Below are 144,179 nucleotides of genomic sequence, written 5' to 3' on the forward strand. Positions count from 1 at the left end.
CCGTCCCCATTGACTTACATTGTAAGTCTGGACGGATCCGTTTGGCTCCGCACGGCCAGGCGAACACCAAAACGCTGCAAGCTGCGTTCGGGTGTCCGCCTGCTGAGCGGAACGGAGGCGAAACGGTGCCAAACTGATGCATTCTGAGCGGATCCGCATCCACTCAGAATGCATTGGGGCTGTACGGATCCGTTCGGGGCCGCTTGTGAGAGCCTTCAAACGGAACTCACAAGCGGAACCCCGAACGCAAGTGTGAAAGTAGCCTAGTGGATTAGGGTTAAGGTTATTGGGTTAGAGTTCATCCTAGATTACTGACTCCAGAGAGAGGACCTTCTTTTAACCACTCCATTCTAGTCTGGTAGACATTAGAAAATGTGTGGTTGAAAGTAGGTGTGACGTCATAGGTCACATGTTGCCGATGGTCCCATGGTCCGAGGTATAAATTACACATCGTACCTCATATATCAGTACATTACTGTATATACTATATACTGTATCTGTACCCACTACATCTGTTATACTGTATAATAAGTGTTTACAGATATATAGTATATACTGAAGTGTACTGATATGTGAGGTACAAGATGTAATAGATGCAGTGGGTACAGATACAGCATATCAGTACACTGCTGTATATACTATATGTCAGGTACAAGGTAAAGTAGATGCAGTGGGTACAGATATTTGTGGACAGTTATACATTTTGGTGACTGTGTGAGGTACAGTACATGAGGTACTGGGGGTTGTACTGTAGTTAAGGTTAAGATTAGTGTTGAGTGAACTTGTGTTTTAAGTTCGGCGTACATGGTTCGGGTTCAGGTTATCAAAGAATCCCTTTATGAATTCCGCTACCACGGACCATAATGGAATTCTATGAAGGCATGCACCACGGAAGCCTACAATATAAGAGGCATTCCTTCATAATAGAGGTCTATGCAGGCTTCCGTAGTGCATGCCGTCATAAAGTTCCATTGTGGTCTGCGGTAGTGGAATCCATAACAGGATTCTTTTATTGCTATTAGGCTCAGGGGTTAGTAATAGGGTCAGGGATTAGTATTAGGGTCAGGGATTAGTATTATTGTTAGTATTAGGGGTAAAGGTAATTATTGGGGTTAGGGATTAGGTTTAATATTAGGGTTAGTGCACATGGAGACAAAAGGGGGACCTCCTTTTACCCATTCCATTTACTGATTTCAAAGAAAGGACCTCCTTTTACCCACTCCATTCTGCAGTTCTTCTATATTCAGGGGGTCTAGGACCTTTTGATCAAGCTGCACCCTCCAAAGCTAGGAACTACACCATTGTCATTGCAGTTCCTTTACTCTTAAACCTGTGATTACGCCTAGTGTTGAGTGAAGTGAAGCATTCAAAGCGGAATTCGGTCCGAAGCGTAGGAAAATTACTCTATATGAATCCGAATTTCCTCACGCTACGTGGTAACAAATCAGTTTAACTAAAATAGCGGCTGCACATGTTAGATAGTAAAAGTAAGTGTAGAGGAGACAAGCCCAGGAATGCAACATCACCCATAATGCCGTGCAGCCAGCCAATCCACAGGTAGCCATCCCCTGTGATGTCACAGGCCTATAAAACCCTCATTCCGCGTGGTCTTCACCATTGTTCTGTGAGATGAGCATAGCGAGAGAAGTGGCAAGGGCTCATGCGATAGGGACAATGTTGCTGCAAACAGTTTTAAAGAGCAATATTGAAAAGGGAGAGTGCAGGGAGAGTATATCGCCATGTGCATCACTGTGCAGTGCATTGACATTCGTAGTTAATCCATTGTTGAGGAAGGGTTGAGACGTATGCATATATATACATGCATTAATTGCCACTTTATAGGATGATGTGGGAAATATGTGCCCCCTTATAGGTCCCTTGTTACATATATATATATATCTGTGCTCCCTTATGTATATCTGTGCCCCCTTATAATAGATCTGTGCCCCCTTACAATATATCTGTGTCCCCTTATATGATAGATATCCCTCATATACCTGAAACCAGGTGCATCGGTGTGAATCTGCCCCAAGCATTCACACTGATGCAATCTGGTTGATTGCATCAGAATGACCGGACAAAGGTCCGGTCATCCTGATGACTAAAAAGAACTCAGATTCAATAGAATATGAGTCCTTTGTTGTAATTATCTCCAGCGCTGCTGGAGATAATTATGCATGATAGAAGGAAGGGAGAAACCTCCCCTCCTTCTATTATGCGCATTCCGGCAGCGCTATTACCATCACGCTGCCCGGAATGCAAAATACTACAGGCGGGAGATCAAAGGCTTCTTCCGCTGTTAGCATATGGCGCGGCCCCGATGTGCTCGTTCGGGGACGCGTGGGCTGGCGCAGTGACGTCATCTCACTGCGCCGGCCCACGTGTCCCTGATGGTGGCCACCGTGTGTACGGTACGGCAGTGCGGGCCGCTGGACATAAATATCCGGCAGCCCCTGCACTGAGGAAAGGAAGCCGAGCCGCCCCCCCTGAAGAGGATCCCCCTGGACAACGAGCACCCCCTAGACGAACGAGCAACAAAGCGCGGCGTATCTCCCGCCTGATTAACCCCTATACCCGATATCTACCGCTACCCCACCAACGATTTCCCTTGCCTGATTAACCCCTACCACTATCCAACCAACGATTTCCCCTGCCTGATTAACCCCTACCACTATCCCACCAACGATTTCCCCTGCCTGATTAACCCCTACCACTATCCTACCAACTATTTCCTGATTAGCCCTTACCTACCCTGTCCCACCAACGATTCCCTATAACCCCTTGCTATCCCACCAACGCACCCCCACCATTCCCCTACCTGCTGTACCCCTACCCATTTCCTAACCATATTCACCCCCTCACATACTTGTAGGGTATTAACCCTTACATTGCTGTATCCCAACCCTTACCACCATCCCCCTACCCAAACCCTGTAGGAGCATCCCTTCTCCCTATTCACCCCTGACTGTATTTACTCTCACCGTTTACCCTCATTGTTCCCTTAGGGATAGGATTAGTACCAGGTGGGGTGGGCTGTTAATTTATGTGTGTGTGTACTGTATTAGATAGCTTTGTGGGTGGAATTTGGGAACCGTGTAGTGTAGTTTAGTGCGGTATTTATAGTGCCGTATAATTAGTGTATTGCGTGCGTAGTGTATTGTAGATATTAATAAATATCTGGTTTTACTTATAACTATCTGTGTGACGTGTGGTTATAAGCGATAGTTAGTTCAGTAAGGCGCATGCAGCTAGTTTAGTGATTAGCGTAAGGCAAAGTATAGTGAAAGTATTGTATTATTAATATAAAGGTATAAATAGACGGAGTCATCGGTAGACGGCTCCTCCTATTTATGAATATTAATTATCAATATTTGCATAAATATTGGTGATTAATATTCCCCCTTTACATCAATTCTGTTAGCAATACAGTTACTCTGCCTCAGTATTAAAGGCAGGTGTAATATGCTGCTGTGTGCATCACTGACATTCATAGTTAATCCGTTCTGTTAGTGATACAGTTGTTATACACTACGGCCAACAAACAGTTGCCTGGGCCTTGCAAAGAAATGGGCAGTAGCAAGCAAAAGCAGAAGAAGGGGTGGTGGTAGCAGCCACAGGAACATACCAGAGCTGCCACTGTCATCCGGCGGTCGTGTTTTGTCCAATAATCCAATTGTACTGGAATGGTTGACTAGCTCATCAACATCATCTCAAGTGACAACAGATAAACACAGCCTGGAATCGGTGGGTTCATCTGACACCATGCTTAGTTGGCATAGCCCACGAGCTGCCTCTATGCTCCCACCTGTCCAGAACATGCCTCTTGCTTTTGCTGCTCCTTCTGCTAGCAAAGTAATGATAGATGCTGGCTGTGCTCCGCTTTTCAGAGATGATGAGCTTTGTGAGGACAGTCATCAATTACAGACCAGCCCAGACTTGAAGGAGTGGTCCGCTGTGGACTCCTTTAGGCGTGCAACTACAGATGATAACAATCTGGTGGGAGTACATGTTAAGAGAAGTCAGGGACGTGCGGAAGAGACAGGTGAGGTTGACACAAGTTGTTCTGCCCAGCAGGGTTTGAATTAAATTCTATTTCTTGTCAGCCAGGGTTTACTATTGCTGTAGTTATTAGTTTGGTAATAGAACCATCTAGCGGTCTTAAAAATGTACTACACCTTATTTTCTGTTAATAAAGATTATTGTATTGTGGAGGTGCAAAGCATTGTGGGACTGTAATGCATCCTGGAAAAGAGAAGACCAGTCTCCAGTCTTCATGTTACAGGACATCACAGTGTTGTCTCCTGCTTATCTCCTTTTCAAACCCCACCATCCTTGTGCCAGCATATCTGGTAAAACTTCTACCTCTGTCTCAGGGATATTGTGTTATGTGGTGCTGTTTAGCTAGGTATAAGTGTTATTTAGGGATAGAGGTTGTAACTGTTTGATGCTAGACATGCAATCCATGTATAGGCAGCCATTTTGGACATATGCCCAGTGTTAATGTAATGTTATAATACATTCTGTTATATGCTTTCTGCTGATGCGTGTTATGCTTTATACTTATACATGTTATTTGTATTCTTATAGTTTTACCATACTCAAATACTCCTGTTTTGCCAATAAACAAGTTAGACTACAGAAAAGAGTCCTCTTATTTGGAAGACAGGAATGGTTTATTCTGAATGTCAGACTGCACACTGTGTGAATGTGTATGAAGACAGAACAGTAAAACAGATGCTAGTCACCAGCGATAGTGGATTTGACTACACAGAGCCACCATCACACACGCGGTCCTGCGTATAAGATTGCAGCGACTGCCATACAGTCACAAGAAGTGAGAGTGCAGCCCCCAGCATGATCCAGACCATGCTGAAGTCCGTTTCTACCCAGACTGAGTCTGCACAGAGACAGTAAGCGGCCAGCAAAAGGAACACAATGTCCGCTAGCCAGGCATCATCATACAGAACCAGGTCATGAGCAAGCTGCTCTAGCAAGTCCTCAATAAAAGAAAAGGCTGCTCTCGTCTGTACAGATGCTGAGGCTGCAAAAGTAAGGTCTTCCTTTGCTGCACAAGAGATGCAACTAAAGCTAAGGCAAGCAGAATAAGAAAGAGTACGCCTGCAAGCATCACTGGAATAACTAAAACTTGCCGCAGAGAAAGATGCGGCAGCCGCAATAGCCAATGTCTGAAAAGCCTTGGAGTTCCCCGACGAGAAACACACCCAAGTACTTGGGCCAAAACTAGATGAACAAGATCCAACACAGTGTGTCTCAGAATACGTTTATCAGCATCCAAAGACAGATGACAACTGTGATCCAGTATATCAGCCAACTTATACAGAATGCCAAAGATCCTACCTTGAACCACAGTAACTCAAGCAGGATGGTATACGACAAGGCGATGCTGACCACAACTACTGCCCTACAGAACAAAAGCTACAACCTTCGCTTCGACTTAAAGGGACACCCTTCGCATCAGAACGGTATTATGCAGACTTCCCTAAGCCAGAAACCCCTAAAAGGTCTGGTGATACACCACACATGCAGCATAACAACCACACACCGGGTAGTATTGTTGTGGAAATTTTATTAGGATGTGTATTTAATATATTGTGTATTGTCATCATGTCTCTCGGTGTCAGGGTAAACCATTGGAGTGGATGTTCCTGATGTCTAATCGACTGAGTTACCGAAGCCCGAACAGACAAGACGCCCTGAAGTCCAAACCATGGACCAGATGCAGAGGATCCCAAACCAGCCGGCGACCAACGCGAAACGCCACCTCCTAAGTCACCTCCCGAAGAAAAGAAGCTACGTGTCAAGATTGACTTTCTGTTTTCCATCATCTGTTTTGTTATATGGATTCAGGACTTTTCGTAGACAAAGAAGAAGATCGAGATTCGTCGAGGGACACTGGGGAGCATATGACAAACAGTAGGGAATGTTGTGGAAATTTTATTAGGATGTGTATTTAATATATTGTGTATTGTCATCATGTCTCTCAGTGTCAGGGTAAACCATTGGAGTGGATATCTTCCTGTGTATGTCCTGTCACAGCTGCTGGGCGCAGAGGTCTCCGTCGGCGAATGGTCCATGTGCTAAGCACTGGGCTGTGGGCCGGGGGAGACTAATGTGTTCAGCAGAGCAGTGTTTTGTTGGCTGATGTATGGACGCCGGCTAGGGCCCCCGAGCAAGATGCAGATTTATTGGCTTGGCGTGGATGCATTTGTTAAGAGAACAATATATGAAAGGAACGTGCGTTTGTTGTCTCTAGTGCGCCTGATCAGCCGCTGGAGATAATGACGTTGTCCTGTAAATAAACATGCATGAGGATCATAGTAACTTTATCTAGCATTGATCACTGAGCAAGGCTAGATAAAGTTCGCTCCAGTGGTTATTGTATACATGTGTTTGTGAGCTGGCTACGTTCTCATCTTCCTATGTCATCACCTTCTGTATGTCATCACTTCCTGCATCCTTGTTATGGGCCAGCCCCTTTTACACCTTTGGTGAGTAAATAAAAGTGAACAGACTGAGCAGGGCGGAGGAGTTGCTCATCAAGAATTCAACATGAAAACACCTTTGGCTGACTCCGGTTGAGATTTTTACCTTTCCTTACACAAAGACATTGGAGAGCAGATTACAACTATTAATATTTCTATATCAGTATTGGCGCCAACCAGGCCGCCATGGACTTTGCTAAGTTCTTTGCTAAACAGGAGCTGGTTACCAAAGGACTAGTATGATCTATACGAGTGTATACTGTAGTGCAGCGGCGGCATGAAGCGCACGTTTTCATAGCAACTAATGATGCCGTGCGCTCCTGCTGGCAGCAGAAATCCAGGCCGGCATACCACGGACCGCTCACGGCCGCGGAACACGGCCATGTGCATGAGGCCTTAAAGACATGTGCAGGTGTGTCACTGCCAGCTCTGTGAGAAGGTCTGTTAGACGTTCTTCGCTACCTCTTGCATGAACTTCTTTGTTTTGTTTCACTTTGTCATCTCCTTTCCTTCTCCCAGCTGTCATCTATTTGCACTGATTGTCTCCCTTTATATTCCCTCCCATACTGCCTCACTTTGCGGTTTATACTTCTTCCTGGATGAGTTGTTCACTGCTGGATGCTCCTTCTCCTGATTCCTCAGATAAGTCTGTTTCCTTTATTTGTGTTTACTTGCTGGCTTGATTGTAGGTGACCCTGACTCCGTCCGTATTAAGTGCAGGGAGCCGGTGGTCGTGTCCCCTCACTATTATAGGGTTTTCAGGTGTCAGATAGTATAAGGTACATGGACATGCAATCGTCTACCATAAAGATCTTTGCATGGGCATAGCAGTCAGGGAGAGCTCTAGGGGTTTTATAAGGCTCACTCATATGCTCCTTAGTTTGGGATCAAGCCAGTCGGATGTTTATTTATAAGTTCCAGCTTTCTGCAACACCATCCGTGACAAGGTGCCGTTGAGATGGCGGGGAGGAAAGCAACTGGGTACATGGTGGAGTCCATAGATGGTCAGACCTGCTAGTTCCTGCCAAACCTACTGGAGTTTAATCACATTCCTGACAACCGGTCTGAGATACCTATACTAGAGGTAACAGTACACAACTCCCACCTGAAGCGTATAGCTCACCTGATACCGGAACTGACCCCAATTGTAGAGTAAGGAATGAGAGTGCACATCTTCGGAAACAGTCCTTCCCCTGCAGTCGCTATCTATGGTCTCAGACATTCAGCCCGATAGGGTGAAGTTAAGTATTGGTCAGATGTCAGATCCTTTGTGGAAAAAGATTTGTACGTGGACGACTGTTTGAAATCCACACCCACGAACGAGACAGCAATCAGTCTTCTAAAAAGAGCTCAAGAAATGCTTGCTCTATCAAATCGGAGGTTGCACAAAATCGCCTCCAACAGCCGCGAGTTAATGGAAGCCTTCTCTTCTCACCCCAAGACCATTCAAGTGATCTAAAGGACTTGGATCTTAGCACCGACTCCCTTCCTATGCAGCAGAGCATTGGTTTGCTCTGGGATTTAAAGGCAGACACATTCACCTTCCAAATCAGCAAGGAAGATAAGCCCTTCACATGCAGAGGAGTTCTGTCCACCATAAACAGCTTATATGATCCTCTAGGATTCGTAGCGCCTATTACCATCCAAGGTAAAATGATGCTAAGGGACTTCACCACAGAGACGTCTGATTGTGATGATCCGCTACCCATGGAGAAAAAGGACCTGTGGACAGGTTGGAAGAAGTCTCTCGAAGCTTTGACCAGCCTTCATGTGGCACGACCATATGCTTCCGTGCCATCTACTGAAGTCAAGATCCAAAGACTGTACATCTTCTGCGATGCTTCAGTAAAAGCAATTACTGCCGTAGCATACCTAAAGACCATTGATGTCAAGGAACAATGTCATATAGGATTTGACATGAACCGGACCAAACTGGCGCCACTTCACGAACACATGATTCCCAGACTGGAGCTCTGCACTGCTGTGCTTGCAGTGGAGTTGGCTGAACTTATAACATCAGGAATGAAACTAGAAATCAAACAAGTCCACTTTTACACGGACAGCAAGGTAGTCCTAGGATATATTTGCAACAAAACCAGACACTTTTGTGTCTATGTCTGCAATCGGGTGCTAAGGATCAGGAGATCCACTTGTCCTAAACAGTGGCACTACGTGCCTACACAGCATAATCCTGCAAACCACTCAACTAGATCCATCGCACCAAGCCACCTTAAGGACACAACATGGTTTACGGGTCCTGCATTCCTGTACCGTTCAACGTCTTGCAACATCATATCCGACACATTCGAATTGGTAGACCCAGATGCGGATTAAGAAATCCAACCTGAAGTCTCTGTTCTACATACAGTGACTTCTGACCACCAACTCAAATCCCATCGTTTCAACAGGTTCTCCACCTGGATGTTGCTCTTTTGTGCTAGAACCTGTGTAGTTCATACAGCTCAGAAATTACCTGTAAGGCTACTTTCACACCTGTGTTAGGTGCGGATCTGTCTGGTATCTGCACAGACGGATCCGCACCTATAAATGCAAAAGATGGTGTCCGTTCAGTACGGATCCGTCTGCATAACTTAGTCAAAAAAAGTATAAGTCTAAGTATAAGTCAGACGGATCCGTCCTGACTTTACATTGAAAGTCAATGGGGGACGGATCTGTTTACAATTGCACCATATTTGTGTCAATGTAAACGGATCCGTCCCCATTGACTTTCATTGTAAGTCAGGACGGATCCGTTTGGCTCCGCACCGCCAGGCGGACACCAAAACGCTGCAAGCAGCGTTTTGGTGTCCGCCTCCAGACCGGAATGGAGGCGGAACGGAGTCAAACTGATGCATTCTGAATGGATCCGCATCCATTCAGAATGCATTGGGGCTAAACTGATCCGTTTGGGGCCACTTGTGAGAGCCTTGAAACGGATCGCACAGGCGGACCCAGAAACGGCAGTGTGAACGTAAGCCAGAAGCTCTGCAAAGGTTGGCATCGCTGCAAACATGCCTTTACCGCTCCTAGTCTAGAAAGGTCCAAGAACATAATAATTTGCCTTGTACAACGTGAATGTCATGCAAAGGAAATAGACTACCTTAGAAAAAGCCAAACAGTCTCCGAAGATAGCTCTTTGAAAAAGCTTGATCCCACCATTGAACAAAATGGGTTGTTAAGAGAGAAGGACCCAGTAGTGGCGTCTGTTGACACTAGACGGGGAGTGTTCTGCCCAGCAGGGTTTGAATTGAATTCTATTTCACGTCAGCCAGAGTTTACTATTGCTGTAGTTATTAGTTTGGTAATAGCACCATCTAGCGGTCTTAAAAATGTACAACACCTTGTTTTCTATTAATGTATTGTGGAGGTGCAAAGCATTGTGGGACTGTAATGCATCCTGGGAAAGAGAAGCCCAGTCTCCAGTCTTCATGTTACATGACATCGCAGTGTTGTCTTCTGCATATCTCCTTTTCAAACCCCACCATCCTTGTGCCAGCATATCTGGTAAAACTTCTACCTCTGTCTCAGGGATATTGTGTTATGCAGTGCTGTTTAGCTAATGTAATGTTATAATACATGCTGTTCTATGCTTTCTGCTGATACATGTTATGCTTTATACTTATACATTGTGAGGATTTAGCTCTATCTCCGGCGTCTCAGTCACAGAATTCTCGCTGACAACCGTGTTGATTGTCCAAATAGTGCATTTATTTTGAGACCAGCACCAACAAACATGGTACAAAATTAAAACCTGCCCGTCTGGGCTCTACATAAACATATAACATAATTCCCTGACTGAACTATACAGAGTGCAGTTCACACACTGTCTCTGGTGTGGCTTTCTCAGCCAGTAGTCCACCAGCCCCCAGGCTGTAGCATGGTCTGTCCAGACTATCTCCCAGCCTCACGGTCTCTCAGCCTTGCCCAGCTGAGACCACACTCACAGAGCCTCACCAGGCCTCTGTTTGTACACTCCTCCTAACTGACACCCTGAGAGGATCTTTATGCCAGTCTGTTATCGCAGACCTCACCTGCGATCCTCTCTGGTTCAAGGGAACACCCGTGCTGGAAGGGTGTGGATTTGCATATCGCACTTCCAATCCTATCTGCCAATCCCAATAAAATCTGGCCCACACTACACGACAAGAACCCTCTTCGGGGACACCTTCTATCAGCAACAGCGGGGTGTGGCCATGGGGTCCTATGTGGCCCCAACCTACGCTAACATCTTCATGGCCGAGGTGGAGGACAGGCTGGTGTACCATTCCCCATTCTATGGGAGGGTCCTGTGTTGGTGGCACTACATCGAGGACATCTTCATGATCTGGACTGGTACAACGAATGAGTTGGAAGAGTTCCACGCACATTTGAATGCGGGTGTACCAGGATTGCAGTTCACGGTGACATCTTCAACTAGTGAATTGCAGTTCCTGGATGTACGGGTTTATGTGATGGAGAGTCAAATCACTACGGACCTCTATCAGAAACCCACGGATAGAAATACCCTTCTCATGCATGACAGCTATCACCCACGCAAAATGCTTGACTCCATACCTTGGAGTCAACTATTAAGGGTCAGAAGAATTGTTTCTGATGACCATATATGTACACAGAGGGTTGATGCAATGTGTAATCGTTTTATTGAACGTGGCTACCCTAAGACATTACTTAATAGGACTAAACATAGAGTGACGTTGATTGACAGAGATTCTGCACTTCAAAAATCTACAAAAGCCAGATCCGTGGCTAGGGTTCCTTTTGTCTCCATCTTCGGCCGGGACAGTGGTGACATTGCTCATGTCCTTAGAAAGGAATGGCATATACTCCAAAGGGGGTTGCCAGAGATAGAAGAATTTAAGTCCCCGCCGATGATGGCATACAGGAGGAACCCTAGCCTACGTAATAGATTGGTAAAAACCGATGTTGGTGACCAATCTAGGACTGGACAAAAATTGCTTGCTCCACGCAAGAATAGTACTTATCCATGTTTGTCTTGCTGCAATTGTGGCAATGTCCTCAAAGGGGACCATTTTTTTCACCCTTATAGTGTTAAAAAATATAAGATAAATTGTTATTACACCTGTAGATCACGTGACGTAATATATGCCATCCAGTGCCCCTGTAGCCTCACCTATGTAGGGGAGACTACTATGGAAGTCCGTGAACGGATTAATAAACATAAGAGCACTATTCGCAAGAAAAACATGGATAAACCTGTAGCTAAGCATTTTGTTGAGGCCGGACACTCTGTGAACCAACTACGCTTTAGGGTGATAGACAGTGTAGGTTTCCTACGTAGAGGGGGAGATAAGGACGCCATACTGAGAAAAAAAGAACTCAAATGGATTTATACGCTGAGGTCCCTACAGCCATTTGGACTCAATCTTGAGTTCAATGTGGCAGGAATCAGCTAGACTCTCATCTGTTATGTAATATATGTTTTTATGTTTTATTACAACAATTTGAACATACCACTTTAAATAAACTGTTCAACAGTGGTTGCACACCTATATATTTGCCCATTTAAACGAGGTAATTTACAACATGATGACTTTTTACAGTATATGTAATATAATTTGCTATACATCTATACTTGTTTTTATGTGATTTGATTGAGACTGCTCATTGGAGGATCTTGGCTACATATCGGCATGGCAGAATCTAAATTTAGCAACATGACGCGAAGCAAAACATTATGGCTATGTGGTTGTGTATTGGATGTTTCTCCGATCACATGTCCTGCACGCCGATTTGTGACGTCGGTGGTGCGGACGCACTCTATTGGTTGCCATGTTGCCTCTTTTGTTTCGCGTTACTTGGCTACGTCACATGTGGTCGCGGCTGAATGATGTGAGCCGGCCACTGCCTGATGATGTACATGGACATGCGCACCTTCAACATTGGAACGCTAGACGCCATGCCGATACCTACTCTCGATTCCTCCATACAGGTGAATGTGCTTTACTCACATATGCCCATTTGAGACAGCTGGGTAGCTGGATATAGCCTCATTGTGATTTGATTTTATGTAGGTGTGTCAACCGATCTTACTGTTGATTGGGTTATTATGATTGTGGGAGTTACTAGTTTTTAGATTTATATGTTGGTTTTCATATTGTAACATATGCTTGACAAAGGCTACATTTAGCCGAAACGTTGCCATTTTTTGTACACTATGCTGTGAGTTTTCGATAATAAAGAAGAACCTGTTGGATATGCTGCTGTGGCCTTCTATCTCTACTATGACCTTAGAAGCAATCACAGCCATGCCTACTAATGGCATGGCTGTGATTGGCCAGAGTAGCATGTGACCCAGGCTTTATATAAGCTTGAGTCACATAACGCTGCACGTCACTCTGCTGTTACAAGTGTAGGGAGAGGATGCTGCTGGACTTGTGATTTCAGGGAGGAGATAGGAGAGAATCTAACTCAGCGATCTACAGAGAAATAGTTGTGTTGGTGCAGGGCACAATCGTTTTACCCTGCCCTGAGCTCATTGACCAAAAAAACCTAACTTTTATAATTCTGTTAGTTAGGTGGGCGGCGGCCGCGGCCATTTTATGCAAGCTCAGTGCACCAGCACTGCATCTGAGCTTTTGAGACATTGCAAATCACCATTTTTTGGGCAAACTACAACATCTGGATTAGTCAGTGTGCAATTTAAGCTAGAAATACACCCATCATTTTATGGGGTTTTAAAAACACACTTTTATGTCAATAAACTGTATTTTCCTGATCTGCAAGTGTTAAATTCAAGTTTAATATATACAGCTTTCATATTCTGTTACCAAAAAAAGACTTTTTTGGCAATTTACAACATCTGGATTAGTCAGTGTGCAATTTAAGCTAGAAATACACAAATAATTTTCTGGGGTTTTAAAAACACACTTTTTTGACAAAAAACACTATTTTCAGGCCTTGCAGCATCAGCACGTGTGAAATTACAGGCTTATATACTGCTGTTAAATTCAGTTGTTAAACAAACTCTCTTTTGGGCCAAAAAAAATTAGTTGGCAGCCTTTGATGCAGATGTCATTGTGAGATACACCCTTAATACATTTGGGTTAGATTCAGAGATTTGAAATACCGCCATTTGGTGCACCAATATTGAATTCAGACCTACACTGGTTCAGGCCGTGTGAGATACACCCTCTACATACAGGGGTTTGATTCAGGCATTTGAAATACAGCCATTTGAAATACAGCCATTTTGGGCAAAGAAATATTTCATTCAGGCCTACACTGGTTCAGACCGTGTGAGATACACCCTCTACATACAGGGGTTTGATTCAGGCATTGTAAATACAGCCATTGTAAATACAGCCATTTTGTGCAAAGAAATATTTAATTCAGGCCTACACTGGTTCAGACCGTGTGAGATACACCCTCTACATACAGGGGTTTGATTCAGGCATTTGAAATACAGCCATTTTGGGCAAAGAAATATTTAATTTAGGCCTACACTGGTTCAGGCCGTGTGAGATACACCCTCTAAATACAGGGGTTTGATTCAGACATATGAAATACAGCCATTTTGAGCAAAGAAATATTTCATTCAGGCCTACACTGGTTCAGACCGTGTGAGATACACCCTCTACATACAGGGGTTTGATTCAGGCATTTGAAATACAGCCATTTGAAATACAGCCATTTTGGGCAAAGAAATATTTCATTCAGGCCTACACTGGTTCAGACCATGTGAGATACACCCTCTACATACAGGGGTTTGATTCAGGCATTTGAAATACAGCCATTTGAAATACAGCCATTTTGGGCAAAGAAATATTTAATTTAGGCCTACACTGGTTCAGGCCGTGTGAGATACATCCTCTACATCAGGCATCTCAAACTCGCGGCGCTCCAGCTGTTGCAAAACTACAACTCCCAGCATGCCCGGACAGCCTACAGGTATCAGCCTACAGCAGGGCATTGTGGGAGTTGTAGTTTTACAACAGCTGGAGGGCCGTCAGTTTGAGATGCCTGCGGGGGTTTGATTCAGGCATTTGAAATACAGCCATTGTGAATACAGCCATTTTGTGCAAAGAAATATTTAATTCAGGCCTACAGTGGTTCAGACCGTGTGAGATACACCCTCTACATACAGGGGTTTGATTCAGGCATTTGAAATACCGCCATTTGGTGCACCATGATTGAATTCAGGCCTACAGTGGTTCAGGCCGTGTGAGATACACCCTCTACATACAGGGGTTTGATTCAGGCATTTGAAATACAGCCATTTGAAATACAGCCATTTTGTGCAAAGAAATACTTCATTCAGGCCTACACTGGTTCAGACCGTGTGAGATACACCCTCTACATACAGGGGTTTGATTCAGGCATTTGAAATACAGCCATTTGAAATACAGCCATTTTGGGCAAAGAAATATTTAATTTAGGCCTACACTGCTTCAGACCGTGGGAGATACATCCTCTACATACAGGGGTTTGATTCAGTCATTTGAAATACAGCCATTTGAAATACAGCCATTTTGGGGAAAGAAATATTTAATTCAGGCCTACACTGGTTCAGACCGTGTGAGATACACCCTCTACATACAGGGGTTTGATTCAGGCATTTGAAATACAGCCATTTTGTGCAAATAAATATTTCATTCAGGCCTACACTGGTTCAGACCGTGTGAGATACAACCTCTACATACAGGGGTTTGATTCAGGCATTTGAAATACAGCCATTTTGGGCAAAGAAATATTTAATTTAGGCCTACACTGGTTCAGACCGTGTGAGATACACCCTTTACATACAGGGGTTTGATTCAGGCATTCGAAATACAGCCATTTGAAATACAGCCATTTTGTGCAAAGAAATATTTCATTCAGGCCTACACTGGTTCAGACCGTGTGAGATACACCCTCTACATAGAGGGGTTTGATTCAGGCATTTGAAATACAGCCATTTTGGGGAAAGAAATCTTTAATTCAGGCCTACACTGGTTTAGGCCGTGTGAGATACACCCTTTACATACTATCGTTCTATTCTACTATTAATTAAACATCCAAGATCCTAAATTTGAAAAATATAAGGAGAGCGTCAAATAAGGGATGTGGCTCAGGTCGTGGTGCTGCTGGTAGAGCTCCTGTTGCAGGGAGAGGACGTGATCAATCTGTGCCAGCTACACGTACAAGTGAAACCCCTTCCTCAGGTGCGAGTAGGCGACAAAACCTGCAGCGGTATTTGGTCGGGCCTAATGCTGCTCTACGAATGGTGAGGCCTGAACAAGTACAGGCGATAGTAGATTGGGTTGCTGACAGTGGATCCAGTTCCTTCACATTATCTCCCACCCAGTCTCCTGCTGAAAGACCACAGTTGGCACCTACAGCAGATGTCCATCAGTCTTTCACCTCACCCCCTTGCAAATCAGCCAAGTGATGCAGCAGTCTCTTCTGCTTTTTGATGACTCTGTTAGCAGGGTTTCCGAGGGCCATCCACCTAGCCCTGCCCCAGAAGTGAAAGAGATTGAGTGCACCGATGCCCAACCACTTATCTTTCAAGATGAGTACATGGGAGGACCATCGCAGCACGTCTCGGATGATGACGAAACACAGGTGCCAACTGCTGGGGCTTTTGAAAGTGTGCAGACCAACAAGGAAGGCAGGGGTGAAGACTGGGTGGAAGATGATGTGGAGGACGACGAGGTCCTCGACCCCACATGGAATCAAGGTCATGCGAGTGACCTATGTAATTCAGAGGAAGAGGCGGTGGTTGCACAGAGCCACCAGCACAGCAGAAGAGGGAGCAGTGTGCAAAAGCGGAGCGGCCGTCCTCTAGACAGTACGCCTCCTACTGCCCACCGCAGCAAGGGACCGAGCACACCAAAGCCAGCTCCAAGGAGTTCCCTGGTGTGGCAGTTCTTCAGACAATGTGCTGATGACAAGACATGAGTGGTTTGCACGTTTTACAATCAGAGCCTGAAGCGAGGCATAAACGTTCTCAACCTGAGCACAACCTGCATGACCAGGCATTTAAGTGCAAAGCACGAGCTGCAGTGGAGTAGACACCTCAAAAACCAAGAAAGGTCTCTGGCTCCTCCTGCTTCCTCTTCTGCTGCAGTCGCGGCCTCTTCATCCACCTCTGGAGTGACAGTACCACCTGCCACCCCGCAAACAGAGGATCTGCCAGCAACACCAACACCTGTTTCCCCAAGCATCTCCACAATGTCCCACGGAAGCGTTCAGCTCTCCATATGCCAAACGCTGGAGAGGAAGAGGAAGTACCCCCCTACCCACCCGCGATCCCTAGCCCTGAATGCCAGCATTTCTAAATTACTGGCCTTTGAAATGCTGTCAATCTGTCTGGTGGAGACGGATAGTTTTAAAGGCCTTATGGCGGTGGCTGTCCCACAGTACGTCATGCCCAGCCGCCACTACTTTTCAAGGTGAGCCATCCCTTCCCTGCACAACCAAGTAGGGGACAAAATCAGGTGTGCACTGCGCAACGCCATCTGTGGAAAGGTGCATCCGAATACGGATACGTGGACCAGTAAGCGCGGTCAGGGCCGTTATATCTCCATAACAGTACACTGGGTAAATGCAGTGGCGGCTGGGCCTGAGGCGGATAGCAGTTTGGTGCATGTCCTTCCTTCCACCACTGGCGCTTCAGTTTGCCTCCTGTTGCTTCCTCCTCCTACTCTGCTTCCTCATCCTCTACCAGCTCCTCATCCGGTCAGCGTAACACCTTCAGCACAGCCAGGGGTAAACGACAGCAGGCAATTTGAAAACTTATCAGTTTCAGGGACAAACTCCACACTGTGCAGGAGCTGTGGACGGGCCTTGAACAACAGACCGATGAGTGGTTTGTGCCAGTCAGCCTCAAGCCCGGCCTGGTGGTGTGCGATAATGGGCGAAATCTCGTAGCAGCTCTGGGACTAGCCAGTTTGACGCACATCCCTTGCCTGGCGCATGTGCTTAATTTGGTGGTGCAGAGATTCCTTAAAAAGTACCCCGATATGTCAGAGCTGCTGCATAAAGTGCGTGCCGTCTGTGCGCACTTTCGGTGTTCTCACCCTGCTGCTGCTCGCCTGTCAGCGCTGCAGCATAACTTCGGCCTTCCCGCTCACCGCCTCATATGCGACGTGCCCACAAAGTGGAATTCCACCTTGCACATGCTGGCCAGTGGATCCACTGTGCGAGTTGCAGCAGGCGATAGTGGAGTTTCAGCTGCAGCACGCACGGGTGACTCGCTCGGCGGAACAGCACCACTTCACCACTAATGACTGGGCCTCCATGCGAGACCTGTGTTCCTTGTTGTGCTGGTTAGAGTACTCCACCAACATGGCCAGTGCCGATAACGCCGTTCTCAGCCTTACTATTCCACTTCTATGCCTCCTTGAAAAAACGCTCCTGGCGATGATGGAAGAGGATGTGGCACAGGAGGAGGAGGAAGAGGGATCATTTCGTAGGGTTTCCAGCCAGTCATTCTCAAGGGCTCCGAGGTTGGGTTCCTGCACCCACAAACCCAAGGTACACAATTGTCCAGCCAGGGCACAGTTCTGGAGGATGAGGAGGTGGAGGATGAGGAGGAGATGGAGGAGGAGGAACCATGTTTACAGCAGGGTGGCACCCAGACCAGCTCATGGCCATCACTGGTGTGTGGATGGGGGGATACAGAGGACACAGATGATACACCTCCCACAGAGGACAGCTTTTCGTTGCCTCTGGGCAGCCTGGCACACATGAGCGATTACATGCTTCAGTGTCTCCGCAACAACCGCCGAGTTGCCCACATTCTAACTTGTGCTTATTACTGGGTGGCCATGCTGCTGGATCCCTGTGACAAGGACAACGTACCGTCCTTAATTCCGTCACTGGAGCATGATCGTAAGATGCGCGAGTACAGGCGTACACTGGTAGACGCGCTGCTGGTGGCATTCCCACCTGACAGCGGGGGCACAGTGGAAGCACAAGGTAAAGGCAGAGGACGAGGAAGAGGTCGCCAACGCAGCTAGGGCACCGCCAGCACCTCAGAAGGCAGGGTTAGCATTACCGAAATGTGGAAAAGCTTTGTCAGCACGCCACAACAACCAGCACTACCAGCTGATATGAAACGTCTTAGCAGGAGGCAGCATTTCACCAACATGGTAGAGCAGTATGTGTGCACACGCCTACATGTACTGAATGACGGGTCTGCCCCCTTCAACTTCTGGGTCTCCAAATTGGGCACATGGCCTGAGCTTGCCCTTTACGCCTTGGAGGTGCTGGCCTGCCCTGCAGCCAGTGTATTATCTGAACGTCTGTTTAGCACATTGGCTGTGGACAAGCTCACGTTCATTAAAATGAACCAGGCATGGATCCCTCAGGACTTGTCCGTACCTTGTCCAGAATAGACATGTATACCAGCACTAACCAGCCATTGTTATACTGCAGCGCAATTGCTCATGTTTGTGTTTTTGATATTTCACACTCTTTTGGAGTGTACCTTAATTTTTTTTTTTTTTTATTAAAACCAAAAACCTGTGTTGGCTATCTCGTCCTCCTCCACCACCGCTTCCACCTACTCCGCTACGTCCACCGCCTCCTCAAACTCCTACTCCATATGGAACTCCACCTCATAAATTAATTATTATTATTTTTTGTACGTGTTTTATTTTATATTATTTCACTACTTTGTCATTTACATTTTCGGGTGAAATTCATAAATTTTTGGGTGTATAGTACCACTGCTATACCTAGTATGCCGGTAAAAAAAGTAAAAATAATTGTCATTAACATTTTCTGGTCAAATTAACAAATTTTTGGGTGTATGTACCACTGCTATACCTAGTAGGCCGGTTAAAAAATAAAATAAAAAATTGTCATTAACATTTTTGGGTGAAATTCACCAGTTTTTGGGTGTATAGTACCATTGCTATACCTAGTATGCCGGTAAAAAATGTAAAAATAATTGTCATTAACATTTTCTGGTGAAATTAGCAAATTTTTGGGTGTATAGTACCACTGCTATACCTAGTAGGCCAGTTATAATTTTTTTTTTATTTGTTAGTTACATTTTCAGTTGAAATTTAGCAATTTTTGGGTGTATAGTACTACTGCTATACCTAGTAGACAGGTTAAACAATACAAAAAATTGTCTGTTACATTTTTTAGTGAAATTCACAAATTTTTGGGTGTGATGTACCACTGCTATACCTAGTACACAGGCTAAACAATAAAAAAAAATTGTCTGTTACATTTTATGGTGAAATTCACCAATTTTTGGGTGTGATGTACCACTGCTATACCTAGTAGGCCGTTTAAAAAAAAATAATTGTCAGTTACATTTTCGGGTGAAATTAACCAATTTATTGGTCTATACCTAGTAGACCGGTTAACAAAAAAAAAAATTTGTCAGTGACATTTTCTGGTGAAATTCAGCAAGAGTTTAGCACGACTGGAGGGTTATATTTCCCAATGTTTTGGAGTGTACCCTAATTTAAAAAAATAAAAATAAATTTTAAACCAAAAAGCAGTGTAGGCTACCTCCTCCTCCTCCACCGCCACTTCCACCTACACCGCCACATCCACCGCCTCCTCAACCTCCTACTCCATATGGACCTGGTCCTCCTAGATCAAGATTATTATTTTTTATTTTTACGTATTTTATGTTATTTTAAGTCATTTCCCTATCCACATTTGTTTGCAGAGCACTTGCCATGCTCTTAACCACATTTTGATGACATTTGCAGCCCTCTAGCCCTATCCATGACATTTTTACAGCCATTTTAGTGCTCAAAAGTTCGGGTCCCCATTGACTTCAATGGGGTTCGGGTTCGGGGTAAAGATCGGCTCAAGTTCTGGTCCCGAACTCAAACTTTTTTCCGAAGTTCGGAACCTGTCGAACCCGAACATCCAGGTGTCCGCTCAACTCTACTCCCTAGTGTAACTTCCACATTAGAAGGAGTGAGTATTGGATAGACAGTGGGGGGCACGCTATATCTGACCACTAATGGACAGCAAATAAAACTAATGACTAATGGACAGTAAATAAAACTATTTATTCTAAATTGCATAAAACTAAGAAATACGTAGATAAGAAATCTATAAAATGTACAGATATGTCCTCCAAAAAATAACAGCATAAACACTTTAAAATATGATCTTTACATATGATGGCATGTGTCATTCACTCTCATATGTCCCTCTGTATCAATCCTCAACTGGGCTATATTGTAACCTTAATCCAAGTTCAGAGGTCCCCCTATTGATATGGGGTGTGACCCTCACACACAAAAACAAAAAAAAAACATATCAATAGGGGGACCTCTGAACTTGGATTGAGTTTACAATATAGCCCCGTTGAGGATTGATACAGAGGGACACATGAGAGTGAATGACACATGCTATCATATCTTTTTCAGTACTGGGGGTACCGCGGGGTGTGCACCTGGTCATTTTCTGTGATTTTGGTTGAGCCACTTACTAGTATACATTTTTACAATTAACTTCCAAATTAATCAGTGGAAGCTCATGCTTGACATGTGCCGTTTGCTCAGGCCATTTGAGGAGGCCACTTGTCAGTCGGCAGAACTACAGGATGAATGATGTCATTCCACTCCTTCACATCCTGGAGGGGATGCTGAGAAATATGATTGGTGAGGGGACAAAAGACATGGAGCCTACACTTCACTGCCACCTGTGCCCTGAGGAGAAGGAGGAGGACATAAATGGCGGTGGTTTATCTGCCAAGGCAACAGCAGAGGAGTAGGAGGAGCATGAAGAGCTGGAGGGTGATGATGAAGGCGACGTGGATGACCCCGACAGACCGTGGCTGTATACAGTGGAGATGGAGGCAGAGAAGTCCTCCCAGTACCTTGCGCAAATGGCCAGATGCATGTCTCGTAGTGTCAGAATTCAGCAGAGAGATGACTTCTGGCTATCCACATTTTAGAAGAATGGAAAAATAAATGTGATGTGCTGTGATGTGAACACAGCCTTACTGCTACTGCCACCATCCCCACTCTGTTATGGAGCCACTATGGTCATTGTTTCTGCCACTACTGCCCCCCTCCTCACTCTGTAATGGGGCCACTACTGCTACTGCCACTGCTGCCCCCCTCCCCACTCTGTTATGGAGCCACTATGGTCATTGTTTCTGCCACTACTGCCCCCCTCCTCACTCTGTAATGGGGCCACTACTGCTACTGCCACTGCTGCCCCCCTCCCCACTCTGTAATGGGGCCACTACGGCCACTGCTGCCACCCTCCTCACTCTGTCATGGGGCCAGGCCACTACTGTTACTGATAATGCCACTGCTGCTGCTGATACCCTCTCCACTCTGGCATGGGGCCATTACTAGAATCTTGGGGCACTGCACAATAAATTAGACCTGACGCCAACATTTATCTGTAAAGGGTACTTTGACACTTGCGGCAGAGGATTCCGGCGACAGATCCAGCAATCTGGATGCAAACGGATGCATTTGTGAGACGGATCCAGATGCGGATCCGTGTCACAAATGCATTTCAATACCGGATCCGTCTTTCCAGTTGTCATCCGGAAAATGGGATCCGGTATTTATTTTTTTCACAGATTTAATAGTCTGCGCCTGCGCGGACGGAAAGAACGAATCTGTTTTGCCGAAACACTTGACATTAATGCATTTCAATGGCATTCCGGCAAGTGTTCAGGATTTTTGACCGGAGAGAAAACTGCATCATGCTGCAGTATTTTCTCCAGCCAAAAAACGTAAGAGGGACTGAACTGATGCATACTGAACAGAATGCTCTCCATTCAGAATGCATTAGGATAAAACGGATTCGTTTTTTTCCGGTATTGAACCCCTAGGACGGAACTCAATACCGGAAAACAAAAACGCTAGTGTGAAAGTACCCTAACAGAAGAGATTAAAACGTATGTGTTTGGACTGCCACAACATGAATTAAAAGAACCTTTTTTTCACTATTACTTTTGGTGCTGTCTCTATTCCTTTATTTTGTTGCACTAAGGAGCCATTTGGAAACATCTGCGTTGCGGGAACACCCGCGATTTTTCCGCACGAGTGCAAAACATTGTAATGCGTTTTGCACTCGCGTGAGAAAAATCGCACATGTTTGGTACCCAAACCCGAACTTCTTCACAGAAGTTCGGGCTTGGGATCGGTGTACTGTAGATTGTATTATTTTCCCTTATAACCTGGTTATAAGGGAAAATAATAGCATTCTGAATACAGAATGCATAGTAAAACAGCGCTGGAGGGGTTAAAATAAATAAATAAATCATTTAACTCACCTTAGTCTAATTGATCGCGGCCCGGCATCTCCTTCTGTCCCCTTTACTGAATAGGACCTGTGGTGAGCATTAATTATAGGTCAAGGACCTTTGATGACGTCACTCCGGTCATCACATGGTACGTCACATGATCTTTTACCATGGTGATTCACCATGGTAAAAGATCATGTGACGTACCATGTGATGACCGGAGTGACGTCATCAAAGGTCCTTGACCTATAATTAATGCTCACCACAGGTCCTATTCAGTAAAGGGGACAGAAGTGATACCGGGCTACGCGATCAAGTGGATTAAGGTGAGTTAAATGATTTTTTATTTTTTTTTAACCCCTCCAGCGCTGTTTTACTATGCATTCTGTATTCAGAATGCTATTATTTTCCCTTATAACCATGTTATAAGGGAAAATAATAATCATCGGGTCTCCATCCCGATTGTCTCTTAGCAACCATGCGTGAAAATCGCACCGCATCCGCACTTGCTTGCGGATGCTGCCGATTTTCACGCAACCCCATTCATTTCTATGGGGCTTGCGTTACGTGAAAAACGCACAAAGAGGAGCATGCTGCGATTTTCACGCAACGCACAAGTGATGCGTGAAAATCACCGCTCATGTGAACAACCCCATAGAAATGAATGGGTCAGGATTCCGTGCGGATGCAATGCGTTCACCTCCCGCAACGCATCCGTGCGGAAAACTCGCTCGTGTGAAAGGGGCCTTACTGCCACTGCTGCTGACTACTTGAATCTTGCTGCACTGCACAGTTAAGTCCATGATGATAAATTAGACCTGACAGTAACATTGATCTGTAAGGCCTCCTGCACACGACCGTTTTTTCCCCCCGTTTACTGGCCGTTTTTTGCGTTCCGTATACGGTCCGTATACGGAACCATTCATTTCAATGGTTCCGCAAAAAAAACGGAATGTACTCCGTATGCATTCCGTTTTCGTATTTCCGTTTTTCCGTTCCGTTTAAAGATAGAACATGTCCTATTATTGCCCGCAAATTACGTTCCGTGGCTCCATTCAAGTCAATAGGTCCGCAAAAAAATGGAACACATACGGAAATGCATCCGTATGTCTTCTGTTTCCGTTCCGTTTTTTGCGGAACCATCTATTGAAAATGTTATGCCCAGCCCAATTATATCTATGTAATTACTGTATACTGTATATGTCATATGGAAAAACGGAACAGAAACGGAAACACAACGGAAACAAAAAACGGAACAACGGATCCGTGAAAAACGGGCCGCAAAACACTGAAAAAGCCATACGGTCGTGTGCAGGAGGCCTTAGGCTCCATTCACACGTCCGCAAATGGGTCCGCATCCGTTCCACAATTTTGCGGAACGGGTGCGGACCCATTCATTTTCTATGGGGACGGAATGGATGCGGACAGCGCACAGTGTGCTGTCAGCATCCGCATTTGCGGAGCGCAGCCCCGATCTTCAGGTCCCAGCTCCGCAAAAGATAGAACATGTCTTATTCTTGTCCGCAGCTTGCGGACAAGAATAGGCATTTCTATAGGGGTGCCGGACGGGTGTGTTGCGGATCCGCAATTTGCGGGTCCGCAACACACCACGGACGTGTGAATGGAGCCTTATTTTTGGAGGATCACCAGACATGAAGGAAAGTAAAAAAAAATCTAAGACAGGTTTGCCATGCAAATGATAGGAAAAAAATGGACGCGCGGACGCGGATGACAATCTTGTGTGCCTCCGTGTTTTTTAGCGGTCCCATTGACTTGAATGGGTCCGTGAACTGTTTTCCACGAAAAAAATAGGACAGGTTATATTTTTTGGACGAACTGGAACCACGGATGACGGACGTGGATGACAAACGGTGCATTAGCCGAGTTTTCAACGGACCCATTGAAAGTCAATGGGTTCGCCGAAAATCACGAAAAACGGCACAACGGACATGGAATAAAACAACGGTCGTGTGCATGAAGCCTAACAGAAAGGATTAGCTATAAATCTTGATGCACTGCACACTGATGTACGTGGTGATACATCCCTGCAATCTCCCTGCAGTTTCACTTCCAAACCTTTACACTGAGATTGGTCCACTAAGTGGGAAGAATATGTTTAGGCAGATTGGGCTGGGTATACCAGATTTATAGTGACTTTTGTCGAATTCATTCCTAACTAATCAAATTTCTTGGCAAACTATATAGAAGCTGCCGAATCGAATTTATCAAAACTTTGCTTATCTCTAATAATGTCATCATGGGTCCTTTAACCTTCTAAGGTTCCAAACTGCAGGGTTCGCATCATCAGTGCAGTTAATGTAAAGTCATGTCAGGCTGATGAGCACCCCCTAGCAGTTTGGTGCCCGAGGCAACCACCCCCTGTAGCCTCTCCCATGTTACGCCATTAGGTGGAGGTACCCCTACCACATCCAGCTGCTATTTGCCCTTCCACTGACAGATGGTCCTCCTAATGCAGTTTGAATTGTTTTGTCTTGGGATAGATGGTGTTCCCATTAAAAAGAGTACCACTTCAGGGTGCCCACGCTAATGCTGAGCCTATTGAAGTCTTGTTACTTTCCTGGCATGCACAACATGCACTATCCAGCCCAGTGCCATTCATAGCAAAGAAACCACTGCCCACTGGGATGGAAACAGAAGTGTGGAGCCCATCACTAACTGCCCCACATATTGATAGAAAAAAATTGTTCATTAATTGTAAGCGAGATAAAATGTTCATGATTTTGATTTACTGTGGGGAAAATAAGTATTTGATACACTGGCGATTTTGCAAGTTTTTCCACCTTCAAAGAATGGAGAGGTCTGTAATTTTTATTGTAGGCACACTTCAACTGATAGAATCTAAAAAAAATCCAGGAAAACTCATTGTATAAATTTTTAATAAGCAATTTGCATTTTATTGTATGAAATAAGTATTTTGATGCAATAGAAAAATAGAACTTAACCCTTTTCAAGGCTATGCCATATTTAACCTTAAGGACCAGGCCGTCTTTTGGAAATTTGACATGTGTCCCTTCATGTGGTAATATGTTTGGAACGCTTTTACTTATCCAAGCCATTCTGAGATTGTTTTCTCGTGACACATTGTACTTCATGATTTTTTTAAATCCCAAATTTACCAAAATATAGAAAAATTCACAACTTTCCAAATTCCAATTTCTCTGCTTTTAAAACAGAGAGTAATTCCTCATATAATAGTTTTTACTTTACATTTCCTATATGTCTACTTTATGTTTGGATCATTTTGTGAATGCCATTTAATTTTTTTGGGGATGTTAGAAGTTTAGAAGCAAATCTTGAATTTTTTCAGAAAATCTCCAAAACCCACTTTTTTAAGGATCAGTTTTTAAGTAACTGTTGGGCTTACATAATAGAAACATAGAAACATAGAAACATAGAATGTGTCGGCAGATAAGAACCATTTGGCCCATCTAGTCTGCCCAATATACTGAGTACTATCTTATATGAAGGATAGCCTTATGCCTATCCCATGCATGCTTAAACCCCTTCACTGTATTTGCAGCTACCACTTCTGCAGGAAGGCTATTCCATGCATCCACTACTCTCTCAGTAAAGTAATACTTCCTTATATTACTTTTAAACCTTTGCCCCTCTAATTTAAAACTGTGTCCTCTTGTGGTAGTTTTTCTTCTTTTAAATATGCTCTCCTCCTTTACCGAGTTGATTCCCTTTATGTATTTAAAAGTTTCTATCATATCCCCTCTGTCTCTTCTTTCTTCCAAGCTATACATATTGAGGTCCTTTAACCTTTCCTGGTAAGTTTTATCCTGCAATCCATGTACTAGTTTAGTAGCTCTTCTCTGAACTCTCTCTAGAGTATCTATATCCTTCTGGAGATATGGCCTCCAGTACTGCGCACAATACTCCAAGTGAGGTCTCACCAGTGTTCTGTACAGCGGCATAAGCACTTCACTCTTTCTACTGCTTATACCTCTCCCTATACATCCAAGCATTCTGCTGGCATTTCGTGCTGCTCTATTACATTGTCTTCCCACCTTTAAGTCTTCTGAAATAATTACTCCTAAATCCCTTTCCTCAGATACTGAGGTCAGGACTGTGTCAAATATTCTATATTCTGCCCTTGGGTTTTTACGCCCCAGGTGCATTATCTTGCACTTATCCACAATAAATTTCAGTTTCCAGAGTTCTGACCATTCTTCTAGTTTTCCTAAATCCTTTTCCATTTGGCGTTTCCCTCCAGGAACATCAACCCTGTTACATATCTTTGTGTCATCAGCAAAAAGACAAACCTTACCATCGAGGCCTTTTGCAATATCACTTATGAAGATATTAAACAAAATCGGTCCCAGTACAGATCCCTGTGGAACCCCACTGGTAACATGACCTTGTTTTGAATGTTCTCCATTGACTACAACCCTCTGTTGTCTGTCACTCAGCCACTGCCTAATCCACTCAACAATATGGGAGTCCATGCTCAATGACTGCAGTTTATTGATAAGTCTTCTATGTGGGACAGTGTCAAAAGCCTTACTAAAATCTAGATATGCGATGTCTACTGCACCTCCACCGTCTATTATTTTATTCACCCAGTCAAAAAAATCTATAAGATTTGTTTGACATGATCTCCCTGAAGTAAACCCATGTTGTTTTTCATCTTGCAATCCATGGGATTTTAGATGTTCCACAATCCTATCCTTTAATAGGGTTTCCATTAATTTGCCTACTATTGATGTCAGACTCACTGGTCTATAGTTGCTCGATTCCTCCCTACTACCTTTCTTGTGAATGGGCACGACATTTGCCAATTTCCAATCTTCCGGGACGACTCCTGTTACTAATGATTGGTTAAATAAATCTGTTAACGGTTTTGCCAGCTCACCACTAAGCTCTTTTAATAATTTTGGGTGTATCTCATCAGGCCCCTGTGACTTATTTGTCTTCACCTTAGACAGCAAACTTAGAACATCTTCCTCTGTAAAGATACATGCATCAAACGATTTATTAGTCATTCTTTCTAGTGGAGGTCCTTCTCCTTTTTCTTTTGTAAAAACTGAACAGAAGTGTTCATTAAGGCAGTCGGCTAGCCCTTTATTCTCTTCTACATACCTTCCGTCCTTTGTTTTTAATTTAGTTATTCCTTGTTTTAATTTCCTTTTTTCATTTATATATCTGAAGAATGTCTTATCCCCTTTTTTCATAGACTGAGCTAGTTTTTCTTCTGCCTGCGCTTTAGAAGTTCTTATAACTTGCTTGGCCTCTCTCTGCCTAATCTTGTAGATTTCCTTATCTTCATTGCTCTGGGTTTTTTTATAATTACAAAATGCTAGCTTTTTATTTTTAATGATTTGGGCCACTTCTGCTGAGTACCACAGTGGTCTCCTCCTTTTTTTGCTTTTACTGACAAGTCTAATGCAATTTTCTGTTGCCTTCAATAATGCACCTTTTAAGCAGTCCCATTTCTCCTGGACTCCATGTAATCCGTTCCAGTCTGATAAGGACTCATTTATGACTAATTTCATTTTTGAAAAGTCTGTTTTTCTAAAATCTAAAACTTGTTTTTGTGTGGTGGGACTCTTTCACAGTTCTTATATTAAACCACACTGACTGGTGATCACTAGATCCCAAGGTTTCGCCTACAATGACATCATATACCGAATCCCCATTTGTGAATACCAAATCCAAAATGGCCTCCCTCCGGGTTGGCTCCTCAGCCACTTGTTGTAGAGATAACCCCAGTAGGGAATTTAGAATATCTGTACTCCTGGTAGAACTTGCTATTTTGGTTTTCCAGTTTATATCTGGAAGATTGAAATCTCCCATAATGATAACTTCTCCTTTCATTGTCATTTTAGCTATTTCTTCAACTAGTAGATCATCTAGTTCTTTAACTTGACCAGGTGGTTTATATATCACACCTACACGAGTTACTGCATGGTTAGCAAACTGCAACGTAACCCAAACTGACTCTATGTTGGCCTCACCAACTTGTATTAGGTTAGATTTAATGCTATCTTTCACATACAGGGCCACTCCTCCTCCTTTCTTGCCTTCTCTGTCTCTTCTGTATAAAGAGTACCCTGGTATGGTTATGTCCCAGTCATTTCTTTCATTAAACCATGTCTCCGTAACAGCCACTAAATCTACATTCTCAGATGCCATTATTGACCCAAGTTCATTGATTTTTTTACCTAAACTGCGAGCATTTGTAGACAGGACTCTGAGCTTATCATTTCTTAACCTCTGTGCTTCTGACCTGTTCTGGCATTGTTTCGGGGGGCAATTGGACTCTTTTATTTTCACTCTTTTGCCCCCCCTTCCTAGTTTAAATACTCTTTCGCAAATTCTTGGAGTTGTTCACTAAGTACATTTGTTCCTTTGAGAGAAAGATGCAAACCATCTTTTTTGTACAGTTCCTTTCTATTCCAAGTAGAGCTATCATGAGAAACAAAGCCAAATCCTTGCTCTTGACACCATTTACCAAACCACCCATTAATGGCCCCATTTTAGAAACTACACCCCTCAAGGTATTCAAAACTGATTTTACAAACTTTCTTAACCCTTTAAGTGTTCCACAAGAATTAAAGGAAAATGTAGATTAAATTTCCGAATTTCACTATTTTGGCAGTAGAAACAACAAAAAAGTGACCCCATTTTGAAAACGACAGAATAAGGTGGCAGTTTTGTTGGTACTAATTTAGGGTACATATGATTTTTGGTTGCTCTATACACTTTTTGTGAGGCAAGATAACAAACAAAAAAAGCTGTTCTGGCACAGTTTTTATTTTTTGCATTTTACAGTGTTCATCTGACAGGGTAAATCATGTGGTATTGTTATAGAGCAGGTTGTTAGACGTGAGAATACCAAATATGACAACTTTTTTTGTTTGTTTGTTTCAGTTTTACATAATAAAGCATTATTAAGAAAAAATATTTTTTGTGTCTCCATATTCTGAAAGCCATAGTTTTTTATTGGGGGGCAACTGTATTATGTAGGGACAAATTTTTTGGGGGATGAGATGACGGTTTGATTGGTACTATATTAGGGTGTATATGACATTTTGATCGCTTGGTATTACACTTTTTGTGATGTAAGGTGAGAAAAAATGGCTTTTTTAACACCGATTTTTTTTTTCACGGTGTTCACCTGAGGGGTTAGGTCATTTGATATTTTTATACAGCAAATTCTTACGGCTGCGGCGATACCTAATATGTATACTTTATTTATTTATGTAAGTTTCTACACAATAAAAGCATTTTTGAAACAAAAAAAGAATCCTGTTTTAGTGTCTCCATATTCTGAGAGCCATATATATATTTTTTTTGGGTGATTTTCTTAGATAAGGTCTAATTTTTTGCAGGATGAGATGACGGTTTTAGTTGTACTATTTTGGGGTGCATATGACTTTTTTATTGCTTGGTATTATACTTTTTGTTATGTAAGGTGACAAAAAATAGCTTTTTTTACACGGTTTTTATAAAAAAAAATTGCGGTGTTCATCTGAGGGGTTAGGTCATGTGATATTTTAATAGACCTGGTTGTTAAGGACGCGGCAATACCTAATATGTCTAATATTCTGAGAGCCATAGTTTTTTAATTTTTTTGGGAGATTGTCTTAGATAGGGTCTCTTTTTTTGCGGGATGAGATAATGGTTTGATTGGTACTATTTTGGGGTGCGTATGACTTTTTTATTGCTTGGTATTATACTTTTTGTGATGTAAGGTGACGCAAAATTGCACTTTTAACACAATAAAAGCTTTTTTGAACCAAAAAAATAATGTTTTAGTGTCTCCATATTCTGAGAGCCATAGTTTTTTTTTGTTTTTTTTTGCCAAATTGTTTTATGTAGGGGCAAATTTTTTGCGGGATGAGATCACGGTATTATTTTGGGGGGCATATGCCTTTTTGAATGCTTGGTGTTGCGCTTTTTGTGATGTAAGGTGACAAAAAAATTGTTGTTTTAGCACAGATTTATTTAATTTTTTATACAGCGTTCAGGTGAGGGGGTGGATCATGTGATATTTTTATAGAGCCGGTTTATTTTGGGAAAGGGGCTTTTTTTTTATCGAAACTTATTTTTTTATTATTATGAAAAACACTTTTTTTTAGCTTTTATTTTTTGTCCCACTCTCTGGGACTTCAACTTCTGGGGTCTGATCCCCTCTGTAATGCATTACAATACATCCTGTATTGTAATGCATTGCCTATCAACTTTTATGCTGACAGCCTGCCTGTGAGACCCAGCTTAAGGGGCTGGATCTTACAGGCTTCCATAGGAGGCAAGCCCCAATGCCTATGGAAGGCATTGGGCTGCTTTCTCTGCCATCGGGTCCCCGTCACTGCAGAGCGGGGACCCGATGGGGAAGCGGAGGGCACCCGTACCCTCCGCAAACCCTCTGCATGCCGTGGTCAGCTTTGACCGCCACATACAAGGGGTTAATACGCCGGCATCAGTGTTTTCACCGTTGCCGGCGTATGCAGCAGGGACCCGGCTGTCAGTGAATGCTGGGTGCTTGCCGCTGATCGGCCGGGGGCAGCTCTTGCCCCCTCCCGATTAGCCCAGCGTACATGTATGGTGCTGGTCCTTAAGTCACGTCCACCAGCGCTATACATGTATGGCGGAGGTCCTCTACGGGTTAATATTTGGTACAGAAACCTTTATTTGCAATTACAGAAGTCAAACGTTTCCTGTAGTTCTCGGCCAAGGTTGCACACACTGCAGCATCGATTTTGGCCCACTCCTTCATACAGATCTTCTCCAGATATTTCAAGTTTTGGGGCTGTCGCTGGGCTACATTAAGTTTCAGCTACCTCCAAAGATTTTCCATTGTGTTCAGGTCTGGAGACTAGCTAGGCCACTCCAGGACCTTGAAATGCATCTTACAGAGCCACTCCTTAGTTGCCCTGGCTGTGCGTTTCAAATCATTGTCATGCTGGAAAACCCAGCCACGACCCATCTTCAATGCTCTTACTGAGGGAAGGAAGTGTGTTGGCCAAAATCTTGCGATACATGGCCCAATCCATCCTCCCTTCAATACAGTGCAGTCTTCATGTCCCCTTTGCAGAAAAGCACCCCCAAAGTATGATGTTTCCACCCCATACTTCACGATTGGAATGGTGTTCTTGGGGTTGCAGTCATCCTTCTTCTTCCTCCAAACACGGCGAGTGGAGTTGATACCAAAAAGTTCTATTTTGGTCTCATCTGACCACATGACCTTCTCCCATGCCTCCTCTGGATCATCGAGATGGTCATTGGCAAACTTCAAATGGGCCTTAAAATGTGCTTGCGTGAGCAGGGGGACCTTGCATGCCCTGCAGGATTTTAATCCATGATGACGTAGTGTGTTACTAACAGTAATATTTGCGACTGTGGTCCCAGCTATCTTCATGGTCATTGACCAGATCTTCCCATGTAGTTCTAGTTTGATTCCTGACCTTTCTCAGATTTATCCTTACCCCATGAGGCTAGATCCTGCATAGAACCCCAGACCAAGGATGATTGACAGTCATCTTGTGTGTCTTCCATTTTCTAATAATTACATTGTCTGTTGCCTTCTCACCAAGCTGTTTGCCTATTGTCCTGTAGCCCATCCCAGCCTTGTGCAGGTCTACAATTTTGTCCCTGGTGTCCTTAGACTGCCTTTTGGTCTTGGCCATGGTGGTGAGGTTGGAGTGTGATCGATTGACTGTGTGGACAGATGTCTTTTATACAGGTGACAAGTTCAAACAGGTGCAATTAACACAAGTAATGAATTAAGAGTAAGAGGACTTCTTAAAGAAAAACTAACAGGTCTGTGAGAACCAGAATTCTTGCTGGTTGGTAGGTGATCAAATACTTATTTCATGCAATAAAAAGCAAATAAATTATTTAAAAAATCATACAATGTGATTTTCTGGATTTTTATATATTTTTTTAGATTCTGTCTCTCTCAGTTGAAGTTATAGCCTACAATACCCCAATAGCAATACCTAACTCCCCAACCTACTACAACTTATACAACAAAAGAGCGAGGATTATTCATGATAAAAAAAATCTCATTTTATTCAATTCAAATAACATGATCAATTACAGGTAAGAGTCAAAGGGACAAGACATGAAGACTAAGCCACAATAGGGCTCTGCAATGTGGAGAATCACGTTAGGGGACAAAGTGACCATAAACAGCAGGTGACATAACAATTCAAGCAGAGGCTATGAACATTGGAGTAGTTGTGGGTGCAAATGCTATTCCCTAATAAATAACAACTACCTTACTCTCAGTCATAGCATCAACCAATTGGACACTGTAGGGTATAGGAGGACGGTGAAATACTGATCATGAAGATGGCATTATACAATTAATACAAGCCACTCGTCCAACCCTATTCCAGGTACCATGTTACCTACCCATGTTGCTGCTGTGAACTGGTAACACAAATCCCAAAACGCTTCAACCTCGACACGTGTTTCGCCATGTAGGCTTCGTCAGGTACCTCCTGACGAAGCCTACGTGGCGAAACACGTGTCGAGGTTGAAGCGTTTGGGGATTTGTGTTACCAGTTCACAGCAGCAACATGGGTAGGTAACATGGTACCTGGAATAGGGTTGGACAAGTGGCTTGTCTTAATTAACCTGAGATGGCCCTGTCAATCAACACGACGAGGGGGCGGTTTTTTGCGGCGGCTACCAGCAAGTAGACGCTCTACTTGCTGGTAGAGACCTAATTTACATATTATAAAAGTTCGTTTTTATAAGAAACTGCTGAAGGAAAGTAAGTAAGACCATTATATTTTCATATATCGCAGTATAAGGAATTTAACAAGCCCAAAAAAAAATAATGACTTTAGTGGGGTGACAGAAGCCCATTAATGAAGTCAGCAAAATACACCTTCCAGCGCATGTAATTTTGGCATCCTTTGATGTAGTCAGTTTATATACCGTACATCGATTTCACGTGTCAGGGGCATTGATGCGGTGAGAGGGTGTCTACTTGATTCATCTTACTCCATACAATGTAGGGAGTTTTTAATTACACTCCTACAGATTGTGCTCACTTGTAATTATTTTATGTTCCAGGATGAGTATTTTATTCAATTACACGGGACCGCAATGGGTTCAAATGTAGAGCCAAATTCTGCTAACATCTTTATGACACACTTGGAGGAGAAGTACGTCTATGTTAGCCACCACTTCAGACTTGTTCTGGGGTGGTGGCGCTACATAGACGACATCTTCCTCCTATGGACATGCACTATGGGGGAATTACACCAATTTGGTGACTTCCTCGATAGTATTGACCCAGAGGTTAAATTTACACTTGTTGCTTCAGAAACAGATATCTTATTTTTGGATGTGACAGTGAGTAGATCAGGTGATCACCTATATACTGATCTATTCACTAAGGTGACTGATAAAAACACTCTACTCAGGTATGACAGTTGTCACCCTAGGAGTATGGTTAGGTCATTACCATATAGCCAGTTGCTCAGAGTCAAGAGGATAGTACAAGGGGAGGAGGATGTTGTGGATAGACTGACAGAGATGGGAACAAAATTCATCAGTAGAGGCTATCCCAGAAAGCTTATACAACAACATACAGCGAGGGCCCTAATGCAGTCTTTCTTAGAAAAAGATGTAACAAAGGTAGATGGTATTAAACGCATTCCCTTTGTTACACGGTTTTCACCTCTGAGTAACAGGATCAATGGTATCCTGAAGAGACACTGGCCCATTTTGGGCGGAATTTTAAACATATTCCTGAGTTTGTCAATCCTCCAATGATGTCCTATAGGCGCACATGTAACATCAAGGATCAGTTGGCGAGCGGACATTGGCACGAACAAGGTCTCGTTTAGTTCTTATTGTGGTGCGTCGAGGAAAGGTTGCTTTCCCTGTCATGGATGTGTGAATTGCCTATTGATGTTAAAGGGTGCTACTTTTTCACATCCACAGACAGGAGATGAATATGAGTATTTACTAGAATGCCTGTGTCATCTTTTTTATGTGGGTGAAACCACATGGGATGTCAAAACAAGATTGAATCAGCACAGATACACCATTAGGAAAAAGAAACTGGATTTACCAGTGTCGAAGCACTTTACGGAAGCAAAACATACTGAGAGGGATTTACGTTTCAGGATCATTGACCAGGTCGTAATGTCACGCCAGGGTGGTGACAGGTCAATGCTGAAACAACGCGAACTTTACTGGATTTATCAGTTACAGACTTTAAAACCTAACGGATTAAATATTGAGTTTAGGGTGGGGTGATCATATGCGTGTGGGGTCCCTGCCTTATATCTGAATGTATATGTTAAGATTGGTGCTCTCAATTTACTGTTTTTATTTTTATTTAAGGATATCTGGATGGAAATTATTGTCTTGAGCATGAGGACATCTCCCGACATGAAACCTCCATGTGATTATGCCCCACACAAGGGTTTTTTTAACCCGTTCCTCATTTTTTTCGTTTTCTCTATATTAAAAGGGTGCAATTAACCAGAGAACATGGGGATTTGACACTGATATATAATTCACCATTGTGTGGTATGGCAATTATATGTGAACTTGATTGGGGAGTTGTGCATTGGTTGTTGGATGAGGGAGCGGGGAAGAGGTGACGGTGAAGAGCCCCTCTCCTCTGTTCCGCATGGGGGCTCGCATCCGTGATTGGGTTGTGCGCACTGGTGTGGAGCATTTGCGACCTTGCACCCCCCCAATTTATTCCACAACATCGGGGATGTAGTGGCTGGGGAACGGGGTCAATGACTTTCCCCTGATCCCTGATCACAATGGGATTTATACACTTAAGTTGACGCTTAGTGCTGATCCCGTTATAGACATCCTCCAGTCTCGTATTATTCCTGTTTTTCTTTGCCACACACGATAATGGTTATCATGGTCATTTGATGACAACAATGTCAGATCCCGTTCTGCTGGACATGCGCAGTGGTTGATTACCACACAAGCCGACATATTCAGTGCGGGCGGATAAGGTCACATGGGACGCATGCGCGGGATGTGAGGAAATCTCGCGTTCCTAGAATGTATGCCGGTGCCTGCGCAGTATCCAACATGGGACGCTGAAGTTACGCTCCACATGTGAGGACTCGTGATGTGGGTTTGTCCTCTTTTTTAATTGACATATGATTAACCCCTTCCCGACTGCAATCTGTATATATACGTGATAGCTGCACATGCCCCGTGCAGCTATCACGTCTATAAACGTCAAGACAGTTCTTTAATCCAAGCGCTGCAAAACGCTTGGATTAAAGCTTCTGCCTTTGCCCTGCTGCTGTCAGGGACAGAATACAGTTCAGTAATGCTGGCAAGGGACCAATCAGAGTGGCCCCTTGCCGACAATCGATCCGATTGGTTAGTCTGTGCAGACTAACCAATCGGATCGCGGCAGTGAAAAAATGCCGGTTTCAGGCTCTGATCTGCGCTCTGCAGATCAGAGCCTGAAATCAGGTAATGTGTCCTCGTGCCCCCCCTCCCCGATCTGTGCCCCCCATGTGTGCCCCCCATCTGTGCCCCTTCAAGCCCCCCCTTGTGTCCGCCTGCTTTATCTCCTGCCGCCTGCTGTCCGCCCCCTCCCCGCCCCATACATTCCTCCTGCTGGCCGTGACACTTCCCCCCTACCTTTCCAGCGCTGCCCCCATGCCGTGCGGTCCCCCTGCTGTGTGTGATGGCGGCGGATCCATTCCTGAGCCGCCGCCATCAGCAGAGAGTGTCAGCTCTATGCTGACACTCTGCTGTAACCCCATAGATGCCGCAGCAGCGGCATCGATGGGGTTAATAGAGGGAGGGGGCTCCCTCTCTCCACCATCGGGGCTGCTGCGCTGCGATTGCAGCGCCCGATGGTTTCCATGGCAACCGGACGCTTTCCAAAAGCGTCCGCTGTTGCCACCTACAGGGCATCTGATTGTATTATACTTTGCAATGCAAGAGCATTGCAAAGTATAGTACAGCCATCAGCCCCACTGGATCTTCAAGATCCAAGAGGGACTTGATAAAAAAAAAAGTGAAAATAATAAAAGTAAAAATAAATAAATAAATAAAAATGTAAAATTAAAATAATAAATTGCCTTTTCCTATAAAAAATAAAAATACACATATTAGGTATCACTGCGACCGTAACGACCGTCTCTATAAATATATCACATGATAGACCCCATCCGATAAACACCATAAAAAAATATAAAAAAACTGTAAAAAAAGCCATTTTTGTCACCTTACATCACAAAAAGTGCAACAGCAAGCGATAAAAAAGGCTTATGACCCCCAAAATAGTACCAATCAAACCGTCACCTCATCCCACAAAAAATGATACCCTATTTAAGACAATCGCCCAAAAAATAAAAAAGCTATGGCTCTCAGACTATGGAGACACTAAAACATCATTTTTTTGGTTTCAGAAATGCTATTATTGTGTAAAACTTAAATAAATAAAAAAAAGTATACATATTAGGTATTGCCACGTCCGTAACGATCTGCTCTATAAAACTGTCACAGGACCCAACCCCTCAGATAAACGCTGTAAAAATAAATAAATAAAAACTGTTCCAAAACAGCCAATTTTTTGGTCACCTTGCCCCATAAAGTGTAATAATGAATGATCAAAAAATCCCATGTACCCAAAAATGGTACCAATAAAAACCTCAACTCTTTCTGCAAAAAACGAGCCCCTGCACAAGACGATCGGCAGAAAAATAACATATGGCGTTCAGAAAATGGACATACAAAAACATAATTTATTTTTCAAAAATGCTTCATTATGTAAAACTGAAATAAACCAACAAAGAAAGTAGACATATTTGATATCATTGTGTCCGTAACAACCTGCTCTATAAAAATAGCACATAATCTACCCTGTCAGATGAATCTTGTAAAAAAAAAAAAAAATAAACACCAAAATAAATGCCAAAACACCATTTTTCGGTTACCTTGCCTCACAAAAAACTTAATATAGAGCAATTAAAAATCATATGTACCCCAAAATAGTACCAATAAAACTGGCACATTATCCCCTAGTTTCCAAAATAGGGTCACTTTTTGGGAGTTTCTACTGTAAGGGTGCATCAGGGGGGCTTTAAATGGGACAAGGCATCTAAAACCAGTCCAGCAAAATCTGCCTTCCAAAAACCATACGGCGTTCCTTTCCTTCTGCGCCCTGCCGTGCGGCCTTACATCAGTTTACGACCACATGTGGGGTGTTTCTGTAAACCGCAGAATCGGGGTAATAAATATTGAGTTTTGTTTGGCTGTTAACCCTCAATGTGTTAAAGAAAAAAATTTGATAAATTTAATAAAATGGAAAATCTGCCAAAAAAGTGAAATTTAGAAATGTCATCTCCATTTTCCTTTAATTCTTGTGGAACACCTAAAGGGTTAACAAAGTTTGTAAAATCAGTTTTGAGTTACTTGAGGGGTGTAGTTTCTACAATGGTGTCATTTATGGGGGGTTTCCACTTTGTAAGCCCCATAAAGTGACTTTAGACCTGAACTGGTCCTTAAAAAGTGGGTTTTGGAAATTTTCTTAAAAATTTTAAGAACTGTTTCTAAACTTCTAAGCCTTCTAACGTCCTAAAACAATAAAATGCCATTTCCAAAATGATGCCAACATAAAGTAGGCATATGGGAAATGTTAAGTAATAAATATTTTATTAGGTATGACTTTCTGTTTTAGAAGCAGAGAAATGTAAATTTAGAGAATTGTGAATTTTTCAAAATTTTTGGTAAATTTGGGATTTTTTCATAAATAAAGGTGAAATATATTGACTCAAATTTTTGACTATCATGAAATACAATATGTCACGAGAAAACAATCTCAGAATGGCTTGGATAAATAAAAGTGTTCCAAAGCTATTACAACATAAAGTGACGCATGTCAGATTTGTAAATTTTGACCTGGACACTGGGGCATCAATAACCCTTGGTCATGAAAGGGTTAAGCACAGATGCACTTTATATATGAATTATTGGTATTTATGAATTTAACACGGAATCATGGATATAGAGGAATTATTTACTGTAATCATGATCACTATGTAATAATGCTGTATTTTGTGCATATGTGACACATGGAAATTATGTTTTTAAAGGGTTTCTACCACTTTGTTTTTACATATTTAGCTGTCAGACACTAGCGATCCGCTAGTGTCTGCCCTACCAAACCATCCTAATATAACTGTTTATTGTCCTGCCGTTTCGCAAAAAAACGAACTTATATAGATATGCTAATGAGCCTCTAGGTGCTATGGGGGCATCATTAGCACCTAGAGGCTCGGTCTACCTTCACAAACTGCCGCCGCCCAGCGCGTCCCTCCAGCCCGCCCATCTCCTCCGGAATGCGATCCTCCCCGTGCGTGTCTGTATTCGGCGCATGCGCAGTGAATGTCTGACCGCTTCCCTGCTCAGACATCTCCACTGCGCCTGCGCTGATGATGTCATAGTGCTCCGAGGAACAGGCGCAGTGGAGATGTCTGTGCAGAAAGCGGTCAGACATTCACTGCGCATGCGCCGAATACATACGCTCACGGCGCATGCGCGAAATTCGTCCGCTGGCTCACAGGGAGGATCGCATTCGGGAGAAGATGGGCAGGCTGGAGGGACGCGCTGGGCGGCGGCAGTTTGTGAAGGTAGACCGAGCCTCTAGGTGCTAATGACGCCCCCATAGCACCTAGAGGCTCATTAGCATATCTATATAAGTTCGTTTTTTAGCGAAACGGCAGGACAATAAACAACTATATTAGGATGGTTTGGTAGAGCAGACACTAGCGGATCGCCAGTGTCTGACAGCTAAATATGTAAAAACAAAGTGGTAGAAACCCTTTAATCATATTTTTCACTGTATATTTATATTTATTCATTGATGACCAATTATGTAACATTGATGAGACCTACTTGTTTAAATATGTTGAGAGCACTGTATTCACTAGCTGACACATCCGTTCAGTTTGATATCCTGCAAGTTCACCCAGAGGAAGGAAAAAAAAAAAAACATCAAGTGGAAGCCAATTCTCCTCATTTTTGTGGAATTTTTTTTTCCTGACTCCTATCAGGCAATCAGAATAACTTTCTAGATCGACGGCATCTCCAGAAATGTTATTAACTATAACCTACAATATTATTACACCACAAAAATATATCCAGGGCCATCTAGAACTCTTTTAATGAGTTCACCATCACCACCTCCTCAGGCAGAGAGTTCCATAGTCCCACTGCCCTAATAGTAAAGAATCCTCTTCTATGTTTGTGTAGAAACCTTCTTTCCTCCAGACGCAGAGGATGTCCCCCTGTCACAGTCACAGTCCTGGGTAGAAATAGATAATGGGAGAGATCTCTGTACCGACCCCTGATATATTTATACATAGTTATTAGAAATTCCCTGAGTGGTCTTTTTTCTAAACTGAATAACCCTAATTTTGACAATCTTTCTGGGTACTGTAGTTAGGGGCGGATTTGCCTTAGAACCTATAGGGAAATTTCCTGGTGGGCCGATGCACAGTGGGCAACTCAAGCCTCTTGATGGCCCCAGCCATCTGATGCTCAACAGCCACAGGTGCCCTACATCTGTTGTCCCTGTGTCACGGTCACGTACACACACACACACACACAGGGGGGAGGATAATGACCACTGAGCTCCACCCTCACCCTTGGCCCTGCCTACTTGCCTCGCAAGTCCTGATGACAGGGGACAACTGGACGGCAGTCCCTAGCTTAGAATACGTGCTGGGAGGACAGACAAGACAAAAAACGGATAGTGAACGGATCGAGTCAAGACCAAGAGTGCGACGAAGTACAAATGATGTAAGCAGAGGATAGTCAGGAGAAGCCGGGGTCAAATACCAGGAGAGTAATACGGTACCACAGGAATGAGCAAGAACAGGTCAGGTCACAAGCTGAAGGTCAAGCCAAAAGGTCACGTCAGGAACTAGGAGCAAGCAGTAGCGGGTCAAAAACAGGCACGGGTCAGATCCAGATTGTGCAGGTAACGCAATAACAGATAGCCTTGGACAATTAATCACAGGCAACCTGTGGCTAGCAGGTTGCCTGTTTATATACTGAAGAGGAGAGGTCATGTGACGTGGTAAGCGCCATATGACCTCCCACCAAGTCTGAAGCCAAGCGCCAAGTGCCCAGCTCGGCGCTCAGCCCCTTGAGCATTACTATGGGAACGGGGGACGCCGGCCGCACAGAGAGGAAGCGGCGCTCCAGTAGGAAATGGCGTGCGTGTCTGCCACCATGTCACACCAGGGCGCCGGCGGTGCAGGAGAGAAGCACGTCGCCGGCGCCCTGTGAAAGTACCCCCCCTTCCACAAGGGGCCTCTGGACCTAAGGAGCACGGGAGCGACTTCGCCGGGTGTTCACGGTGGAATTTTTTAATCAAATTATTTGTATGATCCTATGCACTGATACCCAGGACCTCTCCTCAGGTCCGAAACCCTTCCAATGGACCAAGTACTGTAAAGAGTTCTGAACCTTCCTGACATCAATAATCTTAGAGATGACAAATTCGTCTTGGCCCTCTACCTCCACAGGAGAAAGAAGTCCTTGTGAAGAACCACGGGTGAAATGTATCTCTTTAGCAGTAATTTGTGAAATACATTGTGGATACTAAGGGAGCCAGGTAGTTTCAATCTAAAAGACACAGGATTAATAATATCAATAATCTCATAGGGTCTCATAACGCAACGCAAACTTTCTGGAAACCCCTTTCAAGGAAAGATTCTTGGTGGACAGCCACACCTTGTCATCGACCTCAAAATTAACTCCCTTGGAGCATCTCTTATCAGCTTGCTCCCTCTGAATCTCCTGGGCCTTTTCCAGGCTCGTTAGAACCTGGGCCCAGACTGTGCACAGTTCTGAAGTAAAAATATCTGCCTCCGGGTTGGGTGAGGACACTGAAGGAGTGGAACTAAAACGAGGACTGAAGCCCAAGTTACAGAAAAATGGAGACACCCCCGTGGACGATTTCACCTGATTGTTGATGGCAAACTCCGCCAATGGAAGGTATCTCACCCACTGATGCTGATTGTTAGACACATAACATCTCAGAAATTGTTCAACCGCCTGATTCAACCATTCCGTCTGCCCATTGGTCTCAGGATGGAAGGCTGACGAAAAGGACAAAGAAATTTCGCACCTTTGACAAAAAGCTTTCCAAAACTTAGAGACGAACTGCACACCCCTGTCAGAGACAATATTTTCGGGAACTCCATGCAAGCGTACAATGTGGTCAATAAACAAAGATGCTAGAGTCTTGGCATTAGGGAGCTTAATCAGAGGGACGAAGTGCACCATTTTGCTAAATCGGTCGACCACTACCCAAACCACTGACTTGTCCTCGGAGGTTGGCAAGTCTGTAAAAAAATCCATGGAAATATGTGACCATGGCCTGCATGGAATGTGTAGGGGTCGTAATTCACCAGTAGGACGCGTTCTCGGGTTTTAGATCTGGCACATACCTCACAAGCAGACACATAAGAAAGGACATCTCTAGATAAAGTGGGCCACCAGAAAGACCTAGACAGGAGTTCCTTTGTGGCATCGATACCGGGATGGCCGCACAAAACAGAGTCATGGCACTCACCCAACAGGCGGAGACGGAAGTGCCCAGGAACGAATAACTTATCTGTGCTGAAGCGATTTCAGAAGAGAGGTCTGCAGATATTTATGCCAAAATGATATTAGTCGGCAGGGTTCAGGAGGGGTGTCAGGAGGCTGGAAGGCACAAAAGCTTGGGGACAAGGCGTCCGCGTTGATATTGTTACTTCCTGGCCTGAAAGTAATAGAAAAATTAAAACCTGTGAAAAACAGGGCCCACCTGGCTTGCATAGGATTAAGGCGTTTAGCGGCTTCAAGGAATACCAAATTCTTATGGTCAGTAAGAACCGTGACACAGTGTTTAGCCCCTTCTAAAAAATGTCTCCATTCCTCAAACGCCCATTTGATGGCGAGTAGTTCGCAGTTCCCAATGTCATAATTTCTCTCCGTGGGAGAGAATTTATGTGAAAAGAACGCGCACAGTCTTAAATTTGTGAGGTTGGGAGACCCCTGAGAAAGAATAGCCCCCACCCCATCCTCAGATGCAGCAACCTTTACTACAAAGGGTTCCTCTGGATCCGGCTGAATCAAGACTGGGGCATTCTGAAAACACATTTTAAGAGTCTCAAAAGCCTTGAGAGCCTCAGGTGGCCAGTTAACAAGATCTGCCCCCTTCTTGGTTAGGTCGGTCAAAGATTTGGCGATTACAGAAAAACTTTTGATAAAATTACGATAGTAATTAGAGAATCCTAAAAAGTGTTGTAAGCTTTTAGGGAGGATGGTCTCACCCAGTCTTGAATAGCCTAAACTTTCTTAGGATCCATTTTAAATGAGTGTGGAGTAAGAATATTCCCTAGATATAAAATCTCCTGTACTCCAAACACGCATTTCTCTAATTTGAACGACAATTGATTTTCCCGGAAGATCCCGGGCACCAGTCTGAGATGAGAGACGTGGGACTCCCAGTCCGAAGAGAAAATCAAAATATCGTCCAGATATTGTCACGGATGGTGTACAGGAAACAAGACAATACCATATAAACAATGTCTCTCTGGATCCACAACTAAGGAACAAAGGGAGACCCCTGCAATAGACCTACCGCTCTCCCTCACTGCTCAGCCTATGCGAACACCCCAAAGGTGGATGGGCGCATATCCACGTTCCTCGTCTATCTATTACCTGAAGACCCTACAATAGTGAGGGGACACGACCACCGGCTCCCTACACTGACACGGAGGGAGTCAGGGTCACCTGGATCCAGAAAAGACAAAATCATAAATACATAAACAGCACTTATCTTGCTGACGACTGAGGACTGGGAACTGGGAACTGGGAACAGCATGCACACACACTCCAGGAAGTTGTATCAGCCGCACACTACTGCATTATGGGGAGGAACTTAAAGGGTAGCAATCAGTCCAACTGCATGACAGCTGAGATAGACTAACGAGATGAGAAACTAAACCAAAACAAAGAAATTCAAGGAGGAGGATCTGAGAAGCTCCTGTGAGCGCTTCTCAGCTGTCTGGCTGTGACAGATATACGATCATATATCTGCCGATAAACTCCCTGAATATTTTATTCATTAAATTCTGAAAAACTGCCGGGGCATTGCTGAGTCTAAGTGGCATGACTAAATACTCAAAGTGCCCCTCTGGAGTGTTGAAGGCAGTTATCCACTCATCCCCTTCTTTAATATGTATTTGGTTATATGCTCCCCTCAAATCAAGTTTGGAAAACCAGGATGCTCCCAAAACCTGGTTGAACAAGTCAGGAATTAACGGGATAGAATATTGATTCCTAATGGTAATCTTGTTCAACCTTCTATAGTCGATACAGGGTCTGAGACCACCATCCTTCTTATTAACAAAAAAGAACCCTGCACCCATGGGGGAGGTGGAGGGTTAAATATGTCCCTTTTTAAGGCTCTCCCTAATATACTCTTTCATAGCACTGTGCTCTGGACCAGATAGGTTGTAAATACGTCCCTTGGGAAATCTAGACCCTGCCACTAAATCTATAGCACAGTCATAGGGTGTATGGGGAGGAAGAGTCTCGAACTCGGACGTGGAAAAAACATCTTGGAACTCTTCAATATACAGAGGGACCCCTGTCTGGACAAAGGTCAAACAGAAGTTACAATTGGGACCCCTTTTTTCTAACTCAGCCATGGTCGAGTTAATGACCGGGTTGTGTAGCTGAAGCCAAGGCATCCCTAAGACCACTTCTACGGGCAGATTTTCGAGAATAAAAAATTAACACTTCTCTGAGTGACACACCCCTACCGACAAGGTTATCTCAGGAGTACAAAGCTTGACAGTTCCTCCCAGGGGAGTGAAGTCAATGGCGATAATATAGAAAGGAGTGGACAGATTCAACACGGGTATTCCCACCTGTACTGCAAACTTAAGATCCATAAAACCAAAGGCAGAACCAGAGTCAACAAAAGCTCTACCTGACCCCTTGAGGGTCCCAAAAACCACAGAAATGGGTAGCAACAACTTCTTTCTTACCACCTCCGGAAGTACCTTGTCTCAAACTTGGACGATCTTCCGGAAGGAGGAATCTTGAGGCACTGACGAACCCAATGTTCGGAGTCGCCGCAGTAGAAACAGGTGCCCCGTCGGTGACGTTGCTCTCTATGGGTCATACCGAGCTGCATAGGTTCGTCCATCTGTGCCTCCGACTTGAGTCCCACAGGAGCGTGTTCAGGTTTAGAAATACCCTGTGGAGAAAACAGATGTTCGCACTGTCTCTTCCTGACACATCTGTCCACTCTAATGGCCAAAGTCATGGTCTCCTCTAAGGTCTCGGGACAGGATATCTTTAAGATTCTCAGCCAAGCCGGACCTGAACTGGCTCTTGAGGGCTGGTTCATTCCAGCCGGAAGGTACGCACCACTTACGGAACTGGGTGCAGTAGTCCTCAACTGGCCGATCACCCTGAATGATAGCCTTCAAATGTAACTCGGCTACGGACGCTCTGTCGGGTTCATCGTACAGAACCCCCAGAGCTTGAAAAAATGCATGAACGGATCTAAGGCAAGGAGAGTCAGGATGCAATGAGAATGCCCACTCCTGAGGGTCTTCCTGGAGGAGGGAGATAGTTATTCTGACCCTCTGTTGGTCAGAGCCAGACGAATGAGGCCGCAAGCGAAAATATAGCTTACAGCTTTCCTTGAAAGCCAAGAAGCACTTGCGGTCTCCTGAAAACCGATCCGGCAACTTGACATGAGGTTCTCTGCCTGCAGAGCGGCTGGAGAAGGTTTTGGGAGCGTCCGGGCAGATTTTTGGGCCAGTAACCTCTCCCCCAGTTCCTGAACAATTTGCGCCAGGTTTTGTATAAGGTCAGTGAGACTCTGTAAAGGGTCAATGATGATGTATGGCCTGTGATTCTGTCACGGTCACGTACACACACACACAGGGGGGAGGATAGTGACCACTGCGCTCCACCCTCACTCCTGGCCCTGCCTACTTGCCTCGCAAGTCCTGATGACAGGGGACAACTGGACGGCAGTCCCTAGCTTAGAATACGTGCTGGGAGGACAGACAAGACAAACAACGGATTGTGAACTGACCGAGTCAATACCAAGAGTGCGACCAAGTACAAATGGAGTAAGCAGAGAATAGTCAGGAGAAGCCAGGGTCAAATACCAGGAGAGTAATATGGTACCACAGGAATGAGCAAGAACAGGTCAGGTCACAAGCCAAAGGTCAAGCCAAGAGCTCACGTCAGGAACTAGGAGCAAGCAGTAGCGGGTCAAAAACAGGCACGGGTCAGATCCAGATAGCGCAGGTAACTCAATAACAGATAGTCTTGGACAATTAATCACAGGCAACCTGTGGCTAGCAGGTTGCCTGTTTATATACTGAAGAGGAGAGGTCATGTGACGTGGCCAGCGCCACATGACCTCCCATCAAGTCTGAAGCCGAGCGCCGAGTGCCCAGCTCGGCGCTCAGCCCCTTGAGCATTACTATGGGAGCGGGCCTCCCCGCTCGGCGCTCCAGCAGGACACGGCATGTATGTCTGCCGCCGTGTCACACCAGGGCTCCGGCGGCGCAGGAGAGGAGAAGCACGTCGCTGGCGCCCTGTGACACCCTGCCTACTTGTTTTAGCCCGTCTTCCGTCAATTTGGACCTGCTTACAACATGGGGTCACTTTTAGTTTTTTTCCAGGGCTACTTTAAGTTTCCAATCTGCCCCTGACTGTAGTCTACCCATTCGAGTTATTACTTTAGTTGCCCTTCTCTGAACCCACTCCAGCTCTGCTATGTCTGTCTTGTGCACAGGAGCCCAGAACTGTACACAATACTCCATGTGTGGTCTGACTAGTGATTTTTAAAGTGCCCGGACTATGTTCTCATCACGTGCATCTATGCCCCTTTTGATGCATCCCATAATATTACTGGCCTTAGCAGCAGTTGTCTGACACTGGTTTCTACTATTAAGTTTGCTGTCCACTAGAATTCCTAAGACCTTTTCCATGTCAGTGTTACCCAGTGTTTTACCATTTAGTATGTACTGGTGACTTGTATTTTTCCTTACCATGTGTATACCCTTGCAGTTGTCAGTGTTAAACCTCATCTTCTGCTTCTCTGCCCAGGCCTTCAATCTATACAGATCTATTTTTAGCAGTATACTGTCCCCATTTGTGAACAACCAGCAAAACATTTTTATTTTACTGTGCAGCCCCTCCATAAAATCATTAATAAATCTATTAAAGAGAATGGGGCCCAATACTGACCACTGTGGTACCCCACTAATGACAGTGACCCAATTTGAGAGTGTACCGTTAATAACCACCCTCTGTTTTCTATCACTGATCCAGTTACTTAACCACATACAGACATTTTCCCCCAGTCCAAGCATTCTCCTTTTCTATACTAACCTTTTATGTGGTACAGTATCAAATGCTTTGGAGAAGTCAAGATATATGACATTCATTGACTCGCTGCAGTCAAGTCTAGAACTTACCTTCTCATAGAAACTGATTAAATTAGTTTGATATGACCGATTCTTCATGACGCTATGCTGATACAGTTTTATACGATTATTTTCATTGAGATACTTCAGAATAGCATCCCTTAGAAAACCTTCAAACTGTTTAGCCACAACAGATGTTAAAATTACCAGCCTATAGTTTCCGACCTCTGTTTTTGAACTCTTTTTGAAAATTGGCACCACATTTGCTAGGTGCCAATCCTGTGGAACACTCCCTGTCAATATAGAGTACTTAAATATCAGAAATAAAAGTCATTGAGCAGGCACCTTGGGTCAATGCCGAGGGGGGTCCTTTGACCCCCGTATCGGTGATTGCGGCGGATTAACCCCTTCTATGCCGCTACCGCAGCATAGAAGGGGTTTGTGTTTGAGGGAGCACATCGAGTCCCAGCTGGATCTCCTGGGCAACCTGTTTGTGTACTACTCACTGTAGTACACGAACAGGCAATGCATTACAGTAAAAATGTATTGTAATGCATTGCAGAGAGGATCAGACCCCCAAAAGTGAACATCAGAAATAAAGTAAAGAAAAAAAAGTTAAAAAAAATGTTTTTAATAAAATAATAAAGTAATAAAATGAATAAAGGAAAAAAAAAACACCCCTTTCCCCTTATTTTATAATAAAAAACTGAAAAAAAACCCACACATATTAGGTATCGCCGCGTCTGTAATGACCGGCTCTATAAATATATCACATGATCCACCCTGTCCGATAAATACCATAAAAAAAAAAAAACGGTGTAAAAAAAAGCCATTTTTGTCACCTTACATCACAAAAAGTGCAACACCAAGTGATCAAAAATGCGTATGCCCCCCAAAATAGTACCGATCTAACCGTCACCTCATCCTACAAAAAATGAGCCCCTACCTAAGACAATCGCCCAAAAATAAAAAAAAACTATGGCTCAGAATATGGAGACACTAAAACATCATTTTTTTTATTAAAAAAATGCTGGTATTGTGTAAAACTTAATTAAATTTAAAAAAGTATACATATTAGGTATCGCCGCGTCCGTAAGAGCCTGCTCTATAGAAATATAACAACCCAACCCCTCAGATGAACACCGTAAAAAAAAAAAAAAAAAAAAACGGTGTAAAAAAAGCAATTTTTTGTCACCTTACATCACAAAAAGTGTAATAGCAAGCGATCAAAAGTCATACGCACCCCAAAATAGTGCCAATCAAACCATCATCTCATCCCGCAAAAATCATACCCTACCCAAGATAATCACCCAAAAACTGAAAAAACTATGGCTCTCAGACTATGGAGACACTAAAACATGATTTTTTTGGTTTAAAAAATTAAATCATTGTGTAAAACTTACATAAATAAAAAAATCTCGAATAAAAATATCACATGAAATAACCCCTCAGGTGAATACTGTAAAAGAATAATAAATAAAAGCGGTGTAAAAAAAGCTATTTTTTGTCACCTTACATCACAAAAAGTGTAATAGCAAGTGATCAAAAAGTCATACACACCCCAAAATAGTGCCAATCAAACTGTCATCTCATCCCGAAAAAAATTAGCTCCTACACAAGACAGTCGCCCAAAAAATAAATAAAACTATGGCTTTCAGATTGTGGAGACACTAAAGAATCTATATATTTTTTTTTTTTTTTTTTTATGCTTTGTTATGTAAAACTTAAACAAATAACCAAAAAAAGTTGTCATATTTGGTATTGTCGCGTCCGTGACAACCTGCTCTATAAAAATACCACATGATCTAACCTGTCAGATGAATGTTGTAAATAACAAAAAATAAGAACGGTGCCAAAACAGCTATTTCTTGTTACCTTGCCTCACAAAAAGTGTAATATAGAGCAACCAAAAATCATATGTACCCTAAAATAGTACCAACGAAACTGTCACCCTACCCCGTAGTTTACAAAATTGAGTCACTTTTTTGGAGTTTCTACTCTAGGGGTGCATCAGGGGGGCTTCAAATGGGACATGGTGTCAAAAAAACAGTCCAGCAAAATCTGCCTTCCAAAAACCGTATGACATTCCTTTCCTTCTGCTCCCTGCCGTGTGACCATACAGCAGTTTACGACCACATATGGGATATTTCTGTAAACTACAGAATCATGGCCATAAATATTGAGTTTTCTTTGGCAGTTAACCCTTGGTTTGTAACTGGAAAAAATGGATTCAAATGAAAAATCTGCCAAAAAAGTGAAATTTTGAAATTTTATCTCTATTTTTCATTAATTCTTGTGGAACACCTAAAGGGTTAACAAAGTATGTAACATCAGTTTTGAATACCTTGAGGCATGTAGTTTGTAAAATAGGGTCATTTCTGGGTGGTTTCTATTATGTAAGCCTCACAAAGTGACTTCAGACCTGAACTGGTCCTGAAAAAGTGGGTTTTAGAAATTTTCTGAAAAATTTCAAGATTTGTTTCTAAACTTCTAAGCCTTGAAACGTCCCCAAAAAATAAAATGGCATTCCCAAAATGATCCTAACATGAAGTAGACATATGGGGAATGTAAATGAATAACTATTTTTGGAGGTATTACTATCTATTATAAAAGTAGAGAAATTGAAATTAAAATGGCATTCCCAAAATGATACAAACATGAATTAGACATATGGGGAATGTAAATGAATAACTATTTTTGGAGGTATTACTATCTATTATAAAAGTAGAGAAATTGAAATTTGAAAATTTGAACATTTTTCCAAATTTTTGTAAATTTAGTATTTTTTTATAAATAAAATGAATTTTTTTTTACTCTATTTTACCACTGTCATGAAGTACAATATGTGATGAAAAAACAATCTCAGAACGGCCTGGATAAGTAAAAGCGTTTTAAAGTTATTCACACATAAAGTGACACTGGTCAGATTTGCAAAAAATCTTTGTGTGTTGGACAGATCTAAATTCCTCTCAATAAATGAGGGGAATAGAGAAATAGGAGAGAAAAGGGGCGCACAATAGGGTAGTATGTATATACAGATACATTGATAATATCATAGGAATTGTGAAAGCTCACCTTTTTTGGTTGTGCAAAATTTAGGCACAACTCTATTGAAGGCTTTAGCGTAATGAGACTTATCTTCCGGAACTGCAGCCGCTGATTGTGAGTTCTTTTTGATGGGATGTCCAGTCCCACAAAAGGAAAAATGGCAATAAGAGAGAAATTCTGCTTCGGCGCAAGTCCACAAATGGAAACGGTCTCACAAGTATGATAGTTCTTCTTTAATGGAAACAACGCGTTTCGGGGAGTGAAATTTCCCCTTCATCAGGTTTCATAGTATTACAATAAACAGACAAATATTTATAGGTGCAGAATAACAAAAAACAACAAAAAAAACGAGTATCCTAAACATTTATTTTATGTAAAGATATTTCTGTGTATTTAACACATATACATCATGTGACTGCAGAAGGTCACATGATCGGACTGCAGAAGGTCACATGATCCAGCCTGCAGTCCGATTATGTGACCTTCTGCAGTCACATGATGTATATGTGTTAAATACACAGAAATGTCTTTACATAAAATAAATGTTTAGGATACTCGTTTTTTTATTGTACTTACACAGAATTACATGGGATTACACCATAGTAAGATCTGTATAAACGAAACTGAGATTTGATTAGATTGAGTTTACCTGATGTCTGAAGTGACACCTGCAGGTAGCTTCGCCCCTAGGGGGCGGGCCCCAGGTGCTCGTTTTTGGCGTTTTTTTTTTGTTTTTTGTTATTCTGCACCTATAAGTATTTGTCTGTTTATTGTAATACTATGAAACCTGATGAAGGGGAAGTTTCACTCCCCGAAACACATTGTTTCCATTAAAGAAGAACTATCATACTTGTGAGACCGTTTCCATTTGTGGACTTGCGCCGAAGCAGAATTTCTCTCTTATTGAGATTTGCAAAAAATGGCCTGGTCCTTAAGGTGAAATATGGCCGTGTCCTTAAGGTGTTAATAGCTTCGCTTTCTCCTTATCAGACTCTACAACTCCTCCCTCATTACTCTAATCTTGGCAACAGATCTCTCTGTCTGCAGCTTGGCTGCTTTTATCTGTCTTTTACATATTCAATTTTTTTCATTATAATTTTTCAATTTGTCCTCACTACCTTCCTGTTTTAGCAATTTAAATGCTTTCTTTTTGTCCCTAAGCCACTCTTGTGTTGTCTTGGTTTTGTGCTTTGGGTCACTGCCTTGTTGGAAGATGAACCTTCAGTCCAGTCTGAGGTCTAGATCACTCTGGATCCGGTTTTCATTAAGAATATCTCTGTACTTTGCTCCATTTAGCTTTTCCTGAACCCTAACAGGTAAAAGAATCCCAGCTGCTGTGTCTTTGTGAATAAGCTTCTTTTTTATTTTCTTATAAACGTAAAGAGTCCTACAACCAGGACGCGTTTCGGCATGCAAGCCTTTCTCAACAGGTACATCCAAAAAGAAAAATCAAATCATATATAGCATATAGTACCGCCCATCTAGGGACGTCTCCTCACATTCAACTGGGTGGTATTCAATCAATAATCAATCAACTAATTAAACAAGGTGAGACAAAGTAACACATACTAGCAGAAGTGGAAAAATGAGGGGGCACTCTCAAAAGGGATCACTAGATAGATGTAGTACAGATATTTATTAATATTTTAAGAACACACCCTTAAAAATCATTAAAACATACATAAAACAAATATGCAAAACGTCACTGGTGATGATCCTAACACCAAACTCTAAGTATGAATTAGGGAATGCCAGCAAAATATTGCGATGATAATAGCAAGATGAATATCCCAATGAGAGTTCTATTGGTGTGTCACACTAGTGTAGGAGTAACACTGTGGCCAATGACGTTGAGGCAATAATGATACTGTCAGTAACGGCCCTGTGGCGCAGTCCTAATGGAGCGATGATGGTACTAATGTCCCTTCGTCCAATGCTCTGGACATACAGAGGTATGTGACAAGTTTGGAGACTGAACTCCAGTTACTTACAGTCTCTCGTCGCTTGTGGTGTTCCGGTCTTACCCTTCCTGGCTGACTCTCCGCAGCGCTGATTTTCCAGGCGGCCGTACACTCACAGCGTCCCGCGTAGTGTACTCGGCCAAGACGTGGCGTCTCACGTGACCTGGTTGTCTAGGGTGCCGGCTGGACGCTGAACTGACGTCACTGGTATGCGACTTGAGCTCCGGTTCTATGCCGGAGAAGAATCTCATATATCAATATCTTTAAGGTGAAGAGCTTTCTTGTTTTTTCCAGGAATCCACGCTCACTCTGTCTTTGCCAGACGCGTTTCAGGGTCATACACCCCTTCCTCAGTGGCCAACTGAGTGAGTGGATTCTCACTCCTTATATGTGGGTTTTTTGCCCTGCCCACAATCCCACTTTTCTGGGTTTCTCCTAATAAGTGGGATGGATTGCATTGTTGCTGGCTTGTATCACTATTTGCAGCATAGTGCAGTCCGGTGGGGATGGGACATCGCAGTTTGCCGACTATCGACACTGTGATCTCCCCTCCCCACTGGAAGGCTCCTCCTAAATATAATTAATGAACATGGCAAGAAAACCATCAATTGATACATGCCAAAATAATATACATGGATAGGCTTCACCTCAGGAACCTGTAAAGTATTAAAATATTGGAACCGCACACAAAACGCAGTTCACACTGATTGCGTTTTAGATGCGTTTTTGATGCGGTTTTCTCCAAAATGTCATTTTGACCGTGTAGTCTTCTCCATGAACCTGTTTTTATTGTTAATAAATATATGGGATGTTATTTATGGTTATAACTTTCATTTAAATATGTTTTATGCTGCGAATAGTGATACAAGCCAGCAACAATGCAATCCATCCCACTTATTAGGAGAAACCCAGAAAAGTGGGATTGTGGGCAGGGCAAAAAACCCACATATAAGGAGTGAGAATCCACTCACTCAGTTGGCCACTGAGGAAGGGGTGTATGACCCTGAAACGCGTCTGGCAAAGACAGAGTGAGCGTGGATTCCTGGAAAAAACAAGAAAGCTCTTCACCTTAAAGATATTGATATATGAGATTCTTCTCCGGCATAGAACCGGAGCTCAAGTCGCATACCAGTGACGTCAGTTCAGCGTCCAGCCGGCACCCTAGACAACCAGGTCACGTGGGACGCCACCTCTTGGCCGAGTACACTACGCGGGACGCTGTAAGTGTACGGCCGCCTGGAAAATCAGCGCTGCGGAGAGTCAGCCAGGAAGGGTAAGACCGGAACACCACAAGCGACGAGAGACTGTAAGTAACTGGAGTTCAGTCTCCAAACTTGTCACATACCTCTGTATGTCCAGAACATTGGACGAAGGGACATTAGTACCATCATTGCTCCATTAGGACTGCGCCACAGGGCCGTTACTGACAGTATCATTATTGCCTCAACGTCATTGGCCACAGTGTTACTCCTACACTAGTGTGACACACGAATAGAACTCTCATTGGGATATTCATCTTGCTATTATCATCGCAATATTTTGCTGGCATTCCCTAATTCATACTTAGAGTTTGGTGTTAGGATCATCACCAGTGACGTTTTGCATATTTGTTTTATGTATGTTTTAATGATTTTTAAGGGTGTGTTCTTAAAATATTAATAAATATCTGTACTACATCTATCTAGTGATCCCTTTTGAGAGTGCCCCCTCATTTTTCCACTTCTGCTATTATCTCTCTTGGGTCCTGAGGGTAGGACCGGAGGGTGAGCACCTATCCATACGGAACGGGGGTGAGCCGCTGTACGTCTTACGTTTTTTCTTAATACAAGTAACACATACTGCTGGTCTAATCAAGTGCGGGACTGCAAGTGCATTGGAGAAATTCAGGAGATACTCAGGAGGTAATCTGGAGGTGGATACAATCTAAACAAGTAAGATTTGTTTGTTTAAATTTATTTATTTATTTTTTATTCCCCCCCCCCCTCTTTGCAATGGCAGACCTGGTTCTGTGCAGGAATTGTTGTGCTTTTATTTCAGGTTCCACTCTTCAGAGGTTTGGATACTGTCTGATCTGTAGACTTTCTATAATGCAACAGGAAATTACCTTTTTGAAATACGAGATTTTTAAATTAACCATTAAGCAAACTCAGACTGAGAACATTGCAATGCCACTGCCACAGAGGCCCCCTAGAAATGGAAGATGGGTTACTGTAGGTTCTGGTAGACTGAGAGTTGTGGATAGAAGACATGTCCCACAGTCTGTGGCTCTCCATAATTCATTTGCAGCACTTTCAGAGTGCAAGAGCAACATAGCAGATGGCTCAAGCACAGTGGGTGAGAAACAATCATCTCCCATGCCTAAAGTATGCAAGACTGCAGCCAAAGACAAAAAGGAGAAAGTGAGGATTGATAGTAAGCAGCTGTTGGTGGGCGATTCCATCATAAGAGGTGTGAAGTTTGAGGAGAATGGTGTAAGATGTCTCCCTGGTGCTACCGCTAGCAGGGATAGACGACGGATCCTTAATATTGTTAGGCAAGCAAAATAGGAAAGGGAAGTGGATGTTATTGTCCATCTGGGGACAAACGATCTGGCTTGCAATGAGGTTTCAAAGGTGAAAGAAGCTTTTCACACACTTGGAAAGGATATACGGGAGGTTGCATCAACTGTTTCATTCTCTGCAGTTTTGCCTGTGCATAACCTTCAGCATGACAGGAAGATGCGCATTAAGGAATTCAATGTATGGCTTGGTGAATGGTGTCGGAACCAAGGGTTTGGCTTTGTGTCTCATGTTAGCTCTTGTTGGAATGGAAAAGAACTGTACAAGAAAGATGGTTTGCATCTTTCTCTCAAAGGAACGAATGTCCTCGGTGAATAGTTCCAAGTATTTGCTAAGGAGCATTTAAACTAGGAAAGGGGGGCAAAAGAGTGATAATCCAGCAGTCCGACTGCCCCCCGGAACAACGCCAGAAGATGCCAGTAGCACAAAGGTTAAGAAATGACAAGCTCAGATTCTTATCTACAAATGCTCGCAGTTTAGGGAATAAGATCAATGAACTTGAGGCTATAATGGCATCTGAGAATATAGATGTAGTGGCTGTTACTGAGACGTGGTTCAAGGGGAGTAATGACTGGGATATATCAATACCAGGGTTCTCTCTATACAGGAAAGACAGGGAAGGCAAGAAGGGGGGAGGGGTGGCCCTGTATGTGAAAGACAGCATAAAATCTAATTTGATACAAGTTAGCGAGAACAATTTAGAGTCAGTTTGGGTTACCTTGCAGCTTGATAATCATAAGGTAACTCGTGTAGGTGTGATATATAGACCACCTAGCCAAGTCAAAGAATTAGATGATCTACTAGTTGAGGAAATAGCTAAAATGACATTGAAGGGGGAAGTTATCATTATGGGAGACTTCAATCTTCCTGATGTAAACTGGAAAACCAAAATAGCTAGTTCTGCCAGGAGTACAGATATTCTAAATTCCCTACTGGGATTATCTCTACAGCAAGTAGTTGAGGAGCCAACCCGGAAGGAGGCCATTTTAGATTTAGTATTCACAAAAGGGAATTTGGTTTATGGCGTGGATAACCGTTGTTGTTTCAGTATGGCTTTAGTACTGCGCAAATCAGCTTGTACTATTTTGTCACGATAACTAGGGTTCTTTTTATTACAAATGAGAGGGGGTTGTTTGAATTCATCAACCTGCGGATATGATTTATTTAGCAAATGCCAATATTTCCTGACTATGTTGTCGATGCCCCCATTAAATGGATGGTATTTATGTATCAAAGCAATTCTGAACGTTTTAACCCCATCTTTTAGTGCCCTATCTATTTGTATCCCTTCCTTAGCTTCATTGAGAACGGTCAGAGGATAACCACGTTCCTGAAATCTTTCTGTCATTTCTGCTATTCTTGTGCTTTGCATAATAGGATCTGAGACTATTCGTTTAACTCTTTTATATTGGGACCTAGGGATCGCTTTCTTTAGGGATACAGGGTGGGCACTCTTAAAGTGAAGAATGCTATTTCTATCAGTGTCCTTTCGATGAATATCAGTGGACAAATAGCCACTAGGGTCCTTAACGACCCTGGTGTCTAGGAAACTCACCATATTGGTGTCACTGGTAACTGTGAATTGTAAACCATCAACCGCAGTATTGAGGTGTTCAATACTGCGGTATTGAACACCGCAGTATTGAACGAATAGTCTCAGATCCTATTACGCAAAGCACAAGAATAGCAGAAATGACAGAAAGATTTCAGGAACGTGGTTATCCTCTGACCGTTCTCAATGAAGCTAAGGAAGGGATACAAATAGATAGGGCACTAAAAGATGGGGTTAAAACGTTCAGAATTGCTTTGACACATAAATACCATCCATTTAATGTGGGCATCGACAACATAGTCAGGAAACATTGGCATTTGCTAAATAAATCATATCCGCAGGTTGATGAATTCAAACAACCCCCTCTCATTTGTAATAAAAAGAACCCTAGTTATCGTGACAAAATAGTACAAGCTGATTTGCGCAGTACTAAAGCCATACTGAAACAACAACGGTTATCCACGCCACGGATGGGTACCTCCCCATGCCTGCATTGTCTACAGTGCTCCCATATAATCAAAGGCCCCTCATTTCATCATCCACATACTGGGAAAAGTTTTGGAGTAAAAGGTTTTTTCACCTGTGACTCAGCAAACGTGATATATCTCATTAAATGTCCTTGTGGCCTTTTGTATGTGGGCGAGACAATGCAGGCAGTGAGGGATCGTATTAGTAAACATAAATCCGATATAAGGACAAAAAAACTTATGTTACCGGTCCCATATCACTTTGAAAAATTTAAGCATACAGTTGCACAGTTGCGGTTTCAAGTGTTGGAACAAATAAAGAGACCTAGAAGAGGAGGTGATGTCAAAAGACTTCTCCTTAGGAGAGAGGCCTTTTGGATACATACCTTGGATACACTGCATCCAAGGGGTCTAAACAGGGACTATGAAGTCACACATTTGTAAGATTCTTATAAACAGATCAAAACGTTTAATATGAATGATTGATGTACATTTTTTTATGCAATTTTTATGCATTTTTCCTAGACCTCAGCCTTATGATGGAAAAAGAACATTTAGCTTCTTCAAGAAGGTAGAATACAAATTTTTGTTATGTGTTACTTTGTCTCACCTTGTTTAATTAGTTGATTGATTATTGATTGAATACCACCCAGTTGAATGGGAGGAGACGTCCCTAGATGGGCGGTACTATATACTATATATGACTTGATTTTTCTTTTTGGATGTACCTGTTGAGAAAGGCTTGCATGCCGAAACGCGTCCTGGTTGTAGGACTCTTTACGTTTATGAGAAAATAAAAAAGAAGCTTATTCACAAAGACACAGCAGCTGGGATTCTTTTACCTGTTATACATTGGAGGTTGCTCCTTTCCCGTGCAGCGTGCAATACCAAGGTGAAGTGCTGACCTGTTTCTTTCCTGAACCCTGACCAGTCTCCCTCTCCCAGCTGTTGAAAAATTCCCCACAGCATGATGCTGCCACCACCATGCTTCACTTTTGGGATGGCATTTGGCTGGTGATGGGCAGTGCCTGGTTTTCTCCAGATATGATGCTAAGAATTGAGTCCAAATAGTTGATTTCATCAGACCAGAGAATCTTGTTTCACAGTCTGAAAATCCTTTAGGTGTTTTTTTTTTGCTAACTTTAGAGTGGCTTTCATATGTCTTTTACCGAAAAGAGGCTACTTTCTGGTCATTCTCTCATAAAACCCAGATTGGTGGAATACTGCAGTGATGGTTCTGGGAGTTTCTCCCATCTGAATATAGAATCCTTTAAGCTCTACCACAGTGACCATTGGGATCTTGGTTACCTCTCTTACCAAGGCCTTTCTCCCCTTATTATTATTATGGGGTTCTAATAATAGTCCTGGTTGTTCCAAAAACTTCTTCAATTTAAGAATTATGGAGGCCAGTGTGCTCTTGGGAACTTTCAGTGCAGCAGGGTTTTTATGTACCTTTTTCCAAATGTATGCCTCCACACATTTATGTCTCTGAGCTCTACAGGCAGTTTTTTTCCTCCTCATGGCTTGTTTTTTGCTCTGATATGCATTGTCAGCTGTGAGACCTTATACAGCCAGTTGTTTGTCTTTCCAACTTATGTACAGTCTACTGAATTTACCACAGGTGGACTCCAATCAAGGTGTAGAAACATCTCAAAGATGATCAACAGAAATGGGATGCCCCCACAGCTAAATGTTAACTGCCATAGCAAAAGCTCTGATTACTTATGTCCATTAGAAATTTAAGTTTTTTCTTTTTTAATACATTTTCTAAAATAGTTTTCATGTTCTCATTATGGGGTATAGAGTAAAGATTGATTGGGGAAAACGTATTATTATTATTATTTTTTATTTATTTTTGCACAAGGCCGTCATCAACATAACAAAATATGAAAAAAGTGAAAGAGCTCGATGACTTTCCAAATGCATTGTATCTACCTGTGACATGACTGCATTCCAAGTTTTGCAGCAATCTGACGTTTCTATCTGGGTACATAATAATTTTTTTTGGGTGTGAGAATATTTGCATTGAATAGCAGTAACCAATTACCAGTTACTTTTAAACCATGTAATGTAAGTTATATAAAAAAAGCAAAACATTAATTGGTTGTTATGGATTAGTGCAAATAGGGCACATATACTATATGCACTGCCAGTAAATGAGCCAGACTGAATGTTTGGCTTCCAAAGCACAAGAAAGCCGTGAAGCATCTTCTTGGGAGCAGTACTTCTGCTTACCTAATTACAGCAGAAGCTGTGCTCATTAACTCCTCTCATCTGGCTCACTGCTTAGCTAAATATTCTGTAAATGAGCTGACAATTATAGCAGTATTACCACCACTAGCTTTGCTCCCAGCTCTAAGACTGCCTTGGATGCTGCAACTGCTGGTATTATCAGGTTAGGAGTTTTGTAAACATATTGAAGCACTTAATTGGAGGACTATTAAAACCTGAAAATAGTTCAGCTACACGTGGATGTTAGTGACTCACGTCACTTGTTACCTGCTTATAGACTATTCTGCTGTGCACTGTTTAGTCACAAAAAATATAAATGTAAGCTTTATGGAAGGGCATCGATCAGCAGACATCTTAATTCTAGGGCATAAAAAAAACCTATTAAAAAAAAGTTAGTTTGGTTGGATTGTACCTATACACAAAATGGCCTCTATAATTCTCTCATCTTGTGCTAAAAGATTGTATACTCCCTATCAGAGATGAGTGAATTGATTCTACATGAATTAAACTCATTACAAATCCCACAAAAGATTCAAATTTTGCCAAATCTTAAACTTGTGCCGCATGTATCACTCAAAATGGCAGCCAACATTTTACATATTGGAAGACATAGAAGAAAGCATCTGCCACACAGAAGGAGTTTTTTTGGACAGTTTTTTTTTATTTAAAATACATATGTTATTAAACAGGCTGTTTGCTACCACTGGCTACCATCCATTTACCTATTGTCGGGTTATATAAAGACCAAATGCTTTATATTAAAAAAAAAACTAATGGATCAAAAGAAAAAATATTTAAATGATATTGATCTGTGAAATGGACATATAAACATAATTATTTTGTGCAATCAGTAAAAAACAGGGTACAATCGTCTATGCAAAATATAAATGATTTATTATACAATAATTTAGAATACAATCAAAAATTTATCAACGTAAATTTCAATAATGTACAATAATAAGCAGAACCTAGAATTCGCCACTATATGGTGCCAACAAAACACTACTCAACCAACACAAGAATATTATGCAATACGGCTTTCAATTAGGAGAGATATACCATCAACTAATTATACACATAAATTCAATAAAGAAAATGACAGATACGAACCTCTGCCCTACCAAATATTATGCCCAATCTCGGATAATAGTAGTATTGCAATAAAACTTATAAATGATCAGCTTGATATTGAACTAGGGAATAAATACTCCCATGAGAGATTTTCTCCAATATTATCCCCTTTATTCAGTTATATGCATCGTAACTGAATTCAGCGAAAATATTGATGTAGCAACTAACGTTACACGTCCGCAAATGAGCGGGTATCTGGCTAAGTATCAAGCCAATTAATTTATATCAATACTACATATAAATAAAAGTATACATTACCCAAGGATGTAGATGATAGGCAGAGTCTAGGGGAAGTCAGCTCTCCAAAAGTTTTTCTGATAATCCCAAAATCTTTGCTTTTTTTCCATCTTTTTGTGTCCCCCCTCTTTTTGGTATGTGGTTTCTTAACCAAAACTTATCAGATAAGCACACCTTCCTAGTTTGGAACTTTCCAATCATTGTTGGATAGGCATGTACATTGATAAGGAATGTGACGTCATAACACTACCCAGAATGCACTTTTACTACTGGTGTAGTGTTACCTGCTCATACTTAGGTGGCACTGTTGTATAAGCTATAAGCATCATACCATTAAGGGTTAACTCATACATGCCTGACATTTTCATTACTACACACCTCTGACATCTGGATGCCTTGTCTCAGAGCTGAGGGACAAACTTTGATACATGAATATATACTTTGAGGAACATCTAGACAATTCTCACACTGTGGAATTCATGTTCAGATAGGAAATACAATGAAGCCACTACTTCTGCAAGTGTTGTGTATCTTATAACTGTCTAAATGTATAATAGATTGTTACAATAACATTAGTTCTTTTGAACGACGCAGTAATCTTCCCATGGACTTACTTCGGCCTACATTAAAAAGCCATAAAAATAGTGAATATAAACCAACATTGCTCTTAAAGGCAATGAATATCCATTATAACTACAGTAGAATGAGTAAATATAACTGTTTACACTACTGAAAAGGCATAACACCATATAAGTTGCTGTCACTTTGGCTTTACTAGTGCTGTCTTGAAAGGGTTTAGATACAGTCATAGGAGACCAGAAAGTATCTCTTAGGGGAAATTGGATACTTTTGATTCAAACCAAATTTATTCAGATCAAATTGAATCTGTCCCAAAACAAATTTTGGGAAATTCACACATCTCTAGCCCCTCTGTAAGTCAAAAGTGAAAGTAATGTCCATAGCTATAGGAGGTGCAAATGTAGCATTAATACATGTTCCCTGGTGCCTTAAGGGACCTACATAAGTATACACAAGCATTAGGCACATATTAGGAGGGGAACCCTGTTACAGATTAAGCACAAGTATCTGGCAAAGAGTAAGTTGCATTCGCATTTTGTGCAGACCTATTAACTTTAAAGGGTCTGCATTTTGCGAACAGGAATAAGACATGTTCTATCTTTCTGCGGAACGAACATACAGCTGTGGAAAGCACAGGGATCATCCATGTGCTTTCCGGATTCATATGTCTGTTCCGCAAAAAGATAGAATATGGCCGCAAAATACAGACCACGGAACAATTCTCAAATCAATGGGTCTGCAAAAAATGTGGACAGCACAAGGGGCACATCTCTATTTTGAGGATCTGTGGTTTGCAGGTCGCAAAACGGACATGGTTCTGTGCATGAGTCCTTGCAAATAGTACCCTCTGAGCCACACTGTATGTATTCCCTAATGAACTATGTTTTATAATGAACTAGGCACTTTAAATATTATTTATTTTAGGAGGTTTGAAAGGTATTAGTTAGTGTTATTCCCTAATGAATTTTGTACTACATGTTTTTCACTAGGTACTTTTGAATATTTATTCATTTATTTAATTTGTTGGGTATTTATGTATGGGGTGTAGTATTGGTCTGTGGCTAGTTCATTGATGGGATTTTCTTTTAGTGTGTTACATTGTGGTTCTATTGTTTTGTATATGTATGCCACTGCTACTGACTATTTAACATTATTTGAGATGAATTAATAAAATATATATTTAGATTAATTGTGTACTGTGTATTTATTGTCACGATCCCTCCTGTGAGAGAGGTAAGAAGATCGGATAGACTTTGCTGCACGTGAGGCTATCTGACAGGTCTCTCTGTTTTCCTCTATGTATGTTGTTGTTTGGCAGGATCTCACCTCTCCTCAGGTGCCGCTCGTTATCAGTGATGAGGCTCTATTTAGATCTGCCTCACACTGCTGACCATGCGGTTAATAGTTTCTGCTTGGAGTTGCTAGTGCTGGTTTGTCTTGGATCTCCTGCTTCTCCATACATCTCTAAGCTAAGTACTTGTTGCCTTCGCTGTTTCTTATTATCTAGTGTGTGTTGTTTCTAGGCCTCAGGGAGATGCAGGTTCCTTCATTCTGGAAGGAACCAGCTGTCTCCTCCCCTGCTACCTATCCTAGGGCTCGTCAGTTTTACCAGGGCTTTAGGTATACGGTGCATGAGTATTTCCACCATCAGGATCTGCTCATACTGGCAGGAGTTAGGGAAAGGCCTAGGAATTACTAGGAGGTCACCATCCCTCTTCCTTAGCTTTTGAGGCCTAGATTGTTGTCTATTTGTTGTGGTGTTTATTTGGTGTTTTCCCTTTCCCTCAACCTGTGACATTAACCGCCTAAAACTGTTATCCTTTGTTTTATCAGTGCAGCTATGGATACTGTTTCTGCACTGGTCGATCGTATGCAGGGGCTGTCTTTGGAGGTGGCTGACCTCCGCACGGCCGTTGCACAGTTTCAGAGGCCACAGGCGGTGGGTTCTGGCAGTGGGAACCAGGCCTGCCCTGAACCGAAGGTTGCTCTCCCGGATAGGTTTTCCGGGGGAAGTGACAACTTGGTTCGGTTCAGGGAATCGTGCAAATTATATTTCAGCCTGCGTCCTAGCTCTTCTGGGGACAATAGTCAGAGAATGGGGATTATTATTTTATTGCTGAAAGGTGACGCTCAGTCTTGGGCTTTTTCTTTGCCAACTGGTTCACAATCCCTCCGGTCGGTAGATTAATTTTTCAGAGCTCTGGGACTTATCTACGATGACCCAGATCGGGTTTCCCTGGCCGAATCTAAGTAGCGTTGCTTGCGGCAGGGAGAGCGTTCAGCTGAGTCCTATTGCTCTGAATTTAGGAGGTGGGCAATGGATACGGAGTGGAATGATCCAGCTCTCCATAGTCAATTTTGTCAAGGACTGTCTGAGAACCTGAAGGACGCCTTGGCATTTCACGCAAATCCAGAGTCATGTCTCTGTGGGTGTGTTTATTGATAGATGCCTGAGGGAGAGATCTAAAGTTCCTCTCTCTCGGGACGTATTATCATACAGGGAAGCGGGATTAAAAACGTCAAGGTGGATGCCTTGTCGCGTAGCTCAGATCCTGCTCCGATATTGGCTGATGGGGTGGTTGTAGCTGCCCTTTATCCTAAACTTGAGGTAGAGGTGTTGGAGGCCCAGGGAGAGACACCTGATTCCTGTCCTCCAGGGAAGTTGTTTGTCCCGTTGGAACTACAACACAAGGTGTTTAAGGAACATCATGATACTGTTCTTAATGGACACCCTTGGAGAAGATCCACTGTAGATCTCATTTCTCGAAGATCCTGGTGGCCAGGGTTACATAAATGTGTTGAGGGCTATGTGTTGAGCGCAGCTTGTGAGACTTGTGCGCGTGCTAAGGTGGCTCATACTTGGCCTTCAGGATCTTTACTTCCCTTGTCTATCCCATCCCGACCCTGGACTCATTTGTCCAGATTTGCCTAATTCTTCTGGGAAAACTGTGATTCTGGTTCATGACCCCGCCCTCAATTGGCCCTGACAGAATGCACCGTAGCCACAAGCCTGATGCATCTGTGAATAGCTCCAAATGAACATTGGAAACAGGCGCCTCCATCCATACTGATCTACCGTTGAAACAAGACAAAAATTGCTCCCACACCTCTAGATCGGACCGTACTTCCGCAAACAACCGTACAAAGTGGAAAGAAGAAGCCACCCCCGCTTTAGCCATGGCCAATCGCCGGCAGAAAACCCTCCCCATAGGCAAAATCCGACAAGCGAAGTTAAGCTTCCCCAACACCGACTGGACCTTACGCAATTGGGCTTTCTTAACCTTCCGCAATCCGGCCACTTCACCAACCAATTCATTCACTTTCTCTTCCGGCAAACGGCATTCTTACCCAGGAATTTCACCGAAGTCGCTGGCCCTTCCATTTTTTTTCCAGTGCTAATGGAACCCCAAGCGCCGCCGCAACGCGTTCCATCATATGCATCAAAATTGAACAAATCCGGGTGCCCTCTGGCCCCAAAAACAAAAAATCATCCAAGTAGTGAAGTACAGAATCCCGTTTCTGCTTAACCACCAATTCCAGGAATGAGCTTAAAAATTAACAAGAAATCGCGCAACAACAATCTACATAGAATTATCCCTCCCATTTAAAACCCAACAGGTCAAAACTATCTGGATGTATGGGTAGTAAACGAAACGCCGCCTCCACATCCGTTTTTGCTAACAACTCCCCTTGCCCTAAACGACTAACCCATGCGACCGCTGCATCAAAGGACATGTATGACACAGAACAGAGCTCCTGATCTATACCGTCGTTCACCAAGCTACCTGCCGGGTAGGACCAATGATGAATGAGCTGATACTTGTTCGGCTCCTTCTTCAGCACCAACCCCAATGGAGACACGTGCAACCCCGGCAATGGCATTTCCCAAAAAGGTCCCGCATCACGACCTGTCCGCACCTCCTTCTCAATCTTTTCCCTAACAACCTCTGGCCTGGCTAGCGCCGAAACCAAATTCTGAAAGCAGCCTCTCAACCCCACTGAAGAACACGGAATGTGAAAACCCTCAACAAAACCCATACGTAACAATTCTGCTGCAGCCTTATTTGGATATCTATTTAGAAAAGGCAGCATCTTGTCCGCCCTCACTGGTGTCAGACCTCTTTTGCGCAATCTCATCAATCTCATGTCCCTTTCCCTTGAAACACAGAACGAGGCTATGAGACCCTCCGCATCCGCAGCATTCATGCTTAAAACGGCAGTCGGAAAGGAACTTGCAGTACCCCTCATTGAACTGCCAGCAGCAACCTTTTCTACCGCCAGAAGGCGACTCTGCCGCCGAAGCACCCACTGACGCCCCTCGAAAGGGCTGATCACTGCCTTTTAGAGCCGCCATAAGCCGCATCCACAAGCTAATAACTTTATGATCCTACCGAATACTTTATGATCCTACCGAATAGCCTTATGCTGACGGAACTGATCGTCGTATCTCAACCACGACACCCCTCCATATACCCTATACGCCTATGGAATCCATATATCCAAAAAGCGCAGAAGAATGTTCAGGCGCTTTTTCCCCAACAACACTTGGCAAGATTGCAAAGGCCTGCAACCAATTCAGAAATGTGCACGGTAGATACCGACGCCACTCCTCTTCCTCCTTCTTACTATTGTCTGGCCGCGCCCTATCCAAATTAAAGATCTCTACATATTCTGCCGCCACCGTCCCAGACTCTACATGTGCCAACAACCAACAACGCCGTCAGCCCCTCCAACAATTCCCGCACTGCCTGATCCCCTCCAACAACCGCCAGCATACCCCATACTGCACTACCCCCCACTTCCCCGCCCCCCCCCCCCAGCGTACTCTCACCTGGCTGTCCCTGGGGAGAAATCCCAGCATCCGCAGATCGCTGTGTCCCTTGTTCCTGGAAAATCCTGGAACCTCCGGTCGCCACAGCTGGCTCAACCCTGGTCCCGATCGTCTCCACTTGGCCATCTTCACCGTCTTTTGAGCCCTGGGTCCATTCGCCTTCCTCTGCAGATCACAAGAGCGGCGACTCCCCTCCTAGTCCCTCTGGAGCGAGTGTAGCAACCTCCTCTCTGCCCATTCCGGGCCCACAAGCCGATGGCCGCAGTCCACTGCCTGTGTCCTCATCCCTGCCAGCCCCTGCCACAGGTGCCTCCATACTACCTGCGCTTCCTAGGCTCCCACCTGCCCCCGCAGCCATCTTGGGGGGGTGGAGCCGCATCCGCCTCACTCCTCACTCTCTCAGGGCTCAATCGCTCAGGGGACCGAGACCTCCTCGTCCGCCCCATCCTAGCTGGGGCCACCCTCGCCGACCTGCCACCTTTGAATGCTGCCTGCAAGGTCTCCTGCACCCAGTCAGGCCCTCTATCAACCCCCGCTGCTTTAACCTCCACAATCAATTGCTCCAGAGAAGCCATTACATACACCAACGTTTGCACCATGTCCTAAACCACAATAAGCCCCTCTCTGGCATGCCTTATATACCTTGTGCAAAAACACGCTGCCCCCCCTTACTCCACGCCCCTCCCTGCTCCTACCAACCCAGAATTAACCCCATGAGCAACTGCCTTTCACCAGAGTCAAGCCGCATTTCGCTACGGCTGCGCCCTGCTCCATTGCTTTTCTGATTGATGAACTTCTGTCTTTGAGACTGCAGCAGCCAAGGAAGCAACACTGCTATCAAAGTACCCCTGAAGGAAAGAGACCAGACTTCTTAGAAGACCTAAAAACCAAAAGGCTGGCATCAGACTCAGCAAGGTATTGTGCATGTCTATGGCACAAAGTTAACTGTGTGGCATGAACTCTTTCTGAGATGTGTGCCCATCAATCTCTTGGACTTCTTAGATGCTGTAATTACCAGGCCAAATGTATTCCAGGCCAAATGTATTCATGACCTAATGAAAGCAGCATGACATGGATCTGCACTTAAAGGGATTTTCTAGAATTAGAAAAATATACAGTGGATATAAAAAGTCTACACAACTCTGTTGAAATGTCATGTTTCTGTGCTATAAAAAAAAATGAGACAAAGATAAATAATTTAAGAACGAAAAATGTGACTTATAAACTGTACCACTCAATTGAAAAACAAACTGAAATCTTTTAGGTAGAGGGAAGAAAAAATTAAAAAATAATATGGTTGCATAAGTGTGCACACACTTAAACTAATACTTTGTTGAAGCACCTTTTGATTTTATTACAGCACTCAGTCTTTTTGGGTATGAGTCCATCAGCATGGCACATTTTGACTTGGCAAGATTTGCGCACTCTTCTTGGCAAAATAACTCCAAATCTGTCAGATTGCGAGGGCATCTCCTGTACACAGCCCTCTTCAGATCACCCCACAGATTTTCAATCGGATTCAGGTCTGGGCTCTGGCTGAGCCATTCCAAAACTTTAATCTTCTGGTGAAGCCATTCCTTTGTTAATTTGGATGTATGCTTTGGGTCGTTGTCATGCTGAAAGATGAAGTTCCTCTTCATGTTCAGCTTTCTAGCAGAAGCCTGAAGGTTTTGTGCAAATATTGACTGGTTTTTGGAACTGTTCATAATTCCCTCTAGCTCAACTAAGGCCCCAGTTCCAGCTGAAGAAAGACAGCCCCAAAGCATGATGCTGCCACCACCATGCTTTACTGTGAGTATGGTGTTCTTTGGGTGATATGCAGTGTTGTTTTTGCGCCAAACATATCTTTTGGGGTTCTGGCTAAAAGGTTCAACCTTGGTTTCTTCAGACCATAACACCTTTTCCCACATGCTTTTGGGAGACTTCAGGTGTGTTTTTGCAAAATGTAGCCTGGTGTCACGGTGCGTCGGCGATGTCCTCCGCATTGCAGACGGCCGCGCACCCGGCCGCGCACCCGGCCGCGCACGTCTCCTCAGCGCGGCCGGCGGTCTCGGTCCCCCCAGCAACCAGATGAAGCCTGAACATTGAGCTGGGCACTCGAAGCTCAGCCTTTTGCAGCAGAGTGAGTTATGTGACGCTGGCCACGTCACATGACCCCTGTTACTCAGTATTTAAACTGGCAGCCTGCTGGTCACAGGTTGCCTGTTATTTAGGTTCCTGCTGTGAATTTGCATTACCTGGCGTACTTACCTTGTGCTATCTCCTGAGGATCCTCTGCCTGCTCCTTGTGTACTTTGCTGCTCTCCTGGAATTCTGACCCCGGCTTCCTCCTGACGATCCTCTGTGACTCCTTTGGTACTTATCGACTCTCCTGGTATTTATGACCCCGGCTTCTCCTGACTATTCTCTGCTTGCTCCATTTGTACTTCGTTCCTCTCCTGGTATTGACTCGGTCCGTTCATGTTCTGTTGTTTGTCTGGTCTGTCCTCCCAGCACTTATTCCAAGCTAGGGATTGCCGTCCAGTTGTCCCCTGTCATTACAACTTGCGAGGCAAGTAGGCAGGGCCAGGGGTGAGGGTGGAGCGCAGTGGTCACTTTCCTCCCCCTATGTGGGTGTGTACGCGACCGTTACACCTGGCTTGGATGTTTTTCTTCGTAAGAAAAGGCTTACATCTTGCCACTCTACCCCATTGCCCAGACATATGAAGAATACGGGAGATTGTTGTCACATGTACCACAAAGCCAGTACTCGCCAGATATTCCTGCAGCTCCTTTAACCCTTTCAGGACCAAGCCATTTTTCACCTTAAGGACCAGGCTATTTTTTGCAAATCTGACCAGTGTCAGTTTATGTGTGAATAACTTTAAAACGCTTTTACTTATCCAGGCCGTTCTGAGATTGTTTTTTCGTCACATATTGTACTTCATGACACTGGTAAAATGGAGTAAAAAAAAATATTTTTTATTTATAAAAAAATGCTAAATTTACAAAAAAAATTGAAAAATTTGAAAATTTCCAAGTTTCAATTTCTCTACTTCTATAATACATAGTAATACCTCCAAAAATAGTTATTACTTTACATTCCCCATATGTCTACTTCATGTTTGGATCATTTTGGGAAAGACATTTTATTTTTTGGGGACGTTACAAGGCTTAGAAGTTTAGAAGCATTTTTCTAAATATTTTCAAAACCCATTTTTTAAGGACCAGTTGAGGTCTGAAGACACTTTGTGAGGCTTACATAATTGAAACTGAAAGGCTCTTTCTTCTGCACCCTGCTTTCCCTTCGGACGTCCGGAGAGTATATTTCAAAGAGACACAGATACACGCTTCTAGTGTCACTACAAATAACTCTGAGACTTTATCTGTGTTCTCTCAGTCTTATATACATTCATTCTAACAATCATTAACAGGTGTGGTTTACATATACAAGGTTGCTGAGTACAAACAATTCCCTATATAGGCTATTGCAAACATACTTGACTGATGTCCTTGGTACAGATCAAATAGTATTTGTTTATAAAACTCCTCACTACATTGCATATGGCTTGCTTTATTTAACCCTTCAATCCCCGCTTAAGTCATGAATATGACTTATCTTCTTTCTCTCAAAGAGAGGTAAGTAGTATATGGTTGTCCAGGATCTGTGGGTTTTGGACACATTGCATAAAACATCTGAATGAGAGAAGGAATACATTGAATACAACAGCATATGATAATCAAGGAAGCAATTATGATTATAAAGCTGATAAATAATGTTCTTAACCAACTCAAATCCGGCAGCCAGCTCAATAACCAGTCCCACCAGGAGGATTAATCAATATCCTTCTTAATATTATTAGCAATTTCATGTAACGCTTGAATATGGGACTGGATTGATCTGGAATGGTCAGATAGATTAAAGCAACACATTCCTTTGAAATCTTGACATCCTGTATTATGTTTAAGTAACAGATAATCTGCAGCAAACTTAGTTTCTAGCACTGCTCCTCTTATGCCTTGTAAATCTAAAAGTATGTCTGATAAAGCGATAAAGGTATGATTTAGAGATTTAGCCAAGGCGCATGCAATAGAATTTATAGTACGAGCATTATATATAGCCTGTCCGGGCACTCCTAATATAGAGGCACCCAAACTTGTATATTCTGCACGGCTGAGAAGGGGTAAAGTACAGTCACAGTCTTCTGATAAAGTCTTGGTAACCGATCTGCGAGCTCTCCTGATAGAGGGTTGACTGTGAAGAGCCAGAGTCAGCCTGGCTAACGCACAGGGACCTCCAATAACGTTAGCAGGAATGTAATTGTAAGTGCTGTTACCACAAGACAAAAACCATCCCTTAGGGAGCATTAAATTATAGATAAAACTAGGAGTCACAATGGTCTTATTACAACTAATGGAATTATTCAGGGAGCTAACAAGCCTACTATCCTTTTTGCAGGTGTCGTCAATGTAATCATATACACTATTCTTAGGTAAACCACTTTTTATGTCTCTACCTTCACAATATAAAGTCATATCCTGGGAAAAGGTGAAACAGTTCTATGCTGCAGTCACATTGATAGTAATTATCCTAATATTATCCCGGCTATCTCCTAATTTCTGGCACTCCCCACAGAGGTCATACAAGGGAATAAAAGATTGTGTATTGTTAGCCATTGACCAAACTTCAAGGAGGGATTCATCAGGTGTAGGCACAGCAATAACACATGTTTGTATAAGATCCTGTGGGCTCTGTAAGTCTTTAAGGCACAATGAACTAACATTTAGGGCATTTGCCATCCTAACTATACTGTTCTGTTCAGAATAAAAGGGGCCAGAAGCAAAGGGATCTTGTTCCTGAGCTCTTTTATGTACTGTCCGATTATTTAGTACGCCACAGAAGAAACTCCTCTCCTCTGGGTGATAAATACATGTAGTAATAAGCCTGACTGGCAAGAAAACACAAAGACTAATAATTATCAGCAGACAAACAAATCTCCCAGAATATTGTGGTGTCATCATCTTCAGCCCGTGGCAAGGCACTTTTCAGGGGAACTTCTTCTGAGCTCCCCTCTTTGTTCAGTGATTTTACACCTGCTTCACCCTCTTTGTCTTTATCCGTCACCGGAGAGGAAGCCTCTGGGACCCTTTTTATCCTGCTAGCGTGAATCCAGATTGGAGCCTCTTCTGTGAGAATCGCTGTTCTGGTGACTGCTACCACTTGGGTGGGTGGTCCAAACGGGAACTCAATCTGTTTTCGTCCTTTTGCCAGGTGCTTGACTTTCACCACATCTCCTGGTTGGAAAGGATGCGTAGGTTCCTGTGGAGAGAAAGGAGAGGCACGAGCAACATTTTGTTCAATTTGATCTAAAGTTTCTACAAGTTTCCTCACATATTCTGCCTGTACTACTTCTAGATCCCCTTGTTCTATTATGGGGGCTTTTGGACCCCAAGGAGTGGGGAAGGGTCTTCCCATTAGGACCTCAAATGGTGAGTATCCAGTATTCTTATTAGGCTGCATCCTAATTTCTGCTAGGGCTATAGGCAAGAACTTTTTCCAATTAGTGAATGTGCCTCCAGTAATTTTCCTTATCTTAAATTGTTCGATTCATCCTTTCTACTACTCCGGAACTCTCTGGGTGATACGGGAGGTGGAATTTCCAGTCAATCCTAAGGGCTTTGGAAAGCTCCTTACATACCCTGGATGCAAAAGGTGGGCCATTATCTGAGTTAATTTGAACAGGACACCCCCATCTGGGGATGATCTCTTGTAACAAGATTTTTACCACAGTTTGTGTGGTTTCATTGGTAGTGGGAAAAACCTCCGGAAATCTAGAGAACATATCCACAATTACAAGGGCATACTCCTGCTTACTTCCTGTCTTTGGGATATGGGTAAAGTCAATTTGTAAGTGAGTGAATGGCGAAGTTGGGTAATTCAGATGCTGGTGTTGGGCCTTCTTTGAATTATTTGGGTTGTTTCTGAGACATATAATACACCGTGAAACATAAGATTGTACCTTTGACCTAAGATGTGGTATAAAAAAATCTCTCCGAATGAGGTTAGTGGTTGCCTGTGCTCCCCTATGGCCAAGACCGTGATATTGTGCAATTAAAATTGGGGCGCTTGCAACTGGAATACATGGTTTCCCCTCTTTGCAGATAAGACCCGTATCAGGGTCTTGTACTGCACCTACCGACTGCCATTCCATCCTCTCACTATTGGTAGCCAAATCCTGGAGGCTGAGCAATAGATTGTCAGCGAGGGTAATTTCTGGAACTAGGGAGGGCATTTGAACAGTCGCTGGCTTTCTAATGGCAGCTTCTTTTGCTGCCTGATCAGCCAGGGCATTCCCTTTAGCCATGTACGTTTGGAGACCAGTATGTGCCCTGCAACGGATAATAGCAACTTTGCGTGGTAATTGGATGGCAGCCAGGAGATCATGTACTAGGGTGGAATGTGAGATTTGCTTCCCATCTGCAGCTATGAAGCCTCTTCTCTGCCAGATTACCCCATGATCATGGACAACCCCAAAGGCATATTTGGAATCTGTGTATATATTTACATCTCTTCCCTCAAAAAGACAACAAGCTCTAGTGAGGGCAATCAGTTCAGCTCGTTGGGCTGACTGAAAAGGTATAGGATTTGATTCCAGAATGACATCAGGGAGTTGAACAACAGCGTATCCTGCATGATAAGTGTTGTCATTAGGGCGGGAACAGTATCCATCCACAAAAACATCAGGTGCTCCTTCAATGGATATGGACTGTAAGTCAGGCCTAGGTGAGGTATGTTTCATGTATAAGCTCAGTACAGACATGGGGAGGAGGCAAATCATCCTGCTCTCCCTTGTATCCTAGTAGGGCATTCAGTATAGCCATTGGACCGAATGTGGGGGCTGAGTATTTGATATGAAGTTGAGGATTAGAGAACAACAAAACTTCATATCCACTCAGTCTTTGTGCTGACATACACTCAACTAAAGAATTATTAGGAACACCTGTTCTATTTCTCATTAATGCAATTATCTAGGAAACCAATCACATGGCAGTTGCTTCAATGCATTTAGGGGTGTGTCATACCAATATGGTGCATAAGTAAGCCAATTTTCCCCTACCAACTTCATATACTGCATGTCCCACTGAGGGTCTGGACCATAATATGGGTAAGCTTCAATGTCCCCCAAACATAACCCTTTTACCATGTCCATATTGAAGGTGTCATTAGCCCCTTCCCAAGGGAACGGATTTATACTCTTCATCCCCTCTGTCCATCCTGCCATATTATCCACCCAGGGAGTAACTAAATAATGATTAGTCCCACAGACCCGGGCTACATAATCCTTGCATGTTTCTCCCACATGCGGAGGGGGTGGAGAGACTTTTCCTTGCTTTGCACCCATTTTTTATAATTTAATTGAGACGGAAGCAGTGCAGAACTCTTTCCAGGACTGGCTGTATTGAACCGTGAAGGCTCTGACAAGTCCTGTCAACTGGGTAGAGGACCTATGTCTGTGCTCAACTTCCTTCTCAACTGCCTATTAGTATTATCCCTTAAAAACCATTACTTGCTTTCACCAGTTTCTGGGTTAGCGGGTTTCCTCTCGCCAGAGTGGTGGGGCGTCTTACGGTTCTCCAGTACACACACAATAAAGTTAGTACATTTTTTACAATATCATTGGCTGCTTACCTTCAGCATAAAATAAAATTACTTAATGTTTCATAACATCATAACATAACAGAGAGCACAAGAAAGCGACAGATAAGAAGCGGTAGACATGGGGTGACAAAAGAGACCAGGGTGCAGGCAATATTTGAATTCTTGCCAAAAGAATTCCTGTTTTCTAAATCCTTCCCAAAAGGATTGCTCTATCTGCCATTAGTCTATATAAAAGTCTACCTTGCCAAAAGATAGATTAATCCTTACTTAAAGGATTGCACTATTAAATTCTTACCAAAAGAATTTATCTTTTAGACTTGGCCACTATTCTATCTTGCCTAAAGATAGATACTATTACTTTCAGTGTATCTGAAGTGGATTCAAAATAGAAACAACAGTGAATTTTCGGAAAGCATCAAAATCTCCCAATCCTGAAGGCAGGGATTTTCCATACTTACCGAATTCCTGTATGTTCTATCCCGGACTCGAGCCCCCAGCTGAAAGGGTCTTTCTTCTGCACCCTGCTTTCCCCATCGGACGTCCGGAGAGTATATTTCAAAGAGACACAGATACACGCTTCTAGTGTCACTACAAATAACTCTGATTTTATCTGTGTTCTCTCAGTCTTATATACATTCATTCTAACAATCATTAACAGGTGTGGTTTACATATACAAGGTTGCTGAGTACAAACAATTCCCTATATAGGCTATTGCAAACATACTTGACTAATGTCCTTGGTACAGATCAAATAGCATTTCTTTATAAAACTCCTCACTACATTGCATATGGCTTGCTTTATTTAACCCTTCAGAAACCACCCAAAAACGACCCTATTTTAGAAACTACACCCCTCAAGGTATTCAAAACTGATTTTACAATCTTTGTTAACTCTTTAGGTGTTCCACAAGAGTTATTGGCAAATGGAGATGAAATTTCCGAATTTAAATTTTTTTGCCAATTTTAAATTTTTTAATCTATTTTTTCCAGTAACAAAGCAAGGGTTAACAGCCAAACAAAACTAATTATTTATGGCCCTGATTCTGTAGTTTACAGAAACACCCCATATGTGGTCGTAAACTGCTGTACAGGCACATGGCAGGGCGCAGAAGGAAAGGAATGCTATACGGTTTTTGGAAGGCAGATTTTGCAGGACTGTTTTTTTTTACACCATGTCCCATTTGAAGCCCCCCTGATGCACCCCTAGAGTAGAAACTCCAAAAAAAGTGACCCCATCTAAGAAACTACACCCCTCAAGGTATTAAAAACTGATTTTACAAATGTTGTTAACCCTTTAGGTGTTCCACAAGAATTAATGGAAAATAGAGATACAATTTAAAAATTTCACTTTTTTGGCAGATTTTCCATTTTAATATTTTTTTTCCAGTTACAAAGCAAGGGTAAACAGCCAAACAAAACTCATTATTTATGGCCCTGATTCTTTAGTTTACAGAAACACCACATATATGGTCACAAACTGCTGTACAGGCACACGGAAGGGCGCAGAAGGAAAGGTGCGCCATATGGTTTCTGCAAGGCAGATTTAGCTGGATTGGTTTTTAGACACCATGTCCCATTTGAAGCCCCCTGATGCACCCCTAGGTTAGAAACTCCAAAAAAGTGGCCCCATTTTGGAAACTACGGGATAAGGTGGCAGTTTTGTTGGTACTATTTTAGGGTACATATGATTTTTGGTTGCTCTATATTACACTTTTTGTGAGGCAAAGTAACAAAAAATAGAAATTCTGAAATTTTATCTCCATTTGCCATTAACTCTTGTAGAACATTTAAAGGGTTAACAAAGTTTGTAAAATCAGTTTTGAATACCTTGAGGGGTGTAGTTTCCAAAATGGGGTCACTTTTTGGAGTTTCTACTCTAGGGGTGCATCAGGGGGGGCTTCAAATGGGACATGGTGTCAAAAAACCAGTCCAGCAAAAAAGCCTTCCAAAAACCATATGGCCCTCCTTTCCTTCTGCGCCCTGCTGTGTGGCCATACAGCAGTTTACGAGCACATATGGGGCATTTCTCTAAACTACAGAATCAGGGCAATAAATATTGAGTTTTGTTTGGCTGTTAACCCTTGCTTTGTTACGGGGAAAAAATGGATTAAAATGGAAAATTTGCCAAAAAATAGCTGTTTCGGCACTGTTTTTATTTTTTTATTATTTACAACGTTCATCTGACAGGATAGATCATGTGCTATTTTTATAGAGCAGGTTCTTCCGGACGCGGCGATACCTAATATGTATACTTTTTTTTATTTATTTAAGTTTTACACAATAATATAATTTTTGAAACAAAAAAAAATCATGTATTAGTGTCTCCATAGTCTGAGAGCCATAGTTTTTTCAGTTTTTAGGCGATTGTCTCAGGTTGGGTATCATTTTTGTGGGATGAGATGACGGTTAGATTGGTACTATTTTGGGGTGCATATGACTTTTTGATCGCTTGCTATTACACTTTTTGTGCTGTAAGGTAACAAAAAAATAGCTTTTTTGACACTGTTTTTATTTAATTTTCTTTACAGTGTTCACCTGAGGGGTTAGTTCATGTGGTATTTTTATAGAGCAGGTTCTTACGGATGTGGCAATACCTAATATGTCTACCTTTTTTTTATTTATCTAGGTTTTACACAATAATATCATTTTTGAAACAAAAAAAAATCATGTTTTAGTGTCTCCATAGTCTGAGAGCCATAGTTTTTTCAGTTTTTAGGCGATTGTCTCAGGTTGGGTATCATTTTTGTGGGATGAGATGACGATTAGATTGGTACTATTTCGGGGTGCATATGACTTTTTGATCGCTTGCTATTACACTTTTTGTGATGTAAGGTAACAAAAAAATAGCTTTTTTGACACCATTTTTATTTAATTTTTATTACAGTGTTCACCTGAGGGGTTAGGTCATGTGGTATTTTTATAGAGCAGGTTCTTAAGAACATGGAAATACCTAATATGTCTACCTTTTTTTAATTTATCTATGTTTTACACAATAATATCATTTTTGAAACAACAAAAAAAACATGTTTTAGTGTCTCCATAGTCTGAGACCCATACATTTTTTTTTTTTTTGGGCCATTGTCTCATGTAGGGGCTCATTTTTTGCGGGATGAGGTGACGGTTTGATTGGTACTATTTTGGCGTACATGCGACTTTTTTGATCACTTGTATTACCTTTTTTGGGAAGTAAGGTGGACAAAATTTCTATTTCCTCATAGTTTTAATTTTTTTATTTTTATGGCGTTCACCGTGCAGGGAAAGTAACATGACGTTTTATAGATCAGGTCGTTACAGACATTGCGATACCTAATATGTGTAGTGTATTTTATTTTTTTAATTTTTGTTCAGTGATAAATGTGTTTTTTTTTATCTTTTTTAAAAAAAAATTGACCCAGACCCACTTGGTTCTTGAAGATCCAGTGGGTCTGATGTCTGTATAATACAGTACAGTAAATATATAGTGTATTGTACTGTATTTTACTTACACTTTGTCTGAACAGATCTCTGCCTTTAGCACAGATCTGTTCAGCACCATGGACAGCAGGATGCCTGAGAAGGCGTACTGTTGCCATGGGAACCTTCCGCGTCTGCCACAACTGAGCAGACGGGGAAGGGGAAGGAGGGGGGCTGTCTGGGGGCTGTCTGGGGGCTCCCTCCCTCTCCCATCTGGGGGCTGCAAAGGTACAGAAGCCCTCCGATGGGAGAGGGAGGGAGCTCCCTGACTGTTAACCTTTTCCATACATCGGTCCGTACAGTACAGATGTCAGCCGTTTATACCAGAGTGTCAGCAATGTGCTGACACTCTGGTATACCCACTGGCCACCAATAATTATTCAAGAGGAAGCGGGCGGGGGATCGCGATCCCGCCTGCCGCACCGCCCGCCTCCCGCACCACCCGCACCACCTGCAACACCCCCCCCCTGCACCACCCGCCGGCATAAAATCATTCAGGGGTGCAGGGGGGGTGAAAAATATTTATTTTGGGCATTTTAAAGTTTCTGTCAGGGACCGCTGGGATCAGAAACTGCAGAAAGCGCTGCAAACCGCAGGTCTGAATTGACCTGCGGTTTGCAGCGATCGCCGATAGGGGGGGGGGTCACAGGACTCCCCTCGGCATTGACCCAAGGTGCCTGGCTGTGTGTATCAGCCGGGATCTCAGCGCTGTCACCATGTCTGCAGACATGGTGACAGTTTAATGCCATGACGTGTATACTCGTCATGGAGCGCTAAGTAGCAGTGCTCCATGATGAGTATACTCGTCATAGGTCGAGAAGGGGTTAATGTTGCTGTAGGCCTCTTGGTAGCCTCTCAGACCAGTTTTCTTCTCATCTTTTCATCAATTTTGGAGGGACGTCCAGTTCTTGGTAATGTCACTGTTGTGCCATATTTTCTCCACTTGATGATGACTGTCTTCACTGTGTTCTATGGTATATCTAATGCCTTGGAAATTCTTTTGTACCCTTCTCCTGACTGATACCTTTTAACAATGAGATCCCTCTGATGCTTTGTACGCTCTCTGTGGACCATGGCTTTTGCTGTGGGATGCGACTAAGAACATTTCAGGAAAGACCAACTAGAGCAGCTGAACTTTATTTGGGGTTAATCAGAGGCACTTTAAATGATGGCAGGTGTATGCTGACTCCTATTTAACATGATTTTGAATGTGATTGCTTAATTCTAAACACAGCTACATTCCCAGTTATAACCACATTATTTTATTTTTTTTAGTTTTCTTCCCTCCACCTAAAAGATTTCAGTTTGTATTTCAATTGAGTGGTACAGTTTATAGGTCACATTAAAGTTGGAAAAAATTCTGAAATGATTTATCTTTGTCTAGTTTTTTTTACATCACAGAAACCTGACATTTTAACAGGGGTGTGTAGACTTTTTATATCCACTGTATCTGCTTTCTTCCAGAAAAAGCAAAAGAACTGTCAAACTGAGTGAGACCATGGTGACTGTTTAGTTATTTGTTATCTGTGTACTCTGCATTTCTCTTTTTACTTGAACCTTGCTGAATAGTATTCTCACTGCATAAGCTGGTGTCAGCACCAGTAGAAATGGCATGGTGTGCTACGTTCATAATAGGGTTCCATAGGGGTAATTTTGTAGGGTCCTCTTTTTCAGGATGATCACTCTACAAGATATAGTACAGGGTGCAGGGACAAATGTTTATATCTCCAATGTTAATAAGACCTCCACTCAGACCTCAGATCAGACAAAAAAAATCAATACACCTCTCCTGCTCTGCTGCCGCTCCTGAGATCCAGCGCTATTCCTGCTGCGCTGTGTTGTGAACTGACATAGCACAGGGTGAGGTCCCAGAGTGTACCAACGTCCTCATATGCTGGCAGAAGAAGACCCTGTATTCACCGTTTCCCGATCCTGCTATATTAATGAGCGTTTGTATAATGGAAGCTCTAATACAATTCAACCCATAAGTTGCATTTTCATTTTAAGGCAAAAAAACAGTATATACATTTGCTTTACCCTAACGCTAACTCAAACCAGAGGAGACCTTCAAGCAGAAGACTTTTAAATAAAAGATAATTCACATGATTCAACATGTTTAGTTATTGAGTTAACCCATGATATCATTTTGCTGACTAGTATAATTTTTGCTCCAACAAGTGTCTTTGAATGTACACTCACCTAAAGAATTATTAGGAACACCATAATAATACGGTGTTGGACCCCCTTTTGCCTTCAGAACTGCCTTAATTCTACGTGGCATTGATTCAACAAGGTGCTGATAGCATTCTTTAGAAATGTTGGCCCGTATTGATAGGATAGCATCTTGCAGTTGATGGAGATTTGAGGGATGCACATCCAGGGCACGAAGCTCCCATTCCACCACATCCCAAAGATGCTCTATTGGGTTGAGATCTGGTGACTGTGGGGGCCATTTTAGTACAGTGAACTCATTGTCATGTTCAAGAAACCAATTTGAAATGATTCGAGCTTTGTGACATGGTGCATTATCCTGCTGGAAGTAGCCATCAGAAGATGGATACGTGTTCTCATTCTGTTTACGCCAAATTCGGACTCTACCATTTGAATGTCTCAACAGAAATCGAGACTCATCAGACCAGACCATTTTTCCAGTCTTCAACCGTCCAATTTTGGTGAGCTCGTGCAAATTGTAGCCTCTTTTTCCTATTTGTAGTGGAGATGAGTGGTACCCGGTGGGGTCTTCTGCTGTTGTAGCCCATCCGCCTTAAGGTTGTGCGTGTTGTGGCTTCACAAATGCTTTGCTGCATACCTTCGTTGTAACGAGTGGTTATTTCAGTCAACATTGCTCTTCTATCAGCTTGAATCAGCCCATTCTCCTCTGACCTCTAGCATCCACAAGGCATTTTTGCCCACAGGACTGCCGCATACTGGATGTTTTTCCCTTCTCACACCATTCTTTGTAAACCCTAGAAATGGTTGTGCGTGAAAATCCCAGTAACTGAGCAGATTGTGAAATACTCAGACCTGCCTGTCTGGCACCAACAACCATGCCACGCTCAAAATTGCTTAAATCACCTTTCTTTCCCATTCTGACATTCAGTTTGGAGTTCAGGAGATTGTCTTGACCAGGACTACACCCCTAAATGCATTGAAGCAACTGCCATGTGATTGGTTGACTAGATAATTGCATTAATGAGAAATAGAACAGGTGTTCCTAATAATTCTTTAGGTGAGTGTATATCCCCTAGAATTGAACAGATTTTTTTTTTTTATATTTACCTTTGTGATGTTTTCAAACTTTGTTTTAACCTGAATTTTTGAAGAGGTTGTTCAGCCTTTACCAAGAGCTGGCCGATTCTCAGGATAGGCCATTACTAGCTGACTGATGGGGGTCTGAAACCCCACACCCCTGCTGATCAGCTGTTTTGGCACAGCCCCATTGCCAGAAGTTGGCTCAGGAACTATACATTTTGACAACCTTTTAGTGGAGCTTGTTACTATAGTGCTCCTCCCACATCCCAAAATGATTTGATCCATATGCAAATTAACCTGAGATGAGTCCTGTCCCTGACTCATCTCAGGGACAGGACTCATCTCAGGTTAATTTGCATATGTATTAAATCGTTTTTTTTACACAATAAAAGCACACAGAGCTTTGGGGACTGGATATTGCGGATGTGCTAGCGGCGATCTAGCAACCCATGTCCTCAGCTCTATACACAAAATCCTGGTGACAGGTTTCCTTTTAAAGGGAGTCTGTCACCTACCTGACCGGTTTCAAACAGGTGACATTGTTCAGTGGGGCACAAAGACATGACACAGATGTTACCCGTGGTTAGTTCTTCTGATGCTTCAAATCGCCCAAAAAGTAGTTTTTATCATATGCTAATGAGCCGTCGCAAGTGCCCAGGGGCGGAGAGTTTTCTGAAAGTGCCCAAGTTCCTCCGCTTCACTCGTGCCTAACTCCGCCCATCAGTAAGCTCAAGCCAGCCCTGTGAAGGCAGCTGTAATTTTGCAATGTATTTATTTTACCTTCATTGCTCCTATCTTGCAGGGGTGTGGGGTTTCAGACCCCCATCAGTCAGCTACTAATTGCCTATCCTGAGAATAGTATGGTATTAGAATAGAATGTAAAGGCTGGACAACCTCTTCAAATACTCAGGTTAAAATAAAGTTTGAAAACATCACAAAGGTAAATATAAAAAAATAAATCAGTTCCATTCTAGGGGATATACAGTTGCAAGAAAAAGTATGTGAACCCTTTGGAATGATAGGGATTTCTGCACAAATTGGTCATAAAATGTGATCTGATCTTCATCTAAGTCACAACAATAAACAATCACAGTCTGCTTAAATTAATAACACACAAATAATTTAATGTTTCCATGTTTTTATTGAACACACCATGTAAACATTCCCAGTGCAGGTGGAAAAAGTATGTGATTTAAACACTGGTTGAACCTCCTTTGGCAGCAATAACTTCAACCAAACGTTTCCTGTAGTTGATGATCAGACGTGCACAACGGTCTGGAGTAATTCTTGACCATTCCTCTTTACAGAACTGTTTCAGTTCAGCAATATTCTTGGGATGTCTGGTGTGAATCGCTTTTTTGAGGTCATGCCACAGCATCTCAATCGGGTTGAGGTCAGGACTCTGACTGGGCCACTCCAGAAGGTGTATTTTCTTCTGTTTAAGCCATTCTGTTGTTGATTTACTTCTATGCTTTGGGTCGTTGTCCTGTTGCAACACCCATCTTCTGTTGAGCTTCAGCTGGTGGACAGATGGCCTTAAGTTCTCCTGCAAAATGTCTTAATAAACTTGGGAATTCATTTTTCCTTCGATGATAGCAATCCATCCAGGCCCTGACGCAGCAAAGCAGCCCCAAACCATGATGCCCCCATCACCATACTTCACAGTTGGGATGAGGTTTTGATGTTGGTGTGCTGTGCCTCTTTTTCTCCACACACAGTGTTGTGTGTTTCTTCCAAACAACTCAACTTTGGTTTGATCTGTCCACAGAATATTTTGCCAGTACTGCTGTGGAACATGCAGGTGCTCTTGTGCAAACTGTAAATGGACAGCAGTGGCTTCCTCTGTGGTATCCTCATATTAAATCCATTCTTGTTTAGTGTTTTACGTATCGTAGATTTGCTAACAGGGATGTTAGCATATGCCAGAGACTTTTGTAAGTCTTTAGCTGACACTCTAGGATTCTTCTTCACCTCATTGAGCAGTCTGCACTGTGCTCTTGCAGTAATCTTTACAAGACAGCCACTCCTAGGGAGAGTAGCAGCAGTGCTGAACTTTCTCCTTTTATAGACAATTTGTCTTACCGTGGACTGATGAACAGCAAGGCTTTTTTGGAGATACTTTTATAACCCTTTCCAGCCCTATGCAAGTCAACAATTCTTAATCGTAGGTCTTCTGAGAGCTCTTTTGTGCGAGGCATCATTCACATCAGGCAATGCTTCTTGTGAAAAGCAAACCCAGAACTGGTGTGTGTGTGTTTTTATAGGGCAGCTGTAACCAACACCTCCAATCTCATCTTATTGATTGGACTCCAGTTGGCTGACACCTCACTCCGATTAGCTCTTGGAGATGTCATTAGTCTAGGGGTTGACATACTTTTTCCACCTGCACTGTGAATGTTTACCATGGTGTGTTCAATAAAAACATGGTAACATTTAATTATTTGTGTGTTATTAGTTTAAGCAGACTGTGATTGTCTATTGTTGTGACTTAGATGAAGATCAGATCACATTTTATGACCAATTTGTGCAGAAATCCATATCATTCCAAAGGGTTTGCATACTTTTTCTTTCAACTGTATATACACTGCTCAAAAAAATAAAGGGAACACTTAAACAACACAATGTAACTCCAAGTCAATCACACTTCTGTGAAATCAAACTGTCCACTTAGGAAGCAACACTGAGTGACAATCAATTTCACATGCTGTTGTGCAAATGGGATAGACAACAGGTGGAAATTATAGGCAATTAGCAAGACACCCCCAATAAAGGAGTGGTTCTGCAGGTGGTAACCACAGACCCCTTCTCAGTTCCTATGCTTCCTGGCTGATGTTTTGGTCACTTTTGAAAGCTGGCGGTGCTTTCACTCTAGTGGTAGCATGAGACGGAGTCTATAACACACACAAGTAGCTCAGGTAGTGCAGCTTATCCAGGATGGCACATCAATGTGAGCTGTGGCAAGAAGGTTTGCTGTGTCTGTCAGCGTAGTGTCCAGAGCATGGAGGCGCTACCAGGAGACAGGCCAGTACATCAGGAGACGTGGAGTAGGCCGTAGGAGGGCAACAACCCAGCAGCAGGACCGCTACCTCCGCCTTTGTGCAAGGAGGAACAGGAGGAGCACTGCCAGAGCCCTGCAAAATGACCTCCAGCAGGCCACAAATGTGCATGTGTCTGCCTAAACGGTCAGAAACAGACTCCATGAGGGTGATATGAGGGCCCGACATCCACAGGTGGGGGTTGTGCTTACAGCCCAACACCGTGCAGGACGTTTGGCATTTGCCAGAGAACACCAAGATTGGCAAATTCGCCACTGGCGCCCTGTGCTCTTCACAGATGAAAGCAGGTTCACACTGAGCGCATGTGACAGACGTGACAGAGTCTGGAGACGCCGTGGAGAACGTTCTGCTGCCTGCAACATCCTCCAGCATGACCGGTTTGGCATTGGGTCAGTAATGGTGTGGGGTGGCATTTCTTTGGAGGGCCGCACAGCCCTCCATGTGCTCGCCAGAGGTAGCCTGACTGCCATTAGGTACCGAGATGAGATCCTCAGACCCCTTGTGAGACCATATGCTGGTGCGGTTGGCCCTGGGTTCCTCCTAATGCAAGACAATGCTAGACCTCATGTGGCTGGAGTGTGTCAGCAGTTCCTGCAAGACGAAGGCATTGATGTTATGGACTGGCCCGCCCGTTCCCCAGACCTGAATCCAATTGAGCACATCTGGGACATCATGTCTCGCTCTATCCACCAACGTCATATTGCAACACAGACTGTCCAGGAGTTGGCAGATGCTTTAGTCCAGGTCTGGGAGGAGATCCCTCAGGAGACCGTCCACCACCTCATCAGGAGCATGCACAGGCATTGTAGGGAGGTCATACAGGCACGTGGAGGCCACACACACTACTGAGCCTCATTTTGACTTGTTTTAAGGACATTACATCAAAGTTGGATCAGCCTGTAGTGTGTTTTTCCACTTTAATTTTGAGTGTGACTCCAAATCCAGACCTCCATGGGTTAAAAAATTAGATTTCCATTTTTTTATTTTTGTGTGATTTTGTTGTCAGCACATTCAACTATGTAAAGAACAAAGTATTTCAGAAAAATATTTAATTAATTCAGATCTAGGATGTGTTATTTTTGTGTTCCCTTTATTTTTTTGAGCAGTGTATATTGTTGGGATTTGCTCCAGTAGACAGGCTTGCGAACGCAGTATAGAGGCAACGACAACGTCTTTAACTTAAACAGTTCAGTGTTTTATTCACATATAAGGAAAGTGACAACAGAAAGTCAGTTTCAAGGAAAAACTGTCACCTTGAGTCTGGTGTTTGTTCACTCCAGGCAGCAACACATAAGTTCTTGGGTGAAACAGAAGTCCACGTGCTTTCATCCAAACAAGATAGCAGGCTTTAATCCCGGCCCAAACTCTCAGGCCCCAACACAGAGACTGGCAAAGCTCCACTGTCAGATGGAGGATAATCCACACCCAGCTGAGACTGCTTGCTGGGTTTTATATCCCTAACCAAAACCCAGCCTGGAATGTGGGGAACAGCCACCCACCCTGCACTTTGGCTGCTCCCAGTAAGAGTTGGCACGGATCGGCTTTACAGCCACACTAAATAACCAATAGTGTCAGTCAGCACTAGCTGCCGCTGACACTTAAAATTACCGGCTCTTACTCCACCGAGGCCAGGTACCTCGGTGACACAAGTGGAACCTGCACTTTCTGAATTATATGATAGCCGCTATGGCACATAACAGGTATATTTAGTGTTAGGAACCCGTCTAACTAGAGATTGCCTTGACGTTCGGCAGACGGGCTCAAATAATTTTGTACAAAACCATTTGCCAAGTATCTCTAACTTATTAGTTCAGCATTTGCAATTATGATGCAATTTTGTACTTTATTTGGTTTGCTGTGAGCTGTTGCATTGCTTGTTTTGTTTAACAGTCTTGTTCTCAGCCATAGCAACGTGCCCCTGCACTTTGGGATGTGCTGACTGACCCCCTTTTTCTTTGCAGTTTGTACTGGAGGTGTGGCTGCCTCCCCAGTCGTGCACTCCTGAACAGCTCGTCTGTCCCACAGGTTGATTTTAATTAGTGTTAGTATATAGCTTGGCCCGCTCCCCCTCACTCACTGAAGCCATCTGGCACCAGGAGAGAGATAGTGTGTGGACTCTCATTGCAGTCCTTGGTGACCATGTCGCGCCAGGGGTGGTGTGGAGTGGGCCCGGCGTGCATGCTGGTAACTGCTTTCCCTGGATATAATGGAGGCCATTTTGGCACTGAAAATGACAGAAATTCAGGCGGATCCAGCATGTAAGTGGAACCTGCACTTTCTGAATTATATGATAGCCGCTATGGCACATAACAGGTATATTTAGTGTTAGGAACCCGTCTAACTAGAGATTGCCTTGACGTTCGGCAGACGGGCTCAAATAATTTTGTACAAAACCATTTGCCAAGTATCTCTAACTTATTAGTTCAGCATTTGCAATTATGATGCAATTTTGTACTTTATTTGGTTTGCAGTGAGCTGTTGCATTGCTTGTTTTGTTTAACCACCTCAGCCCCCAGTGCTTAAACACCCTGAAAGACCAGGCTTTTTACACTTCTGACCTACACTACTTTCACCGTTTATTGCTCGGTCATGCAACTTACCACCCAAATGAATTTTACCTCCTTTTCTTCTCACTAATAGAGCTTTTATTTGGTGGTATTTCATTGCTGCTGACATTTTAACTTTTTTTGTTATTAATCGAAATTTAACGATTTTTTTGCAAAAAAATGACATTTTTCACTTCCAGTTGTAAAATTTTGCAAAAAAAATGAGATCCATATATAAATTTTGCTCTAAATTTATTGTTCTACATGTCTTTGACAAAAAAAAAATATTTGGGTAAAAAAAAAATGGTTTGGGTAAAAGTTATAGCGTTTACAAACTATGGTACAAAAATGTGAATTTCCGCTTTTTGAAGCAGCTCTGACTTTCTGAGCACCTGTCATGTTTCCTGAGGTTCTACAATGGCCAGCCAGTACAAACACCCCACAAATGACCACATTTCGGAAAGTAGACACCCTAAGGTATTTGCTGATGGGCATAGTGAGTTCATAGAACTTTTTATTTTTTGTCACAAGTTAGCGGAAAATGATGATTTTTTTTTTTTCTTACAAAGTCTCATATTCCACTAACTTGTGACAAAAAATAAAAGCTTCCATGAACTCACTATGCCAATCAGCGAATACCTTGGGATGTCTTCTTTCCAAAATGCGGTCACTTGTGGGGTAGTTATACTGCCCTGGCATTCTAGGGGCCCAAATGTGTGGTAAGGAGTTTGAAATCAAATTCTGTAAAAAATGGCTGGTGAAATCCGAAAGGTGCTCTTTGGAATGTGGGCCCCTTTGCCCACCTAGGCTGCAAAAAAGTGTCACACATCTGGTATCTCCGTATTCAGGAGAAGTTGGGAAATGTGTTTTGGGGTATCATTTTACATATACCCATGCTGGGTGAGAGAAATATCTTGGCAAAAGACAACTTTGTATAAAAAAATGGTAAAAGTTGTCTTTTGCCAAGATATTTATCTCACCCAGCATGGGAATATGTAAAATGACACCCCAAAAAACATTACCCAACTTCTCCTGAATACGGAGATACCAGATGTGTGACACTTTTTTGCAGCCTAGGTGGGCAAAGGGGCCCATATTCCAAAGAGCACCTTTCGGATTTCACTGGTCATTTTTTACAGAATTTGATTTCAAACTCCGTACCACACATTTGGGCCCCTAGAATGCCAGGGCAGTATAACTACCCCACAAGTGACCACATTTTGGAAAGAAGACACCCCAAGGTATTCGCTGATGGGCATAGTGAGTTCATGGAAGTTTTTATTTTTTGTCACAAGTTAGTGGAATATGAGACTTTGTAAGAAAAAAAATAAAAATTAAAAATCATCATTTTCCACTAACTTGTGACAAAAAATAAAAAATTCTAGGAACTCGCCATGCCCCTCACGGAATACCTTGGGGTGTCTTCTTTCCAAAATGGGGTCACTTGTTGGGTAGTTATACTGCCCTGGCATTTTCCAGGGGCCCTAATGTGTGGTAAGTAGGTAAATGACCTGTGAAATCCTAAAGGTGCTCTTTGGAATGTGGGCACCTTTGCCCACCTAGGCTGCAAAAAAGTGTCACACATGTGGTATCGCCGTATTCAGAAGAAGTTGGGCAATGTGTTTTGGGGTGTCATTTTACATATACCCATGCTGGGTGAGAGAAATATCTTGGCAAAAGACAACTTTTCCCATTTTTTTATACAAAGTTGGCATTTGACCAAGATATTTCTCTCACCCAGCATGGGTATATGTAAAATGACACCCCAAAACACATTCCCCAACTTCTCCTGAGTACGGCGATACCAGATTTGTGACACTTTTTTGCAGCCTAGATGCGCAAAGGTGCCCAAATTCCTTTTAGGAGGGCATTTTTAGACATTTAGATACCAGACTTCTTCTCATGCTTTGGGGCCCCTAGAATGCCAGGGCAGTATAAATACCCCACATGTGACCCCATTTTGGAAAGAAGACACCCCAAGGTATTCAATGAGGGGCATGGCGAGTTCATAGAATTTTTTTTTTTTTGGCACAAGTTAGCGGAAATTGATATTTTTTATTTTTTTCTCACAAAGTCTCCCTTTCCGCTAACTTGGGACAAAAATTTCAATCTTTCATGGACTCAATATGCCCCTCACGGAATACCTTGGGGTGTCTTCTTTCCGAAATGGGGTCACATGTGGGGTATTTATACTGCCCTGGCATTCTAGGGGCCCTAAAGCGTGAGAAGAAGTCTGGAATATAAATGTCTAAAAAAATTTACGCATTTGGATTCCGTGAGGGGTATGGGGAGTTCATGTGAGATTTTATTTTTTGACACAAGTTAGTGGAATATGAGACTTTGTAAGAAAAAAAAAAATAATTCCACTAACTTGGGCCAAAAAAATGTCTGAATGGAGCCTTACAGAGGGGTGATCAATGACAGGGGGGTGATCAATGACAGGGGGATGATCAATGACAGGGGGGTGATCAATGACAGGGGGGGTGATCAATGACAGGGGGGTGATCAGAGAGTCTATATGGGGTGATCACCCCCCTGTCATTGATCACCCCCCTGTAATGCTCCATTCAGATGTCCGTATGTGTTTTGCGGATCCGATCCATGTATCCGTGGATCCGTAAAAATCATACGGACATCTGAATGCAGCCTGACAGGGGGGTGATCAATGACAGGGGGGGTGATCAATGACAGGGGGGTGATCAGGGAGTCTATATGGGGTGATCACCCCCCTGTAAGGCTCCAGGGAGACGCCTGTATGTGTTTTGCGGATCCGATCCATCTATCAGTGGATCCGTAAAAATCATGCGGACGTCTGAATGGAGCTTTACAGGGGGTTGATCAATGACAGGGGTGTAATCAATGACAGGGGGGTGATCAGGGAGTCTATATGGGGTGATCACCACAGTCATTGATCACGCCCCTGTAAGGCTCCATTCAGACGTCCGTATGCGTTTTGCTGATCCGATCCATCTATCAGTGGATCCGTAAAAATCATGCAGACATCTGAATGGAGCTTTACAGGGGGTTGATCAATGACAGGGGGGTAATCAATGACAGGGGGGTGATCAGGGAGTCTATATGGGGTGATCACCACAGTCATTGATCACGCCCCTGTAAGGCTCTATTCAGACGTCCGTATGCGTTTTGCGGATCCGATCCATCTATCAGTGGATCCGTAAAAATCATGCGGACATCTGAATGGAGCTTTACAGGGGGTTGATCAATGACAGGGGGGTAATCAATGACAGGGGGGTGATCAGGGAGTCTATATGGGGTGATCACCACAGTCATTGATCACGCCCCTGTAAGGCTCCATTCAGACGTTCGTATGCGTTTTGCGGATCCGATCCATCTATCAGTGGATCCGTAAAAATCATGCGGACATCTGAATGGAGCTTTACAGGGGGTTGATCAATGACAGGGGGGTAATCAATGACAGGGGGGTGATCAGGGAGTCTATATGGGGTGATCACCACAGTCATTGATCACGCCCCTGTAAGGCTCCATTCAGACGTCCGTATGCGTTTTGCGGATCCGATCCATCTATCAGTGGATCCGTAAAAATCATGCGGACATCTGAATGGAGCTTTACAGGGGGTTGATCAATGACAGGGGGGTGATCAGGGAGTCTATATGGGGTGATCACCACAGTCATTGATCACGCCCCTGTAAGGCTCCATTCAGACGTCCGTATGCGTTTTGCGGATCCGATCCATCTATCAGTGGATCCGTAAAAATCATGCGGACATCTGAATGGAGCTTTACAGGGGGTTTATCAATGACAGGGGTGTAATCAATGACAGGGGGGTGATCAGGGAGTCTATATGGGGTGATCACCACAGTCATTGATCACGCCCCTGTAAGGCTCCATTCAGACGTCCGTATGCGTTTTGCGGATCCGATCCATCTATCAGTGGATCCGTAAAAATCATGCGGACATCTGAATGGAGCTTTACAGGGGGTTGATCAATGACAGGGGTGTAATCAATGACAGGGGGGTGATCAGGGAGTCTATATGGGGTGATCACCACAGTCATTGATCACGCCCCTGTAAGGCTCCATTCAGACGTCCGTATGCGTTTTGCGGATCCGATCCATCTATCAGTGGATCCGTAAAAATCATGCGGACGTCTAAATGGAGCTTTACAGGGGGGTGATCAATGACAGGGGGGTAATCAATGACAGGGGGGTGATCAGGGAGTCTATATGGGGTGATCAGGGGTGATCAAGGGTGATCAAGGGGTTAATAAGTGACAGGGGGGGGTGTAGTGTAGTGGTGCTTGGTGCAACATATTACTGAGCTGCCTGTGTCCTCTGGTGGTCGATCCAAACAAAGGGGACCACCAGAGGACCAGGTAGCAGGTATATTAGACGCTGTTATCAAAACAGCGTCTAATATACCTGTTAGGGGTTAAAAAAAACACATCTCCAGCCTGCCAGCGAACGATCGCCGCTGGCAGGCTGGAGATCAACTCTCTTACCTTCCGTTCCTGTGAGCGCGCGCGCCTGTGTGCGCGCGTTCACAGGAAATCTCGCGTCTCGCGAGATGACGCGTATATGCGTGACTGTGCGCAGCGCTGCCACCTCCGGAACGCGAATCTGTGTTAGTTGGTCCGGAGGTGGTTAACAGTCTTGTTTTCAGCCATAGCAACGTGCCCCTGCACTTTGGGATGTGCTGACTGACCCCCTTTTTCTTTGCAGTCGGTGACACATATCTTCCGTCAATGACGGCCCCTTGCGCTTTCCTACATACCTCCCCCCTTTGTTCAACCCTGAGGGGGTGAACACCCTCCAGACAGTGTACCCGAGACAGGGCATCTGCATTTACCTGTAACCTGCCTGCCCTATGTTCCTATGTTCCATGGAAAACTTAAAGTTCTGTAGAGACAAAAACCACCTGGTGACCCGAGCATTCCTCTCTTTGGCTTGGCTTATCCACTTGAGAGGGGAGTGGTCGGTTACCAGACGGAACTTTCTCCCCAACAGATAATAGCGGAGCCACTTGATGGCCAGGCACTCTCTCTCCACTATACTGTACCTAGTCTCGGCTGGGGTAAGTTTGCGGCTCAAGAAAACAATGGGATATTCCTCCCCATTGATATCCTGAGAGAGTACAGCTCCGAGGCCTACTTCATAGGCATCTGTCTGTACCACAAACTCCCTCTTGAAGTCGGGCGTAACCAACACCGGGGACCCACACAGGGCCGACTTCAAAGCGGAGAAAGCCTTTTCCGCCTGCTCATTCCACTGGACCATCACTGACTTGCGCCCCTGTAGCAAAGTGGGGGACACACCTCATATAGTATCCCACCATTCCCAGGAACGATTTTACTTGCTGAGTAGTGACCGGTCGTGGCCAATTCTGAATTGCCTCAATTTTGTTTACCTGAGGTTTAATAATTCCACGCCCAATTACATACCCCAGGTACTTTTAACCATATTGCGCACTTTTTTGGGTTAGCAGTTTAGCCAGCCTTCCTAAGGGAGTTCACTACAACCTGTACTTTAGGTAGGTAACTTTCCCAGTCGGTGCTGTGGATAACGATATTGTCCAGGTACGCCGAAGCGTACCGACGATGTGGACGGAGTACAATGTCCATTAGCCTTTGAAACATGGCGGGAGCGCCATGTAGACCAAAGGGTAATACATTGTACTGATACAGCCCCTCTGGCGAGATGAAAGCCGTTTTTTCCTTGGCAGCCTCCGTCAAGGGTACCTGCCAGTACCCTTTGGGAGGTCCAACACAGAAGAATACCGGGCTTAGCCTAACTTCTCAATAAGCTCATCTACTCGGGTCATGGGATATGCATGAAAATTGTAGCATTAGCTGCACTTCCTCTGCGATGGCTTGTCGCCGAGCCTCGGGTACCCAGTATGGTTTTATCCGGACTTTTGCCTGAGGCTCAGTGATAATGTCATGTCGGATTATGGAAGTGCGTCCAGGAAGGTCCGAGAACACATCCGTGTTCCGACTAACGAACTCCCTGGCTTCCTGAGCCTGTTTAGAGGAGAGGCTGTCAGCAATTTTCACTGTAGCAGCCGCTTCCCTTGCTTCAGACAGAGGGACCGAATCCGATTCCCCTAAAAACCCTGGACGTGGGCTGTCTTCCGTACAGGTTTCCCTATCTTTCCAGGGTTTGAGCAGATTCACATGGTACACCTGCTCTGGCTTTCGCCTCCCAGGCTGATGTACCTTGTAATCTACCTCTATAATTTTTTTCAAGTACCTCGTAGGGCCACTGCCAACTAGCTAGGAACTTACTGTCTACCAATACCTGATCACCCCGGTTAAAGTTCCGGACCCGAGCCTCCCGTTTATAGACCCTACTCTGGGTTCACTGCGCTGCCTCCATATGCTCTTTAACCAGAGGTAACACTGTTTCCATCCGTCCTTTCATTTGGGTGACATACTCAACAACACTTTTGTACGGTGTGGGTTGTTGTTCCCACGCCTCTTTGGCAACGTCCAACAGACCGCGAGGGTGTCTGCCGTATAGCAGTTCGAAGGGCGAGAACCCAGTTGAGCCTGGCACACCTCTCGCACTACAAACATGAGAAGAAAGAAAGTCCCTCCCATCCTTAGACACCACTCTTTTTAACATATTTTTTAATGTGGGGGATTGAGTCAGCACAACCTGTATATAGGTGCACATCACTATGGCGAAATACATATACAAACGGAAAATACAAATGTGATAGCACTCTATATCCAGCATTCTGCCCTGCCTCCATGCTGGATGAGGCATTGGTGTACATTTTGGCCAAAGCGTAATAAGCCACTCACCACGTCAAGGTCGCCTCTAATGAGTGGTCCCTAACACTAGTTCCTACCTGTTCATGGGCCATGACAGCCACACAAAATCCAGGGAATGCAGGTCAGCATACACGCCAAGCACACTCTGCTTTTAACCCCGTCCGGTGCCATTACAGCTTTCATCGGATCCAGGGATGCAAGTACCAACATGCATGCTGAGCCCACCATATACTTCTCCTGGAGCCAAATGGCTACTGGTAGGTTCTATATAAGCAGACTCAGTTTTATACTGACTTTAAAACCAGCCTCCAGGACAGATTGACTGGTCAGGTGTGCATGACTCCAAGGAGATATTTTTTAATGTTTGATTAAATCTCTCTACCAGGCCGTCCGTTTGCGGGTGATAAACGGATGTCCACAACTGTTTTATGTGGAGCAACTTACAGAGTTCTCTCATGACCTTGCACATAAAAGGGGTCCCTTGGTCAGTCAGAACCTCTTTAGGCAGACCCACTCGAGAAAACATCTCCATTAACTCCTTAGCTATGAGTTTGGCTGATGTATGACGCAGCGGGACCGCCTCCAGGTACCGAGTGGCGTAGTCAAGGACGACCAAGATGTGTTGGTGCCCTCTAGCAGACTTTGGTACTGGGCCTATGAGATCCATAGCGATCGGCTCGAATGGAACCTCAATAATCGGGAGAGGGACCAGGGGACTACGGAAATGTGGCTGGGGGCTGGTTATCTGGCAGGTTGGGAAAGACTTGAAATACTCTTCCACCTCTCTGAACACACTGGGCCAGTAGAACCCCTGTAGAATCCGGCCCTGCGTTTTCTGCTGGCCCAGGTGTTCCCCAAGAACATGTTGGTGGGCTAACTCCAACACAAGCATGCGATATGCCTTGGGCATCACCAGCTGTTCAATATGTTCACCCCGTAGATGATTTATCCTGTACAGCATCTCCTGTTGAACCACAAAATGGGGGAACATAGACTCGGCCCCGGTTGTTGCGGCTCACCCTTAACTATTACCACATTTTCCCAGGCTCGAGACAGAGTCGGGTCCTGGTGCTGTGCTGTACCAAAATTATCCCCAGAGACATTGAGGTCTGCCAGCTCAGGACCCGGCGGCAAGTCTTCCACGTCTCCCACCATCACACTTAGCGGGGTTGTCTCTCCCTCTTCCACCGAAGTGAAGGTCACCCCTACCGCTGGCCCTTCTGACTTAGGTTCCCAGGGTTCTGGTCTCCCCCCTGAGCCGGGCCATTCTGCTATGTTTACATCTGTCTCCCGGGTATCGGTAACTTTCTTATCCTGCCATAGTGCCGGGGAAGTCTCTCCTAATTATTAACTTATACGGTAACTTTGCGGCCACTTCATGCATCCACCTGCCGGCCACCTTTGACAGAGAGACCAAGGTGGTGGGATAGTCCTTTAAGTCCCCATGAATGCAGACAACGCCGACTTTTCGGCCAGTATACTCGGCAGGCCACACCAGGGCAGCTCTTTCCAGGGCCACCAGGCTCCCTGAATCCAGCAGTGCCACCGCCAGAGTGTCCCCCACTTCCACCTGGCACAGGTGACTATTGTCTACAGACTCGGAGGTACCTGTGGCGCACAGCTTCTTGGCATGCAATGAGTGGTGGTAGCCATAGTTGGTATCCATGGGTTCACCCCGACGGGGATAGTCAGCTCTTATGTGTCCAGGCTCGTGACACCGCCAGCAGACCACCGGGGCTGGGTCTGCAGGGGGTACGTTCAGGCGGGTTTGGCTGGCACCAGCCACCGGGTTTGGAGTGGAGATTTCCGGGGTTTGACTGGCCCCTTCCAAAAAGAACCCCCCTGCAGATTTCTGGTGGCCTTGTAGTGCTCCACCAGGTTGATCATCTCCAAGGCATTATCCGGACACACCTGGCCGATCCAGTGCTGGAGAGGGTACGGCAAAGCACATCCGCCAACAGCCGATCCAACATAGCGGTGGGAGTCAATATGTCAGGCTGCAGCCATTTTTGCAATCGGTGCAGCAGACCATAATATTGTGGTCGGCGGGTTCAGCCAGGTTAAATTCCCACTGATGCACCTGCTGGGCCCGGACCAATAAATTCTCCCCGAGTCTCACCAGGATCTCACCTTTTACTTTCGTGTAGTCGGCTGCTTGATCATCGGAGAGATCAAAAAATAATTGCTGGGGACCAGACACCAGGAACAGAGCGAGGACTCTTAGCCCACTGGTCTCGGGGTAACTTTTCCCTCATGGCCACCTTTTTCGAAGACCGTCAGATAAGTCTCAACGTCATCCGAGGTCTTCATCTTAGGAACAGCTTTCCTAAACGTTCTGGGACGCTCCTGTCACTTGCAATGCCATTACATGTTGTAATAGCAGATGGTTAGTTTCTTGTTGCTGCTTGTTAGCCTCCCATTGCTGCAAGTTAGCCTCCACGAGGGCTTTCACGACTGCCTCCATTTTGTCAGGGGACACGGGTCGTAACCTTGCCGGCTTAATGTAGCACATTAGGGGAAAAACCAAAATTTTTAGGCCTTCAGACCTGCCTCATTGCGTTTGCACGCATCCTCCACCAATTGTGGGGATTTGCTACAGTAGACAGGCTTGTGGACGCAGTATAAAGGCAACCACAATGTCTTTAGCTTAAACAGTTCAGTGTTTTATTCACACATAAGGAAAGTGACAACAAAAAGTCAGTTTCAAGGAAAAAACTGTCACCTTGAGTCTGGTATTTGTTCACACCAGGCAGCAACACATGAGTTCTTGGGTGAAGCAGAAGTCCACATGCTTTCATCTAAACAAGATAGCAGGCCTTAATCCCGGCCCAAACTCTCAGGCCCCAACACAGAGACTGACAAAGCTCCACTGTCAGAGGATTGATAGACTGCTGGCTGGGTTTTATATCCCTAACCAAAACCCGGCCTGGAACGTGGGGAACAGCCACCTACCCTGCACTTTGGCTGCTCCCAGTAAGAGCCGGCCCGGATCGGCTTTCAGCCACACTAAATAACCAATAGTGTCAGTCAGCACTAGCTGCCACTGACACTTAAAATTACCGGCTCTTACCTCACCGAGGCCAGGAACCTCGGTGACACATATTTCCGTCAATGACAGCCCATTGCGCTTTCCAACTATATATATATATATATGTCAACATGAAAAAATCCCCTTATTGAAGTGCATCTAATATTAAATCCCTAACTTTACATCATGATTACAGAACCTTTTATTAAACACCAAATATTATGGCATGTTTGTATAACCAATTTATCATAATAGATATAACACTGTGTGGAAGTCCATAGTCTTCGGAGAGTGACTTCTAAAGTGACTTCTAAAGTGCCTGTATCTGCAATCCCATACTGTGCATCCAACTCCAAAGTGCAAAGTGTAAAGAAATCATAAACAATTCAAAAATCCTGAAATTAAGAAAACAAGCAAATTACTAATACATTATATTTTTAAAAAAAAGAAAAGAAAAAAAGGACACAAAACAAAAACCCTACTGTGTATAATATCCAGTGAAAGTGAGCTCTTCATTCAGTCCACATGGTGTAAGGGAACCACGTTAAAAATCCACCTGGATTCGGATCTAAGCAATTGTTAAATCACGGGTGCTCCCCTAATATTGCCACGAATATGATCCAAGCCTGCAATCCTTAGACCACTGCACCTACCTCCATGGTGTTCCAAAAAATGGTCAGCAACCGACGTCAAAGGCTTCTCCTTCCTAAATCTATCGTGGGACGTCAGACCAATATTAGAAAGATGTTGTTGTGCCCTCTTGCGTAATTCCTGCATTGTTTGTCCAACATAAATCTTCCCACAAGGGCAAAGCAAGGCATATACCACATTTCTCGATCGACAATTCACATAATTCTGAAGAGTGATATTCTTCTGGTCACCGAAATTAATAAAAGTGTCTGATCCCAACCTAAATTGACATACATTGCAATTACCACTAGGATAAGTGCCTCTCAACTTGGTTTCTCCTTCCGTCATGCCAGCCGGACATTGGAAATGACTTTGTACCAACCTATCCCTCAAATTGGGTGCTCTACAAGCAATGAATCTCGCTTTGGTGTCAATATATGGAGTAAGTCTGGTATCAGAAGTTAGGAGGTACCTATGTGTCCCCAAAATCCTGTACAAATCCGTCCATTGGTTGTTGTATCGAGTGATGGGGCATACCTTATTATCACAAATCCTAGGTCTTGGTTTGAACAGGTCGAAGCGGTTAGGCCCCTTGGCTAGGCAATAAGCCTGTGAAATGAGCTTTTTAAGATATCCACTCTTCTGGAAACATAGAGATAAATCACCAGAAGCATCCTTAAAGGGCTTCTGTCACCCCCCATTGTGCAATTTTCATTAGTACGCGCGCTTGCCAGCTTCTTCCTCAGTGCGTCTGCACCGATTACGTCACACTACACCCGGAAGAGAAGACTGCCGGCATCAGCGATAATCGGCAGTCTTCTCTTCCGAGTGTAGTGTGACGTAAACGGCGCAGGCGAACTGAGGAACGAGCTGGCAAGCGCGCGTCCTTCACTCACTACGCCTGCGCCGATTGAGGAATGTTACGGCGCAGGCGCGGGAATTCAGCAGCAGACGGGGCCAGCGGGAGGAGGAGACCGCTCGCTGGCCCTGTCTATCAAGAGGAGATGGGGTGTGTCTAGAAGCGGCAGATGCGGCGGCTACCAGCAAGTACACGCCCAACTTGCTGGTAGTGAAGAAATTTGCATATGATAAAAGTATGATTTTTACAAAAAATAAGCCACAGACAAAGGTAGGACATGTATGATTGCACTCAGCTGACATTAACAAATAGCTAATGTCGGCTAATGAAAATTGCACAATGGGGGTGACAGAAGCCCTTTAAAGTCTGCCATAGATGTACAATTGTGGCGAAGTTTTAAGAACTGCCCCTTAGATATCCCTTTCCTAAATAGTGATGTCGCGAACATAAAATTTTCAGTTCGCGAACAGCGAACGCGAACTTCCGCAAATGTTCGCGAACTGGCGAACCGGGCGAACCGCCATAGACTTCAATAGACAGGCGAATTTTAAAACCCACAGGGACTCTTTCTGGCCACAATAGTGATGAGAAAGTTGTTTCAAGGGGTCTAACACCTGGACTGTGGCATGCCGGAGGGGGATCTATGGCAAAACTCCCATGGAAAATTACGTAGTGGACGCAGAGTCGGGTTTTAATCCATAAAGGGCATAAATCAACTAACATTCCTAAATTGTTTGGAATAACGTGCTTTAAAACATCCAGTGTGTGTATACGATCAGGTATGATGTTGTATCGATCAGGTAGTGTAAGGGTTACGCCCGCATCACAGACATTGACAGACCAAACTCCCCTTTTAATGCACCGCAAACAGTTCATTTGCACAACCGCAAACTCCCCATTTGCACAAGGTTGGATACCAAGCTAGCCACGTCCCGGTGATGTCATTGAAGGTTTCTTCCTCCACCCAGCCACGTACAACACCAAGGGTCCCCGAAAGGTCAATTGAATTGATTTTTCGAACGGGGAGATGGTTAAAAAAACGCTGGCTCCCTCCCCTTTGTTTTTATCCACGGTGACTGCGTCTGCGCCGTGCAATTTACTGTCACACCCGATATGAGTGGTATTTTCTGTAGTACTATTCTCATCAGTTTAATCCCTCTAACGTCCCCGACTCCCCAATCTGGGGGCCATTTATTAAACAGATTTTTCGGACGGGGAGATGGTTAAAAAAACGCTGGCTCCCTCCACTCTGTTTTAATCCACGGTGACTGCGTCTGCGCCGTGCAATTTACTGTCACACCCGATATGAGTGGTATTTTCTGTAGTACTATTCTCATCAGTTTAATCCCTCTAACGTCCCCAATCTGGGTGCCATTTATTGAATAGATTTTTCGAACGGGGAGATGGTTAAAAAAACGCTGGCTCCCTCCCCTTTGTTTTTATCCACGGTGACTGCGTCTGCGCCGTGCAATTTACTGTCACACCCGATATGAGTGGTATTTTCTGTAGTACTATTCTCATCAGTTTAATCCCTCTAACGTCCCCGACTCCCCAATCTGGGGGCCATTTATTAAACAGATTTTTCGGACGGGGAGATGGTTAAAAAAACGCTGGCTCCCTCCACTCTGTTTTAATCCACGGTGACTGCGTCTGCGCCGTGCAATTTACTGTCACACCCGATATGAGTGGTATTTTCTGTAGTACTATTCTCATCAGTTTAATCCCTCTAACGTCCCCAATCTGGGTGCCATTTATTGAATAGATTTTTCGAACGGGGAGATGGTTAAAAAAACGCTGGCTCCCTCCCCTTTGTTTTTATCCACGGTGACTGCGTCTGCGCCGTGCAATTTACTGTCACACCCGATATGAGTGGTATTTTCTGTAGTACTATTCTCATCAGTTTAATCCCTCTAACGTCCCCGACTCCCCAATCTGGGGGCCATTTATTAAACAGATTTTTCGGACGGGGAGATGGTTAAAAAAACGCTGGCTCCCTCCACTCTGTTTTAATCCACGGTGACTGCGTCTGCGCCGTGCAATTTACTGTCACACCCGATATGAGTGGTATTTTCTGTAGTACTATTCTCATCAGTTTAATCCCTCTAACGTCCCCAATCTGGGTGCCATTTATTGAATAGATTTTTCGAACGGGGAGATGGTTAAAAAAACGCTGGCTCCCTCCCCTTTGTTTTTATCCACGGTGACTGCGTCTGCGCCGTGCAATTTACTGTCACACCCGATATGAGTGGTATTTTCTGTAGTACTATTCTCATCAGTTTAATCCCTCTAACGTCCCCGACTCCCCAATCTGGGGGCCATTTATTAAACAGATTTTTCGGACGGGGAGATGGTTAAAAAAACGCTGGCTCCCTCCACTCTGTTTTAATCCACGGTGACTGCGTCTGCGCCGTGCAATTTACTGTCACACCCGATATGAGTGGTATTTTCTGTAGTACTATTCTCATCAGTTTAATCCCTCTAACGTCCCCAATCTGGGTGCCATTTATTGAATAGATTTTTCGAACGGGGAGATGGTTAAAAAAACGCTGGCTCCCTCCCCTTTGTTTTTATCCACGGTGACTGCGTCTGCGCCGTGCAATTTACTGTCACACCCGATATGAGTGGTATTTTCTGTAGTACTATTCTCATCAGTTTAATCCCTCTAACGTCCCCGACTCCCCAATCTGGGGGCCATTTATTAAACAGATTTTTCGGACGGGGAGATGGTTAAAAAAACGCTGGCTCCCTCCACTCTGTTTTAATCCACGGTGACTGCGTCTGCGCCGTGCAATTTACTGTCACACCCGATATGAGTGGTATTTTCTGTAGTACTATTCTCATCAGTTTAATCCCTCTAACGTCCCCAATCTGGGTGCCATTTATTGAATAGATTTTTCGAACGGGGAGATGGTTAAAAAAAACCTGGCTCCCTCCACTCTGTTTTAAACCACGGTGACTGCGTCTGCGCCGTGCAATTTACTGTCACACCCGATATGAGTGGTATTTTCTGTAGTACTATTCTCATCAGTTTAATCCCTCTAACGTCCCCAATCTGGGTGCCATTTATTGAATAGATTTTTCGAACGGGGAGATGGTTAAAAAAACGCTGGCTCCCTCCACTCTGTTTTAAACCACGGTGACTGCATCTGCGCCGTGCAATTTACTGTCACACCCGATATGAGTGGTATTTTCTGTAGTACTATTCTCATCAGTTTAATCCCTCTAACATCCCCAATCTGGGGGCCATTTATTAAATAGATTTTTTGAACGGGGAGATGGTTAAAAAAACGCTGGCTCCCTCCACCGATATGAGTGGTATTTTCTGTAGTATTATTCTCATCAGTTTAATCCCTGTTACGTCCCATATCAGGAATTGCCTTTTATGAAAAAAAATTTAGGCCGGGTACCTTCGACTGCCTTCACAGTGACAGACCAAACTCTCATACACTAAACTGAATTGATTTCAGGAACCGGGAGATGGAAAAAGCAGCTTGGTCGGTCCTCTTACTCCCAAATTGGGGCACTGCGCGTGCACAGAGCAATGTGCTGTGACACCCTATATGAGTGGTGTCTTAACTAGTACTATTGCTATCAGTTTAATCCCTGTTACGGACCCTATCCGGTCGAATTGATTAACCATTGTCGAATCCCCCATTGACATCCCCCTTATAAGCTGTGTAAAGCATATTTTTTAGTTTGGTTTTGAACTGCTGCATCCTTTCCGACTTTTGGTAATTTGGTAACATTTCTGCCACTTTCTGCTTATACCGGGGGTCTAGTAGCGTGGCCACCCGATCGCTTTTGGTCTGACCATAATGAAGCAACGGCCTTATCATCTGGGGTGTGGCAACATTGCCAACACACTTTTATAGAGGTGATGATGATTGCTTCATTGTGATACGCAAGCCCCTTCACCACAACAAGGTAACGATCACAAAGGGGAATTGACACTTGTATGTGCCTTTTTTTTTTGGTTTGTTTTTGCAGCCACAGTGCTGCACCATAGGACAGAAAAATTAGGCATGTACACATGCCTGAAAAATAATGGCACTGTTGCAGACGCTATTGTAGCAGCGGCCGGAAAAATTTATGTTTTCCAGGCAGAAAAGTGACTAAAACATTACGGCTTGAACCCTAGTTGGTGGTGGAGAATTCACGAAAGTCATCCGGTATGCAGACATTAAATACAGCAGCGTGGGGACCATTTTGAGGCCAAGGCATGTAATCAGGCCTTTTGTTAGTCAAACGTATCCCCCACTGTCAGTCCCTTCGGGATCCATGCCTCATTCATCTTTATGAAGGTGAGGTAATCAACACTTTTTTGACCGAGGCGACTTCTCTTGTCAGTGACAATGCCTCCTGCTGCACTGAAGCTCCTTTCTGACAGGACACTTGAAGCAGGGCAGGCCAGAAGTTCTATCGCAAACTGGGATAGCTCAGGCCACAGGTCAAGCCTGCACACCCAGTAGTGAAGGGGTTCATTGCTCCTCAGAGTGTCGATATCTGCTGTTAAGGCGAGGTAGTCTGCTACCTGTCGGTCGAGTCGTTCTCTAAGGCTGGATCCCGAAGGGCTGTGGCGATGAGTAGGACTGAAAAAGCTCCGCATGTCCTCCATCAACAACACATCTGTAAATCGTCCAGTCCTTGCCGCCGTGGTAGGAGGAGGATTACACTCACCTCTTCCCCTGTTAGATTCCCGTTGTGCTGTGACATCTCCCTTATAAGCTGTGTAAAGCATATTTTTTAGTTTGGTTTTGAACTGCTGCATCCTTTCCGACTTTCGGTAATTTGGTAACATTTCTGCCACTTTCTGCTTATACCGGGGGTCTAGTAGCGTGGTCACCCAGTACAGATCGTTCTCCTTTATCCTTTTTATACGTGGGTCCCTCAACAGACATGACAGCATGAAAGACCCCATTTGAACAAGGTTGGATGCAGAGCTTCTCATTTCCCGTTCCTCGTCCTCACTGATGTCATTGACGGTCTGTTCTTCCCCCCAGCCACGTACAACACCATGGGTCCCAGATAGGTGACAACAACGAGCACCCTGGGGTGCCTGCTGTGGTTGGTCTTCCTCCTCCTCAAAGCCGCCACATTCCTCCTCTGACTCCTCTTCCTCATACTCCTCTTCCAGCGTTGCTGCAGGTCCGGCAAGCGATGATGACAAGGCTGTTTCTGGTGGTGATGGTGACCACAACTCTTCCTCTTCCTCTTCACGCTCATCTACAGCCTGATCCAGAACTCTTCGCAGGGCACGCTCCAGGAAGAAAACAAATGGGATGAGGTCGCTGATGGTGCCTTCGGTGCGACTGACTAGGTTTGTCACCTCCTCAAAAGGACGCATAAGCCTACAGGCATTGCGCATGAGTGTCCAGTAACGTGGCAAAAAGATTCCCAGCTCCGCAGAGGCTGTCCTAGCACCCCGGTCATACAAATACTCGTTGACGGCTTTTTCTTGTTGGAGCAGGCGGTCGAACATTAGGAGTGTTGAATTCCAACGTGTCGGGCGTCGCATATCAAGCGCCTCACTGGCATGTTGTTTCGCCGCTGAATATCGGAAAAGTGCGCCATGGCCGTGTAGGAACGCCTGAAATGGCCACACACCTTCCTGGCCTGCTTGAGGACGTCCTGTAAGCCTGGGTACTTAGACACAAAACGTTGTACGATGAGATTCAACACATGTGCCATGCACGGCACATGTGACAACTTGCCCAAATTTAATGCCGCCAACAGATTGCTTCCATTGTCACACACCACTTTGCCGATCTCCAGTTGGTGCGGGGTCAGCCACTGATCCACCTGTGCGTTCAGGGCGGACAGGAGTGCTGGTCCTGTGTGGCTCTCTGCTTTCAGGCAAGTCAACCCCAAGATAGCGTTACACTGTCGTATCCGGGATGTGGAATAGCCCCTGGGGAGCTGGGGGGAATCAGTTGATGTGCAGCCAGACGCCGCAGCAGAAGAGGACTCAGCCGAGGAGGAAATTAAAGAGGATGGAGTAGGAGTAGAGGAGGTGGCAGTAGGTCTGCCTGCAAGTCGTGGTGGTGTCACCAACTCCGCTGCAGAGCCACGCATTCCATGCTTGTCAGCCGTCAGCAGGTTGACCCAATGCGCAGTATACGTGATATACCTGCCCTGACCGTGCTTTGCAGACCAGGTATCAGTGGTCAGATGGACCCTTGCCCCAACACTGTATGCCAGAGATGCCATGACTTCCTTTTCAATGACATGGTAGAGGTTTGGGATTGCCTTTTTTGAAAAAAAATTTCGTCCGGGTACCTTCCACTGTGGTGTCCCAATAGCGACAAATTTTTTGAAGGCCTCAGACTCTACCAGCTGGTATGGTAAAAGCTGGCGGGCTAAGAGTTCCGTCAAGCCAGCTGTCAGTCGCCGGGCAAGGGGGTGACTTTGTGACATTGGCTTCTTATGCTCAAACATGTCCTTGACAGACACCTGACTGTGGGCAGATGAGCAGGAACTGCTGAAGGTGAGAGATGGAGTGGCGGGTGGTTGAGAGGGGGCAGGGAGGACAGCAGTGGTTGACGTGGCTGAAGATGCAGGACCAGGAGGAGCATGGTGGCTTTGAGTTTGTGTGCTGCTTGTACTCATGTGTTGATCCCATAGGCGTTTGTGATGTGAGATCATGTGCCTTCGCAAAGCAGTTGTACCAAGGTGGGTGTTGGACTTCCCACGACTCAGTTTCTTTTGGCACAGGTTGCAAATGGCATTGCTTTTATCAGAGGCAGACACACAAAAAAAATGCCACACTGCTGAGCTTTGCAATGACGGCATTCTAGTGGTGGCAACAGCATGCGTTGACTGGCGTGCTGTCTGGCTGACCCCAGGTGCCGATACATGCTGTCTGACTGTGCCACTAACTCCTTGCGACGACCTCCCCCTGCTTCCAACTCGTCTCCTCATTCTCTCTGTCTCCCCTTCAGAACTTTCCCCCTCTTCTTCTCTTCGAGCAGGCACCCACGTGGCATCCGTGGACACATCGTCATCATCAACCGCTTCACTTGTATCTGACACCTCAGCAAAGGAAGCAGCAGCGGGTACAACATCATCATCATCACACTGTACGTCCATGTGTGTAATCCTGCCTGACTGAGACATATCCCCGTAATCTACATCATCTGGCAATAATGGTTGCGCATCACTAATTGCATCCAACTGATGTGTAAATAACTCCTCTGACGGATCAAGTGAAGCGGCTGTGGTGGCTGTGGTGGTAGTGGCGACGGGCGGGTGCGTGGTAACTTGAGAGCAGGTGACCGAAGCTGAGTTGGAGGAGGATGGTGCGTCAAGGTTCTTAGCGGAAGCTGTTGAAGATTGGGTGTCCTGTCTAAGCCAGTCAACTACGTCCTCTGAATTTTTCGGGTTCAGGGTACGTGGCCTCTGAAAACTGGGCATTATTCCAGGGACAGTGGAAATCACAGCACCACGACCACGACGGCCCCTGCGGGGTGGCCTGCCTCTGCCTGTCATTTTTTTTTTAGATAAGTGGTACTACGCGTGCTAGGTACTGTGCCACCCGGTATGAGTGGTTGGCACTGGCAGTGGGCACACTACAGTCTGTGGAAGTGGGCCTGACACACACTGGCAGCAGGCAAGCAACTGAATTTAGACTACTGTCTAAAAATTAAATGCCTTATTTATCGGCAAGCTACTGTGCCACCCGGTATCAGTGGTTGGCACTGGCAGTGGGCACACTACAGTCAGTGGAAGAGGGCCTGACACACACTGGCAGCAGGCAAGCAACTGAAATTACACTAAAGTGTAAAAATTAAATGCCTTATTTATCGGCAAGCTACTGTGCCACCCGGTATGAATGGTTGGCACTGGCAGTGGGCACACTACAGTCAGTGGAAGAGGGCCTGACACACACTGGCAGCAGGCAAGCAACTGAATTTAGACTACTGTCTAAAAATTAAATGCCTTATTTATCGGCAAGCTACTGTGCCACCCGGTATCAGTGGTTGGCACTGGCAGTGGGCACACTACAGTCAGTGGAAGCGGGCCTGACACACACTGGCAGCAGGCAAGCAACTGAAATTACACTAAAGTGTAAAAATTAAATGCCTTATTTATCGACAAGCTACTGTGCCACCCGGTATCAGTGGTTGGCACTGGCAGTGGGCACACTACAGTCAGTGGAAGCGGGCCTGACACACACTGGCAGCAGGCAAGCAACTGAATTTAGACTACTGTCTAAAAATTAAATGCCTTATTTATCGGCAAGCTACTGTGCCACCCGGTATCAGTGGTTGGCACTGGCAGTGGGCACACTACAGTCAGTAGAAGCGGGCCTGACACACACTGGCAGCAGGCAAGCAACTGAAATTACACTAAAGTGTAAAAATTAAATGCCTTATTTATCGGCAAGCTACTGTGCCACCCGGTATGAGTGGTTGGCACTGGCAGTGGGCACACTACAGTCAGTGGAAGAGGGCCTGACACACTGACTGGCAGCAGGCAAGCAACTGAATTTAGACTACTGTCTAAAAATTAAATGCCTTATTTATCGGCAAGCTACTGTGCCACCCGGTATCAGTGGTTGGCACTGGCAGTGGGCACACTACAGTCAGTGGAAGCGGGCCTGACACACACTGGCAGCAGGCAAGCAACTGAAATTACACTAAAGTGTAAAAATTAAATGCCTTATTTATCGGCAAGCTACTGTGCCACCCGGTATCAGTGGTTGGCACTGGCAGTGGGCACACTACAGTCAGTAGAAGCGGGCCTGACACACACTGGCAGCAGGCAAGCAACTGAAATTACACTAAAGTGTAAAAATTAAATGCCTTATTTATCGGCAAGCTACTGTGCCACCCGGTATGAGTGGTTGGCACTGGCAGTGGGCACACTACAGTCAGTGGAAGAGGGCCTGACACACACTGGCAGCAGGCAAGCAACTGAATTTAGACTACTGTCTAAAAATTAAATGCCTTATTTATCGGCAAGCTACTGTGCCACCCGGTATCAGTGGTTGGCACTGGCAGTGGGCACACTACAGTCAGTGGAAGCGGGCCTGACACACACTGGCAGCAGGCAAGCAACTGAATTTAGACTACTGTCTAAAAATTAAATGCCTTATTTATCGGCAAGCTACTGTGCCACCCGGTATCAGTGGTTGGCACTGGCAGTGGGCACACTACAGTCAGTTGAAGTCGGCCTGACACACACTAGCAGCAGGCAAGCAGCTGAAATTACATTAAAGTGTAAAAATTAAATGCCTTTTTTAAGCAAAGTCCTGTGCCAGCCGGTATGAGTGGTGGGCACTGGCAGTGGGCACACTACAGTCAGTGGAAGTCAGCCTGACACACACTGGCAGGCAACTAACCTTAGATTAAAGTGTAAAAATTAAGTGCCTATTTTTTAAGCAAAGTCCTGTGCCACTCGGTATGACAGGGGTGGGCACTGGCAGTGGGCACACTACAGTCAGTTGAAGTCGGCCTGACACACACTAGCAGCAGGCAAGCAGCTGAAATTACACTAAAGTGTAAAAATTAAATGCCTTTTTTATGCAAAGTCCTGTGCCAGCCGGTATGAGTGGTGGGCACTGGCAGTGGGCACACTACAGTCAGTGGAAGTCAGCCTGACACACACTGGCAGGCAACTAACCTTAGATTAAAGTGTAAAAATTAAGTGCCTATTTTTTAAGCAAAGTCCTGTGCCACTCGGTATGACAGGGGTGGGCACTGGCAGTGGGCACACTACAGTCAGTTGAAGTCGGCCTGACACACACTAGCAGCAGGCAAGCAGCTGAAATTACATTAAAGTGTAAAAATTAAATGCCTTTTTTAAGCAAAGTCCTGTGCCAGCCGGTATGAGTGGTGGGCACTGGCAGTGGGCACACTACAGTCAGTGGAAGTCAGCCTGACACACACTGGCAGGCAACTAACCTTAGATTAAAGTGTAAAAATTAAGTGCCTATTTTTTAAGCAAAGTCCTGTGCCACTCGGTATGACAGGGGTGGGCACTGGCAGTGGGCACACTACAGTCAGTTGAAGTCGGCCTGACACACACTAGCAGCAGGCAAGCAGCTGAAATTACACTAAAGTGTAAAAATTAAATGCCTTTTTTATGCAAAGTCCTGTGCCAGCCGGTATGAGTGGTGGGCACTGGCAGTGGGCACACTACAGTCAGTGGAAGTCAGCCTGACACACACTGGCAGGCAACTAACCTTAGATTAAAGTGTAAAAATTAAGTGCCTATTTTTTAAGCAAAGTCCTGTGCCACTCGGTATGACAGGGGTGGGCACTGGCAGTGGGCACACTACAGTCAGTTGAAGTCGGCCTGACACACACTAGCAGCAGGCAAGCAGCTGAAATTACATTAAAGTGTAAAAATTAAATGCCTTTTTTAAGCAAAGTCCTGTGCCAGCCGGTATGAGTGGTGGGCACTGGCAGTGGGCACACTACAGTCAGTGGAAGTCAGCCTGACACACACTGGCAGGCAACTAACCTTAGATTAAAGTGTAAAAATTAAGTGCCTATTTTTTAAGCAAAGTCCTGTGCCACTCGGTATGACAGGGGTGGGCACTGGCAGTGGGCACACTACAGTCAGTTGAAGTCGGCCTGACACACACTAGCAGCAGGCAAGCAGCTGAAATTACACTAAAGTGTAAAAATTAAATGCCTTTTTTATGCAAAGTCCTGTGCCAGCCGGTATGAGTGGTGGGCACTGGCAGTGGGCACACTACAGTCAGTGGAAGTCAGCCTGACACACACTGGCAGGCAACTAACCTTAGATTAAAGTGTAAAAATTAAGTGCCTATTTTTTAAGCAAAGTCCTGTGCCACTCGGTATGACAGGGGTGGGCACTGGCAGTGGGCACACTACAGTCAGTTGAAGTCGGCCTGACACACACTAGCAGCAGGCAAGCAGCTGAAATTACATTAAAGTGTAAAAATTAAATGCCTTTTTTAAGCAAAGTCCTGTGCCAGCCGGTATGAGTGGTGGGCACTGGCAGTGGGCACACTACAGTCAGTGGAAGTCAGCCTGACACACACTGGCAGGCAACTAACCTTAGATTAAAGTGTAAAAATTAAGTGCCTATTTTTTAAGCAAAGTCCTGTGCCACTCGGTATGACAGGGGTGGGCACTGGCAGTGGGCACACTACAGTCAGTTGAAGTCGGCCTGACACACACTAGCAGCAGGCAAGCAGCTGAAATTACACTAAAGTGTAAAAATTAAATGCCTTTTTTATGCAAAGTCCTGTGCCAGCCGGTATGAGTGGTGGGCACTGGCAGTGGGCACACTACAGTCAGTGGAAGTCAGCCTGACACACACTGGCAGGCAACTAACCTTAGATTAAAGTGTAAAAATTAAGTGCCTATTTTTTAAGCAAAGTCCTGTGCCACTCGGTATGACAGGGGTGGGCACTGGCAGTGGGCACACTACAGTCAGTTGAAGTCGGCCTGACACACACTAGCAGCAGGCAAGCAGCTGAAATTACATTAAAGTGTAAAAATTAAATGCCTTTTTTAAGCAAAGTCCTGTGCCAGCCGGTATGAGTGGTGGGCACTGGCAGTGGGCACACTACAGTCAGTGGAAGTCAGCCTGACACACACTGGCAGGCAACTAACCTTAGATTAAAGTGTAAAAATTAAGTGCCTATTTTTTAAGCAAAGTCCTGTGCCACTCGGTATGACAGGGGTGGGCACTGGCAGTGGGCACACTACAGTCAGTTGAAGTCGGCCTGACACACACTAGCAGCAGGCAAGCAGCTGAAATTACACTAAAGTGTAAAAATTAAATGCCTTTTTTATGCAAAGTCCTGTGCCAGCCGGTATGAGTGGTGGGCACTGGCAGTGGGCACACTACAGTCAGTGGAAGTCAGCCTGACACACACTGGCAGGCAACTAACCTTAGATTAAAGTGTAAAAATTAAGTGCCTATTTTTTAAGCAAAGTCCTGTGCCACTCGGTATGACAGGGGTGGGCACTGGCAGTGGGCACACTACAGTCAGTTGAAGTCGGCCTGACACACACTAGCAGCAGGCAAGCAGCTGAAATTACATTAAAGTGTAAAAATTAAATGCCTTTTTTAAGCAAAGTCCTGTGCCAGCCGGTATGAGTGGTGGGCACTGGCAGTGGGCACACTACAGTCAGTGGAAGTCAGCCTGACACACACTGGCAGGCAACTAACCTTAGATTAAAGTGTAAAAATTAAGTGCCTATTTTTTAAGCAAAGTCCTGTGCCACTCGGTATGACAGGGGTGGGCACTGGCAGTGGGCACACTACAGTCAGTTGAAGTCGGCCTGACACACACTAGCAGCAGGCAAGCAGCTGAAATTACATTAAAGTGTAAAAATTAAATGCCTTTTTTAAGCAAAGTCCTGTGCCAGCCGGTATGAGTGGTGGGCACTGGCAGTGGGCACACTACAGTCAGTGGAAGTCAGCCTGACACACACTGGCAGGCAACTAACCTTAGATTAAAGTGTAAAAATTAAGTGCCTATTTTTTAAGCAAAGTCCTGTGCCACTCGGGATGACAGGGGTGGGCACTGGCAGTGGGCACACTACAGTCAGTTGAAGTCGGCCTGACACACACTGGCAGGCAACTAACCTTAGATTAAAGTGTAAAAATGAAGTGCCTTTTTTTTAAGCAAAGTCCTGTGCCACACGGGATGACAGGGGTGGGCACTGGCAGTGGGCACACTACAGTCAGTTGAAGTCGGCCTGACACACACTAGCAGCAGGCAAGCAGCTGAAATTACACTAAAGTGTAAAAATTAAATGCCTTTTTTATGCAAAGTCCTGTGCCAGCCGGTATGAGTGGTGGGCACTGGCAGTGGGCACACTACAGTCAGTGGAAGTCAGCCTGACACACACTGGCAGGCAACTAACCTTAGATTAAAGTGTAAAAATTAAGTGCCTTTTTTTAAGCAAAGTCCTGTGCCACACGGAATGACAGGGGTGAGCACTGGCAGTGGGCACACTACAGTCTGTGGGCCTGCAGCTCCTCACACACAGGCAGGCCAGGCAACTGCAATATGTATATAAAGGAAAAAAAAAAAGCAGACTAATGTTGCAGCCCTAAAAAGGGCTTTTTGGGGTGCTGTCAGGACGCTGTCCTTACAGCAGAGATCAGATGAGTCTTTCAGGACTGGAGTGGACACTGAATTCACTAGCCTAGCTATCGATTTCCCAATTAAATCAGCAGCAGTTACAGTCTCCCTCCTCTCACTAAGACTGCAGCTTCAGAATGAATCTAAAATGGATGCTGTGCAGGAGGTGGGAGGGTCTGGGAGGGAGGGTATGCTGCTGATTGGCTGGAATGTGTCTGCTGACTGTGAGGTACAGGGTCAAAGTTTGCTCAATGATGATGTATAGGGGGCGGACCGAACATCGCATGTGTTCGCCCGGCAGAGGCGAACGCGAACAAGCTATGTTCGCCGGGAACTGTTCGCCGTCGGATAGTTCGGGCCATCTCTATTCCTAAAATGTGCTGAATGGAAGCTCTGGTAATGAAGTAAACTGTTAGTAGCAGTGTTCTTTCGAAATAGGGATGTCACAATATGAGAACCATCTTTCCAGATTCTCAGATCCAAAAAGTCAACCTCCAAATCCGAAATCTTATGTGAAAGAAAGATGTTAAAGAGGACCTTTCATTACAATAAAAAATCTAAACTAAGTATTTTGACATGGAGAGCGGCGCCCAGGGATCTCCCTGCACTTACTATTATCCCTGGGCGCCGCTCCGTTCTCCCGGTATAGGCTCCGGTATCTTCAACTGGGAGGAGCCTGCTCTTGTTCTCCTGGGCGTCTCCTTCTCCCAGCCTGGAGTGCTGGCCAATCGCAGCGCTCAGCTCATAGCCTGGGAGAAAAAAACCTCTCAGGCTATGAGCTGAGCGCTGCGATTGGCCAGCGATACAGCCTGGGAGAAGTAGACGCCCAGGAGAACAAGAGCAGGCTCCTCCTGGTTGAGCCGAAAATCTGAAGATACCGGAGCCTATACCAGGAGAACGGAGTGGCGCCCAGGGATAATAGTAAGTGCAGGGAGATCCCTGGGCGCCACTCTCCATGTCAGCATACTTAGTTTAGATTTTTTATCGTAATAAAAGGTCCTCTTTAAGCCGATTTTGATTTAACAAGCCGATAAACTGTTCACATCGCTCTCTTGGTCCCTGCCAAAAGAATAGAACGTCCTCAATATAACGGTACCAGTCCACTATATGTTCTCTGAACATGTCCAGTGGGTGCACGTGTGTCTCCTCCCACCAACGCATGTGACGTTAAGACACTATATTCAAACATTTCGCATATTGAGGGCGTAATTGCTACAAAATATTTTTTGGCCAAGTCATTGACGGGTGATCCAGCTCACCATACTTTTTTGGTAAGCCTCTTAGAATTTATTCTAAACCATAATTACATGGTGTTCGATCGTTCTCTGTACAAACAGATATCCGGTACAGCGATGGGTGCCTGCTGTGGGCCCTCTTACGTCAACCTATTTCAGGGTTGGTGGTTTATGATTTCTTTACACTTTGCACTTTGGAGTTTGATGCACAGTATGGGATTGCAGATACAGGCACTTTAGAAGGCACTGTAGAAGTCACTCTCCGAAGACTACGGGCCCCCACACAGCGTTATATGGATATGACTGCTGACATATGAATGATGGACTCTAATTCAACATATATATATATATATATATATATATATATTTTGTACTTTTTGAATATAGGTTTATATTATCAGGTTGCTTATTTTAATATTTTCTGCCTCTCTCTTATTGTCAGTTGTATGCAACTTTTCTTCTAAAAAAATCCCTGTCTGCATTGATTATCTATTTGACATATATCTGTCACTATTGGTCATTTTCCTCTTTTTTGATGTCTCCGCTTGTCAGTGCCCTTTTCCTTTTCTTTTTTTTCTCTCTTTCTTTATCTATTATGATAAATTAGTTACAGTGGGATGCGAAAGTTTGGGCAACCTTGTTAATCGTCATGATTTTCCTGTATAAATCGTTGGTTGTTACGATAAAAAATGTCACTTAAATATATCATATAGGAGACACACACAGTGATATTTGAGAAGTGAAATGAAGTTTATTGGATTTACAGAAAGTGTGCTATAATTGTTTAAACAAAATTAGGCAGGTGCATAAATTTGGGCACCACAAAAAAGAAATAAAATCAATATTTTGTAGATCCTCCTTTTGCAGAAATGACAGCCTCTAAACGCTTCCTGTAGGTTCCAATGAGAATCTGGATTCTGGTTGAAGGTATTTTGGACCATTCCTCTTTACAAAACATCTTTAGTTCAATCAGGTTTGATGGCTTCCGAGCATGGACAGCTCTCTTTAAGTCACACCACAGATTTTCAATTATATTCAGGTCTGGGGACTGAGATGGCCATTCCAGAACGTTGCACTTGTTCCTCTGCATAAATGCCTTAGTGGATTTTGAGCAGTGTTTAGGGTCGTTGTCTTGTTGAAAGATCCAGCCCCGGCGCAGCTTCAGCTTTGTCACCGATTCCTGGACATTGGTCTCCAGAATCTGCTGATACTGAGTGGAATCCATGCGTCCCTCAACTTTGACAAGATTCCCAGTGCCTGCACTGGCCACAAAGCCCCACAGCATGATGGAACCACCACCATATTTTACTGTAGGTAGCAGGTGCTTTTCTTGGAATGCTGTGTTCTTTTTCCTCCATACATAACGCCCCTTGTTATGGCCAAATAACTCAATTTTAGTTTCATCAGTCCACAGCACCTTATTCCAAAATGAAGCTGGCTTGTCCAAATGTGCTTTAGCCCACCTCAAGCGGCACTTTTTGTGCTGTGGGCGGAGAAAAGGCTTCCTCTGCATCACTCTCGCATACAGCAGCTCCTTGTGTAAAGTGCGCCGAATGGTTGAACGATGCACAGTGACTCCATCTGCAGCAAGGTGATGTTGTAGGTCTTTGGTGCTGGTCTATGGGTTGACTCTGACTGTTCTCATCATTCGTCGCTTCTGTCTATCCGAGAGTTTTCTTGGTCTGCCACTTCAAGCCTTAACTTGAACTGAGCCTGCGATCTTCCATTTCCTCAATATGTTCCTAACTCTGGAAACAGACAGCTGAAATCTCTGAGACCGCTTTCTGTATCCTTCCCCTAAACCATGATGGTGAACAATCTTTGTCTTCAGGTCATTTGAGAGTTGTTTTGAGACCCCCATGTTGCTACTCTTCAGAGAAAATTAAAAGAGGAGGGAAACTTACAATGGACCCCCTTAAATACTCTTTCTCAGATTGGATTCACCTGTGTATGTAGGTCAGGGGTCACTGAGCTTACCAAGCCAATTTGAGTTCCAATAATTAGTTCTAAAGGTTTTGGAATCAATAAAATGACAACAGTGCCCAAATTTATGCACCTGCCTAATTTTGTTTAAACAATGATAGCACACTTTCTGTAAATCCAATAAGCTTAATTTCACTTCTCAAATATCACTGTGTGTGTCTCCTATATGATATATGTAACTGACATTTTTTATCGTAACAACCAACGATTTATACAGGAAAATCATGACGATTAACAAGGTTGCCCAAACTTTCGCATCCCACTGTATATGGTAATACGTTTCACAATCATGCTATAATAATTGGTGTTTAATAACAGGTTCTGTAATCATGATGTAAATTTAGGGATTTAATATTAGGCGAACTTCAATAAAGGGATTTTTTAATGTGGTTTTTTTGTGTTTTATTTTGTGATTTTCCGCTATGGATTGTATTTAATTATTTATTTATTAATGCTGTTGTATTTCATTAATTATTGAACACATGGTTAATATTTTAGATCACTACTATTATGTTGATATTTAAATATATATATATATATATATATATATGCGCATATATATTATTTTTGTATTTATATTTTTTTTAAAAATTGTAATGCACGAAAACAACTTTAGAGCGGCAATTTAGATATATTTTCGGTGTATGGAACACATTGTGTACATACTTCCGGTTGGATGCCATTTTGCGCATGCGTCATTCTGTTCTAAACACGCTGGCCATATAAGTAACTATCTAGGGTACCTCCATCTTGCTGTATAGCGCGGCGATGTGGGCTCTGCACCGGGGACGCCAATTTACCATCACCACACCTCCTTGTCTCTCTCAATTTACTCTCAAACAGGTGACCTTTATTTTCTTCGAATTGTTTATGTATAGATACTTTGGACACAATTTCTTTGTCTCAGAGACCCCTGAGAAAGCTGGTTGATCCGGTGAGACGAGTGGGGCATTATACCTCTACACCATGTCCGCCTATCTCTATATTTGATGAGTATTTGTACTATTTTGATGTCATATTTATTATATACCATGAATTTTATACTCCTTTGGCAGCTTATATGTGTCCCTATTTAGGACTTGGTGACTATAGGTATGTGTGTTGGACGCATTGTTGGTCCTAACACAATGTAATTGTATACAATGTTTTTAATTTTTGGATTTGTGTTTCTAAATAAATTATAGATTTTAATATCATGTATGCGGTTTTGCTTTCTCTCATTTTATATGGTTCCATTTTAATGCTGCGGCTTACACTCTGAGGTTTCTATTTGGTGTGCCCCCTGACTTCCTCTTTTGTATTTTGCGGATCTGTCATGGATCTGCAAAAAAAACCCGCTTTTGTTACAATAATACAACCGCATGCATCCATCATGAACAGATCCGGTTATATTATGTCTTATATAGCCGTGACGGATCCGTCATGAACACCATTGAAAGTCAATAGGGGACGGATCCATTTTCTATTGTGTCAGAGAAAATGGATCCATCTCCATTGACTTACATTGTGTGTCAGGACGGGTCCATCTTGCTCCGCACCACATCGCGGACAGAAAAACGCTGCTTGCAGCGTTATTCTGTCCGCGATGGGGACGCAACCAAACGGAACGGAATGCATTTTGGTGCATTCCGTTTCATTCAGTTCAGTTTTGTCCTTGTGAATAATGAATGGGGACAAAACTGAAGCGTTTTCTTCCGCTATTGAGATCCTATGACGGATCGCAATCGCATTATTGAAAACGCTAGTGTGAATGTAGCCTTAGCCGTAGTCGCTCTCCTTACAGCAGTGCCTGTAAAATTTTATTCACACGTCAGTGTTTTGGTCAGTGATTTCCATCAGTGATTGTGAGCCAAAACCAGGATTGGAGCATTCACAGACATAAGGTATAAGGGAAAGGTCTACACCTGTTCTGTGTTTAGAGCCGCATCTGGTTTTGGCTCAAAATCACTGATGGAAATCACTGACCAAACACTGACATATGAATGAGGCATAATGCAGATCTCAGCTGTTCACAATCTTTATCAGGAACAGAAGTTCTACAGTGTGCTCCCTCTCCCTTCTAAGGTTACACAGCAACCCCCCACCCCCAACTGGCAGGAAGCTGGACCATCCTCTTTGCCCTGATCCTCCCCTGCGACTTGCTGCACTATGAATAATCTTACTTCTTTGTATTTCCTTGGAAATAAGTAAATTCCTTGAGTAAATTCCTTAAAAAAATAAATAAAGATAAGTCAATCATTATAGTGTTTATGGGTAGGGTGGCAATTAGCTTACCTGTGTGGTCATCTTACAAACATCTATACTGTCAAATATGGCTAGGAGTAATGGTGGATTTAGATGGGCAGATTATTGGTCAGATTATCGGGAACAAACTTTCCAGCGAACGGTCGTTCCCAACAATCTGCCTGTGTAAAAGTGCCACCGAGCAAAACACTTGTTCATCGGGTCGTTTGTGTAGGCATCTAAATTATTATTTGTGAGCAGAAGATCGCGCTGTCTAAACAGCAATCTGCTGCCCATAAACAATGCAGCTGTATGATCGCAATAGCGACCCCTCATCCTCTTACTGTGGAGGTGATGGCCGCGCTTCCTTCCCGGCAATTTACTACTGCTCAGCGCATGTAAATGTGCCTTTAGGCAGATATTTAGTCTGGGATTTTGTACACACACAGCTGCAACGTAAATATAGAGTCCTGATCAAAAGTTTAAGACATATTTTACATTGTTGGATCTTAACAAGGTTCCAAGTAGATCTTCAACATGCAACAAGAAGAAATGAGATTATTATGATTAATTGAAAATAACGATTAAAATTTTAGGACCACATGCCTTTAAAAGGCCAAATCTGTGCAAAGATGTGGATTCATTGTCATTTTCTGTCAGGTAGTCACACGTTGTGATGGCAAAGGCAAAAAAATCTCCCTTTTTGAACGTGGTCGGGTTGTTGAACTGCATAAGCAGGGTCTCTCACAGCACGCCATCGCTGCTGAGGTGGGACGCAGTAAGACAGTCATTTGGAATTTCTTAAATGATCCTGAGGGTTATGGAACAAAAAAGTGGAAGACCCCAAAAAATTTCATCAGCACTGAGCCGGAGGATCCAATTCGCTGTCCGTCAAGACACTGGACGATCCTCGACCCAATTTAAGGCCCTTACTGGTGCTGACTGCAGCCCCATAACCATCAGACATCTGAGACTGAAGGGCTTCAAAAACAAAAAACGTCTTCAAAGACCTTGTCTCCTTGAACGCCACAGAACTGCTCGTTTGGACTTTGCAAGAGAGCACCAAACATGGGACATTCAAAGGTGGAATAAAGTTTTTTTCTCTGATGAGAAAAAATGTAACCTTGATTGTCCTGATGGTTTCCAACGTTACTGGCATGACAAGCAGATCCCACCTGAGATGTTTTCTACGCGCCACAGTGGAGGGGGCGCCATAATGGTCTGGGGTGCTTTTTCCTTCAGTGGAACAATGGAGCTTCAGGAAGTGCAGGGGCGTCAAACGGCCACTGGCTATGTCCAGATGTTGCAGAGAGCATTCCTCATGACTGAGGGCCCTCGTCTGTGTGGTAACAACTGGGTTTTTCAACAGGACAATGCTACAGTACACAATGCCCGCAGGACAAGGGACTTCTTCCAGGAGAATAACATCACTCTTTTGGCCCATCCTGCGTGTTCCCCTAATCTAAATCCAATTGAGAACCTTTTGGGGATGGATGGCAAGGGAAGTTTACAAAAATGGACAACAGTTCCAGACAGTAGATGGCCTTCGTGCGGCCGTCTTCACCACTTGGAGAAATGTTCCCACTCACCTCATGGAAACGCTTGCATCAAGCATGCCGAAACTAATTTTGTAAGTGATAAACAATAACGGTGGAGCTACTCATTACTGAGTTCATGTTTGAAAGTTGGATCTCTGTTTTGGGGGGGTTTAGTTTTTTTTTGGAGGTGTGGTCCTAAACTTTCTAATACAATATTTGTGCTTTGACGGACTCTTTATATAGGAAATGTTATTACCTAAGTTCCGTGCCCCCCCTTCCAATTAATATCTTTTATTAAACACTTCAAATGTTTTAAATACTTTTTTTAGGGTACTTTCACACTAGTGGCAGGACAGATCCGACAGGCTGTTCACCCAGTCGGATCCGTTCTGCCTCTATTTCACAGTGCCGCCGGACCACCGCTCTGTCCCCATTGACTATAATGGGGAAGGGGCGGACCTCTGGTGCAGCACAGCAGTGCATGGTGAGAGACCGCCGGACTAAAAAGTCGGACATGCAGTACTTTTAGTCTGGAGGCCTCTTGCTGTGCACTGCCGTAATGCGCCGGAGCTCCGCCCCGACCCCATTATAGTCAAAGGGGATGGAGTGGCGGCACGGCGAAATAGCGGCAGGACGGATCTGACAGGGTGAACAGCCTGTCGGATCCGTCCTGCCGCTAGTGTGAAAGAAGCCTTAGAAGTTCAGAGGTCCAGGTGTGTGAAGAAGGACGGCAGTCACGGCGTTTGTCACAGAGGTCGACTCCCAGACGAAAAGAAGAAGAAACTGCTCCACGCGCAGGCTGCCGGAGAATGATTTCTCCCACGCTGCCTCTCTATCTCTGATGTCACTTCCTCTCACTAGCAGATAGAAGGAGGGAGGGAGTGTCTGAAGACAGCACCGCCCTGCGCTAGCATCATTCACAGCTGATCGCCGTGCCTGCAGTGACAGCTTATCGTCCGCTGCTGACACCTCATCGCCCGCCGCCGACACCTCACCGCCTGCCGCCGACACCTCATCGCCGGCTGCTCACGGTCAGCCAGGCCTGCTCTGTCACTCCACCTAAGCTGAAGCCTGCTGGCCAACAAAGACCCTCCACTTCTGCCCATAGGGTGCATGCATGCTCCCTCCGGGTCTTAAAAGACCTGTGTGCATGCTCCCTAATCTTCACCAGCTAATGGTTGACAGTCTTGGGGTACTTAAAGGGCTTCTGTCACCCCACAAAAGTCTTTTTTTTTTTTTGGATAGTTACATTCCTTATAGCGCGATATAGGAGAATATAATCTTGTCACTTACTTTCATGCGGCCGTTTCTTTAGAAAACGAAGTTTTATAATATGTAAATCCGGTCTCTACCAGCAAGTATGGGGGCGTCTACTTGCTGGTAGCCGCAGCAGAAAACCGCCCCCTCGCCGTGTTGATTGACAGGGCCAGCCGTGATCTCCTCCTCCGGCCGGCCCTGTCAGTATTTCAAAAATCGTGCGCCTCTGTTCATTCGGCGCAGGCGCTCTGAGATGAGGAGGCTCGTCTCCTCAGAACTCCCTCAGTGCGCCTGCGCCGATGACATCACCGAAAGAGAAGACGTCATCGGCGCAGGCGCACTGAGGGAGTTCTGAGGAGACGAGCCTTCTCATCTCAGAGCGCCTGCGCCGAATGAACAGAGGTGCGCGATTTTTGAAATACTGACAGGGCTGGCCGGAGGAGGAGATCACGGCTAGCCCTGTCAATCAACACGGCGAGGGGGCGGTTTTCTGCTGCGGCTACCAGCAAGTAGACGCCCTACTTGCTGGTAGAGACCGGATTTACATATTATAAAACTTCGTTTTCTAAAGAAACGGCCGCATGAAAGTAAGTGACAAGATTATATTCTCCTATATCGCGCTATAAGGAATGTAACTATCCAAAAAAAAAAAAATTACTTTTGTGGGGTGACAGAAGCCCTTTAAGGCGTTGTTACTAGAGATGAGTGAATCAAAGTTTGATATGCAACAAATGCGAATTTCCTGGCGGCTACATGTGTGAGGACTGAGGACATGGGGCAAGGAACTCTGGGAAGGCAGGATCACCCAGATTGACATACCTGCATGCAGCCAATCAGCAGCCAGCCAGCCCTGTGATGTCACAGCCCTATAAATACGGCAGCCATCTTAGAGTCAGACATTTTCCAGCATTCAGAGTGCAGGGACAGAAGTGTGAAGGCGCTAGGGACAGCAATTGGAAAAACTTTATTGTGGAAGAAAAAAAGACAGAAAAAACGATTCATAAGTGCAGGGAAAGGGTAGGGAGGAATCATTTCACAGCATCTTAGTGCAGGGAGAGACTTCAGAAGGCGCTAGGGACATTGATAGGAAAGTGATTTACAAGTGCAGGGAAAGATTATTTGGGGATTCAAATAGCCATTAGACAGATCTGTCATTCCAGCTATTTGTTATTGGGCTGCAAAAGCCTTTGGTGGCCTTTATCTTAGTATCTTTAGTATGTTAAATCAGTACTACAAGAAAAATATATATATGCATTTCACTTCTGCAGTTATTTCTGGTGAAAGCGTATAGGGGCGGATTTCAGTAAAAAAAGAAAAAATATACGCACTGTACTCTAAGGCCCCTTTCACACGGGTGAGTATTTGGCGCGCGTGCAATGCGTGAGTTGAACGCATTGCACCCGTACTGACTTATTCATTTCTATGGGGCTGTGCACACGAGCGGTGATTTTCATGCATTACTTGTGCGTTGCGTGAAAATCGCAGCATGCTCCTCTTTGTGTGTTTTTCACGTAACGCAGGCCCCATAGAAATGAATGGGGTTGCGTGAAAATCGCAAGCATCCGCAAGCAAGTGCGGATGTGGTGCGATTTTCACGCACGGTTGCTAGGTGATGATCGGGATGGGGACCCGATTATTATTATTTCCCCTTATAACATGGTTATAAGGGAAAATAATAGCATTCTGAATACAGAATGCATAGTAAAATACGGCTGGAGGGGTTAAAAAAAAATAAACAATTTTTTAACTCACCTTAATCCACTTGTTTGCGCAGCCGGCATCTCTTCTGTCTTCATCTGTGAGCAATAGGACCTTTGATGACGTCACTACGCTCATCACATGATCCATCACCATGGCGATGGATCATGTGATGGACCATGTGATGAACGCAGTGACGTCATCAAAGGTCCTTTTGCTCACAGATGAAGACAGAAGAGATGACGGCTGCGCGAACAAGTGGATTAAGGTGAGTTACATTTTTTTTTTTTTTTTAACCCCTCCAGCCCTATTTTACTATGCATTCTGTATTCAGAATGCTATTATTTTCCCTTATAACCATGTTATAAGGGGAAATAATACAATCTACACTACAACTAACCCAAACCTGAACTTCTTTGAAGAAGTTCGAGTCTGGGTATCACAGTCCGTTTTTTATCACGCGCTTGCAAAACACATTGCACCTGCGCGATAAAAACTGAACATCGGAACGCAATCGCAGTCGAAACTTACTGCAATTGCGTTCCTACTCACGCGGGTTTGCCGCAATGCACCGGGACGCATCCGGACCTAATCCGGACACGCCCGTGTGAAAGAGGCCTGTTTTTTCTGGTCAAAGCGTATAGTAACCTATTTCAGTCCAACAAGAAAAATATATTATATATACACTCACCTAAAGAATTATTAGGAACACCATACTAATACGGTGTTGGACCCCCTTTTGCCTTCAGAACTGCCTTAATTCTACGTGGCATTGATTCAACAAGGTGCTGATAGCATTCTTTAGAAATGTTGGCCCATATTAATAGGATAGCATCTTGCAGTTGATGGAGATTTGAGGGATGCACATCCAGGGCACGAAGCTCCCGTTCCACCACATCCCAAAGATGCTCTATTGGGTTGAGATCTGGTGACTATGGGGGCCATTTTAGTACAGTGAACTCATTGTCATGTTCAAGAAACCATTTTTCCAGTCTTCAACAGTCCAATTTTGGTGAGCTCGTGCAAATTGTAGCCTCTTTTTCCTATTTGTAGTGGAGATGAGTGGTACCCGGTGGGGTCTTCTGCTGTTGTAGCCCATCCGCCTCAAGGTTGTGCATGTTGTGGCTTCACAAATGCTTTGCTGCATACCTCGGTTGTAACGAGTGGTTATTTCAGTCAACGTTGCTCTTCTATCAGCTTGAATCAGTCGGCCCATTCTCCTCTGACCTCTAGCATCCACAAGGCATTTTATGCCCACAGGACTGCCGCATACTGGATGTTTTTCCCTTTTCATACCATTCTTTGTAAACCCTAGAAATGGTTGTGCGTGAAAATCCCAGTAACTGAGCAGATTGTGAAATATTCAGACCGGCCTGTCTGGCACCAACAACCATGCCACGCTCAAAATTGCTTAAATCACCTTTCTTTCCCATTCTGACATTCAGTTTGGAGTTCAGGAGATTGTCTTGACCAGGACCACAACCCTAATAGCATTGAAGCAACTGCCATGTGATTGGTTGACTAGATAATTGCATTAATGAGAAATAGAACAGGTGTTCCTAATAATTATTTAGGTGAGTGTATATACGCAGTTCACTTCTGCAGTTATTTCTATTGAAAGCGTATAGGGGCATATTACAATTAAGAAAGAAAAATATATACGCACTGCACTGTTGCAGTTATTTCTGGTGAAAGCGTATAGGGGCGTATTTCAGTACTACAAGAAAAATATATATATGCACTTCACTCTTTAAGCTTTTTCTGGTCAAAGCATATATGGTCGTATTTCAGTCCAACAAGAAAAATATATTCTTAGTGCATTTTTGCAGTTAATTCTGGTGAAAGTGTATAGTGCCCTATTTCAGTCCAACAAGAAAAATATATTCTCAGTTCACTTCTGCAGTTATTTCTGTTGAAAGCATATAGGGGCATATTACAGTAAAAAAAAGAAAAATATATACGCACTGCACTGTTCAAGTTAATTCTGGTGAAAGTGTATCGGGGCGCATTTCAGTACTACAAGAAAAATATATACGCAATTCACTCTTTAAGTTTTTTCTGCTTAACCCCCAGATACCCAGTGTTGTAATATTACAACATCACATTTAAGGCTACAAAAATAAACCTTCCCCCATTTTCTTCTTTTTAAAAACTCATGTACATTACTAATAGATCCTATTGTTCAGTTCTGCAACACTATTGGATGGTTGAATGTGTAAATAGTCCTGTTTATCTGGCCATGAAGTCATACAACCCGGGTGCCTGCTTTGGAGTACATCATCTTGTTGTTTTGGACGGGATAAATCAAGACTCAAGTAAGTAAAAAGCTTGAAATATATTTTTCTGTAATAATTGATATGTGTAGGTCCTGCAGATTTTATGACATCATTAAATATATACTGATATTGAGAGATTTAGAGCTGGTTATTTCAATGTTGTAATTTTTCAACAGTGGGTCAAAGGGGTAGCAAGGTTTTGAATGGGGACAGCGACTTGGAAATGTCCTTTGACTCAGATTCAAGTGACTAAGAGGAGTATGGAGTTATCTGTGAAGTGGACAAGGAAAATAAATTACCCAATGGCCACCTAAATTCTGATGTTCACATCACCCCAACAGAGGCAGTGCATCCTGATGCCCAGACCATGCCCCGTGACAGGTATCGATGGCTGAAAAAGAATTTCATCAGTCCCAGTACTGATTTTTCTGGTCAGGATGTCAGTAATGGTGTCCAATCCCTCTGCACACCACTGGAGCACTTTCAGAAGTTTGTGACAGAAAACATGATCAACACTCTGGCAGATAACACCAATCAGTACAGTTTTCAGAAGAAAGGATCATCCATAAACACAAACACAAAGGAAACAGATGATTGGCATGTATCTGAAGATGGGTCTTGTCCAAATGACTGGAGTCCGCATGTACTGGGAACCAGACACAAGATACAGTCCTGTCTCTGATGTAATGTCACGAAACATTTTGTGTACAATCTAACCGTGTGTCACGGCGGACGGGGAACTCAGACACACAGATAAACCAACAACCAGGCTCTAGGCGAGAAGCAGGGGAAGGGTCACCTCCTAGCTAAACCCTGACCTCTTTCCCTGCACTGCTCAGCCCACATTCAGACCTTGAAGGTAGGAATGATGTGTCCTCGTGCCTTGTATAAATCACCCTAGATTCCCTGAGATGGTGAAAAGGGGAAAAGGAGCAGCCTGCTCGCACAGAACCTGGATGGGAAAGATGACACAAACACAACCTAGACAGCAATCAACAAAAACTGAAACCACACTTATTTTTTCTGAGCTGGAACAGACAACCTTCCTTCCTTGCTTCCAAGGCCAGACTGATTTCTATAACCCGCTCAGAACACTGGACTAGAGTGATATTTAAACCAATGACCCCACCCAGTGCACCTGATGGGAGGCGGGTCCAGCATGACTCCAAAACAAAACAAAACTAAACACGTGCTGCTATTCTGGCCGACCTCCGCACATAGTCAGAGCAGGGCATGACACCGTGTCTGAGATGGAACAAAACACTGACAAACTCTGGAAACTCAGACCATGGCTTGATGCTTTCAGAGAGAAATGCCTAAAGGTGGTCCCTGAAGAACATAACTGTTGATGAAATGATGATCCCTTTCAGGGGGAAATTCAGCAGCATCAAACAGTACATGCTCAGCAAGCCAAACGCACGGGGGTTCAAGCTGTGGGCAAGGACTGGTATCTCTGGTTATACTTTGTGATTTTTATGTGTACCAAGGCAGTGTGAATGGAATACGGGCAAGATCTGAACTTGGACTATCAGGGGATGTTGTGATGAAACTTGCTTCCACGCTTCCATATGGTCACAACTACAAGATCTACGCAGACAACTTTTTACCAGCATCCCATTGATTGTTAGGCTGCTGCATTGTGGAATTCATTACACAGGAACAGCCAGACAAGTGCGCCTTCCCAGATTGTTTCAGGCCCAGTTGGCATCTTCTCTTATCCTGATCGACACGGCTGTATCAGTGCCAAAGCGAGGGCGACCATCTGCAAGCCCAGTTTCAACCAGGGGGGGCCCATGGACTTCCCAAAAGAGGCAGTATACAGATGATGGAGGTTCTTCAGCTGCCAAGACAGCCAAAAAGTCAAATGCAAACCCTCCAAAGGAAGTATGCAAGGACATGATTGGACATTTTCCCATCAAAGCAAATAGAGAACGGTGCCGACACTGTGCTAAAGGCTACACCAACACACTTTGCAGGAACTGCAATGTTCGCCTCTGCTTTTCAGAGCAAAATAACTGTTTTTGGGACTACCATAATTGAGTAAATCAACAAATAAAACAAGCATGATTTGCACATATAGTCTGGATCCAGTGTTTTTTAAATATGATACACATTTTTTGTATTAAATTGATAAAAATTTCTTTTTTTTCTATTATATTATTCTTATTGTGTAGATACATAAACTTATGAGGGTCTTTATAGGCTGTAAAGTACAAATAAACTTTTAATTGTTCCTTACATGTGTTCAGAGTGTGAGTGATATTATTGAAATTCTCCTACCCTACAGGCCCAGCGTTGCAATTTTACAACATCCTCCCCAAAATGTAGGCATCACAAGCCTCCTAGAACAACATGTGAAAGGTCGAAAAAAAAAAATTTTCATTTTTTTCTATATTTGGGTTTCTGGGGGTTAATGGACGGCTGCAAGGGGAGTTGTGAGGCCCGGTCTGTCAAGCTCCGATGCGTTCCACTGTGGAACGCAACGGGTCGTAAATCCTCCTTGTTAGGAGGCTAAAGGGGGTGTGGCGCGGCCCGGCCTATTGGTGCGCATGCCCGGACTTCTGGAAAGCCGATGCTTTTCACTGTGGAACGCATCGTTTACTAACAGAGGATTGCACATGACAGGAGAGCAAGGGTATCTTTCTAATTGGTTATCTAAACTTTGGAATCCCTACATTCAGTAAGGGAAGAAAAAAACATAAAGACATCAGTGATTAGAATAGTAGATATAAGTTAAGAGGGCTTGTAATGGAGTATGAAAAAAGATAAATAAATAAAAAAAAAATATATATATATAAATATACATATACATATGTACCCACCAATAAGGGGATATGTCTAAAATTATAGATATATATCTATATAACTTATATGGCCCTCATACAGAAATTATAGGGTAGAAAATACATATAGCTGCTCTCTGTGGTCTCCTGATGATGCTGCTGCTGCCATCTGCACATTATGTCACTTTTCCACTCTGTGGTCTCCGTATGCTGCTGCCATCTCCACACTATGTCACCTTGCCACTCTGTGGTCTCCTGATGCTGCTGCTGCCATCTCCACACTATGCCACCTTGCCACTCTGTGGTCTCCTGATGCTGCTGCTACTTCCATCTCTACACTAAGTAACCTTGCCACTCTCTGGTATCTTGATGCTGCTGCTACCATCTTCACACTATGTCACCTTGCCACTCTGTGGTCTCCTGATGGTGCTGCTGTTGCCATCTCCACACTATGTCACTTTGCCATTCTGTTTTTCTCCTGATGCTGCTACTGCCATCTCCACACTATGTAACCTTGCTAGTCAGTGGCCAAAAAGCAAAAAAACTAAAAAGGTATAGCTCCGACGGTGGCCGCTTCTTTCCCCCAAGTTGCGACAGAGGGTAAAGCGGGGTACTCTTGGAGTTTATATGGCCATACCGTCAGAAACAGATAAGAAGGCTTTTGTGTTCTGGGACTGCTAATAGACGCTGGACAGTATTCCATTTTGCACAGAAGCGCAAATTTGTCCTCAAACAAATCTTTCCATAAACTGACACCTTTGTTTGACACACACAAAAACGCACCCTTACCTGTTGATTGGCACCCATACCTGTTGATGTGCATGGATCCACACCTGACTGAAGAATGAAGGATCATGGCTGCTGCAAGGAAGAAAAACAGCAAGGGTCCATTGTGATGTCATCATCCATGGATGCTGAAGAGTTCCATTGTGACACGCTCAGTGTTCCATCTATTGAAATTTTCATGGAGGCTGCCATATTGATTTTCTGGAGGCAGCCATTTTGTTTTGCAGTTAAACAGAGCTGTCATTTCAATGGATAAGAAATGCTGGGAAGGGTTAGGATTGCAGTTACAGAAGTCAGCATGGATGTATTATAGGCACTGAGCACTATTGTTTATAGCTACAATGAAATTCTGGGTTAGAACCTGCTTTTGTATTCCTGGAGCAGGTAGAGCAATTGCAGAGGTGCTAAGTACATTCAATAATAGCACAGAACTTTGATTGGACAACAGGCGCATTCTCATTCTGCCAGCTACAAAAATCCATAAAAGGTATGGTATCTCATGATAGCTGGTGAGTTGCAGACGATAAACTGATCTGCACCTGCATTGCAGTGGCCAAAAAGCAAAAACCAAAAAAGGCATAGCTCCGTCGGTGGCCGCTTCTTTCCCCCAAGTTGCGACAGAGGGTAAAGAGGGGTACTCTTGGAGTTTATATGGTCATACCGTCAGAAACAGATAAGAAGGCTTTTGTGTTCTGGGCCTGCTAATAGACGCTGGACAGTATTCCATTTTGCACAGAAGCGCCAATTTTTTCTCAAACAAATCTTTACAAAAACTGACACCTTTGTTTGACACACACAAAAACGCACCCTTACCTGTTAATTGGCACCCATACCTGTTGATGTGCATGGATCCACACCTGACTGAAGAATGAAGGATCATGGCTGCTGCCAGGAAGGAAAACAGCAAGGGTCCATTGTGATGTCATCATCCATGGATGCTGAAGGGTTCCATTGTGACACGCTCAGTGTTCCATCTATTGAAATTTTCATGGAGGCTGCCATATTGATTTTCTGGAGGCAGCCATTTTGTTTTGCAGTTAAACAGAGCTGTCATTTCAATGGATAAGAAATGCTGGGAAGGGTTAGGATTGCAGTTACAGAAGTCAGCATGGATGTATTATAGGCACTGAGCACTATTGTTTATAGCTACAATTCAATTCTGGGTTAGAACCTGCTTTTGTATTCCTGGAGCAGGTAGAGCAATTGCAGAGGTGCTAAGTAAAATCAATAATAGCACAGAACTTTGATTGGACAACAGGCGCATTCTCATTGTGCCAGCTACAAAAATCCATAAAAGGTATGGTATCTCATGATAGGTGTTGAGTTGCAGACGATAAACTGATCTGCACCTGCATTGCAGTGGCCAAAAAGCAAAAAAACTGAAAAGGCATAGCTCCGTCGGTGGCCGCTTCTTTCCCCCAAGTTGCGACAGAGGGTAAAGAGGGGTACTCTTGGAGTTTATATGGCCATACCGTCAGAAACAGATAAGAAGGCTTTTGTGTTCTGGGCCTGCTAATAGACGCTGGACAGTATTCCATTTTGCACAGAAGCGCCAATTTTTCCTCAAACAAATCTTTCCATAAACTGACACCTTTGTTTGACACACACAAAAACGCACCCTTACCTGTTAATTGGCACCCATACCTGTTGATGTGCATGGATCCACACCTGACTGAAGAATGAAGGATCATGGCTGCTGCCAGGAAGAAAAACAGCAAGGGTCCATTGTGATGTCATCATCCATGGATGCTGAAGGGTTCCATTGTGACACGCTCAGTGTTCCATCTATTGAAATTTTCATGGAGGCTGCCATATTGATTTTCTGGAGGCAGCCATTTTGTTTTGCAGTTAAACAGAGCTGTCATTTCAATGGATAAGAAATGCTGGGAAGGGTTAGGATTGCAGTTACAGAAGTCAGCATGGATGTATTATAGGCACTGAGCACTATTGTTTATAGCTACAATGAAATTCTGGGTTAGAACCTGCTTTTGTATTCCTGGAGCAGGTAGAGCAATTGCAGAGGTGCTAAGTAAAATCAATAATAGCACAGAACTTTGATTGGACAACAGGCGCATTCTCATTGTGCCAGCTACAAAAATCCATAAAAGGTATGGTATCTCATGATAGGTGTTGAGTTGCAGACGATAAACTGATCTGCACCTGCATTGCAGTGGCCAAAAAGCAAAAAAACTGAAAAGGCATAGCTCCGTCGGTGGCCGCTTCTTTCCCCCAAGTTGCGACAGAGGGTAAAGAGGGGTACTCTTGGAGTTTAAATGGCCATACCGTCAGAAACAGATAAGAAGGCTTTTGTGTTCTGGGCCTGCTAATAGACGCTGGACAGTATTCCATTTTGCACAGAAGCGCCAATCTTTCCTCAAACAAATCTTTCCATAAACTGACACCTTTGTTTGACACACACAAAAACGCACCCTTACCTGTTAATTGGCACCCATACCTGTTGATGTGCATGGATCCACACCTGACTGAAGAATGAAGGATCATGGCTGCTGCCAGGAAGAAAAACAGCAAGGGTCCATTGTGATGTCATCATCCATGGATGCTGAAGGGTTCCATTGTGACACGCTCAGTGTTCCATCTATTGAAATTTTCATGGAGGCTGCCATATTGATTTTCTGGAGGCAGCCATTTTGTTTTGCAGTTAAACAGAGCTGTCATTTCAATGGATAAGAAATGCTGGGAAGGGTTAGGATTGTAGCCACAGAAGTCAGCATGGATGTATTCTAGTCTCTGAGCACTATTGTTTATAGCTACAAAGAAATTCTGCGTTAGAACCTGCTTTTGGATTCCTGGAGCAGGTAGAGCAATTGCAGAGGTGCTAAGTACATTCCATAATAGCACAGAACTTTGATTGGACAACAGACGCATTCTCATTCTGCCAGCTACAAAAATCCATAAAAGGTATGGTATCTCATGATAGCTGGTGAGTTGCAGACGATAAACTGATCTGCACCTGCATTGCAGTGGCCAAAAAGCAAAAACCAGAAAAGGCATAGCTCTGTCGGTGGCCGCTTCTTTCCCCCAAGTTGCGACAGAGGGTAAAGAGGGGTACTCTTGGAGTTTATATGGCCATACCGTCAGTAACAGATAAGAAGGCTTTTGTTTTCTGGGCCTGCTAATAGACGCTGGACAGTATTCCATTTTGCACAGAAGCGACAATTTTTTCTCAAACAAATCTTTCCAAAAACTGACACCTTTGTTTGACACACACAAAAACGCACCCTTACCTGTTGATTGGCACCCATACCTGTTGATGTGCATGGATCCACACCTGACTGAAGAATGAAGGATCATGGCTGCTGCCAGGAAGGAAAACAGCAAGGGTCCATTGTGATGTAATCATCCATGGATGCTGAAGGGTTCCATTGTCACACGCTCAGTGTTCCATCTATTGAAATTTTCATGGAGGCTGCCATATAGATTTTTTGGAGGCAGCCATTTTGTTTTGCAGTTAAACAGAGCTGTCATTTCAATGGATAAGAAATGCTGGGAAGGGTTAGGATTGCAGTTACAGAAGTCAGCATGGATGTATTATAGGCACTGAGCACTATTGTTTATAGCTACAATGAAATTCTGGGTTAGAACCTGCTTTTGTATTCCTGGAGCAGGTAGAGCAATTGCAGAGGTGCTAAGTAAAATCAATAATAGCACAGAACTTTGATTGGACAACAGGCGCATTCTCATTGTGCCAGCTACAAAAATCCATAAAAGGTATGGTATCTCATGATAGGTGTTGAGTTGCAGACGATAAACTGATCTGCACCTGCATTGCAGTGGCCAAAAAGCAAAAAAACAGAAAAGGCATAGCTCCGTCGGTGGCCGCTTCTTTCCCCCAAGTTGCGACAGAGGGTAAAGAGGGGTACTCTTGGAGTTTATATGGCCATACCGTCAGAAACAGATAAGAAGGCTTTTGTGTTCTGGGCCTGCTAATAGACGCTGGACAGTATTCCATTTTGCACAGAAGCGCAAATTTTTTCTCAAACAAATCTTTACAAAAACTGACACCTTTGTTTGACACACACAAAAACGCACCCTTACCTGTTAATTGGCACCCATACCTGTTGATGTGCATGGATCCACACCTGACTGAAGAATGAAGGATCATGGCTGCTGCCAGGAAGAAAAACAGCAAGGGTCCATTGTGATGTAATCATCCATGGATGCTGAAGGGTTCCATTGTGACACGCTCAGTGTTCCATCTATTGAAATTTTCATGGAGGCTGCCATATTGATTTTCTGGAGGCAGCCATTTTGTTTTGCAGTTAAACAGAGCTGTCATTTCAATGGATAAGAAATGCTGGGAAGGGTTAGGATTGTAGCCACAGAAGTCAGCATGGATGTATTCTAGTCTCTGAGCACTATTGTTTATAGCTACAAAGAAATTCTGCGTTAGAACCTGCTTTTGGATTCCTGGAGCAGGTAGAGCAATTGCAGAGGTGCTAAGTACATTCCATAATAGCACAGAACTTTGATTGGACAACAGACGCATTCTCATTCTGCCAGCTACAAAAATCCATAAAAGGTATGGTATCTCATGATAGCTGGTGAGTTGCAGACGATAAACTGATCTGCACCTGCATTGCAGTAGCCAAAAAGCAAAAACCAGAAAAGGCATAGCTCTGTCGGTGGCCGCTTCTTTCCCCCAAGTTGCGACAGAGGGTAAAGAGGGGTACTCTTGGAGTTTATATGGCCATACCGTCAGTAACAGATAAGTAGGCGTTTGTTTTCTGGGCCTGCTAATAGACGCTGGACAGTATTCCATTTTGCACAGAAGCGACAATTTTTTCTCAAACAAATCTTTCCAAAAACTGACACCTTTGTTTGACACACACAAAAACGCAGCCTTACCTGTTAATTGGCACCCATACCTGTTGATGTGCATGGATCCACACCTGACTGAAGAATGAAGGATCATGGCTGCTGCCAGGAAGGAAAACAGCAAGGGTCCATTGTGATGTAATCATCCATGGATGCTGAAGGGTTCCATTGTGACACGCTCAGTGTTCCATCTATTGAAATTTTCATGGAGGCTGCCATATTGATTTTTTGGAGGCAGCCATTTTGTTTTGCAGTTAAACAGAGCTGTCATTTCAATGGATAAGAAATGCTGGGAAGGGTTAGGATTGCAGTTACAGAAGTCAGCATGGATGTATTATAGGCACTGAGCACTATTGTTTATAGCTACAATTCAATTCTGGGTTAGAACCTGCTTTTGTATTCCTGGAGCAGGTAGAGCAATTGCAGAGGTGCTAAGTAAAATCAATAATAGCACAGAACTTTGATTGGACAACAGGCGCATTCTCATTCTGCCAGCTACAATAAACCATAAAAGGTATGGTATCTCATGATACGTGGTGAGTTGCAGACGATAAACTGATCTGCACCTACATTGCAGTGGCCAAAAAGCAAAAAAACAGAAAAGGCATAGCTCCGTCGGTGGCCGCTTCTTTCCCCCAAGTTGCGACAGAGGGTAAAGAGGGGTACTCTTGGAGTTTATATGGCCATACCGTCAGAAACAGATAAGAAGGCTTTTGTGATCTGGGCCTGCTAATAGACGCTGGACAGTATTCCATTTTGCACAGAAGCGACAATTTTTTCTCAAACAAATCTTTCCAAAAACTGACACCTTTGTTTGACACACACAAAAACGCACCCTTACCTGTTGATTGGCACCCATACCTGTTGATGTGCATGGATCCACACCTGACTGAAGAATGAAGGATCATGGCTGCTGCCAGGAAGAAAAACAGCAAGGGTCCATTGTGATGTCATCATCCATGGATGCTGAAGGGTTCCATTGTGACACGCTCAGTGTTCCATCTATTGAAATTTTCATGGAGGCTGCCATATTGATTTTCTGGAGGCAGCCATTTTGTTTTGCAGTTAAACAGAGCTGTCATTTCAATGGATAAGAAATGCTGGGAAGGGTTAGGATTGTAGCCACAGAAGTCAGCATGGATGTATTCTAGTCTCTGAGCACTATTGTTTATAGCTACAAAGAAATTCTGCGTTAGAACCTGCTTTTGTATTCCTGGAGCAGGTAGAGCAATTGCAGAGGTGCTAAGTAAAATCAATAATAGCACAGAACTTTGATTGGACAACAGACGCATTCTCATTGTGCCAGCTACAAAAATCCATAAAAGGTATAGTATCTCATGATAGCTGGTGAGTTGCAGACGATAAACTGATCTGCACCTGCATTGCAGTGGCCAAAAAGCAAAAACCAGAAAAGGCATAGCTCTGTCGGTGGCCGCTTCTTTCCCCCAAGTTGCGACAGAGGGTAAAGAGGGGTACTCTTGGAGTTTATATGGCCATACCGTCAGTAACAGATAAGTAGGCGTTTGTTTTCTGGGCCTGCTAATAGACGCTGGACAGTATTCCATTTTGCACAGAAGCGACAATTTTTTCTCAAACAAATCTTTCCAAAAACTGACACCTTTGTTTGACACACACAAAAACGCACCCTTACCTGTTAATTGGCACCCATACCTGTTGATGTGCATGGATCCACACCTGACTGAAGAATGAAGGATCATGGCTGCTGCCAGGAAGAAAAACAGCAAGGGTCCATTGTGATGTAATCATCCATGGATGCTGAAGGGTTCCATTGTGACACGCTCAGTGTTCCATCTATTGAAATTTTCATGGAGGCTGCCATATTGATTTTCTGGAGGCAGCCATTTTGTTTTGCAGTTAAACAGAGCTGTCATTTCAATGGATAAGAAATGCTGGGAAGGGTTAGGATTGCAGTTACAGAAGTCAGCATGGATGTATTATAGGCACTGAGCACTATTGTTTATAGCTACAATGAAATTCTGGGTTAGAACCTGCTTTTGTATTCCTGGAGCAGGTAGAGCAATTGCAGAGGTGCTAAGTAAAATCAATAATAGCACAGAACTTTGATTGGACAACAGGCGCATTCTCATTGTGCCAGCTACAAAAATCCATAAAAGGTATGGTATCTCATGATAGGTGTTGAGTTGCAGACGATAAACTGATCTGCACCTGCATTGCAGTGGCCAAAAAGCAAAAAAACAGAAAAGGCATAGCTCCGTCGGTGGCCGCTTCTTTCCCCCAAGTTGCGACAGAGGGTAAAGAGGGGTACTCTTGGAGTTTATATGGCCATACCGTCAGAAACAGATAAGAAGGCTTTTGTGTTCTGGGCCTGCTAATAGACGCTGGACAGTATTCCATTTTGCACAGAAGCGACAATTTTTTCTCAAACAAATCTTTCCAAAAACTGACACCTTTGTTTGACACACACAAAAACGCACCCTTACCTGTTAATTGGCACCCATACCTGTTGATGTGCATGGATCCACACCTGACTGAAGAATGAAGGATCATGGCTGCTGCCAGGAAGAAAAACAGCAAGGGTCCTTTGTGATGTAATCATCCATGGATGCTGAAGGGTTCCATTGTGACACGCTCAGTGTTCCATCTATTGAAATTTTCATGGAGGCTGCCATATTGATTTTCTGGAGGCAGCCATTTTGTTTTGCAGTTAAACAGAGCTGTCATTTCAATGGATAAGAAATGCTGGGAAGGGTTAGGATTGCAGTTACAGAAGTCAGCATGGATGTATTATAGGCACTGAGCACTATTGTTTATAGCTACAATTCAATTCTGGGTTAGAACCTGCTTTTGTATTCCTGGAGCAGGTAGAGCAATTGCAGAGGTGCTAAGTAAAATCAATAATAGCACAGAACTTTGATTGGACAACAGGCGCATTCTCATTCTGCCAGCTACAATAAACCATAAAAGGTATGGTATCTCATGATACGTGGTGAGTTGCAGACGATAAACTGATCTGCACCTACATTGCAGTGGCCAAAAAGCAAAAAAACAGAAAAGGCATAGCTCCGTCGGTGGCCGCTTCTTTCCCCCAAGTTGCGACAGAGGGTAAAGAGGGGTACTCTTGGAGTTTATATGGCCATACCGTCAGAAACAGATAAGAAGGCTTTTGTGTTCTGGGCCTGCTAATAGACGCTGGACAGTATTCCATTTTGCACAGAAGCGACAATTTTTCTCAAACAAATCTTTCCAAAAACTGACACCTTTGTTTGACACAAACAAAAACGCACCCTTACCTGTTGATTGGCACCCATACCTGTTGATGTGCATGGATCCACACCTGACTGAAGAATGAAGGATCATGGCTGCTGCCAGGAAGAAAAACAGCAAGGGTCCATTGTGATGTCATCATCCATGGATGCTGAAGGGTTCCATTGTGACACGCTCAGTGTTCCATCTATTGAAATTTTCATGGAGGCTGCCATATTGATTTTCTGGAGGCAGCCATTTTGTTTTGCAGTTAAACAGAGCTGTCATTTCAATGGATAAGAAATGCTGGGAAGGGTTAGGATTGTAGCCACAGAAGTCAGCATGGATGTATTCTAGTCTCTGAGCACTATTGTTTATAGCTACAAAGAAATTCTGGGTTAGAACCTGCTTTTGGATTCCTGGAGCAGGTAGAGCAATTGCAGAGGTGCTAAGTACATTCAATAATAGCACAGAACTTTGATTGGACAACAGGCGCATTCTCATTCTGCCAGCTACAAAAATCCATAAAAGGTATGGTATCTCATGATAGCTGGTGAGTTGCAGACGATAAACTGATCTGCACCTGCATTGCAGTGGCCAAAAAGCAAAAACCAGAAAAGGCATAGCTCCGTCGGTGGCCGCTTCTTTCCCCCAAGTTGCGACAGAGGGTAAAGAGGGGTACTCTTGGAGTTTATATGGCCATACCGTCAGAAACAGATAAGAAGGCTTTTGTGTTCTGGGCCTGCTAATAGACGCTGGACAGTATTCCATTTTGCACAGAAGCGACAATTTTTTCTCAAACAAATCTTTCCAAAAACTGACACCTTTGTTTGACACACACAAAAACGCACCCTTACCTGTTAATTGGCACCCATACCTGTTGATGTGCATGGATCCACACCTGACTGAAGAATGAAGGATCATGGCTGCTGCCAGGAAGGAAAACAGCAAGGGTCCATTGTGATGTAATCATCCATGGATGCTGAAGGGTTCCATTGTGACACGCTCAGTGTTCCATCTATTGAAATTTTCATGGAGGCTGCCATATTGATTTTTTGGAGGCAGCCATTTTGTTTTGCAGTTAAACAGAGCTGTCATTTCAATGGATAAGAAATGCTGGGAAGGGTTAGGATTGCAGTTACAGAAGTCAGCATGGATGTATTATAGGCACTGAGCACTATTGTTTATAGCTACAATGAAATTCTGGGTTAGAACCTGCTTTTGTATTCCTGGAGCAGGTAGAGCAATTGCAGAGGTGCTAAGTAAAATCAATAATAGCACAGAACTTTGATTGGACAACAGGCGCATTCTCATTGTGCCAGCTACAAAAATCCATAAAAGGTATGGTATCTCATGATAGGTGTTGAGTTGCAGACGATAAACTGATCTGCACCTGCATTGCAGTGGCCAAAAAGCAAAAAAACAGAAAAGGCATAGCTCCGTCGGTGGCCGCTTCTTTCCCCCAAGTTGCGACAGAGGGTAAAGAGGGGTACTCTTGGAGTTTATATGGCCATACCGTCAGTAACAGATAAGAAGGCTTTTGTTTTCTGGGCCTGCTAATAGACGCTGGACAGTATTCCATTTTGCACAGAAGCGACAATTTTTTCTCAAACAAATCTTTCCAAAAACTGACACCTTTGTTTGACACACACAAAAACGCACCCTTACCTGTTAATTGGCACCCATACCTGTTGATGTGCATGGATCCACACCTGACTGAAGAATGAAGGATCATGGCTGCTGCCAGGAAGGAAAACAGCAAGGGTCCATTGTGATGTAATCATCCATGGATGCTGAAGGGTTCCATTGTGACACGCTCAGTGTTCCATCTATTGAAATTTTCATGGAGGCTGCCATATAGATTTTCTGGAGGCAGCCATTTTGTTTTGCAGTTAAACAGAGCTGTCATTTCAATGGATAAGAAATGCTGGGAAGGGTTAGGATTGCAGTTACAGAAGTCAGCATGGATGTATTATAGGCACTGAGCACTATTGTTTATAGCTACAATTCAATTCTGGGTTAGAACCTGCTTTTGTATTCCTGGAGCAGGTAGAGCAATTGCAGAGGTGCTAAGTAAAATCAATAATAGCACAGAACTTTGATTGGACAACAGGCGCATTCTCATTCTGCCAGCTACAATAAACCATAAAAGGTATGGTATCTCATGATACGTGGTGAGTTGCAGACGATAAACTGACCTGCACCTACATTGCAGTGGCCAAAAAGCAAAAAAACAGAAAAGGCATAGCTCCGTCGGTGGCCGCTTCTTTCCCCCAAGTTGCGACAGAGGGTAAAGAGGGGTACTCTTGGAGTTTATATGGCCATACCGTCAGAAACAGATAAGAAGGCTTTTGTAATCTGGGCCTGCTAATAGACGCTGGACAGTATTCCATTTTGCACAGAAGCGACAATTTTTCCTCAAACAAATCTTTCCATTAACTGACACCTTTGTTTGACACACACAAAAACGCACCCTTACCTGTTGATTGGCACCCATACCTGTTGATGTGCATGGATCCACACCTGACTGAAGAATGAAGGATCATGGCTGCTGCCAGGAAGAAAAACAGCAAGGGTCCATTGTGATGTCATCATCCATGGATGCTGAAGGGTTCCATTGTGACACGCTCAGTGTTCCATCTATTGAAATTTTCATGGAGGCTGCCATATTGATTTTCTGGAGGCAGCCATTTTGTTTTGCAGTTAAACAGAGCTGTCATTTCAATGGATAAGAAATGCTGGGAAGGGTTAGGATTGCAGTTACAGAAGTCAGCATGGATGTATTCTAGTCTCTGAGCACTATTGTTTATAGCTACAAAGAAATTCTGCGTTAGAACCTGCTTTTGGATTCCTGGAGCAGGTAGAGCAATTGCAGAGGTGCTAAGTACATTCAATAATAGCACAGAACTTTGATTGGACAACAGGCGCATTCTCATTCTGCCAGCTACAAAAATCCATAAAAGGTATGGTATCTCATGATAGCTGGTGAGTTGCAGACGATAAACTGATCTGCACCTGCATTGCAGTGGCCAAAAAGCAAAAACCAGAAAAGGCATAGCTCTGTCGGTGGCCGCTTCTTTCCCCCAAGTTGCGACAGAGGGTAAAGAGGGGTACTCTTGGAGTTTATATGGCCATACCGTCAGAAACAGATAAGAAGGCTTTTGTTTTCTGGGCCTGCTAATAGACGCTGGACAGTATTCCATTTTGCACAGAAGCGACAATTTTTTCTCAAACAAATCTTTCCAAAAACTGACACCTTTGTTTGACACACACAAAAACGCACCCTTACCTGTTGATTGGCACCCATACCTGTTGATGTGCATGGATCCACACCTGACTGAAGAATGAAGGATCATGGCTGCTGCCAGGAAGGAAAACAGCAAGGGTCCATTGTGATGTAATCATCCATGGATGCTGAAGGGTTCCATTGTGACACGCTCAGTGTTCCATCTATTGAAATTTTCATGGAGGCTGCCATATTGATTTTCTGGAGGCAGCCATTTTGTTTTGCAGTTAAACAGAGCTGTCATTTCAATGGATAAGAAATGCTGGGAAGGGTTAGGATTGCAGTTACAGAAGTCAGCATGGATGTATTATAGGCACTGAGCACTATTGTTTATAGCTACAATGAAATTCTGGGTTAGAACCTGCTTTTGTATTCCTGGAGCAGGTAGAGCAATTGCAGAGGTGCTAAGTAAAATCAATAATAGCACAGAACTTTGATTGGACAACAGGCGCATTCTCATTGTGCCAGTTACAATAAACCATAAAAGGTATGGTATCTCATGATAGGTGTTGAGTTGCAGACGATAAACTGATCTGCACCTGCATTGCAGTGGCCAAAAAGCAAAAAAACAGAAAAGGCATAGCTCCGTCGGTGGCCGCTTCTTTCCCCCAAGTTGCGACAGAGGGTAAAGAGGGGTACTCTTGGAGTTTATATGGCCATACCGTCAGAAACAGATAAGAAGGCTTTTGTGATCTGGGCCTGCTAATAGACGCTGGACAGTATTCCATTTTGCACAGAAGCGCCAACTTTTTCTCAAACAAATCTTTCCATTAACTGAGACCTTTGTTTGACACACACAAAAACGCACCCTTACCTGTTAATTGGCACCCATACCTGTTGATGTGCATGGATCCACACCTGACTGAAGAATGAAGGATCATGGCTGCTGCCAGGAAGAAAAACAGCAAGGGTCCATTGTGATGTAATCATCCATGGATGCTGAAGGGTTCCATTGTGACACGCTCAGTGTTCCATCTATTGAAATTTTCATGGAGGCTGCCATATTGATTTTCTGGAGGCAGCCATTTTGTTTTGCAGTTAAACAGAGCTGTCATTTCAATGGATAAGAAATGCTGGGAAGGGTTAGGATTGCAGTTACAGAAGTCAGCATGGATGTATTCTAGGCACTGAGCACTATTGTTTATAGCTACAAAGAAATTCTGGTTAGAACCTGCTTTTGGATTCCTGGAGCAGGTAGAGCAATTGCAGAGGTGCTAAGTACATTCAATAATAGCACAGAACTTTGATTGGACAACAGGCGCATTCTCATTCTGCCAGCTACAAAAATCCATAAAAGGTATGGTATCTCATGATAGCTGGTGAGTTGCAGACGATAAACTGATCTGCACCTGCATTGCAGTGGCCAAAAAGCAAAAACCAGAAAAGGCATAGCTCTGTCGGTGGCCGCTTCTTTCCCCCAAGTTGCGACAGAGGGTAAAGAGGGGTACTCTTGGAGTTTATATGGCCATACCGTCAGTAACAGATAAGAAGGCTTTTGTTTTCTGGGCCTGCTAATAGACGCTGGACAGTATTCCATTTTGCACAGAAGCGACAATTTTTTCTCAAACAAATCTTTCCAAAAACTGACACCTTTGTTTGACAAACACAAAAACGCACCCTTACCTGTTAATTGGCACCCATACCTGTTGATGTGCATGGATCCACACCTGACTGAAGAATGAAGGATCATGGCTGCTGCCAGGAAGGAAAACAGCAAGGGTCCATTGTGATGTAATCATCCATGGATGCTGAAGGGTTCCATTGTGACACGCTCAGTGTTCCATCTATTGAAATTTTCATGGAGGCTGCCATATTGATTTTCTGGAGGCAGCCATTTTGTTTTGCAGTTAAACAGAGCTGTCATTTCAATGGATAAGAAATGCTGGGAAGGGTTAGGATTGCAGTTACAGAAGTCAGCATGGATGTATTATAGGCACTGAGCACTATTGTTTATAGCTACAATGAAATTCTGGGTTAGAACCTGCTTTTGTATTCCTGGAGCAGGTAGAGCAATTGCAGAGGTGCTAAGTAAAATCAATAATAGCACAGAACTTTGATTGGACAACAGGCGCATTCTCATTGTGCCAGCTACAATAAACCATAAAAGGTATGGTATCTCATGATAGGTGTTGAGTTGCAGACGATAAACTGATCTGCACCTGCATTGCAGTGGCCAAAAAGCAAAAAAACAGAAAAGGCATAGCTCCGTCGGTGGCCGCTTCTTTCCCCCAAGTTGCGACAGAGGGTAAAGAGGGGTACTCTTGGAGTTTATATGGCCATACCGTCAGAAACAGATAAGAAGGCTTTTGTGTTCTGGGCCTGCTAATAGACGCTGGACAGTATTCCATTTTGCACAGAAGCGCCAATTTTTCCTCAAACAAATCTTTCCATAAACTGACACCTTTGTTTGACACACACAAAAACGCACCCTTACCTGTTGATTGGCACCCATACCTGTTGATGTGCATGGATCCACACCTGACTGAAGAATGAAGGATCATGGCTGCTGCCAGGAAGAAAAACAGCAAGGGTCCATTGTGATGTCATCATCCATGGATGCTGAAGGGTTCCATTGTGACACGCTCAGTGTTCCATCTATTGAAATTTTCATGGAGGCTGCCATATTGATTTTCTGGAGGCAGCCATTTTGTTTTGCAGTTAAACAGAGCTGTCATTTCAATGGATAAGAAATGCTGGGAAGGGTTAGGATTGCAGTTACAGAAGTCAGCATGGATGTATTATAGGCACTGAGCACTATTGTTTATAGCTACAAAGAAATTCTGGGTTAGAACCTGCTTTTGGATTCCTGGAGCAGGTAGAGCAATTGCAGAGGTGCTAAGTACATTCAATAATAGCACAGAACTTTGATTGGACAACAGGCGCATTTTCTCATTCTGCCAGCTACAAAAATCCATAAAAGGTATGGTATCTCATGATAACTGGTGAGTTGCAGACGATAAACTGATCTGCACCTGCATTGCAGTGGCCAAAAAGCAAAAACCAGAAAAGGCATAGCTCTGTCGGTGGCCGCTTCTTTCCCCCAAGTTGCGACAGAGGGTAAAGAGGGGTACTCTTGGAGTTTATATGGCCATACCGTCAGTAACAGATAAGAAGGCTTTTGTTTTCTGGGCCTGCTAATAGACGCTGGACAGTATTCCATTTTGCACAGAAGCGACAATTTTTTCTCAAACAAATCTTTCCAAAAACTGACACCTTTGTTTGACACACACAAAAACGCACCCTTACCTGTTAATTGGCACCCATACCTGTTGATGTGCATGGATCCACACCTGACTGAAGAATGAAGGATCATGGCTGCTGCCAGGAAGAAAAACAGCAAGGGTCCATTGTGATGTAATCATCCATGGATGCTGAAGGGTTCCATTGTGACACGCTCAGTGTTCCATCTATTGAAATTTTCATGGAGGCTGCCATATTGATTTTCTGGAGGCAGCCATTTTGTTTTGCAGTTAAACAGAGCTGTCATTTCAATGGATAAGAAATGCTGGGAAGGGTTAGGATTGCAGTTACAGAAGTCAGCATGGATGTATTATAGGCACTGAGCACTATTGTTTATAGCTACAATTCAATTCTGGGTTAGAACCTGCTTTTGTATTCCTGGAGCAGGTAGAGCAATTGCAGAGGTGCTAAGTAAAATCAATAATAGCACAGAACTTTGATTGGACAACAGGCGCATTCTCATTCTGCCAGCTACAAAAAACCATAAAAGGTATGGTATCTCATGATAGGTGTTGAGTTGCAGACGATAAACTGATCTGCACCTGCATTGCAGTGGCCAAAAAGCAAAAAAACAGAAAAGGCATAGCTCCGTCGGTGGCCGCTTCTTTCCCCCAAGTTGCGACAGAGGGTAAAGAGGGGTACTCTTGGAGTTTATATGGCCATACCGTCAGAAACAGATAAGAAGGCTTTTGTGTTCTGGGCCTGCTAATAGACGCTGGACAGTATTCCATTTTGCACAGAAGCGCCAATTTTTCCTCAAACAAATCTTTCCATAAACTGACACCTTTGTTTGACACACACAAAAACGCACCCTTACCTGTTGATTGGCACCCATACCTGTTGATGTGCATGGATCCACACCTGACTGAAGAATGAAGGATCATGGCTGCTGCCAGGAAGAAAAACAGCAAGGGTCCATTGTGATGTCATCATCCATGGATGCTGAAGGGTTCCATTGTGACACGCTCAGTGTTCCATCTATTGAAATTTTCATGGAGGCTGCCATATTGATTTTCTGGAGGCAGCCATTTTGTTTTGCAGTTAAACAGAGCTGTCATTTCAATGGATAAGAAATGCTGGGAAGGGTTAGGATTGCAGTTACAGAAGTCAGCATGGATGTATTATAGGCACTGAGCACTATTGTTTATAGCTACAATGAAATTCTGGGTTAGAACCTGCTTTTGTATTCCTGGAGCAGGTAGAGCAATTGCAGAGGTGCTAAGTAAATTCAATAATAGCACAGAACTTTGATTGGACAACAGGCGCATTCTCATTCTGCCAGCTACAATAAACCATAAAAGGTATGGTATCTCATGATAGCTGGTGAGTTGCAGACGATAAACTGATCTGCACCTGCATTGCAGTGGCCAAAAAGCAAAAAAAACAGAAAAGGCATAGCTCCGTCGGTGGCCGCTTCTTTCCCCCAAGTTGCGACAGAGGGTAAAGAGGGGTACTCTTGGAGTTTATATGGCCATACCGTCAGAAACAGATAAGAAGGCTTTTGTGTTCTGGGCCTGCTAATAGACGCTGGACAGTATTCCATTTTGCACAGAAGCGACAATTTTTTCTCAAACAAATCTTTACAAAAACTGACACCTTTGTTTGACACACACAAAAACGCACCCTTACCTGTTAATTGGCACCCATACCTGTTGATGTGCATGGATCCACACCTGACTGAAGAATGAAGGATCATGGCTGCTGCCAGGAAGAAAAACAGCAAGGGTCCTTTGTGATGTAATCATCCATGGATGCTGAAGGGTTCCATTGTGACACGCTCAGTGTTCCATCTATTGAAATTTTCATAGAGGCTGCCATATTGATTTTCTGGAGGCAGCCATTTTGTTTTGCAGTTAAACAGAGCTGTCATTTCAATGGATAAGAAATGCTGGGAAGGGTTAGGATTGCAGTTACAGAAGTCAGCATGGATGTATTATAGGCACTGAGCACTATTGTTTATAGCTACAATGAAATTCTGGGTTAGAACCTGCTTTTGTATTCCTGGAGCAGGTAGAGCAATTGCAGAGGTGCTAAGTAAAATCAATAATAGCACAGAACTTTGATTGGACAACAGGCGCATTCTCATTCTGCCAGCTACAAAAAACCATAAAAGGTATGGTATCTCATGATAGGTGTTGAGTTGCAGACGATAAACTGATCTGCACCTGCATTGCAGTGGCCAAAAAGCAAAAAAACAGAAAAGGCATAGCTCCGTCGGTGGCCGCTTCTTTCCCCCAAGTTGCGACAGAGGGTAAAGAGGGGTACTCTTGGAGTTTATATGGCCATACCGTCAGAAACAGATAAGAAGGCTTTTGTGTTCTGGGCCTGCTAATAGACGCTGGACAGTATTCCATTTTGCACAGAAGCGCCAATTTTCCTCAAACAAATCTTTCTATAAACTGACACCTTTGTTTGACACACACAAAAACGCACCCTTACCTGTTGATTGGCACCCATACCTGTTGATGTGCATGGATCCACACCTGACTGAAGAATGAAGGATCATGGCTGCTGCCAGGAAGAAAAACAGCAAGGGTCCATTGTGATGTCATCATCCATGGATGCTGAAGGGTTCCATTGTGACACGCTCAGTGTTCCATCTATTGAAATTTTCATGGAGGCTGCCATATTGATTTTCTGGAGGCAGCCATTTTGTTTTGCAGTTAAACAGAGCTGTCATTTCAATGGATAAGAAATGCTGGGAAGGGTTAGGATTGTAGCCACAGAAGTTAGCATGGATGTATTCTAGTCTCTGAGCACTATTGTTTATAGCTACAAAGAAATTCTGCGTTAGAACCTGCTTTTGGATTCCTGGAGCAGGTAGAGCAATTGCAGAGGTGCTAAGTACATTCATAATAGCACAGAACTTTGATTGGACAACAGACGCATTCTCATTCTGCCAGCTACAAAAATCCATAAAAGGTATGGTATCTCATGATAGCTGGTGAGTTGCAGACGATAAACTGATCTGCACCTGCATTGCAGTGGCCAAAAAGCAAAAACCAGAAAAGGCATAGCTCTGTCGGTGGCCGCTTCTTTCCCCCAAGTTGCGACAGAGGGTAAAGAGGGGTACTCTTGGAGTTTATATGGCCATACCTTCAGTAACAGATAAGAAGGCGTTTGTTTTCTGGGCCTGCTAATAGACGCTGGACAGTATTCCATTTTGCACAGAAGCGACAATTTTTTCTCAAACAAATCTTTCCAAAAACTGACACCTTTGTTTGACACACACAAAAACGCAACCTTACCTGTTAATTGGCACCTATACCTGTTGATGTGCATGGATCCACACCTGACTGAAGAATGAAGGATCATGGCTGCTGCCAGGAAGGAAAACAGCAAGGGTCCATTGTGATGTCATCATCCATGGATGCTGAAGGGTTCCATTGTGACACGCTCAGTGTTCCATCTATTGAAATTTTCATGGAGGCTGCCATATTGATTTTCTGGAGGCAGCCATTTTGTTTTGCAGTTAAACAGAGCTGTCATTTCAATGGATAAGAAATGCTGGGAAGGGTTAGGATTGTAGCCACAGAAGTCAGCATGGATGTATTCTAGTCTCTGAGCACTATTGTTTATAGCTACAAAGAAATTCTGCGTTAGAACCTGCTTTTGGATTCTTGGAGCAGGTAGAGCAATTGCAGAGGTGCTAAGTACATTCCATAATAGCACAGAACTTTGATTGGACAACTGTCGCATTCTAATTGTGCCAGCTACAAAAATCCATAAAGGGTATAGTATCTCATGATAGCTGGTGAGTTGCAGACGATAAACTGATCTGCA

The sequence above is a fragment of the Bufo bufo genome, chromosome 11, assembly GCF_905171765.1.
Source record: "Bufo bufo chromosome 11, aBufBuf1.1, whole genome shotgun sequence".
Lineage (NCBI taxonomy): Eukaryota > Metazoa > Chordata > Amphibia > Anura > Bufonidae > Bufo > Bufo bufo.